The 144,179-nt window shown below is 41.4% G+C and overlaps 1 protein-coding gene and 2 long non-coding RNA genes across 4 annotated transcripts, besides 9 other annotated features; 2 read left to right on the top strand and 1 right to left on the bottom strand.

The window, feature by feature from the left end:
• Positions 5,833 to 6,024: a silencer, noted in NCBI's record as "fragment chr7:54902010-54902201 (GRCh37/hg19 assembly coordinates)". NCBI's record gives its function as "represses an EF-1alpha promoter that drives an FKBP-Casp9 reporter gene in an ReSE screen in phorbol 12-myristate 13-acetate-treated (for megakaryocytic differentiation) K562 erythroleukemia cells {active_cell/tissue: K562(+PMA)}" and the evidence as "EXISTENCE:reporter gene assay evidence [ECO:0000049][PMID:32094911]".
• Positions 8,325 to 9,524: an enhancer, noted in NCBI's record as "P300/CBP strongly-dependent group 1 enhancer chr7:54898510-54899709 (GRCh37/hg19 assembly coordinates)". NCBI's record gives its function as "activates an origin of replication core promoter dependent on BRD2, BRD4, P300/CBP, MED14 and CDK7 cofactors, with strong dependence on P300/CBP, by STARR-seq in HCT116 cells {active_cell/tissue: HCT116}" and the evidence as "EXISTENCE:reporter gene assay evidence [ECO:0000049][PMID:35650434]".
• LOC124901636 (uncharacterized) lies at positions 28,208 to 33,898 on the top strand. The gene is made up of 2 exons (XR_007060327.1): positions 28,208 to 28,508; positions 33,417 to 33,898. It is a non-coding gene; the product is annotated as an uncharacterized LOC124901636 (long non-coding RNA).
• A 1,473-nt stretch (positions 33,899 to 35,371) lies between these two features.
• On the bottom strand, positions 35,372 to 81,028 carry SEC61G-DT (SEC61G divergent transcript). Its single transcript, NR_110040.1, has 3 exons — positions 80,817 to 81,028; positions 57,116 to 57,233; positions 35,372 to 35,675 (listed from the first exon to the last, which is right to left on the bottom strand). It is a non-coding gene; the product is annotated as an SEC61G divergent transcript (long non-coding RNA).
• Positions 51,253 to 51,930: a silencer, noted in NCBI's record as "S2 fragment used in the reporter construct". NCBI's record gives its function as "represses activity of a beta-globin enhancer-driven SV40 promoter in transfected K562 erythroleukemia cells {active_cell/tissue: K562}" and the evidence as "EXISTENCE:reporter gene assay evidence [ECO:0000049][PMID:30886051]".
• Positions 57,912 to 58,775: an enhancer, noted in NCBI's record as "OCT4-NANOG-H3K27ac-H3K4me1 hESC enhancer chr7:54849259-54850122 (GRCh37/hg19 assembly coordinates)". NCBI's record gives its function as "activates a minimal SCP1, AML or CMV promoter by ChIP-STARR-seq in naive and primed H9 embryonic stem cells {active_cell/tissue: H9 hESC(naive and primed)}" and the evidence as "EXISTENCE:reporter gene assay evidence [ECO:0000049][PMID:30033119]".
• Positions 58,776 to 59,639: an enhancer, noted in NCBI's record as "OCT4-NANOG-H3K27ac hESC enhancer chr7:54848395-54849258 (GRCh37/hg19 assembly coordinates)". NCBI's record gives its function as "activates a minimal SCP1, AML or CMV promoter by ChIP-STARR-seq in naive and primed H9 embryonic stem cells {active_cell/tissue: H9 hESC(naive and primed)}" and the evidence as "EXISTENCE:reporter gene assay evidence [ECO:0000049][PMID:30033119]".
• Positions 59,640 to 60,503: an enhancer, noted in NCBI's record as "H3K27ac hESC enhancer chr7:54847531-54848394 (GRCh37/hg19 assembly coordinates)". NCBI's record gives its function as "activates a minimal SCP1, AML or CMV promoter by ChIP-STARR-seq in naive H9 embryonic stem cells {active_cell/tissue: H9 hESC(naive)}" and the evidence as "EXISTENCE:reporter gene assay evidence [ECO:0000049][PMID:30033119]".
• Positions 65,930 to 66,089: a silencer, noted in NCBI's record as "silent region_18185". NCBI's record gives its function as "represses an Ori minimal core promoter by ATAC-STARR-seq in GM12878 lymphoblastoid cells {active_cell/tissue: GM12878}" and the evidence as "EXISTENCE:reporter gene assay evidence [ECO:0000049][PMID:35858748]".
• Positions 79,992 to 80,927: an enhancer, noted in NCBI's record as "H3K27ac hESC enhancer chr7:54827107-54828042 (GRCh37/hg19 assembly coordinates)". NCBI's record gives its function as "activates a minimal SCP1, AML or CMV promoter by ChIP-STARR-seq in naive H9 embryonic stem cells {active_cell/tissue: H9 hESC(naive)}" and the evidence as "EXISTENCE:reporter gene assay evidence [ECO:0000049][PMID:30033119]".
• On the top strand, positions 81,130 to 88,088 carry SEC61G (SEC61 translocon subunit gamma). 2 transcript variants are annotated; one of them, NM_001012456.2, is made up of 4 exons: positions 81,130 to 81,179; positions 82,747 to 82,846; positions 84,460 to 84,562; positions 87,921 to 88,088. In NM_001012456.2, the coding sequence occupies exons 2-4, from the start codon at positions 82,753 to 82,755 to the stop codon at positions 87,928 to 87,930; spliced, it is 207 nt and encodes a 68-aa protein (NP_001012474.1). In that variant the 5' UTR covers positions 81,130 to 81,179; positions 82,747 to 82,752; the 3' UTR covers positions 87,931 to 88,088. The 2 variants fall into 2 exon arrangements, with proteins under 2 accessions (NP_001012474.1, NP_055117.1); NM_014302.4 differs by having other exon boundaries at positions 81,130 to 81,183.
• Positions 81,161 to 81,480: a silencer, noted in NCBI's record as "silent region_18184". NCBI's record gives its function as "represses an Ori minimal core promoter by ATAC-STARR-seq in GM12878 lymphoblastoid cells {active_cell/tissue: GM12878}" and the evidence as "EXISTENCE:reporter gene assay evidence [ECO:0000049][PMID:35858748]".
• Positions 88,089 to 144,179: the final 56,091 nt, after the last annotated feature.

Genomic DNA, 144,179 nt, shown 5'->3' with positions numbered 1-144,179 from the left:
CTCAAAAATGTTGTACTGCAGCTTGGAATCTAATTCTGCTTAAATGTGGCTCTTTTGTCCTTGTTTTTCCTCTGACTGTGAGGTGCTGGGGGTGTGTCATGACTGCTGTGCCTACTGTGTTGCACCTCGCATTGTGTATGCAATAAACGTTTGTTAAATACATGGACCCAGGCATCAGAGAAGCCTAGGCGTCTTAATCAATGTTTCAGGGAACAAGGGCCTTGGTCTCTGCCCCAGCAGTTCTGAAACATTTGCACACTGCAGCCACTTTCCGTGAACTGGTGGGACTGCAGCAGTGGCTTCCTCAGTGTGCTGCAGCATCAGCATCACCTGGGAACCTGTTTAAAAATGCACATTATCAGGATGCACCCCAGGCTGACTGAATCAAACACTCTGGGGCTGGGGCCTGGCAATGTGTGTTCAAAACAAGCTCTGCAGATGAGTTTGACCCACATTAAGCCCCAAAGAGTCTGACACAGCAGGTCACTTCAAAGGCCCTGACCAAGCCCTGCTGCCAGGATGGCCACTGTGCCCACCAGAGGGAGGCAAAGGGCAGGGAGCAGAGGCAGGCGGCCACGAGGGAACACCCTGCAGCCCTGGCCAAGGCTGTCCCAAGCCAAGTGCAGATGCAGCCTGCAGATGGGAGGGTATCCCCAGGGTGGAGACCCGATTACTCATGGAAGCTGTCGGGTCAAGCTGGGGACACAGGGCGTGGGTGGACCCAGGGAAGCAGAGCCCTGAATGAAGATTGAAATATTGAAGGGGAACCAAATTAGATGTAGATCTAAGCCCGTAAAGCAAAGCACAGCCTATAAGACACAGTAAAATAATGACTGCAGTGTGTGGGACCCGAGTCAGATTTGCCTGTTTTCTCCTGGGGATCACCCCACCTCCCAGGGATCAACTGTGTTCATAAGCCCAGTTGCAGGACTTGTGTTTCTAATTCTTAACTTGACAGGTAACATCTGAGCTAGGTTTTGAAGTCATGTTCTTTCTCCTGTTCCCTCTTACTGAGTCCTTGGGTGTCCAGCAGTGAGAAGGTTGCGAAGAATACAGTGTTGGACTATCATCTGAAATTCTGCTTTCTACACCTTACCAAGTGCCTCCTCTGCAATCCGGGCAATGGTGCTTTAGTACCATCATGCTTATCAAATGAGGCATGGATGTGAAAGTCCCTTGTAAACTGAACTTTGTCCAAATGGAACCTATATTTCAACCAGGGCTCTCTGTGACTCAACTTTGCCTCCCCATGTCCCCAAGATTGGTCCACCAATTCTTCTGATAGATGCATTTATTTTGTGAAAGGTGATGCGGTTATTAGAACAGAAAATAACAGACTCAATTCCACCTTAGCTTCGTCAGTTACTAGCTCCATGACTCTAGGCAGATACTTACCCTCGTTAGCCTCTAAAATAAAGCAGAGATCATAAAATCTAACAGCGGGATTAAGTGGGAGGATAGGCCTGGCACACAACCACACTTGCTGCCTTTTTTTTCAATGACAAGACAACCGAGGTCAAGAAAGAGCTCAAAGAAGAAGCCAGTGATGAAGTTAAAATTTGTGCCGTTTCCCTGTTCGGAGTCCTACAGTGACGTCCCATCTCACCCAGAGTAAGAGCCAACATCATTAAAATGTCCCTTAAGGCTATTCCCTTAGACAGTTTGGGCTCTGCTATCCCTGGCCCCATCTCCTACTCCCTCCACCGCCCACCTCCCAAACCCCTCAAGGCACTGCAGCTGCACTGGCCTCAACTTTACCCAGCTATCACCCTTGGGGGAGGCCTTCCTTGCTACTTTACCTAAAGTTCTCACCCTCCCCAGTATATATACCCCTCCTTTTTGTTCTGTTTTTCTCTTGCATATCTTTTTATCTAATGCACAAGTTATTTTACTTATTGGTCTTGTTTATTTTCTCCTCCCTTACTACAAGTTCCATTAGGTTGGGGAATTTTTATCTGTTTTCCTTCCTTTATCCCCAGGGCCCAGAATGTTGCTTGGCATGTAGTAGGCACTTATAAATTATTTGCTAGATGACTCAAGATGAGAGCTCTGTCAATTATACTATAAAAATAACTAAGATTTATATAGCTGTCTGGATTGACAAGTGCTTTACATGCATTATACTGTTCTATCCAAGAGTGGATGTGCAATGATTTTGAACAAGAGTGGGCTAATTCAATGTATATAATTTTCCAAAACAATTCCTGTAAATCCTTGGCATTGTATTGGTTTTTGACTGGAGGAACATGCTTGAATGTTCAGGGATCATTTACAAAGGCTTCTGGTGTCTTAACTTTTGCTGCAGAGCGGAACGGGGGTGCTCTGGAATGTCAGTGTGGATCAAGGACACTGCAGTGGGAATTGGAGTTCACGTGGCGTGGGCTCCGTCAGCTTAATTCTGAATCCCTAGCTCAGGAACAGCATCAATGCAACATCGCAAATACACTGAAGTGTGAGGAGGCTCAGGGGCACCCACACCTACAATCCTTCATGTAACTCATGAAACTCTACTCACTCTGCTCGACAACAACCATTTAATTTGTTGTTAGAAACTTTAAGTCCTACCTGGCCTGGACACCTATTCCATTCACTCAGAGCCTGTAACATCTCTATGTGAAGGCAGGGCCTGGCCGTTCTGCTGAAAAGCAGTCTTCAGGCAACAAGGACGATTAGCTTATTTTCCACCAGCAAAAACAGTATTATCTATCGTTTTTGCTTTGAAATACAGAGATTTGTTTAACTGAAATATCCCAAAATATCTGACTAGCTTTAATCTTTAGTATTATAAAAAGGCAAAGAAAACAAAGCAAAACAGGCCTCAGGACTCTGAAAACTCTGGCACATGTGACACTAGAAACTCAAAATTCATCACGTGATGGAAAAGTTGTGCAAGATTCCTAAATTAGGGCTCTCTGGCCAGCGGTTGTTTTCTGAGAAATATTTTCAAAATTTCCATTGCTCATTACTACTGTAAAGTCCCACACTGGGATGGTCATCTGCTGGACACCATAAACGCATTCTGAGCTCTCTCTCGCACCGTATCCAATGCCCAGTTAGCGTTCCCAGGCAGGTCTGAGAAGCCAGCTGCCCCAGTTAAATGCTGTGTGTCTGGGTGCTGGGCACCTCAATGGCTGCGCCAAGATGTGTGCAAGGAATCAGGTTCTGGGTCAGGCCACTGGGTCACTTTCCTCAGGTCAACATGAAAGAGAATGTGTGTATTTGTGTGTGTGCGTGTAAGAAAGACAGCGAGAGAAAGTTTACACTTACTATAGCGCAGGCATCTATTTCCACTGGGAACAGGGTGATCGAGTGCAAGGTTTCAAACTACGTTCCTATCCATTTCTTAGGCCAGGGTGTTTTTGCCGCTTGAGGAGTCTTATCTGTGATCAGGCATGTTTCCCACCAGAGATCCCTAGACGTCCATCTCTGCCTCAGGGTTGGCAGCTATTCCTGTCGGTCCACCACTCTCTGCCTCGTGAATTTCTCAGGAGGAGGAGAAATGGGAGAGATTACTCAGTCTGCACCAAGGCACCACATTGCTAACATCACGTGCTGGGTCACAACCCGAGGATTCACTTTGTCCTGACTGCCTACCCTCCACTAAGCACAGCTGCACTGCGTGACCCCACTGAGTTGTTCGCAGGGTCTCTGGAAGAATGCTCACCCTCACTTGTTCACACCCCAGCCTGAACAAGAGGACCCCAGGATAATCTGTCTGCCCTTCTTATATTCCGAAATTGTGCCAGGAACCTAATTAGCATGCGGTCCTCATTGGCTATGTTGGCTGCTTACCCTTTTGCTGTCTATCAGTCACAGTTATGAACCCAGGACTTGCGGCAAATTCTTTAATTTTTACATAGCTTTTGATTTATTCATTGTGACACTGTGGAAAATTTGAATAATACAAAAAGGGTAAAAATAAAAGAAAATAAAACAATCAACTACCTAGCATCATTCTTTATTTGGCTACTTTTCCCAATTGCTTTCTGTATATTTTTTGCACAGTTGAAATAATTTAACATGTAGCATATTAAATTTTCTTCTTATCCTCATCCCATAAAATGTTTCCAAAGTAAAAAAAAAAAAAAGAAATTCTCAGGTACTATTTTCATGGCATCATAATATTCCATCAAGAAGTACTTGATAGTTTATTCAATTATTCTCTAACATAGGATATTTAGCTTGTTTCCAGCTGTTTCTGTGCAAATAATAATTAAATTTGTATTTAATCTTTGTCTGCCTTTCTGATTACATTCTTGTAATATTTTCTTAGAAGAGGAGTTATTAGAGATAGGAGTGAAAACCCTTTTTTTTTTCTTAGAGACAGCATGTCACTCTGTCGCTCAGGCTGGAATGCAGTGGCACCATCATAGCTCACTGAAACCTTGAACTCCTGGGCCCAGAAGATCCTTCCACCTCAGCCTCCTGAGTAGCTAGGACTACAGGTGTGTATCACCACATCTGGCTAATTTTTAAAACTTTTTTGTAGAGATGAGGTCTCAATATGTAGCTCAGGCTGGTCTCGAGCTCCTGGCCTCAAGCAATCTTCCCACTTTGGCCTCTCAAAATTCAGGAGTTACAGGTATGAGCCACCATGCCCAGGAAAACCACTTTAGGACCCTTTTACTCTGTGAAAGCCATTGTGATGGGCACTGGCTTCACGGAGTAAAAGGGTCCTAAAATGGTTAGGCAAAGATTCTCAGCCTCTTGGATACTATGTTCTAGCTAACTAGAAACTCTGTAAGTTTTAAAATAGGTATCTTTAGTGCAGGAGTCTTGCTTAGTGAATTGTGCAAGTTTTATTCAACACACATTTTTGAGGACCTCCTTTGTGCCAGGCAAGGTGTTAAGAGGCCAGCAAAGAGAGAGGCAGTTCGGCTAGGTGTGGTGGCTCACGCCTGTAATTCCAACACTTTGGGAGGCTGAGGCGGGTGTACCACCTGAGGTCAAGACCAGCCTGGCCAACATGGTAAAACCCCCCGTCTCTACTAAAAATACAAAAATTAGCTGGGTGTGCGCCTGTAATCCCAGCTACTGCCGAGGCTGAGGTAGGGGAATTGCTTGAACCTGGGAGGCAGAGGGTGCAGTGAGCCGAGATCGTGCCACTGCACTCCAGCTTAGGTGACAGAGCAAGACTTCGTCTCAGAAAAAAAAAAAGAGAGAGAGAGGCAGTTCACGACCTTGGCATTTATCCTCTAGCAGAGGGAGGTGCCAAAGGGATCTCACAAATGCAAGCAAGCTTCCTTGATAAATATGATGCTGAATTGCTGAATTGCTGCATGGCGTCAAGGGACTTTATGATGGACGGAACTGACTTAGGTCGGGGCAGTGAGGATTGAATCGGGATTTAAAGGAGGCAGAGGATGTGTTGCCTTGCAGCAGATTTGAGGGAAGTTGCAGAGATGGGGATGCAAAAACTCTGGTCAAAGACTGTGCGGTGAGCATGAGGACAGGACGGAAGGTCACTGTACAGGGCATGAAGTGAGGCAGGGGACACAGCAAACATAGGGCCTGGTGAGAGTTCTGAATTTAATGCACACACTGAGGGTGGGAGCAGGGTGGGTGGAAGTCCATAACTTCCACCAAGGACATTATGATAGGCAAATCAGGCGCAAGACTCTGCCTGCAATTAAACCATTGCCTATCAGCCCCAAACCACCTCTCCGCACTCCGCAGTAGTGATTTTCCGGCAATGTCACTGCCAACTCAATTTCTCCTTTGCGGATTGGTCCCTGTTCGCTTCCGCCACTGGGACACTGGACCAGGCACTGGGAGGCGGGAGGAGAGCCGAGGGGACTAGGGCTGTGGCTCCCTGTCCTTCCTGGTAGGGTCCCTCCGCAAGGACGCTTCGACCTGGCAGCAGCAGTTGGTCATCCTCTTCCAGCAGTTCCGGAAGCAGCGCCTCTATGGCCCCTGAGACGTCTGGGGCCCGCCCTGGGCCTTCAAACCCGAGCGGTCCAGGCAGAGAGAAGCAGACGTGCCGCAAAGGCCACATGGTGAGCTTGACGCTAGGGCGCCCCAGCCAAGGCTCTCAGCCTCCACTGCGTGTTAGAATCGTGGGCTCGGGGCCGGGCGCGGCGGTTCAAGCCTGTAATCCCAGCACTTTGGGAGGCCGAGGTGGGCGGATCACGAGGTCGGGAGACCAAGACCATCCTGGTTAACACGGTGAAACCGGTGAGCCGAGATCGCACCACTGCGCTCCAGCCTGGGCGACAGAGTGAGACTCTGTCTCAAAAAAAAAAAAAAAAAAAAAAAGGAATCCTGGGCTAGGAAGCCTGCAGAGTCAGAATCCTAGGGCAGGAGGCCGGCCCTGTAGAAACGGGTGGGAGCCGGCCACCCGGGATGAGACAGGGTCAGCCAGGAGCCAGGCCCCAACCATTTAGCTGCCGTCCAGGCACCCTCCGGAAGCTTCCCTGCGCCTGCTTTGAACCCATGGTTGCCAAGCGCGGTTACTCATGCCTGTAGTCCCAGCACTTTGGGAGGCCGAGGCAGGCGGATCACGAGGTCAGGAGTTCGAGACCAGCCTGGCCAACATAGCGAAACCCCATCTCAACTAAAAATACAAAAATTAGCTGGGCGTGGTGGCAGGCGCCTGTAATCCCAGCTACTCAGGAGGCTGAGGCAGGAGAATCGCTTGAACCCGGGAGGCGAAGGTTGCACTGAGCCGAGATCGCGCCATTGCACTCCAGCCTGGGGACAGAGCAAGACTCCGTCTCAAAACAAACACAAACAAAGACAAACAAACAAAAAAGAACTCATGGCTGAGAAATGCCGGCCGGATCTCAGCTCCTCTCGGCCCGCGTGTCCAGAAATCGACACGGATTCTAATCAGGGGTTGAGAGACATGAAGAGCCCACCCCCCTCCATCCCACCTGCCGCCAGCACCAGCCCGCACCGCTCTAGGAGCCGCCACCGCTGCGGCCACCGCTGCGGCTTCCCTCGCATGGCCGCAGGGCCTGGAACCAGTGCGCGCCTCGGATGCAGGCTTCGCGAAGATTCGGCAGCCGCAGGGCCGGGCGCCTGGCCACCAGCCTGCACTGCTCCTGCTGTGTTGTGCCAGCCTCAAGCCAGATTTACGTTGCTTCTGGAAAAGAAACGCGTCATTACTCATCCAGGCTCGGAAACAAGCGGCACTTCAGCCTCGTCGCCGTCCCCTGGCTGCACAGGGCGGGCGACTTGGGCCGGCGAGGCCAGGGCTGGACACGGTTCGGGATGAACGCTCCCTGACCCACGTCTGGCCTGCTGCCCACTCAGCCCTGCATTATGGAAGAGTCACTCAGCGTCGCTGCACGCCTCGGTGCCCCTATTCACAAACCTGCAGCCCAGTCCTGGGCTTCCTCCCCCAGATGGAGCAGGCAGGGCTCCAGGACCAGTCCTGTGTGAACCCCAGGCCAGCGAGGTGCAGTCCTGGCCCTCTTAGGAGGAGAATCCTTAGGATCACCTTCCTCTACTCTGCGCTTCTATTGAAAAACCGCATTGCAAGAGGGAAGTGGTGGGGCAGGGAATGGGGAGGCTTTTCTACTTTGTTTGAAATGGCATTACAGCTTCTCTGATTTTAAGAGTAATACATTATCATCGCAAAAAACTCAAGGCAAAAATAATTTCTGTGATATCAACTTCTAGAGATAATTTCTACTAGTATTTTATTGTATTTTTGAGGTACATATTATGAAAAGAGAAAGAGGATAGGTGTATTTTAAAACCAACAATGATTTAATCTTTTTAATGATGTTTAAATGCTTTAATGCTATTTTGTTTACTTTATTTCCATCTGCTATAATCTTTTAACTACTGTTTTGTAAAAATACTCACTAAGATAACTCCTAACACCTTTTCTACTTTATATTTTTTGTGTATTTTTTCAGTGTTTGAAAGTTGTATGGTATATTTTAGAGGACGTGGAATAGATTTTTTAAAAGAATATGTATTGAATCAAATGGTGCACTTAATTCAGCCTAATGTCTTCAAGGTTTACCCATGTTGCAGAAATGTGTTAGAATTTCCTTCCGTGTAAAGGCTGAATAATATTCCATTATATGTGTATATCACATTTTCTTTTTATGGTAGTAAACATTTTATTTTTATTTATTTTTTAGTTGACAGAAAAATTGTTTGTATTTATTATGAACAACATGATGTTCTGAAGTACAGTAGTCTTCCCTTATCTGCAGTTTCCTTTCTGCGGTCTCAGTTACTTGTGGTCAACCATGGTCCAAAAGTGTTAGATGGAAAATTCCAGAAATTAAGAATCAGTTTTAAATTGTGTGCCATTCTCAGTAGTGTGATGAAATATCATACTGTCCCGTCCATCACACCCAGGATGTGAATCATCCCTTTGTCCGGCGTACCTGGGCTGTTATACACTACCTGCCCATTAGTCACTTAGCTGTCTTGGTGATCAGACTGACTGCCAAGTATAGTGTGTAAACCAAAAAGTATCTGAGAAAGGTCTCCATCAATTCAGAAGTTAATTTTGCCAAGGTTAAGGAAATGCCCGCAAGGGAGGTCTGTGCCTTGCTCCAAAGACGATTCTGAGGGCTTTGGTATTTAAAGGGGAAAGAGGGAAGTTGTGGTTACATGACTGAATCCATGTGTTGCAAGAGAAAAGGAGCAGGTAGGGGAATAGCCTATTATGTGTTCTTCTAGCTCTCAGTAAATCGGCGCTTCACTTAAGATAAGGTGAGGGTACAGTAGCTACCTGTGGAGATGTTTAACCTTTTATCTGTACTACTCTGCTTGGGAATAAAAGGAAAAGCAGCTTCTTGCATGACTCAGCTTTCAGCTTAATATTTTCTTTTAGCAGAGTGAAATTAGGTTCCTAAGTTTTGGTTTTCCTTTCGCAAGTATATGTAGGGTTTGGTACTATGCATGGTTTCAGGCATTTACTGAGGGTCTTGGAATGTATCCTCTTGGAATGGATAAGTAGGGACTACTGTATATATACATTGTGGAATGGCTAAATCTAGCTTGCATTATCTCACATAGTTGTCATTTTTGTGGTGGGAACACTTAACATCCTCATTCAATTTTTACACGCAGGTACTGAGTGTCTACCATGTACCAGATTCTGCTCTGATACTGGGGACAGAAGAGAGACAGGCCACACCCTGAACCCACGGAGCCAGGAGCGATGATGAATAAGAAAACAAACAAAAAAAATTGAGCAAGATGATTTCAAAGTGTGGCATTAGGTAGTAATAAACAAGATGATGAATGAGTAGGCAAGGGGTGGGAGAAGGTTATTCAGATAGGATGGTCTGGAAAGGTCTCTGTAGAGGTTGTGTTTGATCTAAGAGCTGAAGGATAAGAAAGACTCGGGGATAGAAGGGACTTGAAATATTACAAGAATGGAAGGGAGGCTAAACTGCTGAAATACCCGTGTGCATGTATGTGTACGTGTGTGTGTGCATGCATGTGTGTGCATGCATGTGTGTGTGTGGTGATGAAAGACAGATGAGGCTAGAGAGAGCCTTTTATTATTGCAAAATATTATGTTTGAAGAGTTTTAAGCTTACGAATGAGACAACCTGATTATTAGATTTAAAAAGATGGTCCTGGCTGCTTTATGAATTAACATTTGTGTAAAGTTTTACAGTTTACACAGTATTTTCCCATTCATAGTCTCATTTTATCCTCATTCCAGACTTTTGAAAAGGTCTTCCTCATTCCCCTTTATTTTTCATTTGTGATAAGAACACTTAACATGAGATTTACCTTCTTAACAGATTTCAAGTGTACAATACAGTATTGTTAACTGTAGGCATGACGCTGTACATCAGATCTCTATAACTTATTGATTTCACAAAACTGCAATTTTATATCCATTGGACTGTAACTTCCCCTTCTCCTCTCCCTCCAGCCCCTAGCAAACACCATTCTACTCTCTGCTTTTATGAAATTGACAGTTTTAGATTCCTTATGTAAGTGAAATCATGCAGTATTTACCTTTCTGTGACTGACTTAGCATAATGTCCTCAAAGTTCATCCATGTTTTCACATGTTGCGGAATGTCCTTCTTTTCTAAGGCTGAATAGTATTCCACTGAATGTATACACCAAACTTTCTTGATTCGTTTACCTTCCAATGAATATTTAGGTTGTTTCTACATCTTGACTATTGTTAATAATGCTGCAATGAACGTGGGAGTATTAATTTCTCTTCAAGATCCTTATTTCAATCCTTTTGAATAAATACCCAGAAGTTGAACTGTTGGATCATATGTTAGCTCTATTTTTAATTTTTTGAGGCACTTCAATACTGTTTTTCATTATGGCTGCACAATTTTACATGCCCACCAACTATGTACAAGGGATTCAATTTCTCTGTATCCTCACCGACATTTGTTGTCTTTGTTTTTTTGATAATAGACATCTTAACAGGAGTAGGGTGATATCTCACATTGTGGTTTTGATTTGCAATTTCTTCGTGATTAGTGACACTGAGCAACTTTTCATATACAAGTTGGCCATTTGTATGTTTTCTTGAAGAAATGTCTATTCAGGTCTTTAGCTCATTTAAAAATTGTGCTACCAGGTTGTTTTTTTTTTTTTTTTTTTTTTTTTTTGCTATTGAGTTTTAGCAAATATTGTAGCAAATATGTTTCTTAAGTATTTTGGAAATTAACTCCTTATCACACGTATGGCTCACAAACATTGGAAAACTGGGAATAAATGTGGCTAACTCAGTGTATGAGTCCATTTTTGTGTTACTATAAAGAAATATCTGAGGCTGAGTAATTTATAGAGAAAAGAGGTTTATTTGGCTCACGGTTCTGCAGGCTGTACAGGAAGCATGGCACTAGCATCTGCTTTTGCTGAGATCTCAGGAAGCTTCCAATCATGGCAGAAGGCAAAGGGGAACCAGTGTGTCACATTGCAAGAGAAGAAACAAAAGAGAGAGGAGGTAGTTCCAGGCTCTTTTGAACAATCAGATCTTTTGTGAACTCATAGTGTGAGAACTCAAAGATGGCACCAAGCCATTCATGAGGGATTTACCCCCATGATCAAAACACCTCCCGCCAGGTCCCACCTCCAACATTGGAGATCACATTTCAACATGAGATTGGGAGAGACAAAACATCTAAACTATAGCACTCTGCAAAGGTCACAGTGGTAGAATTGCACCCATGTCTTCTGACTCAAAATGTCTTCAAGACACTTTTGGACAATCACTACTTTCTTTCACATACTTATTTATTTCCATTACAATTTTAGTTATCTAAGTGAATGGACAAAAAATGTCAGTTAGCTGCCTGCTACTTTAACAGAACCATGTTAAATGCTAAATAGATACTTCAGTTCAGATGTATTTCTTGTGCTCAGTCCAGTTGGACTGTAGTTGGAGAGCCCAGACATATTTTCATGTATAATTAATGTGGGACTAAAACAAAAAGCATTAAGAAAGTTACCAGAGATTGTCAAGAGTAATTTTTAAGGAGTTCAGACATGAGGCCCATTCTATAAAATGAGTACACATTGGACAGGTCATGGGATGAAGAAGTGCATTTTGGGAGATTTAAAAAATTGGTAGCCAAGAATTTAACATCCCCATCCCTACACTACATAATCATAATACCCACAACTTCCCCCTCCAAAAAACTGAACTGCGGTATAAATAAAACCAACATGCCATCTTCACAAAAGTCCCCAGCTAGCAACCCTCAGTCTTTCCAGTCACAGAACTGTCCCAGAGTCTCTCCTTTATAGAAATTTTGGAACTACTAATGAACAAGCCAGGAATATTTGAAAACAAAAGCACTGAGGTTGAAATTTGTAAAATGCATTTGGAGGATGGGAAGGTAGATGACATTGTAAAACAGGTCGAGAGTGTTGAAGTGTGAGAGGAACATGCATGGAGCTCTGCTTCGGCAAGTTTTAATTCACAGCAGGGAGAATTCAGAATGTCATAGAAACTGAAATCATTTAAAGGGATAAGAGGTTTCTTTGAATAATCTAGGTAGTTAGAATGCAAGCGAAGATGTGAAGAAAAAGGACAAATTGGAGAATCATGTTTGTGGTCATGTAGAATTGAATTGGGAAGGCCTGTCGATTAATGGAGCAACACTCGGCATTCAGTTTTCCTTCAATAAGAAGGCTACGTTCTCTCATGCTTTATGATGGCAGCAGTGTGTAAAGAACTTGGAACTAGTTCCTTCAAAACAGGCTCATTTTTTTAAACTTGTTTATATGAGTTAGTTTTATTTTACTTTTATTTTAGGTTCATGTTACAAAGGAAAACTTGTGTCATGGGGGTTTGATGTACAGATTATTTGACCATCCAGGTAATAAGCATAGTACCCGATAGGTAATTTTTTAATCCTCACCCTCCTCTGCCCCTCCACTCTCAAGTAGGCTCCTGGGTCTGTTGTTCCCTTTTTTGTGTCCATGTGTAGTCAGCGTTTAGCTCCCACTTATAAGCGAGAACATATGGTATTTGGTTTTCACTTCCTGTTTTAGTTTGTTTAGAATTATGGCCTCCAGCTCCATCCATGTTCCAACAAAGAACATGATCTCATTCCTTTTTATAGCTGCATAGTATTCCATGGTGTATATGTATCACATTTTATTTATCTAGTCTACCACGGATGAGCATGTAGGTTTATTCCATGTCTTTGCTATTGTAAATAGTGTTGTGATGAACAAATGCATGCATCTATCTTTATAATGGAATGATTTATATTTTTTGGATATATACCCAATAATGGGATTACTGGGTTGAATGGTAATTCTGCTTTGAGTTCTTTGAGAAATCACCAAACTGCTTTCCACAATGGCTGAACTAGTTTATGTTCCCACCAGCTGTTTGTAAGCATTCCCTTTTCTTCACAAGCTCACCTGCATCTGTTATTTTTTTAATGTTTTAATAGCCATTCTGACTGGTGTGAGATGGTATTTCATTGTAGTTTTGACTTGCATTTCTCTAATAATTAGTGATGTTGAGCATTTTTTTCATGTTTCTTGACCACTTGTATGTCTTCTTTTGAAAAGTGTCTGTTCATGTCCTTTGCCCAGTTTTTCATGGGGTTGTTTTTTGCTTGTTGATTTGTTTAAGCTCCTTATAGATTCTTGATATTAGACTTTTGTCAGATGCATAGTTTGAAAATATTTTCTCCCATTCTGTAGGTTGTCTGTTCACTCTGTTGATAGTTTCCTTTGCTATACAGAAAAGCTCTTTTGATGAACTGGGTCCCATTTGCCAATTTTTGTTTTTGTTGCAGTTGCTTTTGGCATCTTTGTGATAAAATCCCTTATCCAGAATGGTATTTTCTAGGTTATCTTCCAGTGTTTTTATAGTTTTAGGTTTTACATTTAAGTCTTTACTCCATCTTGAGTTGATTTTTGAATACAGTATAAGGAAGGGGTCCAGTTTCAATTTTCTGCATATGTCTAGCCAGTTATCCCAACATTGAACAAGGAGTCCTTTCTTCACTGCTTGTTTTTGTCAACTTTATTGAAGATCAGATGGCTGTACATTCATGGCATTATTTCTGGGTTCTCTGTTCTTTTCCATTGGTCTATGTGTCTGTTTTTATACCAGTACCATGCTGTTTTGGTTACTGTAGCCCTGTAGTATAGCTGGAAGTCAGGTAACATGATGCCTCTAGTTTTGTTCTCTTTGCTTATGATTGCCTTGGCTATTTGAGCTCTTTTTTGGTTTAATATGAATTTTAAAATAGTTTTTCTAATTCTGTGAAGAAGGTAATTGGAGTTTGATAGGAGTAGCATTGAATCTGTAAACTACTTTGAGTAGTATGGCCATTTTAACAATATTGACTCTTTCTGTCTGTGAGCAGGGAATGTTTTCCATTTGTTTGTGTCACCTCTGATTTCTTTGAGCAGTATTTTGTAGTTCTCATTGTAGAGATCTTTCACCTCCCCGGTTAGCTGTATTCTTAGGTATTTTATTGTTTTTGTGGCAACTATGACTGGACTTGTGTTCTTAACTTGGCTTTCATGTTGGATGTTGTTGCTGGACAGGAATACTACTTATTTTTGTACATTAATTTTATATTCTGAAACTTTGCTGAAGTTGTTTATCAGCCTTAAGAAGCTTTTGGGCCTGGACTATGGGGTTTTCTAGATATGGAATCATGCCATCTGTGAACAGAGATAATTTGACTTCCTCGCTTCCTATTTGAATGCCTTTTATTTCGTTCTCTTGCCTGATTGCTCTGGCCAGGACTTCCAGTACTATGTTGAATAGGAGTGGCAAAACAGGCTTATTTCTGTAAGGAAACAGACTTTAAAGGAGTAATTTGCATCATAATAGAATCCCTTATAATGTTTCTTAACCAGGATGAGGTAACAACAATTCATTTTGCTTGAGGATCACTGTGAATTAATTGTTTAGATTATAACTGAGTATTATCAAGTTTTGAACTTCTTGCCAAAATTTAAGACTGAATTCTGCCTTTGAATACAATGACAGACTGATACTTGTTTTCCAAGGACCAAGACTGAAAGAAACATTATACAAATAGTAGTAGATATTTTTTATAAACATTCAGTGTGGCCTTACCATGCCATACTGACCTTCATCTTTGACCTGCAGAGAAATGTGGCTTATGGTGGTGTGATGTGAAGCCAGAGGAAGCAGCAGCGGAGGCTGCGTGGAGGAGCAACTCACTGTGCTAGAATTACCTGGAGAGTTTTTGAAAAGCAGAGATTCCTAGAACCTACTTGCAGGGGTCCTGCCTCAGTGTGCCTGGTGTGAACCCTGGGCATTGGTGTTTAGAGAAGCTTTGCAGAAGCTTTCTGTGGTGCTGCCCAGTCTCTTGCTCACTCCCCCTGCTGATGAAGCTGTCCTAAAGGCCTGGTTTGTAGAAGGAGAAAGTCTCCTTTTATATTTTTCTTTAGGTTTATTAAAACTTTCTATCAACCTGGAATCAAACTAGGCTTTTTTCCTGGAAAAAAATTTGCTCTTTATTCACACGTTTATTCATTCAACAAATATTTATTTAGCAAGCCTTTTTAAAAAGATACAGCGATCACTTTTAAGACTCATGGGTCAGTTCTTTCATAATGTTTATATTCCAGTGGGGGAAGATTCTTTCAATCAGAAAGAATGAAAGGAAGGAAGGAAGAAAAGAAGAAAGGAAGGAAAGAAGAAGGAAGAAGAAAGAAAAAAAGAGAAAAGAACAGAGGAAAAGGGAAAAGAATAGAGGAAAAGGGACCATAAGGAGAAATATGGCTAAAGGAGTGTTTACTTTCAAAAGAAATATCTCCTGCACACAAACGTGTGTGTAGGAGAATGGTATATATTGGTGCAGTGTTCCCTAGTGAGAGGCAGCCTGGCTTGTATCATGTGTAGACCTGAAGGGAGGATGAGAGTGTGGCTACTTGAATCCAGAAAGAAGCTGAATCCTGTACAGTCGGCTATTTGTAGAGAAGTTGCATCCTTAGATAGAGGGATAGAGCCTGGTATAAACTGGAAAAAATTATTCCCAGCACATATATCTGATAAAGGATATATATACAGACTATACAAACCAGTCTTGCAACTCAATAATAGAAAAATAACCTAACAAATTTGGCCATTTCCCCAGTAAGTACACAAAAAGGTGTTTAAGAACATTACTCATCAGAAAACACAAATTAAAATCATGACTGATCCATTAGAAAGGCTCTTTTTAAAAAAATCAAGCAATAACAGATAATAGCAAGCATGTAGAGCAAGTGGAACTTCATACATGGCAGGTGGGAATGTGAAATGGTACAACTGCTTTGGAAAATATTTTGGCTGTTTCTCCTAAAGTTAAACATACACTTGTCAAAGGATGCAGCAATTCCTCACCAAAGCATTCCCTCACTGCCCCCAAAATGAAAACTATTTCCATATAGAGATGCATATAACTTGAATGTGCATTGTAGCTTTACTTATAGTAGCCAAAACCAAGCATGACCCTAATGTCCACCAAGAGGTGAATAAATATACCATTTGTGGTATAGTCACATAATGTAATACTACACAGCAATAAACATGAAACAAGCAAACTAGTACGGCATGCAATTCCAAGGATGACTTTCAAAAACATTTTGCTGAGTGAAAGAAAACAGACATTGAAAAGCCCTTACATAGAATTTTAATCCACAGGACAGGATAAAGTCTTATAGGGAGATTATGTAGATAGGGAAGAAAATGAGTCCAGTATTAATTTTAGAGTTTCCCAGTATTTCCAGGCCAAGCAGAAAAAGATGATCCAAAAAAGGAGGCTATGGAGATACAGCCCAAGGGATAGGAGGAAATCAGGAGGGAGTGGCACCACTGAAATCAAGAGCAGAAGGAAGTGGTGGCCGTCCTTGTCTGCTGCTGCTGAAAGAGCAAGTGAAATCAGAACAGGGAAGTGACCACTGGATATAACAAAACGGGGCACATTGGTGACCTCCACAAGAGCTGCCTCAGTGAAGAAATGGGGAAACAGTGTGACTAGAAATGTTAGCAGAGGAAATGTGATGAGAGGAAGTGGAAATGGCAGCTCCTGACAACACTAGCCAGCCGTTTTGAATTGAAGGACTGCGTAGAAATAGGCACAAGCTCATGCGGAACAAAGGGAGGTTAATTTATGTATTATTAGCTTGTGTTTTGCTTGTTTGTTCATTTTAGAATTGGAGACACCAGCCCATGGTTGTATATGGGAATGATCTGACAAAGAGAGAGAAAGAGAAGTAGATGACTCAGAAGAAAGTATAATTGCAGAGGGAAATAGAATGGAATTGCAACAGAATGAAGTTAATTAAAAATACATAGTGTCCTTTTAATGTATTGCTTTCCAATTAAATATTTACTTTTTAATACAAGTATTACACCAAAGTCCCCTTATCAATCATCTTCCAGAAAACTTTGATCTCAGTTACCTTTGGTTTATTCATTGTATAAACACCAATTTGATTTTACTTGCTGGAACAAGTAAGAGGGAGAGTTGGAAAATGAATTGATGCAAGGGCTCTTATGGAATTAACAAAGAACAGGAAAGAACACTGCCAGAGAACTAAGTGACAACTGTCTTTCTCAAGGCAACAGGGAGATAACCATGAAAAAATCAGATAGAATAAACACAAGAGACAGCTACACTCATGTATACTTTAGCAATGATCACTTGTATAATATTTATAAATAACCAAAATGCAACAAAATTGGAAAGAAATAAACGTTTAAATAGAAAAAGCAAGCGAAGGCAAATTTAAAAGGTAAATGACAAAAAAAAAAAAGAAAAAAAGAAACAACATGGTCCACAAAGGGATAATAAACTTGTAAAAGCTGTAACAAGTAAATAAGAAAAAAATGGAATCAATGATTGTTTAATGAATAGAAACGTGAAGTTACTCATAAAAAAGAAATAGAAATAGTATGAAAAGGACCTTTTATTTACTACTGATGGAAGTGTAAGTTTGGGTGACTTTTCTGTAGAACTAATTACTACTATAAATCAAAAGCCTTAAAATGCCCTTAAAAGTTGACCCAATAATTCAATTTCAGGAGTTTTCCTGGAGAACTAATCAGATCTATCTATAATGATTTTATGTACAAGAGTGTCTGCTATAGGAAAAAAGGGAATAAATGTTCCAAGCATTCAATATGGTAAGATTCTACAGGAACATTATAAAATTATACTGTGGTGAAATATTCATGCCGTGTTATGAAGCAGAAAAAGGCATTTCACAAAGCAATATATACAATATTATCTCATTTCAATGTATTTTACATATGCTGGTAACAATGAAAAGTATATGTGACTAAATATTGATAACAGTTATTGCTGTATTATGGAATACAGTTAATTTTTACTTTTATTGTGCTTTCATATTTCTCTCCAAAGTGTTAGAATCATAAAAAATGCCACTTTAAAAATATTAACTTGTGTATCTATTTTAAAATCCAATATCTCAAATAACTATTGAATTAAGGAGGAAAAATAAAAATAATGAGAAAATAACATACTCTTTAGCTTTCACTTTGCCACAGTCATAGATGTCTTTATTATTCTGAATAAAAGGAGGAAAATAAATAAACTGCCCAACCAAGAAACAAGTGTCAACAAAGACATTTTTAAGAGAACAGGAACAAGAACATAATAAACCTAAACTAGAAATAATTCAAATAAACACAATATATGTAATAATTAATAAAAATTTATTTTATATGATGACTGAAAGTTTTGTAACAAATCTAGTAAAGAAAAAAATGAAAGCGCATATATGTAAAGAGAATTTTTAAGTTTACAAATTATAATATAATATATCATATAATCTCAATTTGTACATGTGTGATGTATGTGTAAACACAAAGACCTGAAATGAAAACACTAAAATGTTAACAATTGTTCTCTCTCTGTGATGGTATTACAAGTTATTTGTTGTATGTTTATATTTGTGTTTATTTCCCAAATTTTACCATGACAAATATTTAAATTATATTTTAAAATAACATTATAAACACTTCTTCCTAACAGAATGCAACTATATTTCTCATACAGATGAATACAAGTTCACTCTTTCCCCAAAGCAGGGAGCACAGAGTGGACCCCTGCGAGGAGGCGGCTGCAGCCACTGCATTCATCCCAGGGTGATGTTAAGTCCTCGTCTCTTTTAGTCACCATTGTATCTTGGACATTCTATAATCTAAAGGCTAGGTTGTAAAATTAACCACCAACACTCAGTGTTATGTACAATAAGAAAGGAAGAAAATGTGTGTAGCTGCTACAGTTTTTATTTTGGTAATAAAACTAGTTGAGGGGTTAAAAAAATAACATTATAAGATACTTGAAAATACAAATTATAAGTAAATACTCCATATAATTATAAATAATTGATTAAAATGTCTAAAAGAAATGGAAAATACAGAAAATATAGATGATCAAATATTAAGCATGATATATTTAATAATTACAGATAAAGATACCAATTTCTTAACAACAGTATTTCTGAATCATAAAATTAGATAATTTAAAATGTCTTTGCTTCATCTGAATTTTCTACAAGAGACTCATACCACTTTTTTTTTTTTTAACTGAGTTTCACTCTATTGCCTAGGCTGGAGTGTGGTAGACAGATCATGGTTCACTGTGGCCTAAACCTCTTGGGCTCAAGTGATCCTCCTACCTCAGCCTCCCAAGTAGCTGGAACTACAGACGCATACCACCACTTAAATTTTTTTAGTTTTTATAGAGACAGAGTGTTGCTATGTTGCCCAGGCTGGTCTCAAACTCCTCAAGTGATCCTCCCACTTCAGCCTCCAAAGTGCTGGAATTGTAGTTGTGAGCCACTGTGCCCAGCCATGACACATATCACTTTTTAATAAAGGAAAATAGTATTTATTACTCCAAACAAGAAGGAAAAGTAAATAATGTGATTCCTTTTAAAAAACACATTGTATATTCTTACTTGTAAGTAGGATCTAAACATTGAGTACACATAGACACAAAGAAGGGAACAGTAGACACTGCGGCCTGCTTAAGGGTGGAGGGTGAGAGGATGGGGAGAACTGAAAAACTACCTATGGGGTACTATGCTCACTACCTGGATGATGAAATAATTCATACACCAAACCCCAGTGACATGCAATTTACTCATGTAACAAACCTGCACTCGTAACTCTGAACCTAAAATAAAAGTTAGAAGAAAAAAATACTGAAAGAAAGTAAAAATAGCAAAAACTTCCCAAAACACCAATGTCAATGTTTTCAAAATTCTATCCATTTCCTCAAAAGCTACATTTGTATGTATGTATAGTTAGTATTGATGGTGAAGGTGCTCAAACTGTCAAGAAATGAATAAATCCCATTCCATATAAACAGTCTCACAGAGCAGTAAAAGTTACTGTGTGTAATTCAGTTTTCACACATAAGCATTGCAAGTGTAAATCTCAGTTCACAGCTTTGACCATGCGAGAAATGAAAATTTTTGTTTTTCTTTTTCAATTCAGGATGGCAGCATTTTAATCCTGGTTTCCTCAGGATTCTGCTTAAATTCTATGGAGTTTACTAGGTACCACAGTGTCACAGGTGACTATTTGATTTAGCCCTCAATGACACTTATTAATGGAGGTATTGATTGATTGATTCATTATCTGCTGTGTTCTAGGCAGCTGGTGGCATGTCCATTGCCTAGGCAGTTAGTTGTGTATGGGGCCTTCCCTCTTCCCCACCTGCATGGTCTTTTGGGGTTTAGTGGTTCTCTCTGCCACTCCCATACTGCTCCAGTGTGCTTGGGGATTATTCTGCTCTTCCTGGATCTTGCTGTCTCTCCAGAAAACACTGAATGTCTCAGATCCACAAATCAGCCTGGAGTTTCTGTCTTCCCCCTGGGGCATGGTCTGGGAAGGAGTGTGCGAGGTCACTCTTTCTTGGTCCTACTGATATTTTCATCTCAAAGTTTCCTTTCAACTCTATATATCTCCCTAATTTAAGGAACAATAATCTTGGTCGAGAATCCTTGCTGTTAATACTTTTCTTACCATCCCATAAGAACTTTCCTCTCCTTAAGGGTCCATTTTTTTCTCTCATTTTTGATACCTCATGCCTGTTCTTAAGGTAATGAGCACAGGTGGCCAGGGCATGACTGTGGGAGAGGGTCAAGGGAAATATTGAGACAATAAACTCTTCATATTGCAAAAATAGTTCCAATTATAAAAATGTAACTGGCCGGGCATGGTGTCTCACTCCTGTAATCCCCGCACTTTAGGAGGCCGAGACAGGCGGATAGCCTGAGGTCAGGAGTTCGAGACTAGCCTGGCCAACATGGTGAAAACCCGTCTCTACTAAAAAATACAAAAATTAGCTGGGCGTGGTGGCAGGTGCCTGTAATCCCAGCTACTTGGGAGGCTGGGGCAGGAGAATTGCTTGAACCTGGAAGGTGGAGGTTGCAGTGAGCTGAGATCATGCCATTGCTCTCCAGCCTGGGCAACAAGAGTGAAACTCCATCTCAAAAAAACAAAAAAAAAGTAACTGAGATAGCACAGATAAAAATGGAGTAGACTACTCAGGAGGCTGAGGTGGAAGGACTGCTTGAGCCCAGGAGTTCAAGGCTGCAATGAGCTGTGATTGTACCATTGGACTCCAGCCTGGGTGACGGAGTGAGACCTCAACTTGAAAAAATAAATGGAGTTGAACAAGCAGAAGAAAGAACTTCAGTGCTCAAAGACAAGGCTTTCAAATTAACCTAACCCATCAAAGACAAAGAAAAAGGAATTTAAGAAAATGAACAAAGCCTCCAAAAAGTTTGGGACTATGTTAAACATCCAAACCTAAGAATAATTGGTGTTCCTGAAGAAAAAGAGAAATCTAAAAGTTTGGAAAACATATTTGAGGGAATAAGTGAGGAAAAGTTGCCTGGCCTTGCTAGAAATCTAGATATTCAAATACAAGAAGCTCAAAGAACACCTGGGAAATTCATCACAAAAAGATAATTGCCTAGGCACATAGTCATCAGGTTACGTAAAGTCAAGACAAAGGGAAGAATCTTAAGAGCTGTGAGGCAAAAGCATCAGGTAACCTATAAAGGAAAACCTATCAGATTAACAGTAGCTTTCTCAGCAGAAACCCTACAAGTTAGAAGGGATTGGGGTCTTACTTTTGGCCTCCTTAAACAAAACAATTATCAGTCAAGAATTTGTATCCAGTGAAACTAAGCTTCATAAATGAAGGAAAGATGCAATCTTTTCCAGACAAACAAATGCTGAGAGAATTCCCCACTACCAAGCCAGGACTACAAGAACTGCTAAAAGGAGCTCTAAATCTTGAAACAAATCCTCAAAATACACCAAAATAGAACCTCCTTAAAGCATAAATCTCACCTATATAACAATAACATGATAAAAAAAGGTATTCAGACAACAAATAGCACAATGAATAGAACAGTACCTCACATTTCAATACTAACATTGAATGTAAATGGCCTGAATGCTCCACTTAAAAGATACAGAATTGCAGAATGGATAAGAATCCACCAACCACGTTTCTGCTGTCTTCAGGAGACTCATCTGACACCTAAGAACTCACATAAACTTAAGGTAAAGAGGTAGAAAAAGATATTCCATGTCAATGGACTCCAAAAGTGAGCAGAAGTAGCTATTCTTATATCAGACAAAACAAACTTTAAAGCAATGGCAATTAAAAAAGACAAAGAGGGACATTATATAATGATAAAAGGATTAGTTCAACAGGAAAATACCACAATTCTAAATATATATGCACCTAACATGGGAGCTCTCAAATTTATAAAACAATTACTACTAGACCTAAGAAATGAGATAGACGGCAGCACAGTAACAGTGGGGGACTTCAATACTCCTCTGACAGCACTGCACAGGTCATCAAGATAGGAAGCCAACAAAGAAACAATAGACTTAAACTACACCCTAGAACAAATGGACTTAACAGATATTTACAGAACATACTACCCAACAACTGCAGAATACACATTCTATTCATCAGTACATGGAATATTCTCCAAGATAGACCATATGATAGGCACAAAACAAATCTTGGCAAATTTAAGAAAATCAAAATCATATCAAGTAATTTCTCAGACCACAGTGGAATAAAATTCGAAATCAACTCCAAAAGGAACCCTCAAAACCATGCAAATACATGGAAATTAAATAACCTGCTCCTGAATGATCATTGGGTCAACAATGAAATAAAGATGAAAATTAAAACATTCTTTGAAATGAATGATAGTAATGACACAACCTATCAAAACCTCTGGGATACAGCAAAAACAGTGCTAAGAGGAAAGTTCTGTGAACCTCAAAATTTGAGACAGGTCTCAGTTAATTTAGAAAGTTTATTTTGCCAAGGTTGAGTACACTCCCGTGACACAGCCTCAGGAAGTCCTGATGACATGTGCCCATGGTGGTAAGGGCACAGCTTGGTTTTATACATTTAGGGAGATATGAGACATCAATCAATACATGTAGGAAGTACATTCGTTTGGTCTGGAAGGTGAGACAACTTGAAGCAAAGGCAGGAAGACGAGAAGCAGGGAGGGAGCTTCCAGGTCACAGATAGGTCATACAGGATTACATTCTTTCAAGTTTCTGATTAGCCTTTCCGGAGGAGGCAAATCAGATATGCATCTAGCTCAGTAAGCAGAGGAGTGACTTTGGATAGAATGGGAGGCAGGTTTGCCCTAAGCAGTTTCCTTAGTTGAGTTTTCCTTAGTGATTTTGGGGGTCCGAGATATTTTCCTTTCAGTTCATAGCGTTAAATGCCTACCTCAAAAAGTCTGAAAGAGCAAAAGCTGACAGTCTAAGGTCACGTCTCTCAGAACTAGAGAAGAAACAAGAAAATCCAAACCCAAACCCAGCAGAAGAAAATAAATAACCAAGATCAGAGCAGAACTAAATGAAATTGAAACAACAACAACAACAACAACAAAAAAAACAAAAGATAAATGAAACAAAAAGCTGGTTCTTTGAAAAGATAAATAAAATTGATAGCCCATTAGAAAAGAAGAGAGAAGATCCAAATACACTCAATTAGAAATGGAACAGGAGATATTACAACTGACACCACAGAAGTACAAAAGATTATTCAAGGCTACTATGAACAGCTTTATACACATAAACTAGAAAACCTAGAGGAGATGGATAAGTTCCTGGAAATATAAAATCCTCCTAGATTAAACCAGGAAAATATAGAATGTCTGAACAGACCAGTAACAAGCAGTGAGCTTGAAATGGTAATTTTTAAAATGCCAATTTAAAAAGGTCCAGGACCAGACGGATTCACAGCTGAATTCTATCAGATATTCAAAGAAGAATTGGTACCAGTCCTATTAACACTGTTCTAAAAGATAGAGAAAGAGGGAGTCCTCCCTAAGTCATTCTATGAAGCCAGTATCACCCTAATACCAAAACCAGCAAAGGACATAACAAAAAAAGAAAACTACAAACCAATATCCCTGAGGAACATAGATGGAAAAATACTCAACAAAATACTAGCTAACCAAATCCAACAGCATATCAAAAAGATAACCCACCATGATCAATTGGGTTTTATACCAGGGATGCACGGATGGTTTAACATACATAAGTCAATAAATGTGATACACCACATAAACAGAATTAAAGACAAAAATCACATGATCATCTCAATAGATGAAGAAAAAACATTTGAGAAAATCCAGCAATACTTTATGATTAAAGATCTCAGCAAAATTGGGATAGAAGGGACATACCTTAAGGTAATAAAAGCCATCTATGACAAACCCTCAGCCTACATTATACTAAACAGGGAAAAGTGGACAGCATTCCCCCTGAGAACTGGAACAAGACAAGGATGCCCACTTTCACCATTTCTATTCAACAGAGTACTAGAAGTTCTAGCCAGAGCAATCAGAGAAGAGAAAGAAAGAAAGGGCATCTAAATTGGTAAAGAGAAAGTCAAACCATCGTTGTTTGCTGATGATATGATCATATACTTAGAAACCCTAGGGACTCATTCAAAAAGCTCCTAGAACTGGTAAATGAATTCAGCAAAATTTCAGGATATAAAATTAATGTACACGTATCAGTAGCTCTGTTACATACCAACAGTGACCAAGCTGAAAATCAAATCAAGAACTCAACACCTTTCACAATAGCTGCAAAAAAAATTAAAATACTTAGGAATATACCTAACCAAGGAGGTGAAATACCTCTACTAGGAAAACTACAAAACACTGCTGACAGAAATCATAGACAACACAAATGGAAACACAGCCCATGCTCATGAATGTGTAGAATCAATATTGTGAAAATGACCATACTGCCAAAAGCAATCTACAAATTCAATGCAATTCCCATCAAAATGCCACCATCATTCTTCGCAGAATTAGGAAAAAAAAAATCCTAAAATTCATATGGAACCAAAAAAGAGCCCACATAGTTAAAGCAAGACTAAGCGAAAATAACAAATCTTTAATAGATGTTGGTGTGGATGTGGTGAAAAGGGAACACTTTTACACTGTTGGTGGGAATGTAAACTAGTACAACCACTGTGGAAAACAGTGTGAAGATTCCTTAAAGAACTAAAAGTAAATCAACCATTTGATCCAGCAATCCCACTATTGGGTATCTACCCAAAAGAAAAGAAGTCATTATATGAAAAAGATACTTGCACACACGTTTATAGCAGCACAATTTGCAATTGCAAAATTACGGAACTAGCCCAAATGCCCATCAGTCAATAAGTGGATAAAGAAAATGTGGCATATATATACCATGTACTACTACTCAGCCATAAAAAGGAACAAAATGACGGCATTTGCAGCAACCTGGATGGAATTGGAGACTATTACTCTAAGTGAAGCAACTCAGGAATGGAAAACCAAACATTGTATGTTCTCACTCATGTATGGGAACTAAGCTATGAGGATGCAAAGGCATAAAAATGATACACTGGACTTTGAGGACATGGGGGAAAGGGTGGGGGTGGTGAGGGATAAAAGACTACACAATGGGTACAGTGTACACTGCTTAGGTGATGGGTGCACCAAAATCTCAGAAATTACCACTAAAGAACTTATTCATGTAATCAAACACCACCTGCTCCCCAAAAACCTATTGAAATAAAAAAAAATAAAATTAAATAAATTTGAAAAAGAAAAAATAAATGGAGTAGACACCACTTAGGATGGCTGCCTGACTCCAATTCACTTTTCTCTGAAAACTCTCCCAATACACAGTGGTTGCTGCCAACCACCCTGTCTGTGGTAAGGAGCCCTGCCTCCTGCTAGAGTCAGTAAATATTTAACTCAAACTCAGCCAGTCGAATTTTGTGCCAGGATTGTGTAATTTGGAGCTGAGAATCTAGAAACGTATGAACCTACAAAGTGGAAATTATGGGCCCCTCAGTGTATCAGTAGAAGCACTCTATGGGGACAGCCACGAGCCCCTGAGTGGAAAACCTTGGAGCTGCCTTGGTTCCCCTTCCAATAAGTTCTTCCGTGATTCCATTCCGTGAGCGGTTCATTGCAACATACTCCAACTGGAGAAACAAACAAAAGGATAAACATAAACAAATCCAGGAAGATGCAAATCAACCTATTCCTGCAAGTCTCCTCACTACGGAGAGGGGCAGTGCCATGAGCAGTAATAAAATTGATGACTTTATGTTCACCCTTTCTGGGGGCTGAGATTCAGGGTGATCATATAGTGTATTTTCTAAACTAGATCACTTAGCAAGTAAAAGTGCACTATTAATTATGTTGGAATAGGAGCTGCAGTCTGACATACGAGGACAAATGGTCACTCTTCCCAGACTGCACCTGATGCATCTTCCTCAATCCAAAATCTGTGGTAGAAATAAACCAATGTGGACCTATTTTCAACAGGTAGCTGCAAACCAAAGACAAAGGAGGGCTTACAAATGATGACCTTGTCTAGGAAAATTTCTATGTGAAGGAGTCTGCAGAAAGATGCAGGAAAGCGTAACTCCCATGAAATGAATAAAAAGCAGAAGCACACAGGCCTAGCTGAAGGCAAATCAGAAAAGGAAGCTGGAGGTTTTAAGTCTGTCTGGCAGGAAGAGTTGCTTTCTGCACTGCACCAGAGCTGAAAATGGCTGCTCCATTGTTCAAAATCGTTGTTCAACACTGTTCAACACCATTTTACTTTCTGTAAACACAGCGACACTCTTCCTGGCAAGTTTCACGGTGTGAGCTTTCCAATTTTACATCCAATATTCTGCGGTTTGCACATGCACATGAGCTAGCTAGAATTCAGGGTGGGGTGTAAAACAGAGACAAAAACCACAGCAATGCTCTAAGGAAGTCCCATCCAGTTCAGAGCTGTCCTGTGCAGCTGTCTCCCGAAGGCGCCCAGCAGGGCAGTGTGCCCAGGCTTTCTAACTTGTGACTTCTGGTAACACAGGAGAGAACATCTCCTATAGTGGAAGGTCTCTGATGAAAAAGATCCACAACCAACCCAGAAAATAATGTTCTTGAGGTAATCAAGGAAAAGATGACATTTCAAAAAGACTGAATACATGATATAGCTTGAGAAAAGAATACTGGCTTCTCTTTCTTTTTTTTTTTTTGTAAATAATTAATTCTTGTTCAAGGAGACATGCAGTAGAATTCCACAATAGATAATTAAGATGGTCTGTAGTTGATGAAAACAAATGGAAAAATGATAATTGTAATAAAAATAGGATTCTATATTGAGCACTTATGATGTTCCAGAGACCGTATTAAGCATGCTAGTTTAGTGCCTTATTGCTCACAGTGGTGAGAAGATGTAATATCTGCATTTTACAAGTGAGGAGACATTAAGTTCGCATAGCCAGTGAACGATAGGTAGAGCTGGTTTGAATTCGCATCTGGCCAGTCCAAAGGAGTGTTGATCATCATTCCACACTACCACAGAGTCTTAGCTCAGACAGGGATCTAAGCAGAAGCTTCTCAGAGCCCCATGTGTGCACACTGTACACTTAAGTCAGTGAACTGTGCAGTAGGCATTACAGGCCCTGTGAAGAGGACTCTTAATGGGTAATGTATTAATTGGATATTACTCCAAAAGCAATGTGCACTTAATGTCAGTAAATTAGAATCCCATTTACAGTAAGTATAATTAACCCACTGAATATCCATTACTAGCCAGCTTTCTGCAGAGAAAGATCATTTTATAAAATGTCTTTTTTTTTTTTTTTTTTGGAGACAGAGTCTAGCTCTGTCACCAGGCTGGAGTGCAGTGGCGTGATCGCAGCTCACTGCAACCTCCACCTCCTGGGTTCAAGCGATTCTCCTGCCTCAGCCTCCCTAGTAGCTGGGACTACAGGCACCCACCACCACGTCCAGCTAATTTTTGTATTTTTAGTAGAGACGGGGTTTCACCATGTTAGCCAGGATGATCTTGTTCTCCTGACCTCGTGATCCACCCGCCTCAGCCTCCCAAAGTGCTGGGATTACAGGTGTGAGCCACCGTGCCTGGCCTAAAATGTAATTTTTTTATAAATACACTTTTTGTTTCTAGGAGCCTACAGCTAATATTAAAATATTTTTAAGCAACTGTCAAGCAGCAGGTTCAATAAGTCTCCTATTCAGTAGGAGGGTGGAACTTTCTTTGTACTTAGTGTAAGTAAACTAAGTATGATTTTCAAACTCTACATGGAAAATGGCTTTTCCCTGCTTACATCAAACAAGTAGACAATTTATCAACATATCACTTCTGATTACTTCACATTTGAGCGAGAGCCAAGGTTTAAAACCCCAGTCTGAGGAATGCATACATACTCTCTGACAGTGGAATGAAGGAAAGGTATACCATTCTGACTTTAGTATACGTCCCCAGGAACGTGTTTACACTGAGAAGCATGTGGTATGATGAAGGTCACTTGGCAGTTTGGCCCTTTCTTCTCTTTGGCAGTGGGAGGCCATGAGAGCCGGAATTCTCACGAGCAGCAGCGGCCCTGTGGCCCTCAGCAGAGGGACTGACTGGAAGCAGATGTGGCACAAGTCTCCCCATGCGGCTTCACTGTTGACTCTCAGGACATCTACCCTGGGGACTTCCCGCACCAAGAAGACCCTGAGGTGAGATAAATAGGCATCTTTCTTTCAACGAATTAAACAAAAGTGGATAACTTGATGGAGTAGCTGGAAGTCAATGCCACTTGCTTTTAGAAATGTGGCCTTATAAAGTGTAGGTGAATTGGAACATCTGGAAATATTTTTGAAAATAAATCACTGCTCAACTGAAACATTAAATAGCTTTTTTTATTTTTTATTTTTTTTGGCAAGTGATCTATCTTAGCATTACTTAGAAATGAACTCCTGGCAAACCACAAACTTAATGCTCTCCAATGAGATCAGCACGTAATTTGTTGTATTCTTAGGATTACTGTGCTTGAACTATTTCAAGAGTTTGGCCTGGCAGGAAATGAGTTTAGGGTGAAGCGGGGATGACAGGCACTACAATTTCTCTTAGTAGATTTTTATCAATCAGTGTTCATAATGGAGACCTGCATAAAGTCAGGAAACTTTACAGGAAATTGTCTGTATATACTTGGTTAAGAATCTTATTCCCATAAAGCCACAGTTAAAGTAAAAAACATGTGAAAAGCCATATTTGATGGAAGTAGAGACACTCTATAAAAAGAAACAGGAAAGCCCCAGAGTGGAATTAAACACACAAACTCACATTTACTTCAAAGAAAATAGAATAACTGTGTCAAGACCTCATACGATGGGAATCTCCTCTTTGCAGAAAAAGCAATGCTTCCTGTTTTGGGTTTTCATTATGTTTCTATAAATCCCTGAGAACAGAAAGGTGATTTCTGATCATTCTTCAACTACCATGTTTATGATAAAAGGCGACATTTCTGTGTGTGTGTGTGTGCATGTGTGTGTGTTCTTCTCCGTGAAATGCTTTGGCCAACACAAAAAATTAGTGATATAGCAAAATATTTTTGTGTGTGTAAAAATAAAAAAAATCATAAACAAAATGATACCAACTATAGTAACGATGCGAAGATATGCTAACATGAGAACAGCAGGGAAAAGGTGTTTACAAACAAATGAGCCAGGGGCCTCTAGGAGGGGCTGAGGAAAATTGTATTGACATTATTTTGTTTATGTATTTTTAAATTAATAGCCCTTTAGAAGATCTTAGGAGTACTCTGCAGACTAACATGTATTCTGGAATTTCCTCTGTAAAGAACTCTGATCAGCAAGAATTATAGGTGTTTTTCTGTCTGTGTAGGAGCATTTCTTCAATGATTCATTTCATTGTTTTGAGAACCTCAATGAATTGGTAAGAAAATATTTAAGATGGATAAGAACTAATTTTCTTAGGAAGAAGAAAACATTTCTGGAAACTTGGAAACCCCATTGAGCATGTGTAAGGAAGTGAAATAATCTTTCATAACGTGTATACCAGTAAGACACAGAATGATATTGTCCTTTGTTAAAAGGTGGCAGGAAGGATTCCTACCTCACTGCTGAAGGAATATCTCACAGTCTAAACAGATGGTTTAATCTGTCCTCCTCAGTAGAACATTTACCAGTAATAACGTTAATTGGCACCAACCATCTACATGACAGTCTAACTTCAGAGAACAGTGTGATTTTATTTATGTGTCCCTAAGAATGTCTTTATTCTAAAATTCAGAGTGTACTGCAATTTTGTAAGTGGCTTTGATCCCACGTTGCTTCGATCTAAGTGAGTTCACCCATCAGATCTGAGAACTTATGTCCAGCACTGACTTTACTTCAAAACATTTCCACATCTATCTGGGGTCTTTCACCAGAGACCTTTAAAACCGAGATGAAAATCTATTTTAATACACTGAAATGTATTTGACTTTAGCAAATTTAAATGTATTAGTGGTCAAATTGTCATTTGTTTCACTTAGGCTGATTTCCTCTGTCTAGTTATCTGCTAACTCTGAAAATATTTGTCAACAGAAATATTAACTAGCATTTATTGAATGCTAAACCAAATGATAAGAAAATTGCTATAACTGGCTGGGCATGATGGCTCATGCCTGTAATCCCAGCATTTTGGAAGGCCAAGGCAAGTGGATCGCTTGAGCCCAGGAGTTTGAGACCAGCCTAGGCAACATAGTGACATTGTCTCTACAAAAAACAAACAAAAAATTAGCCAGGTGTGGGGTCATGCCTGTAGTCCCAAGTACTCAGTAGGCTGATGTGGAAGGATAGCTTGAGCCCAGGAGGCAGAAGTTGTGGTGAGCCGAGATTGTACCACTGTGCCAGCCTGGGCAACGTAGTGAGACCCTGTCTCAAAAAAATTGCTATAACTGAGTATTAAATTTAGCCAACACAAAAATATCGGGGGAACTAGCCCCCGATAATTCAACATAGGTTCTTTTCTATTTTCCCTACATGTTGGCCGGTCTGAGAAATAAAGGGAAAGAGTACAAAAGAGAGAAATTTTAAAGCTGGGTGTCCGGGGGAGACATCACATGTCGGCAGGTTCCGTGATGCCCCCTGAGCTGTAAAACCAGCAAGTTTTTATTAGCAATTTTCAAAGGGGAGGGAGTGTACAAATAGGGTGTGGGTCACAGAGATCACATGGTTCAAGGGCAACAAAAGATCACAAGGCAGAAGGTCAGGACGAGATCACAAGGTCAGGGCAAAACTAGAATTACTAATGAAGTTCCACGTCCCACTGTGCACGCATTGTCATAAACATCTTAACAGGGTTCAAGAGCAGAGAACCGGTCCGACTAGAATTTGCCAGCCTGGAATTTCCTAATCCTAGCAAGCCTGGGGGTGCTGCAGGAGGCCAGGGCATGTTTCATCCCTTATCTGCAACTGCACAAGGCAGACACCCCCCAGAGTGGCTATTTTAGAGGCCCCCCTCTGCCGGGGAATGCATTCTTTTCCCAGGGCTGTTAATTATTAATATTCCTTACCAGGGAAAAAAGTCAGTGATATTTCTCTTACCCGTTTTTGGTAATAAGAGAAATATGGCTGTCCTGCCTGGCCCACAGGCAGCCAGACTTTAAGGTTATCTCCCTTGTTCCCTGAAAATTGCTGTTATCCTGTTCTTAAGGTGGCCAGATTTCATATTGTTCAAACAAAAATGCTTTACGAACAACTTGTGCAGTTAACGCAATCATCACAGGGTCCTGAGGCGACATACATCCTCAGCTTACGAAGATGACAGGATTAAGAGATTAAAGTAAAGACAGGCATAGGAAATTATAAGAATATTGATTGGGGAAGTGATCAATGTCCATGAAATCTTCACAGTTTATGTTCAGAGACTGCAGTAAAGACAGGCGTAAGAAATTATAAAAGTATTAATTTGGAGACCTAACAAATGCCCATGAAATCTTCACAATTTATGTTCTCCTGCCATGGCTTCAGCCAGTCCCTCTGTTCGGGATTCCTGTCTTCCCGCAACATGAAAAGATGCCACAATAAATGTATAATGCTTACTGGAAGATTTTAAAAAATATCTTGAAGGAAAAAAGCATGTTTCTGGCCATATCCTTTAGACAAATATTGCCCTATAAATTTTGCTTTGACAAAAATTTGAGTGCCTATTTGTACCAAGTCTATTGTGGGCAAAGCTGGATATATTGGTGTAAAAAATAGGTAAAACCCCTGTCCTTTTTGCTTTTGTAGGCAAACAACTAATAAAACATATATGATGTCAGATGATGCTATGAAGAAAAATTACAAGAGAAGTGACATAGGGTGAGGTGTGCTGGTCTCCAAGATGGCCTGGCCAGGCCACATAGGAGGGTGACATTTGAATTTCCATTGCGAGGGATGTGAGGGAGTGAACCATCTCGAGAAAGAACATTTAGGGTGGAGCAAATAGCCACTGCAAAGGCCTGAAGCTAGTACAGTAATACAAGATCTTTTCATTTGATAATCTTCCACACTACCTATATGGTAATATCCTTCTAGAGAGTTCAAAATAAAGTTGAGCCTGTGCTATTTAATAGGAGTATCTTTCCTTAGATACCTGAGCAGATACTTTATTTGGGACTGGTACCAAAGGAAGTGGCTAGAAAAGTAAGACAGAAGGGAGGAAAGTCAGAATAGGGTATGTTCATGAGCTCGTTCCTGGGTGCACAACTAGGTCTCTGTTCACCGGGACCCCATTCACACAGAACATGTCTCGCTAGACAAAGGTGGCTGGCACTTAATTTTTAGTATCATTTTTTGCAGAGACGGCAGGGGGGCGGTCTCACCATGTTGGCCAGGCTGGTCTCGAACGTTTGGCCTCAAGTGTTCCTCTGGCACTTTGGGAGGCTAAGGCAGGAGCAACCAGCCCAGGGAATTAATTCACTGCATTTTCTTTTCCATTGGTTGATGATTTTCCTGGGCATTTTACCCTCCTCCATCTCAAGGTTTGTGATGATTGAGTGTCCCCCAACTTCAGGGAGAGCCCAGAGGAAGCAGGGCAGAGAGATACCTGGCAGAAAACTGAGGGCGAGGGCTCACCACGCAATGCATCATGGGCAGCTGCTGCAGCAGAGAATAGTTACTGGTACTTTCTGCTCAGTGCGGATAGTCTGTTTCTAACAAGCAACGACATGAAATAGACAGTGTGACTACAGAGTTGACAGTATGTTATAAAAATTGGGGAGCCCAACTTATCTCTCTTGAGCAATAAGCCAATATGCAGACTTATCAAAGAGACTCTTTAAGGTGCCCACAGGCAACACCCTTTAATTTTAATTTTGTGCAAAACATTCTGGAATTTGCTTTAAAAAGTTAAGAAAACCTTGTTGAAATCAAGGAGATTGATAGAAGAAACAGTTTTACTTTAAAACTTTTCAGAGAATTTCAATAGACTCCAGTTAGCTTTGAATAGCGTTAGATTTTCTCCAACCTCTTACAAGACCCTTAAAAATATACTTCAAATACCTGAATGTGTGATGCATTGAGTAAAGTGAGTTACTGGCTAACATCGGAAGATTCCAGGGCTCAGTCCTCACTCCTCTTCTTCTCTGTCTACAGTCACATGCTTGCTGCTGTCCCCATCTATGATGGCTGTAAATTCCATTTGCCTGCTGCTGTCCATGAATGGAAGTCTACCTGGGACCCTCTCCTGACCTGGAGACCCACACATCCAAATGCCTACTTGGCAGCTCCCGTGGATGTTTCGTGATCAGCATTCCCAACAGTGAAATCCTGAATGCTCTTCCCCAAATCCACTCCACACACGGCCTTCCCTATCCCTTGTGGTGGCAACTGAGTCCACTGTGGGTCCATGGGCCCCCCTTTCTTTGACTCCCCAGCTCCAGTCCCCTAGCAAGACCAGCTGGATCTGCTCTTTGGATTGCCAGGATCTGCCCACGTCTCAGGGCCCTCACTGCCTGGCCCACACATGATGCTCAAAGACACTCTCACACATGTCCAAATATTTAAAAGTTATACATCAAACCCACAAACTTTAATTTGATAAGTAAAAAATGTTTAAATAAACAATTTTAAAAGTACATTTAAAAAGTTCTCTCCTCCTTCCTTGGTAGAGATGACTGCCTAATGATGTAGAAGGCCAAGTTCTACAGAGCTTGGGATTCCTGAATTTCCCCGATAGGAGGTATATGGGAGGGAAGGCTGCGGGGGGGCAGCCTGCCCATGGCCCACGCCCTGGCTCCCCCTCCCAGCTCTGTATGCACCCCTGGGCATCCCATCCACATGTTCATGTCCACGCACACGTTCCTCACCAGTCTCAGGGATATGCACACTCACTTCAATCTTCCCCAAATTATAGTTGTTCATATAGCAGATTTGTTTCTCTCATCTTATTTTACATTTTCAATTCTCTATATTTTATTTGTTTCTTTTTTCTTCCTTTTTTTAAACTTCCTCTGAATAGTTCAAAATTTCTCTGCTACCCCTGAAAGTTACACATTCTGATTTTGTTCTTTTTTTTTTTTTTTTTTTTAAACGGAGTCTCACTCTGTCGCCTAGGCTGGAGTGCAGTGGCCCGATTTCGGCTCACTGCAACCTCTGCCTCCTACGTTCAAGTGATTCTCCTGCCTCAGCCTCCTGAGTAGCTGGGGTTACAGGCGCATGCCACCATGCCCAGCTAATTTTTGTATTTTTAGCAGAGACAGGGTTTCACCATGTTGTTCAGGCTGGTCTCGAACTCCTGACCTCGTGATCCGCCTGCCTCAGCCCCGCAAAGTGCTGGGATTACAGGCATGAGCCACCACACCCGGGCTTCTGATTTTGTTCTTATATTTGTTGTTATATTGACAGCTGACTTCTTTTCTGGCTTACACTTGTGCTTTTATTTCCCTAACATTGTTTCAAGATTATTGCTATTTACGTCTTTTCTCAACATAACTGAAGAACCGTAGCATGCTCTCATCTGGCGTGCGAGAGTCCAGGGGTTTGAGTTTGGGGCGACTGATGTGTGGACCTCATTGCTGGTGTGTGTGTGCATGCCTGCACCAAGAGCCCATGCCAGCTTCTAAGCCCAGGCAGCACTGGGCAGGGCATGGGAGGTGATGCTGCCCAGCTCTGGATGGACCAAGCCCCAGACTCTGACAGCAGCTCTCTGCCAAGGCTCCTGTGGAAAATTGCACGGGGTACAGAGAACACTCAAGGCCACATCCCCGGGACGGTCAGCCCTTCTGTCCCCAAAACCTAAATTGGGATTGAGTCATCTCCTGTGTCCGCCTTACTTTATTGGTTTATTTCAGGTGCAAAGCATTGTTCTGTACTTATGACCTGCCGCATTCTCTCTGGAATCACTGGAGACAGGTTGGGAGGAAGAAGTGGCTCTCTGTTTTACTTTAATTCTCCCCTACACAAACACTTTATACGTTGAAGATGTGTGGCCTGAAATGCATTGGGAATAAAACTATTAAATAAGCCACACTGCTTATAAGTAATAACTCCAAACTACTACTCTTGGTGGGGAGAATTAATGTCACTACCCAGAAAGTATTGCGACAAACTTTTTTTTGAGACATCTACTTCAAAATCAGTTTATTCAAAAGAGATTAACATGTTCACTCCCACCCCTGCCCTACATACTCACACCATCAGTGTGACAGGGAAGGCCCAGGGAAGAAGTGCTCTGTGATCACAGATAGTCCATCGCGGTGAGAGACCCACCTCGCAGTGAGGAAAACAGTGCGTTTTATAGGAGCACAAGTCCCCTGGTAATGTTCATGAAGGTTGCTCTTCAGTGGATCTTTCAGCAAGTGCATACACAAGGATGACGGGCTTTCTACAGTTACAACATGTTCAATCTTCTGACTAGGTCAAGAGAAAAAAGAAAAAACAGACATCCCAGGTTATACGTCTGTCTGCACTGGCAGGATGCTCCCAGCGAGGGGACCTCCAGTTAGGGAAGCTCCCAGCGGGCATTGCCAGGTAAGCAGCTCCTCTTGAAGAATGCAGTCTCTACTGGGTTGTTTAGCTTGTGTGTGCCACACGTTGATACTCTGCCCAAACAACAGCTGTTTTAACTGAAGTGGAATATTCCACGCAACACTGATACAAAAACAAAATAACTCTTCGTTGTATATTTTCCTATGTGGAAAATATAGGCTTTGTCAATTCTATACATGCAGACAAAAATACAGAAAACGTAAAGCCTATTGCATAAATTGGAAAGCCTGTTTATGTTGTGATATATTGTTACATTCAAATTATATAGGGAGTTCGCTGGAAACGTTCATTGCTGAGACCACTTTGTTTCTGAAGAGACCATGTGTGTCCGGAGCTGGTTCCTGCTGGTGGGTTCATGGTCTCACTGACTTCAAAGAATGAAGCCGCAGACCTTCATGGTGAGTGTTACAGCTCTTAAAGATGGCACAGACCCAAGAACTGAGGGGTAGCAAGGTTTACTGTGAAGAACGAAAGGACAAAGCTTCTGCAACGTGGAAGCGTACCTGAGCAGGTTGCTGCTGCTGGCTGGGATGGCCAGCTTTTATTCCTTTATTATGCCCACCCATGTCCCGTTTCTGTCCTATCAGAGTGCCCTTTTTTCAATCCTCCCCACAATTGGCTACGTTTAGAATCCTGCTGATTCGTGCATTTGACAGAGCGCCAATTGGTGTGTTTTACAGAGCACTGATTAGTGTTTTACAGAGTGCTGATTGGTGCGTTTTACAATCCTCTTGTAAGACAGGAAAGTTCCCCAAGTCCCCACTGGACCCAGGAAGTCCAGCTGGCCTCACCTCTCACATGGACCTTGGCAAACCCTCAGTTGGGCGTAAGAGAGGCGATGGGTGTCTCAGGTTGGGCTCCACACCCAGGGTTATCCTGGAGGCAGCTCCTGGGGGCTCAGAGCACCAATTGTTAAATGCACAGCAATTCTATGAGGAAGCTGCTAAACTGTTTATAGCTTGAAATCAGCTATGGCAGGAATCTTTACACAACAAAAGTCAGCAAATGCCGCAAATCAGGGTTGTTGTTGTTTAAATTCAGAAAGCTTATTTACACCACTATGCCACCTTCCAGGCAGAAGAGTGTAAAAGGTGGAGAATTATTACAGGGTGATTGCACTGCTCAGAGGGGTAAGAGACGCTATCCAGAATGCAACAGCATACTGTACCAGGAACATTTTTACAAGCTGCCTGGTAACATGTTTCGGTCTCTGAATTTGGTTGGATTATTAAAGATTCACATCCTGCATGTTTTTATAATTATTATTTCAAATTACAGTAATAATTTCAGCCTAAGAATTAGCTAGCCAACGTTTGGTCTCCTGTATGTCAGAAAACCTTTCCATGACTGGTTACCATGCTTTCAAAGAACATCTAGTGGAGAGGCAGCAAAAAAAAGCAGGCCAGGAAATTGCTCACATGTATTAGAAGAGAAACTTGTCAGCAACCTTGTTGGAAGTCCTAGTCATCTTCCAACTAGTTCTGACTCAGCAAGCCGCTCAGGAGTGCACCCACCAAATGCAGGGGAAGGCCCAGGTAGGTAGTGAGGGAAGGTGCCAGCCTAGCGGGTAGCTCCTCAGCTTAGATTTGAATCAGTGAAAAACAGAAATATGCTCTCCTGACTCAGTCATACTGTGCTAAGGTAACAACCCAAGCGGCTAAGGAGCAAAGTGTGATTTTTCATGGAGAGAAAATATTGACACAAGAGCACGTGTAGGAATTTTCCATTTATCTCACAAATTATCCTGATCTAATTGACTCGGGCATCAAAAAGCCAGTGCTCTGAAGAAAGTTGCAGTCGATAACATAAGGGAGTGAATGAGATAGATTTGCAGACGTCAGAATGTCAAGAAGAATGCCAGGCCTGAAGACCCAGAAGAAGATGTACAATAATTATCTAAACAAGAGAGATGCATCTGAGACTTAGTGAGGGGCACAGGGTCCTTGAATTACGATCCAAGGGCAAATCCAAGAAGGGTTAACGTCGTCATTCAAGTAACTTTATTCCAGGCAGAAATTTCTACATACCAAGAAATGTCTGAGAGAATGGTCCAAACTTACTCGGGGTTGAGGGGGGCGGGGGCGGGTGGGGAAAGTAGTTGTTTTGTTTAGGTGCAAAGGAAAGACAGAGTAATAAACTGAAGCAAAACGTACAAGTGCAGGTGTGAACGAAAGGACTGGAGAAGACCCAGCCTGGAGCATGGCCCCGTGCCAGCCAGGAGCTGCTTGGGTCGGCGTTGCACTGCGTCTGATGAAGAATCTGACTTTGACTGCAAGTGCTGCCTCTTACCATAACCTTCCCTAACGCTGGCCTCTGATGGTTCTGATCTTTGCTGCCAGAGCTGCGCTGAGTTTTCTCTCTCTGCTTTTTAGATTTCCTTGAATATTTTAAAGAAAAAGTTAAAAAAAATAAGATGCTATATCCTGTTCTGAAACATTTTCAGGAAGTCCACTACAAATTGCATTTGTAAAGAAATAATAAGTGTATTCAAAGGACTAGGCATGGTTTTATATTCAGCCCACAGCCTAGCAGAGCCAATAAAACCAAAGTCAAGTCCCAGTTTCAGGTGGAGACCTCTCAAGTCATGACATCCCTTTTAATGATCTTAGGTTTATTTATATACAGGAGGTGGATGGAAAAATGGGGTTTTGTGGATATTACTATTTTTGTTCCATGAGGAAACAGTTTTATATATTCCTTGACTACCAAACAACTGGGCTAAAAGCTTGAAATTAGCAATCCTTGTCATAAAGACAGAAGGATACTACGCTGAAATGGAGGAGAGTTAGTATTTCATTAATTCAACAATTATGGAGCAACTGTTTTGAAACAGTCACACTGTCAGATATTAGAATATGTAAATCAATTAGACATATTTACCACTCTCGAGGGACTGAGGGACTGCTGAGGAAGACATGTGGAAAGGTTGTTACAATCCAGGTCAGTGAGATTTCATGTGAGTAATGCAGGTAATGATCACATGAAATGCGGAGTTACCGAATGCACATGAAGTTCTCATGTCGGAAGGCTAGCTTACTGATGTTCAGTGTCAGCTAGTCATCAGATGTGGAGAAAATCAACTGTGTACTAAGTCTAATTCATTCAGATGAAACATAATAGGAACTCTTTTTTTGTTTGTTTTTGTTTTTTGAGACAGAGTCTCGCTCTGTCGCCCAGGCTGGAGTGCAGTGGCGCGATCTCGGCCCACTACAACCTCCGCCTCCTGGATTCAAGCGATTCTCCTGTCTCAGCCTCCTGAGTAGCTGGGATTACAGGCACGCACCACCACACCTGGCTAATTTTTGTATTTTTAGTAGAGACGGGCTTTCACCATGTTGGTCAGGCTGGTCTTGATCTGCTGACCTTATGATCCGCCTACCTCAGCCTCCCAAAGTGCTGGGATTACAGGCGTGAGACACTGCACCCAGCAAAAGGAACTCTTAAAAGTTCATTAACAAAAAGCATCATGGAAATGCAGAGGGGAACCTCATGTGGTCTATAGAATTCGGAAGGGTGTCCTGAGGAAAATGATATTTTTGTTGTCAAAATAGGATTTGGCCAGAGAGGGAGGATAAAAAATTGTAAGGTGTTCAGAAATGGCACAGTGAGTGTGGGGACTATGGGCAGTTCGGTGTTGCTGGATCATGACGTGCAAGGCACAGCTGGCAATGGCAGACTGGAGAGGGAGGACCCTGTGTGTGCTGGTAGCATACTTGGATTTTTTTTTTTTTTTTTGAGATGGAGTTTCACTCTTGTTGCCCAGGCTGGAGTGCGATGGTGTGCGATCTTGGCTCACTGCAACCTCTGCCTCCAAGGTTCAAGTGATTCTCCTGACTCAGTCTCCCGAGTAGCTGGGATTACAGGTACATGCCACCACGCCCAGCTAATTTTGTATTTTTAGTAGAGACGGGGTTTCTCCATGTTGGCCAGGCTGTTCTTGAACTCCTCACCTCAAATGATTCTCCTCAGCCTCCCAAAGTGCTGGGATTACAGGCGTGAGCCACTGCGCCTGGCCTTGGATTTCTTATGTGGGCAATGGCAAGGCACTAAAAGGGGCTAAGCCAGACAAATTTCCATTTAAAGGTGAGTGCCCAAACCACAGTGTGGGAGACAGATTTAAAAGGGACAAGACTTGAGACTAGAGATGATTTTGGAGGCTTCTGAGTTGTCTAGGTGCGAGTGAGGGTTTGGACTGAAGCAGTAGGAGTAGACGAGGAAAAGCAGAGCAGGCTGGAGAAATAATAATGAAGGGAAATTGGAAAGACCTCCAGGGGTAGAGAAGGTGATGGAAAAGACAGAACTTCTAGGTTTTGATAACTGGTGACAGTCCCCACCAGCCACAGCAGAGTACAGAAAAGGCAAGGGCTAGCTAAAGAGGTAGGTGATGATGTCATTGGAGACACCAGAAGAATAGTGATGATGCCCCCGAGGCAATTAGGTCCTTGTCTCTGCAGCCTGGGGAAGGGCAGAAATGGAGAGCAGGATTGGAGAGTCAGAGGAAATAGGCAGAGAATCCAAAAAGTGCTCATGACGTTAATTAAGGGGAGTGTGTGGAGGAGATAAGCAGGGAGCCAAGAATTTAAGGTCTGAGCCAAGAAAAAGAAAGGAAGCTATGGAAAAGCTAGAGATACCTCTAAAGTTCAGGGTCAGGCATTTGGGGGTGATCAGGGAGGGCTGCTGTCCTCAACTTCCTCGAAGTAGGATGCAGAGCAGCCTGCTAGCACAGATGAGGGGTGGCTTAAGGAGATACAGAAAAGTCTTAAATAGATACAATTCTTAATTTAAAAACAAATTTAAAAAGGAAAAAAAAAAGGCCAGGCGTGGTGGCTCATGCCTGTAATCCCAGCACTTTGGGAGGCCAAGACGGGCGGATCACGAGGTCAGGAGATCGAGACCATCCTGGCTAACATGGTGAAACCCCGTCTCTACTGAAAATACAAAAAATTAGCCAGGCATGGTGGTGGGCGCCTGTAGTGCCAGCTACTCGGGAGGATGAGGCAGGAGAATGGCATGAACCTGGGAGGCGGAGGTTGCAGTGAGCTGAGATCGGGCCACTGCACTCCAGCCTGGGCGACAGAGCGAGACTCCATCTGAAAAAAAAAAAAGAAAAAAAGGAAAAAAAGAGAAAATTCTCACCAAAGACAATTAGGAGACTGAAGTGAAATCATGAGGCCAGCTGAACGCTGAGAACGTGCATTTTCAGTGGCGCAATTCTGCCACGCTGTGTAGTGATCTTTTTCACGAGCTGGTCATGAGCTACCAGGGTTGGAAGAGAGAAGGCTGACCTGAGCATGCACACCGCTGGATTCCACTGGGCTGTGTGAGGAGACGCAGGATGGTGGGGAGTGAGGGGAGCAGCTGGGTTCGGTGTGGGTGCAGAAGAACTCCAGGCGAGGCCAGACCAGACAGAGCGTGCTGTGGCTTAGAATCACGGTACTTTTTAATTGGCTGTATTTGTCAGAGGCATTTCCCTCCTTCCTCCTCATCTCACTTTCGCCTCTCCGACTTCTGTAAATTGTCCTTAGCTGTTTCATGGCTAAGAACTTTTTAATACTTATTTCATTAATTTCATCCCATGATAATTTTCCTTTTATCTGGGGTTATCTCCCAAACACTAAGTTGCCTGATACATGAACAACAATTCCATTCTATCTTGCTCACCAAAAATGTTTCTGAAGTCGTTCATGTGTTCCACCCTACAGCCAAATTAAGAATGTTAAAAAGTCTTCTAGCCACTTATCCCATGTTACCTTAGTTCAAGCCATTTCATGTTTTATGAGCTCGGTTACACAACACGTAACCATCTAATTGGCTTAACTCCTCCTCTGAAAGAAACTTGAAACAAGTTTCTTTGAGGTTGGGACCTCCTCTTGCGTCTTAGTTCTTAGACAGAAATGTGAGTGAAGTTCAGAAGAGTGGTCACTAGGGAGGGGAGTAAGCCAAGTTCAGAGTGCAAAGGCTAACTAGGGAAACAGCCTAGAGTCTTGAGATTTCCAATTCCTGGGCATAAATGAATGACTTTGCAGACCTTCATCCCAAGACGACGACTTCTGCCCTTGCCTCTGCCTTTGCATGTGAGAAAAGGCCTGGGCTGGGGTGAAGTTCTGTCCCTGAAATATTTCCTCAATGCCCCACACTAATTCAGAAACTCACTGAAGGCGCCCACCACCATGCCCGGCTAATTTTTTATATTTTCAGTAGAGACGGGGTTTCACCATAGTTTAAAACATGCATATTTGCCAATACATGTAAACTTTCCAGTCATGACCAGCTCGATGTGAACGAGTCTGAGTTAAGAGCTCTCTCTTCCTAACTGCATTGGCCACCACGTCACAGACAGGCGGGGCTTGTGGTGGGCGTTTGTTGTTCTTCTGTTAGTACAGTCCCATGGTTCACTGTTTTTCTAAAAGTGAGTTTGCACCTGTGAGAGAAGAAAGCTGAATTATCAGAAGCTAAAATATCCGTGAGCTCTGTTGGTGTCCGGCGCCCTGGTGCAGCCTGGGTTGTGTGGTGTTCTCACACTCTATCCCACCTTCAGTATGCCTGGGACAGGGAACACCACAGAGCCGCCTTTGTCCTATTGGTGGCCCACGGGCACTGGGTCAAAATTAGCAATACTAGCACTTTGCCTTTTTGTGCCCACAATACTTCGATCCTCCTGATACTTCCTTCCCTTGCCGCTCTGCTAACCTTGGGCAGGTTTTGGCCTAGGTCCCTTCTTGTGTCTTGACTGGCATTTCAGTGGTTAGTCCCCACATTGGTACACGATGCCTGCCCAGAGCTGGCCATGCCTCCTTTTGATTGGCTCTCCCCTGAAGCCTGTGCTGCCCTGGCCAGCCTTGGTCAAGACTTACAGGCCTTGATGAGGCAAACTATCCAGATCTTCTCTGGGCTAATAGCTCATGCATTCATTTCATAGACATTAATTGGTGGGATACCAGCTTGATGCCAAGCTCTGCGTTAGGCCTGGGGATAGCAAGATACATAGACAATGGTCTCTGTCTTAGAAGGCCTTTGAGGTACCCAGATTGCAGTGACAATGACCCATATTTGCACTTGTGAGAGTAGTCTCATTATTCTGGAGCTAGCAGCTGATATATTTTTTGATGTCCCAGCACATAATATCTTATGATTTTAGGCATCCTGCAAATACAAACTGCCAACAGGATCTCTTCAACATCCACAAAACCCAGTGCACTGATGGAGGCAAGGAAGTTAGCACAAAGAAAATTGGAAATACATGTTCCTATGTGATTGTGAGCTCTACCTCCTTGGCGGTCAGGACACCACGTAGCAATGGCAAGACTTGGGCATCTGCCTCTGTTGAAGATGGAGGTAGAACTGCAGCTTTTAAAAAAATAATCAGCTGTGAAAAACTGGGAAAAATAGAGCTTTTGAAATGCCACTCTGCCTTGCATAATTCTGGAATAAACAAAACAAAACGTTTCCAGAACAGTGTTTTGGCATGTGTCCTTAATAACCTTGTTTATGAAAAGTACCTGAGATATAGCCCAGCACCTGGAGTAAATGAAAGAGTAAATAAATGTCTCCTGGAGCTATTTTATGTGATACCACTGGCCAAGTCTATATCCTAGTATCACAACACTGCTTCTACGAGAAAATGTAATTCTACTTCTATCGATTCAAATACAGCCCCTTTCTTGATGCATGTGTGTAAGACAATATCCTCTGGCCCAAGACGTCCTTTTTGAGACAGACCTCATCAGGGACATGTGTCCTTGGCCCTGCCTTCCCTAGACAATGGGGTCACCTCAACCGGATATCATTACCAATGAAAAAACCTTAAAATCAGTGCTCACCCAGGTCTAACACAGGGCAGAGTGGTCATTTGGCATCCCTTGAAACAGGGATTCTTTTGTCTTGGTCCAGTGCTTTTCTAGAGGAGAAGGCTGGGTGCTGCCTGAGAGAGAAGGGAGAAAGGTGGTCCCTGTCAGCGGTTCTTATCTTTCTCTAAGACAGGAGACTCTGGGAATCAGCCCTGCCTCCCTACAGACAGAATAGTGACCAGGTGTCACTCAAGCATGTTCACACTGATGGTTTAGCAAAGTATTTTTTTCAACGACATCAGAACGTCCTGAAAGACTTGTGATGATTGCGCTACACAAACATCTTGCCAGCTTTCCGTGATTATGGACTATTGCCCACAAAATGGTTTAGAGGCCCAGGGGATGGGACCACAAATTGCTTAATCCAATACTGATGAGAAAATGATGTTCTGCTCAGAGACGAGGCTGAAAACAGACCCTCTGCTTTCTCTATGCCCTGGTGAGTCTCAGGTTACACCAGTAAATAACCCCTCTTCTTTATTAAAGAACCACGCAGAAGTGCTCAGGAAATTACTGTTTAATCATGTAATATCCAGATTGCTCAAACAATAATCTAGAGAGAGAATTTTTATGGCGCATTTAATATTTTGTTATTTCAAGAACATGCTGCCTTGTGTATAGCAGAATGTCTGCAAACATTTGTGGACTCATTGATTACAGAATTAAGCTATTTACATTTTTAAAAGAAACATCAAGAATTAGGCTTACCACTGCTTTAAAAGATATACATCAATGTTTTTCTGACTGTGAAAAATTTAAAGTTCTAGAAATTATCCTGCATCATTTTTAAAGGGCATGCATAAGGAAATACACTCTACAGTCAAAATATTAAAAATATCAATGCAAGGTGGAGACAGCATGACAAACATTGCAAAAGAGGAAAGAAACGCAGGCCAGGGTCGCCCACCCACTTACCAGCTGGGGGCACTGCTGTTGGGGCACATGATTTACCCATATTGACAAAATTCCTATTATTGTTGTTACTCTAGTTTTTATCCACAAAATACACACCAGAGTCAATTGGTAAGTGGAAAATAATTATTTTTTCTGGAAATCCTAATCAGTATTTCTCAGTGTTTACAAAGAATCGAGGAAGAACAAGTGGCTTCAAATACAACAGAAAATATTTCATTCAATAAAAGCATTTGGAGGAAAATATTGCAGCATGGCCTTCCTGGCTTCAAGTGTTCTCGGGAAGAAAATGCACATCCGTCTGTGATGGCTTGACAAAACATATCTGCTGAGGAGGAAAAGAGGCCAAGCTCATCAATCTCTTAAGGTTCCTCTAGTATTAAAGTGATCTTAATCCATTTTTAATTGGATTTTTATGAAAGTAGCTATCACATGGTTCCAAAGTTGTGACCAAGCACTCACATCATAAACATCTTAATTTGCAAAGCACCAACCCTGGTTCTTGGGAAGCCAGGCAGCCTGCAAAAACAAACTTAGAGGCTGCCAACAGGATCTCTTCAACATCCGCGAAACCCAGAAATCGTTTACAGCGTGTATTGTCTTCGTGTATGCACATTTGCTGGAGAGAGGATCAGTTTCAAAGAGGCCCCTGACGCTAAATCTGCTGCCCTTGGGAATTCTGTGACCAGCACTGTGCTCTATTCGATGGCCCCCAAACAACGTAACCTCTTAAATCTCTGTTTCTTTCTTTTTTTTTTTTTTTTGAGATGGATTTTCGCTCTTGTTGCCCAGGCTGGAGCGCGATCTCAGCTCACTGCAACCTCTGCCTCCTAGGTTCAAGCGATTCTCCTGCCTCGGCCTCCCAAGCAGCTGGGATTACAGGCATGTGCCACCACACCCAGCTAATTTTGTATTTTTAGTAGAGACGGGGTTTCATCATGTTGGTCAGGCTGGTCTCGAACTCCCGAACTCAGGTGATCCGCCCTCCTTGGCCTCCCAAAGTGCTGGGATTACAGGCATGAGCCACCACGCCCAGCCAACCTCTGTATCTTTCATTACGTTGAGAGGACCTCCTCTTCTTACTTCTGGGACTCATTAAATCCAAGAGTCCCTCTGAGTGGCTTCCCATGGCATCTACCCCAACCCCTCCACACAAATGGAAAGCTCTCTCCTCTGCCCACTCGGCTACTGCGGTGGTGCTTACCCACACTGGGGAGGATGCGTGTGTGCTGGGCTCCTGCTCACCTCTGGGCCCAGCCTCTTGCATGGTTTCTGGAACTAAGGCCAAATAATATGCATCAAATTGAGTGGATTTGATGACTCTCCTATCCCCCCATTTCTTCCACACATAAAGCTGACCAGTTTCTTTTTCTGTTTGTTTTTTGCATGTGCTTATTTTTTATCTTATTTTTTGTTTAACGTTTAAATTCAGGGGTCCATGTGTAGGTTTGTTATATAGGTAAACTTGTGTCACGGGGATTTGTTGTACAGATTATTTCATCACCTGCATATTAAGCCTAGTACCCATTAGTTGTTTCTCCTGATCCTCTCCCTCCCCTCATTCTCCATCCTCCAATAGATAGGCCCCAGTGTGTGCTGTTCACCTCTATGTGCCCATGAGTTCTCATTATTTAGGTCCCACTTACAAGTGAGAACATTTGGCATTTGGTTTTCTGTTCCTGTATTAATTTGTTAGGGATAATGGCCTCCAGCTCCATCTTTCTTCCTGCAAAGAATATAGCTGCATAGTATTCCATGGTATATATGTACCACATTTTCTTTATCCAGTCTACCATTGATGGGCATTTAGGTTGATTCCATGTCTTGCTATTGTGAATAGTGCTGCATTGAACATACACATGTATGTGTCTTTATGATAAAATGATTTATATTCCTTTGAGTATATACCCAGTAATGGTATTACTGAGTTGAATGGTAGTTCTGTTTTTTGGTCTTTGAGGAATTGCCACACCGTCTTCCACAATGGTTGAACTAACTTACACTCTCACCAATGTGTATAAGCATTCCTTTTTCTCCACAACCTTGCCAGCTTCCATTATTTTTTGACTTTTTAGTAATAGGCATTCTTACTGGTGTTAGATGGTATCTCATTGTGGTTTTGATTTGCATTTCTCAAATGATCAGTGATGTTGAGCTTTTTTCATATGCTTATTGACAGCATGTATGTCTTCTTTTGAAAAGTGTCTGTTCATGTCCTTTGCCTGCTTTTTGATGGGGGTGTTTGTTTTTTTCTTGTACATTTTTTTAAGTTCCCTATAGATGATGCTGGATATTAGACCTTTGTTGGATGCATAGTTTGCAAAAATTTTCTTCCATTCTGTAGGTTGTCTGTTTACTTTGTTGATAGTTTCCTTTGCAGTGCAAAAGCTCTTTAGTTTAACTATGAAAGAGGTCCCATTTGCCAACTTTTGATTTTGTTTCAATTGCTTGTGGCATCATCATGAAATATTTGTCTGTTCCTATGTCCAGGATAGTATTGCCTAGGTTATCTTTCAGAGTTTTTATACTTTTATACTTTAAGTCTTTAATCCATCCTAAATTGATTTTTGTACATGGTATAAGAAAGGGGTCTAGTTTCAATCTTAGGCATATGGCTAGCCAGTTATCCCAGCACCATTTATTGAATACAGAATCCTTTCTCCGTGGCTTTTGTCAGGTTTGTTGAAGATCAAATGGTTGTAGGTGTGCAGCCTTATTTCTGGGTTCTCTATTCTTTTCCATTGGTCTATGTGTCTGTTTTTGTACTAGTACCATGCTGTTTTGGTTACTGTAGCCCTATAGTGTAGTTTGAAGTCAGGTAGCATGATGCCTCCAGCTCTGCTTTTATTTTGCTTAAGATTTCCTTGGCTACTGGGAAGTGAGGAGCCCCTTTGCCCAGCTGCTGCCCGTCTGGGAAGACAGGAGGGCCTCTGCCCAGCTGCTGCTCCATCTAGGAAGTGAGGAGCGCCTCTGCCCACCCCCGGCATCATCTAGGAAGTGAGAAGCACCTCTGCCCGGTGGCCAACATCTGGGAAGTTGGAGCACCTCTGCCTGGCCACTGCACTGTCTGGGAAGTGAGGAGCGCCTCTGCCCAGCGCCGCACTGTCTGGGAAGTGAGGAGTTCCTCTGCCTGGCCTCCACACTGTCTGGGAAGTGAGGAGTTCCTCTGCCCTGCCGAGGCCCTGTCTGGGAAGTGAGGAGCGCATATGCCCGGCCGCCCCCCTCGTCTGGGAAGTGAGGAGCCCCTCTGCCCTGCCGCCCAACTGACTGGAAAGACAGGAGTGCCTCTGTCTGGCCGCCACCCTGTCTGGGAAGAGAGGAGTGCCTCTGCCTGGCTGCCCACCTTCTGGGAAGTGAGGAGCACCTCTGCCCTGCTGCCCAATTGACTGGGAAGAGAGGAGCACCTCTGCCCAGCTGCCCACCTTCTGGGAAGCAACCCTCCAAGTGTGAAGTGACAGCCTTGTGTGTGATCTTTCTGCCCTCCCCAAGTTTGCATTTTTTGACACTAAAGTTTACTTTTTAATTAAAAAAAAATTCCTTTGCTATTAGGGCTTTTTAGTTCCATACGAATTTTAAAAATAAGTTTTGCTAGTTCTGTGAAGAATGTCGTTGGTAATTTAATAGAAATAGCATTGAATCTGTAAATTGCTTTGGGCAGTATGGCCCTTTTAATGATACTGAGTCTTCCTATCCAAGAGCATGGAATGTTTTTATATTTGTTTATGTCATCTCTGATTTCTTTGAGCAGTGTTTTGTAAACTTCATTGTAGAGATCTTTCACCTCCCTAGTTAGCTGTATTCCTGGGTATTTTATTCTTTTTGTGGCAATTGTGAATGAAATTGCATTCCTGACTTGGCTCTCAGTTTGACTATTGTTGGGCTTACCAGTTTCTGATCAGGACAATTTCTGGAATTCATTCTGTCTCTTCAAGTTCTTTGCACAGTAACTTTTCCTTAGGCCCCTTAATCTGTCACTGAGGAAAATTTTAAGAAAATACAGAATGGTGCAGGATTAAAATGGCCATCGATCCCACCTCACCACAAAGGGTTGGCTTTGTGTTTGCAGCCTGCTTTTCTCTTCCTCAATTGTTTTGGCACAACTGGCTGAACAAATAGTGTTTTGGAGTGTGAAATGATGAAATAGTGTTTTAACATGAAACTCCATGGCAACAATGTAATGCATTCATGGTAAGGGGCACAGTCATAAGATGTGACTCTGCCAATGTTTGATATTTTACTAGTGTGTACAAACTAATTAAACTGATTGCACTATAAGCATGACTTGATATTTCCATGTACTTTCCTCTGACAGAAAAAGTGTCAAATGTAAAATCTGATCTTAAATAAAGGCCTGTAATGACATTTACTTTCCTGACCTGCGTAGCCAAACTGAAATTTATATAGTTCTTCCTTGAAGCCAAAAGAAATATAGGTTTGAGTCAAAACTGCTTTTAGGACTCTGGCCTGAGGAGCCCAGGCTGAATTCATGAAGGTGAGGCGTGTCCCAGGGGTGCTGCTCTTGCCTGTGGAAAACGATCTCCTTGTCCAGAGCCCAGCTTGAGCCACAGGGAGATTGCACTGGGCATTGGACAACAAAGGACAGGGCTCTGACGTCCTCTGGTGAGAACAGCCATTTCTAGGACTGTAGGATTTTAACACCTGGATGTCTGTTTCTATAGAAATACTGAGAAACAACAGGCAGAGGGTGGGTGGTAGGCACTGGACCAAGATGATTTTAAGAATTTCAATCAAGGAAAATACCACATAACTTGGCTCTCAGAAAATGAAAGGAGATTCAGGCATGAAATTAAGGACCCAACCAGCTTAGTTCCTGAAAACAGCCAGCATTCTTCCTGGAGCTGCTGTACGCGCTGGGCCCTGGCCGGGTGTCTGTGTGGCACTAAGTCCCCAGAAGAGGGTCTCCCTCCGTGGGGCAAGAACTGCTTGAAACAGGGGGTACACCAGATGCCTCAGCTCCAGAGGGAAGAAGACCTACAGGGTCCTCATGTCACTCAGTGAAAAGCACTGTGGGGCCACCCATGGCTGTGGTTTCAGGTGAGAACTGCAGGAAGAATTCTGAACTCAGGTAGAGAGAAGACAAAATGTGTTGAATATGAAAACTCACGAGCACCAGAGGAAAGCAATGCCTGCCTTCTCCAGGTGCCACCATACCCCATGCGAGAGCTGATGTGCTCACTTAAGGGTTCTAAACTCCAACTTTACAAAAGCAACCTCAATCACCTTCAAGGGCGTCTGATGACATCTGAGATAACAGAATTGGGCTGTGTGGGTTACTGGACTCAATTTCAAGATTGTCTCAGAAATGTTTTTGATTGACACGTTTCTGAATCAAGTTCCTGTGGGTATATATGTACGAACTTACCAGGGCTGCAATATTTTGAGACTCGATGGTCAGATGGCAACTCTCCCCTGCTCTTTGATGATTGAGATGGGGAAATGTCTGCAACAAAATGCATGGGAATCCTCAACGTCCTCTCAAAACCTGGAACGGCTCCAAGGTTCCTTTCACCCATTGCTCCTACTTCTATCCCCCATGGTCCTGCAGAGCGAGGCTGGCCCTCTTTCCGGTGACTGCCATTAAGGTGGCTGCAGATGGTTGGCAGCATCTCTGAATTCTCTCTTCTTCCGTGTTTCCTCAAAGGAGAGGATTTTGAGTCCTTCAACTGTCTTTGTTGCATTTTTTTCCCGAATGTGACAGTCTATCAGAAAATATTTGGGCTTAGAATTTAACACTATATTCCTCAATAAATAATCATGAAAAGCATCAGAAAGCCAGTCTGAAGACTGCAGAGAAGAGCAGGCCTACTATGTGCAGACGTCTCTCCTGCTGTAGCATGTGGTAGGCTCACATCTGTAGAGCTCTAGAAACAGCATAGTACCAGAGACTGACGCTCATGTGTTCTCTGCTAACTAGAAACTGAATTCATAACTTAAAAATTGAGAGCAACCAAAATAACATTTAATACTTGAATGAATAAGCAAACTGCAGTATATCCAGACAACAGAATACTATCCACTGGTTTAAAAAAAAAGAGCTCTCAAACCACAAAGACATGGAGGAACCTTAAATGCATATGCCTAAGTAAAAGAAATCAGTCTGAAAAGACTCCATACTATATGATTCTTAATGTACAGCACACTGAAAAAAAAAAAACTATAAAAATGGTAAAAAGATCAGTGGTTTCCAGGTGTTGAGAGCTACAGGGAGGAGCATACATAGGTTAAGCACAGGGGATTGTTAGGTCAGTGAAAATATTCTGTATGATGCTATGATAATGGATGAGTGATACTGGCATATGTGAAAACTCATTAAACTCTACAATACAAATTATCCAACTATATAACAAAAGGGTAAACCCTAATTTAAATTACAGATGTTAGCTAATAGTAATGTACTAACGTTGGTTTGTTGGTTGTAACAAAGGTACCACACCAATGCAAGGTGTTAATTTTTAAAAATAGCCAGAAACCAAAAAAACCAACCTCCAAACAAAATAGAAAGTACTCTTCCTAAACTCTTCTGCTGCATTTTCCTGTGGGTTTTGAACCCAAAAGGAGGCTTTGAGGCAGCCCCTGTCCCACCACATTGCTCGCTGCCCCGACAGGAGAGTTTCTGACCCTGATTCTGTTGCCCGACACATGGCTGTTCTTTTGTACATACATGAGTACTTGCTAGCCAAATATTTGGTGAGCATGCTCTTTATTCATCCATATGCCATGAATATAAGTGAACGGAGCAATTTATTCAACAACTATTGTTAAGTAACTGGTAGGAAGCAGGCATTGCTAGGTGTCATTGAACAAAATGGCCAATAACCACTGTCGTGGAGCTGAGACAGTCAGCGTGGCATCGTAATGAGGTATGCAGTGACAGTACTGTTTGACTCACTGCATCATGTGACAGCAGGTGGAGAACGCAGATCTGGGTGGGATCCTACTTCGCTAGTTACTAGCGAAGTCTTCTTGAGAGCTGACTTTACTTTCTGAGCTTTAGCGCTCTCTTCTGCAAGTCCAGGGTCATTACTTCTGTGGAGAACTTTTTTCAAGCTTGGAAAAGACAATGTATACAAACTCCAGCAGATCGGGTTTTTTGAGGCAGGAATTCTCAACTGTTTCTGTCTCTGTCCCTGTGTTTCCGTTTTACCCCTTCCACCCACCCACCCACACACACACGCATATGCGCGCACACACACACATATTTCCTTCTATAGTTTCCTATTTCCTATTTAAATGAATGTTACTGGTAAAAAAGGAAATTTGCTCTTACATGCCATGCAGTGTTCCTAGGGTAACTCTTTAGTCTCCTAGTTGGTGACTGACACGTTTTAAAATATGTTCCAGATGTGGGGTGGGGGGAGGGGGGAGGGATAGCATTGGGAGATATACCTAATGCTAGATGACGAGTTGGTGCAGCGCACCAGCATGGCACATGTATACATATGTAACTAACCTGCACAATGTGCACATGTACCCTAAAACTTAAAGTATAATAATAAAAGAAAACAACAACAACAACAACAACAACAAAAAATCTGTTCCAGAATTTTTAACACTCACTATAACAACATCGTAGATTGGAGAATGCAGCATATTTGGATTTGCCAATTCCAATCTTCTACCACCCTGACGCAAATCCTGCATGCGCAACCAGAGAAACTACTGTAATGTGACAGGGGCCCTTGATTTCTGTGAGGCTGCAGCGGGCAGCTGAGGGGAGAAACTGAGCCTGGACAGACAGGGGCCTCCAGAGTTGGAAATGGGCGACGTAACTTTGGTGGATAGACAAGAAATTGTGAAACGTGAAATGCTGATGGAATTATCCTAAAATAATTGATCATTTTGCTCCGCCGGGGTGATAAGGAGTGAAGTGAGGAGCTGGGGTAATAGATCCCAATGGTGCAAAGTGCAGGGTGACTTGGAATAAAAGAGTGGAGAAGGTGAAGAGAATGAGTACGTGGTTTAGTGGGATTTAAGTTTATTATTTCAGAGGTGGGATAATCACGGTGCTGGCTTAGCTTAGGGTGTGGCCAAGAGCACAGACTACTCAAATAGCATGGAAGTGAAGATTGTCAGAGTATAACAGAAGAATGTTTTTAGAAAAATAATAACAAGGAATAAGTATCTGTACCTGATATCAAAACATACTGTAGCATCATGTTGAAAACAAAGAAATATGAATGAAAAATATAAAAACATATGAATGCAAATGCGTAGAGAGCCCAGAAATTGACCTAGATTAGTGTAGGATTACTATAACCTTGTAAAACAGCAAAACATCATAAATGATATTGGGTTAATGATACAGTGTTGTGGAAAAAAATAAATATACAACTATATTCAAAATTCCCAAATATATCAAAGAACAAGATATTAAGGAAATTATAGATGGGCCAGCAAAAAGGCAGAACTTTAAAGTGTTGATAACATTCTAAGAATTAAGGCAATATAAGATAGAAGAGAAAAATAACAGATGCAATTACATAAAAATATACAATTTTTCTAAGTAAAAGAAAGGATAATATAAAAATTACAGAAGAAGATTGGGTAAGACATACAAATAGAATGCAGACATGAAATAAGGCAAGTGGTATAAACAAATATAGCCCTCATGGAAAGTTAAAAGGCTATAAAAATATTTATACGACTCAGACCAGTATTCTAACTCCTAAGGATTTATTCTAAGAAAACAGTGGAAAGGAAAAAAAGTGAAGTCCATTGAAGTATTGATTGTAACGTGATCTGTAACTGTAAAATAATAAAAAAAATAAAGTATCTAACAATAAGGAAATGGTTAAGGAAATTAGGACATAGTAGCTAAATGGCATATTTAGCTATTAAAATAGTAATTTAAAAATATGAAATTATATTATGTAACAATAAAATATTTGAGAGAAAAATTTAAGGCTATGGCTATAATTATTTATATGGTTACAGACATGAAAATAATAGACTAAAATGTAAGGTAATTACTTTGTGAGTTAGGTTTATGGATGACTTTTTTCCTACAATTTTATTTAAGAGTTTAAAATATTGTTTTATAAGAAAAGTATGGGAGCATGAAGCAGACGGCATGGGCAGGAAAGAAAGCGGAGCCGGCTCCAGGTCTCACTGAAACCAGGACGACAAGGTATCCAGATGAGGCACAGGCTGAAAAACGTCTAGACTGAGTCCGAGGCTCAAAGGCCATTTCCTAAACACTGAATTCTCTAACTAACACTAGAGTTAATTTGTGTTACTCACAGGAGGCGGGTTTGCTCTAGGGTGCAGAGAATGGGGACTGGAGGAAGGAATGCTGGAGAAGTGTTGTTCTTGGTTTTGAATCTGACAGACTGCCCATGTCCTAACCACACACACACACACACACACACACACACGATAACTACTGGGGGACATGGATGTGTTAATGTGAAAATTATTACACAATGAATATGTGTATCAAATTATCACATCTTATGCCTTGATTGTAACTGCCTTTTAAGTAGTTTGGTGGCTGAACTGGGTTTCTTTGCTATCTGAGCCATTAATTTCACAGAAGTCTGACAGGGGTGCAGAGTGCATGAGGGCCCTCTTCTGCCGTGGGTCCGTGCTGGGACAGTGTAGGCCACAGTTGCCAAGAGGGTGAACTTCTAGGCAGCAAGGCCATGCTGAATGGCTAAGGGCAGTTTGGTTGGAAGGTCCTCTCTGCTGGGCCTTTCCCAAGGAAGGGGAGTGAAAGCAGAATCTTCAGCAACCGCGTTGCAGGATAAAAGCTGCCAAGGGGAAGAGCATTTTGACAGGGAGAGGAATTGTGCGCCACAGAAATCGCGCTCTGGAGTAAGGCAATGAAAGGTAGATAAAATCTACTTTTGCCAAATGTTTGGTTTTAGTTCTCTTCTGGGGTAATACTTAAAATATTCAAGTGGTTAGGACCTAACCATTCTGAATTAAACCATTCTGAATTCTGTAACTGCTGGAAAGGGGAAAGACAGTGATAGGGTGACAGGGCACTAGGAAGGGGGTGGGCTTGGAGCAGTGGCCATTTACCAAGCAGTTGGAAACATCTCAATATTTTAACAAGAAGCAAGGCCATCTCAGTGCTTATTAGCCTTGGTCCTTTCTCTTCTCTTCTTCTTCTTGGTGGCTATAGCCTCTATTTGTTCTTTCTTTGCCTTTACCAGCTGAGCGCAATTCCCTTTCCCTCTGCTCGTGAGTCACATCATGCACTTCCTGTCCTGAATGGATGTGTGTGTGGTAGGGACAGGGATCCCACATGTGGACTTACTGGTTAGGTGAGATGAGGGTAAGTGAGCAGTGATGCAATAGCCAAAGTAAGATCCACCATCACCAAGGAGGCCACGGTCTGTTCCTGTTGTGGGCAGGAAGCCAGAGGGCGCCATGGTGGCCAGCAGTGTCGACAGGGATGTTCCCAATGGGAAGTGTGCTCTGTGACAGGCACGGGTGCAGGCACCCTTACAAACCACGTCCCCCCAGATCACAGCGAAACCTCATTCTGTTTCATACCTGGCCAGGCATGGTCGGCAATGATCAGGATGTGAGTGCTGGAGTCAGATGCTTTGGGCTGCAGTATTGGCTCCCCAAGTAATTGCCTGAGTGCCCTTTGATTACCTCGTCACTCTGAACCCACAGCTCTAAAATGAGAACAGCAATTTTACCTACTGCCCTAGGTTGCTGTGGAGGTTAAATGAGTTAGTAAGGACTCAGTAAAGATCTCATTGTTATTATTGCATTCCTCCTGTTTTATGCTGCAATTGCTGAGACTAGCTTGACTCCTTCACCCCAATCCTGTCTCAATTATACTCACATCTAGATCTTCAAAGTAGTCTACTTTGTGCGAAGACAATTTCTCAGCCTTTTTGATCAGTGCATACTTCTGATGAACATAAAAATAGTATGCCTAGTTCTCCAAGGAGATTTTGACCTACTCCTCTGTGGGACTTGCCCTTCCACCCCTTTCCTCAACTCCCATCATTCCTTGGTGGATAATCAGGGGTGAGCATAGTTTCTTTTTAATGACAAAATAATCACTTATTCAATTTGACTATGTCTACAAATTCCCAAGTACATGAATAATTTGTCCAATATTGGCTCTTAGTCTTCCAAAGAGAAAATGTTAGAGAACACCTCCACAAATGCACAGAGATTTGAAGAGCTGGACCTCCGTAAATGACCTGCATGATGAAGGCTGTGATAGACTCCAACTTCAGAGGACTGTGTTAGGGGAGGAGGAAGGTGGAGTTCAGGTTTAATAAACCCAGGAGGACAGACGATGGGGTGTTGCACCAAAAACATGCAAAGCCCAACCTCAGATCTAGATTTATTCCAGGAATAACCCCCAGAGTCTGGATCCAGAAGAGAAAGAAGAGCAGAAGCAGCAGGTAGAGAATAAGCAGAAAATGGAGCCTGGAACAGTGCTATTGCCTGGGGCTGGCTTTCGCAGGGAAGCCTTGAAGGGCCCGTGTCAGCATAGCAGACCTTGAAGGACCAGGGACCACAGGGGATAGTGGTCTGACAAGAGTTAACTCCTGGACATTCTCAAACCCAGCTGTGGATTGTGTGCCCATGATGGCACTTTAAAAGACCACAACAAAATCACTATTTGACAAATACCACAGGAGCAGCTGTTGCAGGCAAAAGTCATCAACAGGTGTTAAAACCAGCTGGGCAGGAGAGACGTATAACGAGAAACAGGACATTTGCTTAGTTTCAGTGTAGCTCTCTACAAGATATTTAATAATTGCAACAGGAAAAATAGTAAATGTTATGGTGGAGAAACCTGCCATATACTACCTTAACCAAGGCATCAAAGTGTAAGATCATACACAGTCTGATATGATGCATTTAGAAGGCACAATAGTCATGTTGCGGGAGACTGAGACATGACAACTAAATGCCACTTGTGGTCCTGGTCTGGATCCTGAAAAAGGACATTAGTGGGACACTGCAATTTGAATAAGGTATATGGATGTATTTCTAGTATTCTATCAATTTGAGTTCCTGGCTTTGATGATTATACTACAGTTATTTAGGATAGTGACATTTTGGGAAGGTACGAAAAGGGTATATGGGAATTTTTTGTAGTATTTTTGTAACTTTTTGTGTCCACAATTATTCATTTATTTATTTATTTATTTATGAGACGGAGTCTCACTCTTTCGCCCAGGCTGCAGTGCAGTGGTGTGATCTCAGCTCACTGCAAGCTCTGCCTCCCGGGTTCACGCCATTCTCCTGCCTCAGCCTCCTGAGTAGCTGGGACTATAGGTGCCCGCCACCAGGCCTGGCTAATTTTTTTGGTATTTTTAGTAGAGACAGGGTTTCACTGTGTTAGCCAGGATGGTCTCAATCTCCTGACGTTGTGATCCGCCTGCCTCGGCCTCCCAAAGTGCTGGGATTATAGGCGTGAGCCACCGCGCCCAGCCCCAAAATTATTTAAAAATACAATGTTAAAAATAAAGAATAATTTTTAAAAAGACAAAAACAGCAGCACTGGAAATAATAGTAAGCGATTGCCAGGCTCACCATAGTTACCTAATGGAGGCAGTGGTGGAAATTCCCATTCACGACGATGCCATGGAAGGAGGGAGGCCAGGACCCAGTCAGTAGCACGCAGAAGGCTTGTGCTCCAAAATCAAAGATCCTGACTGACCTGGAGAGAAACAAGAAATGCATTAGCCTTAGGGAAAGGGCTGCTACCTGTCCAGCCCAGCTCCATGCTAGAATGCTGACGTTTACACAGCCCCAGGGTAGAAGCCACATGCGGAGAACTAGGCTTCAGAAACCTGGGAGGCGAGTTGCCCTTTCAGAGGACGCTGTGTGGCTGCCACAAAAGGCCCAGGCTGCCTGTATGCAGGCTGCCTTCCCATGCGAGGAAAAGACTTCTACCTTCTTTAAGCTATTGCTAGTTGAAATCTTTCTATTAGTTGCAGCTACTCCTCTGTTGCCATTTTGTCCTTGCTCAAAGATACTGCAGAAAACTGCACTCCCTCCACCACCCAGGAGCCCCATTCTGAGTGGTGACATGCATACCCAATTCCCTGACCTCACATGCAGCACTCGTGTCATCTCCATTCCACACGACAACCCCCAAAGGCCATGAGGCCGGGCGCATGGGAAGCGATGTGCACCTGGCCTTCCTGGAGGTGCAGTGGTCACACGCAAAGTCCTGTGGCAGACAAGGAGAGGCTGTGTACAGCTTTGGAGGCTGTGCAGTGCTTCCACCCCATCTGTGGACACCTCCTCCTCCCAATCTTGCACCTGTATCCTGTGCTCTCGGCACACTGTGCGCTTGTACTTCCCTGCGTTCTGCCGGTTCTCTGATGCCTCTGAGCCTTTGACATACAATACAGCTTCTTCTGCTAGGAACATCCTCTATTCCACCTTTTCACCTGTGCCATCTATTTTATTCTTCAGGTTTCTGCTTAAATATCATCTCTTCCAAAAAGCCTTCCCTGACCTCGGAAGATGGGTTAGATGCCACTCTGATGCATGAATATTTTCACTTCGTCTTTCTCCATCACAGCATCCACCACATCACATCACGATCACTCGCTGATTTGTCCATGTGGACTATGGAGCAAGGACAGTGTATCTCTGGAACCTAATACAATACCTGGAATATAGTATGACTTCAATAACCAATTGATGAATGGGTCAATGGCAAACTTTATGAAGTCACACGATCATGACTTATCCCAGTGATGTGATATTGGACGGCCCGTAACACTTCTAATTTCTCCAAGTTACAACTATTGCTAGCTTTTGTGAGACCACCCAGACCCCCACTGAGCCCAGCTGCAGCACTGTTTCATAGCAACGGATTCACTGGACCATATCCTAAAGTAGGGGTGAGATTGGAAATGGGAAGGCTTTCCCATGAGCCATTGATTTCGTTAATCGCATCCTCACTACTTGCATCATCCACTAGAACAAGAAAGTCAAGTTATCTGTGCTGCTGTCTCCAATTCAAGCTGGGAAGAAAAAGAAGTAAGTGTTTCACATCATAAAGAGAAACAAAGGAAAAATAACGATGCTTTAAAAGAGGTTGACGATTTCAACACCTCCAATCCACTCTCATTCACTCTGTACTTTACTTAGTAAAGTAAGACAAAAAATGTCCCATTAAAGAAGCACACAAAACATTTGCATTTGAATGAGTAAAATTCCAAAACCCCAGTAATGTAAAGCAGCAGCTGTGGTGTGGGAGAAAAGAAGTTTTGGACTAGGAGATCTAGGCCTGGCTCTGCTTCCAGTAGCTAGGTGACTTTTCCAACTCAGCCGGTCTGAACTTGGGTTTCCTCTTTAGTATACGAAATGTTGAACTAAATAAACGACCTCTAATAGCCCCAGCCAAGTTTATCTCTTATCATTGTGCGCAGTAGACACAAATGGCAGTTTCCAATCATCTCCCCCAACCAGTCCACACCCAGGAGAGCCTGGAGGTTAGGGAGTGACACCCACAGGGAAGGATTATGCAGCTATACTTTCCCCAGTGTCTCCCTTAGATCATCAGTAGTGGTGGAAATGCTTTCAAACCTAGAAGTCCCTGGGTACAGGTGAGAGGTGAGTCTTAGAGTAATCTTATCTTTTAACTTTTCAATTTTTTTTTTTTTTTCCCTGAGACGGAGTCTCGCTCTGTCACCCAGTCTGGAGTGCAGTGGTATAATCTCAGCTCACTGCAACTTTGGCCTCCCGGGTTCAAGCGATTCTCCTGCCTCAGCTTCCTGAGCAGCTGGGATTACAGGCATGCACCACAACGCCCAGCTAATTTTTTGTATTTTTAGTAGAGATGGGGTTTCACCATGTTGGTCAGGCTGGTCTCGAACTCCTGACCTTGTGATTCGCCTGCCTCAGCCTCCCAAAGTGCTGGAATTATAGGCGTGAGCCACCGGGCCTGGCCCTAATCTTATTTAAAGACCATAAAAATCTATAAAACTTTCTCTTTTTTTTTTTTTTGCTTTGTGTAGCAAAATCTTCTTTTTCAGGAGCTGAGGAGTCAGAGAACATTTGGTGTGTGGTGCTGCTGTGTCTAGGTAGGGGTTTCCTGTCTGTAATTTCTTTCCGCTCCAGACAATCTGGGCTCCTTGAGGAATGGCTGTCCGCACTGTTCCTTGGCAGACAGGGTGGATTCCTCATGGCGTTTCTATTATTGTTTACTTAAACTGTTATTTTAAACTATTGCTGATATTTTACTTTTCAATTATGAAAGTCTTGTGCTTCTAAGTTATAATAATTATGATTTGATGAGAATCTACCATGTCCAAGTTTTGGGGATGTATGCTTCATATGCAATATAATTTAAATGTCAAAACGTACCTTTGACTGAAGTGTTCCTCTTCATTTTACAAAGAAACCAAAACTAAAATATCTTGCCCCAGTCAAACAAATGGAGGAGCTAAAATCCAGACCCAGGTCACTGCAATCTTGGTTTCTCACCCACTCCCACTCCTTCTGAAGGTCAGGATTCATATCTTTCACTTCCATGGTTTTTATTCCCAAATTCTTTCACATTTTTTATATAGAAGAAATATTTACTAGCATAAATTGTATTTCTTCCTGATAAACTCTCTGTAATTTAAGTATAATGAATGTAGAGCCATATTAATATTGAAGAGGTCCCACCTCATCTCGTCAAAGAGGCTTGAGGAGACTTGGTGACTGAGGCCCGCTCCTCCCAGCTGGAAGCTGAGTGCCTTCTGAGCTTAGGGAGACCAGGCATGAGCCTTACAGTGGTTCCGGTTGGAATAAGATATATAGGAAGGAAAAAAGAAAAGATCCTAAGGAATTGCAGGCTGCTGGGTTGATGGCTGGATTCTGAGAACGGTGGTGAGTGAAAGGGTGGGATGCAGAAAGGTTCCCACACTTAGCATTGGAAAGTGAATCACATCCATCCCAATGTGGACATCAAGGAAGCACCTGGAGTTGGTGGTGGGGACGGAGGAGCTGTGGGTGAGTTGAGTGTGAGGAACCTGGGGGACTGTTGAGTGGAGATGAGTCCAGTTTTAGATATGGCTACAAACGTTATTGAGAAGTTTGACTGAAAGCCTATATTTAAGTGAAATTTGAATCTATGTGATCAGATGAGGTTAAAAAAAAAGTGTCAAGTATAAGAGGAGAATGGATTAAATGGGGACTATCATTGATGTTCAGGAGGTGATCAAAGAAAGAAACATCACTTAAAAGCCCCAACAGGGAGCAGGAAAAGAGCAGCATCAAAATGGGGAAACATGGCGCTAAGGAGAATTCTAAGAAAAAAGTCGTCAGGAGTGTAAAATGTCAGAGAGGATAAGACCGTGCTAAACTAATCATTAGCTTGAGAAAATTGCTTTAAAGCTACCGCAACAGACTACTTGACTTGTAGAAACACATAGTGACCTAATAGGTATAATTTCTCCATTATATGTAATTTTTTCAGTTCCTAAGAGACCTGAAACACAGATTATTACATTGGTGGAGAAAAGTAATTCCACTAATGGGCCATGATAGAGACTGCTAAAGATTTGTTTTGCTTACTTAATAGTTTTTATTGACATTTTGAAAACAAATTTTGTCCATTTTACAAGTCAATAATATCTATTCCAAGGTTGGTATTTGTGAAATGGGGGCAACCAGAATGACTTCATCTCCAGGGAAGTGTCTTCTAATAAGAAACCCTCCAGAGGTGCATGTGATCAAGTGCTTGATGAGTATTTCATGCAGAGTATTAGTCATTCTCCTCAGCATTTAGCTCATCGTACACTTTTCCTTCATTTAACAAGTTTTTTCACTTTTCTAATTTAGAAACATTTCAAAAATTGATTGTGATGCAGTAAGCATTAAGAACGTTGACCTTATCACCATGGAAATGACTTCATTATCACTCTTGTTGCCAAAACCCATCCAGGGCAGTCTGTGATGCTGGTTTGAGACAAACAAAACAGTCAGAATGAGAAAGATTTTTCTTGGTATGAAGGGCAATTGGCCTATGTCTTCCAAAGAATCCCAGTCTCTTTCTCTGACAAAAATAAACATGCAACTTTGCTTCTCATACCGAAGAGTAATTTAAGAGACAGCACATGTCAACTTGACAGTGGTAATTCCGTAAATGAAGCTGTGGGCAGTGCAGGACTAACATGCGTGTCCTTTTTTTTTTTTTTTTTTTTTTTTTTTCGTGAGATGGAGTCTTGCTCTGTCGCCCAGGCTGGAGTGCAGTGGTGTGGTCTCGGCTCACTGCAAGATCCGCCTCTTGGGTTCACACCATTCTCCTGCCTCAGCCTCCCACGCAACTGGGACTACAGGCACACCCGGCTTTTTTTTTTTTTTTTGTATTTTTAGTAGAAACAGGGTTTCATTGTGTTAGCCGGGCTGGTGTTGATCTCCTGACCTCGTGATCCACCTGCCTCGGCTTCCCAAAGTGCTGGGATTACAGGCATGAGTCACCGTGCCCAGCCATGGCATGTATTTAAAACCAGGAAAGGAACCTCTAAGAGTTGGAGCCACATCAGTGGCTGCCCTCCTGCTGTGCCTTCTATGCGCAGTTACAATGCTGCAGTAAATTAGACACCCCCTCCCCATCAGCTCCAGGTCACTACCAAGATACCATTTCTAGTAAAGTTGGTCTTTCTCTCTGAATTTCAGTTACTTTTGAATCATGATTTTATTATTACTCATTCTGCTATTCTCCCATTCACTCAATAAATATTTTTTGATTGCCTTTCTACGTGCCTGGTATTATTGTAGTGGTAAACAAGATAAGCTCTGTTTCTTAATGGGGCTTATATTTTACTCAGGAGAGGCAGAAGAGCATGGCCCCAGGGACTCACTTCCTCCCTGCCTTTATATAATAGCTCAGCAGAGTACTTGGTAGGCGCTCTACCCGAGCCTAATAGGAGGACGGGTCAGTGTCTGGTTGCCAGGTTCTGGAGGACCTTCCCTTCCAACAAGGCCACTTTCTCAACTAGAGAACGTGTGTGGTCCCACAGATATCCCCTGCTCCCTTCTCTTAAATACACACCATAAATATACAGAGCATCATGGGGACATTGTCCTTCCTTGCTGGTGCCTTGGCCCTGATGCACCAGACTGTGTATATCCTGTCTAAGAGCTAAGGAGTAACACGACTTAAGGAGACCGTGCAACCCACTACTTCTTGGCTTGTTTTCCTCCAGTAAACTCTATTTTACACCTGAACTTTGTGGTGCTGGAACAAATAAATAAAGACAATTTTCAACAGTGCTAAGTGTGATGAAGGAAATGAAACGTTGCCATGGCTTACACAGGGGCTGAGGCTAAGTGAGGACTACTTCAGTTGGGACAGCCGGGAAGACCTCTTTGAGGAGACGGTGATAGAACCAAAGCAGGAATGATAAAAGGCAGCAGCTGGGTGTAGAAAGACGATTAGAGCACAGGACAAGCACGTGGGGAGGCCTGGATGATAGTAGGAGCTTGACACACGTGTGGTCGGAAAGAGCCAGAGCACAGCCAGTCAGGGGAAGAGAGGGAGCCGGGGGTCTTTGGAGGGTAGATTTGACTCCAGCTACAGCAAGCAGCTACGCGAGAAGTGAAAGTGAAGAGTTAACATGATGTGATGACCATATTTAAAAGTTTAAGTCTTGGATGTCGGGGAAAATGGCACACAGGGCCATGAATGAAGGCAGAGAACCTAGCCAGGAAGCTGTCACCATGGCCCAGCAAGAGCAAAGGGCAGAGGAGCAAACACCATTGACTGCAGTGAGAGGTAGAGGAGAGGACGGGTCCCAGATGCAGAGAGAGTGAGTGCTTTTAGTCCCTGTGTGCATGATCACAGAAAATCATGTAAAAGTTGCCACTGACAAAAAAAAAAAGAAAGAAAGAAAGAAAGAAAAAGAAAAAAATATATAGGAGGCAATAGGAAATGAAGATGGGCAAAGACTAGAGAATCTCATGTAAAACGGGAAGTCCACAAGGCCAAGCTTTGACAAAGCAAGTGGTTCTGAAACATTCTTGGAACATTGGTAACTCTCCAGCTTGCTGGCTGCGGCCCCCCAGGGGCTCTAGCAAGCTGGTGCTCACTGCAAAAGCATGGCCGAATAGTCTTCAAACCTGGATTTCAAAAAGGGAGACAGACAAGATAACCAAAGCTTGTGAGAAGCAAACTCACTGCGTTTACGGGTAAGATCAGGAACTGAGGCCTAGCTGACTTGGAGGGTTGCCACTAGAACTGATCTCAGAAACGGAGTTTATCGGGGGACCTGCCCTGATAATCACGTGGGTTCTTTTCTATTTTTCCTAAGCGTCGGCCGGCTTGAGAAATAAAGGGACAGAGTACAAAAGAGAGAAATTTTAAAGCTGGGCGTCCTGGGGAGACATCACACGTTGGTAGGATCCATGATGCCCCACAAGCCACAAAAACCAGCAAGTTTTTATTAGGGATTTTCAAAAGGGGAGGGAGTGTGTGAATAGGTATGGGTGACAGACATCACGGACTTAACAGGGTAATAGAATATCACAGGGCAAGTGGAGGCAGGGCGAGATCACAGGACCACAGCACCCAGGCGAAATTAAAATTGCTAATGAAGTTTCAGGCACCATTGTCATTGATAACATCTTATCAGGAGACAGGGTTTTGTGATCAACTGGTCTGATCAAAATTTATTAGGTGGGAATTTCCTCTTCCTAATAAGCCTGGGAGCACTATGGGAGACTGGAGTATATTTCATCTCTGCAGCCTCGACCATAAGAGACAGGTGCACCTGGCGGGGGGGCTGTTTATAAGCCTATACCTCCAGGCGCACATTCTCTTTCTCAGGGACGTTCCATGCTGAGAAAAAGAATTCAGAGATATTTCTCCCATTTGCTTTTGGAAGAAGAGAAATATGGTTCTGTTCTGCCCAGCTCACCGGCGGTCAAGAGTTTAAGGTTATCTCTCTTATTCCCTGAACAATTGCTGTTATCCTGCTCTTTTTTCAAGGTGCTCAGATTTCATATTGCTCAAACACACATGCTGTACAATTTGTGCAGTTAACGCAATTATCACATGGTCCTGAAGCGAAATACATCCTCCTTGGCTGACAGGATTAAGAGATTAAAGTAAAGACAGGCATAGGCAAGCACAAGGGTATTGACTGGGGAAGTGATAAGTGTCCATGAAATCTTCACAATCCACGTTCTTCTGCCATGGCTTCAGCCGGTCCCTCCGTTTGGGGTCCCTGACTTCCTGCAACAGGAGTTAGTCACAAGATTCCAGGGAAACCACAAACAAGAGGTGGGAAGCAAATTAATGACAGAGTGAAGCCCTCTGTGTCAGGCGCTTTGCACACATTATCCCTGGTAGTCCTCAAAAGCAGCCCTAGGAGAGAGGTCTGGTTTCATCTTTTCTCTGGAAAACAAACTAAAGCTCAGGGAGCTTTGGTAACAAGCTCAAGACATTAGCAGTAGTGGTTGGGAGCAGAACCAGGCTGTAAGCCCAGGGTTTCCCTCTTCCAGCTTCCGCTTATCTCCCCACAGTGCGTGGAACCTGGGTGGGGCAGCAGGGCCATCAGGGCTGCAGGGTTGGGCCTTAGCGAGGGAAGCTTGTCAGGTCCATGCATGGCCCAGCTAGGAAGTTAGCCTTTACTCATGGTCTGAGGTTCCCTGTCTCCCGGCTCTTCTGTTTGTCAGTCCCCGATCCCTGCCCCACACCGCCCCCCAGCCAGTGACTGCGGTTGTCCTAAACTTTGTCCTCTGGTTCTTCAAGGCAGTGGGATGTTCTCCATGTGAGCTTTCACCATCCACGTGGCACAGACCAGGGGCTGCCCCAAGAGTACAAGTCGTGGAAATGGGAGGTTCACCGGCACCTCCTCCTCCTGTAGGACCCCGCCCTCGGCCGGCCCCTGCCTGCCCTCTCTCCAGTCTGCACTTAGCTGCTCTGTACATGGAGGCTAGAGTCCACAGTTATCTGTAGAGTTCTAGAGTTCGTCTGATGGACACAACTTTGTAATTACCAAGAAATAATTTTTTTTTTTTTTTTTTTTTAAAGACAGTCTTGCTCTGTCGCCCAGGCTGGAGTGCAGTGGCATGATCTCGGCTCACTGCAGCCTCCACCTCCCGGGTTCCAGCGATTCTCTTACCTCAGCTTCCTGGGTAGCTGGGATTACAGGCACATGCCACCACACCCAGCTAATTTTTGTATTTTTAGTAGAGAAGGGGTTTCACCACGTTGGCAAGGCTGGTCTTGAACTCCTCACCTCAAGTGATCTGCTCGCCTGGGCCTCCCAAAGTGCTGGGATTACAGGCGTGAGCCACTGTGCCTGGCCCAAGAAATACTGTCTTACACAAAACATTCTGAATCAAACGGATGGTTTCCAGAATGGATTCATTTTCTTTTCCCCTCTGCTAATAACCTGGTCCTAGGCTCCCTTAGAAGACGCAGTTGCTGCAGGGTTTCCCGCCTCCGAGCAGGTGAGGGCATTCACGCTTCTGCACTGCCCTCCAGTGGCTGACTGCCTGAAATGCGAATCAGATTCTCTGGGAAGCAAAGCGCTCTTCCCAGAGGTAAGGCGACTTCTCAGGGGCTTCCATTATGGAGTAACAAACCGCAGTAGACATGAGTCTCCCTAATAACGAAATAGATTACTGGATTGCAAACTATTTACATTTTTCACTTTTATTTGCAACAACAACAGAAAAACAAAAGCTCTTGAGATGTTTAAAGGATCCGTGACGTAGTTATTGAGTGTAGACAGTAATTAAGTATATTAGAGAAGACTCCCATAAGCACCTGGAGAAGAAAGTACTGAGGACAATCGTGTCAATGACGTGAAGAACTGCCAGGTGAAATGAGACTTTATTGAGAAAGACGCCATACACTTTTGCTTTCTCTGAGTAACACCGCCATCTTGTGTCTTTTCTCCATACTTCCGATAAAACTAGGCAAATCTTTTGCTACTTTGAGCACTTCTAAATGTTTTCTAATAGAAAACATTTTTGGAGCTTTGGGATTCCAAAGCATTTAGGAGCTTTGGAATGTTCTTTCAAAGCTCAAACAGGAGAAAATACACATAAACTCTTCTTAAAAAACTGCATGGAGGTGTAGTTTATATTCAATAAACTGCACCTTTATATCAGTTCAAGGGGTTTTGGCGAATGTATACACCCAGTCAACCTCAACACAACATGTAGATTTCCATCACCTCCCAAAGTACCCTTGTACCTATTTACAGGCAAGCTCACCCCAGCTCTTGTCCAGGCAACCACTGATCTGCTTTATGTCCGTTCTGACTTTTAAGAATTTCATCTAAAAGGAATTATATAGCATGTACTCTTTTGTGTCTGTGTAAATACTTGCTTTTTCCATTTAACATAACACTTTTGAGATCTATTCATTTTGTTAAATCTAACAGTATCTTATTCATTTTTCCTTCTCAGTACTATTCTCTTGTATGAATATACCCCAATTTATTGACCCAGTCTCCTGTTGATGGGCACCTGGCTTGCTTCCAGTTTTTGACTATTAAGATTGCTATGAGCAAATGTGTGTAACAAATGTGTACAAATGTTCTCATTTCTCTTGGTAAATACCTAGAAGCAAATTACTGGTAGAGTAAGTAGATATTTAACTATAAAAAAACAGCCAAAGTATTTCCTAGAATAGTTATACCATTTTCTTTTTTCTTTTTTTCTTTTTTTTTTTTTTGAGACGGAGTCTTGCTCTGTTGCCCAGGCTGGAGTGCAGTGGCACGATCTCACCTCACTGCAACCTCCACCTCCCAGGTTCAAGCAATTCTCCTGCCTCAGCCTTCCGAGTAGCTGGGATTGCAGGTGACTGCCACCACACCTGGCTAATTTTTGTATTTTTGGTAGAGACAGGGTTTCATCATGTTAGCCAGGCTCATCTTGAACTCCTGACCTCAAGTGATCCACCTGCCTCGGCCTCCGAAAGTGCTGGGATTACAGGTGTGAGCCACCGCGCCTGGCCAGTTACACCATTTTCTATTCCCACGGCAATCAGTGAGAGCTCTGGCTGAGCCATGTCCTTGTCAATATCTGGTATGATCATCCTTTTGAACATTGATTCTAATGGGTGTGTGGAGGTGACTCATGATGAGTTTAATTTGCATTTTCCTGCTAACTAATAATGCTGAGCATCTTTGCATGTGGCTATTGGCTATTTGTATATATTCTTTGGTTAAAGTCTGTTTAATTCATTTGCTTCTCTCACTTTATAAAATTGGGTTATTTATCTTCTAATTATTGAATCATAAGATTTCTTTATATATGATGCTCTATAAAAGTATCTTGTCACATATATATATCGTTATTTTTTTCCTAGTTTGTGACCTGCCTTTTTATATTATTAATAGTATCCTTTGGGGAGCAAACATTTTAAATTTTGATAGTCTAATTTATCATTTTTTAAAGTTACAGATTTGTGGGCCGGGCGCAGTGGCTCACGCCTATAATCCCAGCACTTTGGGAGGCTGAAGCGGGCGGATCATGAGGTCAGGAGATTGAGACCATCCTGGCTAGCACGGTGAAACCCTGTCTCTACTAAAAAAAATACAAAAAGTTAGCCGTGCGTGGTAGCGGGCGCCTGTAGTCCCAGCTCCCTGGGAGGCTGAGGCAGGAGAATGGGGTGAACCCGAGAGGTGGAGCTTGCAGTGAGCCGAGATCGCGCCACTGCACTTCAGCCTGGGTGACTGAGTGAGACTCCGTCTCAAAAAAAAAAAAAAAAAATTATAGATTTATTACCTCAAAAATGTTTGCCTACATTGAGATCACAAAAATTTTCTCCTACATTTTTCCTAGAAGTTTTATAGTTTTACTTTTTGCATTTTCATCCATGATCTTTTTCATGTTAACTTTTGTGTATCATATGTTGGAAATACTAAAGTTTTTTTTTTTTTCCATACAGATATATAATTGTACCAGCATCAGCTCTGTTCCTGTTCTTAGCTCCTGTTCTTAGAGAAAATAAGTTCAGTCTTTTGCCATTAGGTATGATGTTAGCTGCACATTTTTAAAAGTGCCCTCTATAAGCTTGAGAGTTTCTTTTTATTCCTGCTTTGATGAAAGTTTTTGTAATAAATGTGGCTAAATTTTGTCAAGTGCACTTTTTCTTCTAGTCCTAAGGGAGAAAAAAACATTTTCCCCTCCTATTAATGTGAGGAGTTGCCTTGGTTTTTCAAATATTAAGACAACCTGGCACTTCTAAGAAATGTTCCACCTGATTGTAATATATTGTCCTTTTTATACATAGATGGATTCTATTTGTTAATATCTTGTTAAAGATTTTTGCATCTAGATTCATGAAGAATATTGGTGTAAAGTTTTCTGTATTTGTCTGGTTTTGGTATCAGCATGATGCTGGCTTCAAAAATTGAGTTGGAAAGGGTTCTTTTTATATTCTGAGAGAGGTTATGTTTTATTACAATTACTATTGCTTTTTTAAATGTTTGATAAAATTCACCAGTGAAGACATTTGGGCCTGGGAGTTTTGCTGTAAGAAGGAAATTATGAATTCAATTTCTTTAATACATATAGAGCTATTCAGATTTTCTAGCAACAATTTTTGTTGTACACTTTTTTCATTGATTCTAAGTTATCAAATTTAATGGCATAAATTTGTTTGTACTGTTATTACCCATTTAATGTTTGTAGGACTGGTAGCACTGTCTTTTCTTTCATCCCTAATATTGGAAATTTCTATTTTTTTTCTGATCAGTTTAGCAATAGATTTATCGAGATTGATTTTTTGAAGAATCCTTTTAGTTGTATTGATTTATCTCTGTTGTCTGTTTCTAGGGGTAGCGAATTTTTCTGTAAATAACTAATACATATTTTAGGTTTGCTGGCCATATGATTTGTAAGGCAGCACTAGACAACAATAAGTAAATGAATGAGTGGGACTATTTTCAAATGCAAATATTCACAAAAACAGTGTGAAGCCATATTTTTGCCTGAAAAGTTGTGATTTGCTGACCCTTGTTTTATTAAAAGTCTATCTTTACTTTTTGCTTCTTTCTACTTACTTTGGTGTTAATATTCTCATTTTTTCTAGCTTTCTGATGAAGAAAGTATAATTCCTTGGTTTTGAAGAACATTCCCAATGGATATGGAATTTGAGGTTCATACTCCCTCCTCTCACTCCCCACCCCAACTAGTGGTTTAAAGAGGTGATTCTGCCCTTAATTGCTTCCTATGATATATCTGCTCTTGGTTTTATCTTTAGTCCTCTGTATATATGTGTACTTTTTAAAATTTGGCTTTTTAAGATTATCTTTTTCTACTATGTCTTTTATTTAGGTTTTTTGAGCTTATTGGATACGTCAGTTTATAATTAGTCAAATTTGGAAAATTTTGTATTCATTGATGTCACATTGGCACCTTGAAATCAGCCAGAGTGGGAATATTTACATCATGAAAATTGGCCAATGCTATGGATTGAGGCTTTTTTCTCCATAAAGGTATTTGTTAAAATTTGCCAATATATTTCTGCCCACAGTTCACCAATGTTGGGCTCATTTTCAATCTCCTTTTCTCTCTGTGCTTCTACTATCATAGTTTCTATTGCTGTGTTCAAATTTACTGATCTTTTCTTCTGAAGTTCTCATTGGATGTTACACCTATAGTGGATATTTTTCATTCTAGATATGTTTTTCAGCTCTAGAAGTTCTGTTTGGTTCTTGTTAAAACATTTTCTATTGATTTTTTCATTATGTTTAATTTTCTTTAAATCCTTGGGCTTATTTTTACAAATGATTTTTAAAGTCACTCACTTAAGTCTTTCCTCTCTGCTATCTCTGCATCTGCCTCTGTTGACTGATTTTTCTCCTGGTTACAAGTCTACATTTTTCTGCTTTCTTGCATGTTTTGTAATTTTCAGTGGATGTCAAACATAATTTTTAATTTCAAGTGTGTAGCTTTAATTTTTTCCTTCCTTTTTTTGTATAAATCTTTACACTATGGCAAATTTAGCCCTGTTACTAAGATGCCACCCTCCTGAGGTTTCCACTAAATGTCCCATACAGTCAAGGAGGACTCTCCACCTGGCTGGTTAGAACTCATAGTCTCCCAGCCCTTGTGTCCTCTGCGAATTGTTCATCTTACAGCTCCTGGTCATTGTTAGCCCAGCCTCATGGTGTTGCATCTTACATAGGCACTATTGGTTTTCCTCAATAGATGCAATGGGAGCTCTTTGCAGATTTCTAGAGCTCTTTTTCCATTTAGCACCCTCCTCTATGCTAGTATGCCCTAGAAATTCCACCCATCTCTATCTTCCTGGTCAGTAATAATTACCATTCTCTGCATATAATCTTTTCCCCTTACCTTGTGGCTTTGGTTTGAAAACTGCCTTTCAAGCAGAATTCTGAGGGGGTAGACTCACTTTATTTTTTTACCCTCCCCTTATGAATCATAGTCTTGTATTTCCTGTTTCCCAGTGTCTGAAAGAGTTGTTTCCCATATTTTGTCCAGTTTTCTCATTTTTGGTATTGGGAGTGCAGGTCTTGCTCCAGTTTCTCCGCCATGGCTAGAACCTGAAGTCCTTGTATACTCCAGACCCAACCAATTATCTTCTCTTCCTTCATCGAGGATCTCCCAACCCCTTGGACAGAGCTGTTTTCTGTTTGTTTTTGTTTTTTAACAGAGAGACAGGGCCTTGCTCTGTCACCCAGGCTAGAATCATAGTTCACTATAGCCTTCAACTCCTGGGCCCGAGAGATCCTCCCACTTCAACCTCCTCAGTAGCTAGGACACAGGAGCATGTCACCATGCCCTGCTAGGTTTTATTTTTATTTGTAGAGACAGGGTCTCACTATGTTGCCCAGGCTGGTCTCAAACTCCTGGCCTCAATTGATCCTCCTGCCTCGGCCTCCCACAGCACTGAGATAACAGGGATAACTGAGCCACTGTGCCTGGCCTCAACAGAGCTGTTGACAGCACTATCAGTCTTAGGTGGGAAGCTTTATGAACAATAAAAAGGGAGGAGATATGAAAATCCACTTAATTAATCCCAGTTATAACTGATGAAGCTGGGCATTGTAGCTGGGTGGTCTTTTGTACAGTGAATAAATTATGTCCTTCATTGATACTCAATTCTTAGACTGAACTGAACTAACCTGAGGACTAGGTATTAATTTCCCATTTCTAAAAACAGAAAGTAACCATCCAGGGGCCAGTAAGGGATGGCAGAAAAGCATACAGATAAAATGGGGGAAAAAATGTCTGTCCTGGGAGTTAGGAAACTTGGTTCAAAAGCATCTATATGTATTTTCCTCACTTGCTTCCATTTCTGTCTGTAACAGTAGGCAATTAAACTCTTTACAATAAACCTGCTGGCTCCTTCATTTTTCTACTGTTTTGGTTTCTCTCCCGGCTAGCATTACCCCGTGTTTAGTGGGGTCATCTCGGTAGGCTGGAACAGCTATCCCCTTAAAGGTTAGATCACTCCCACTGCACCAACGAGCACAGGGTAGGTCTCAGAGCAATTCAGGGGAAGTGAATGGCATAGAAAAACAGGACATATCTAATAGCTTCTTGAAATAGTAGAGACATCTCTGTGTTTTCCAGTTAAAAAGGACTCCTGAGTTAAAAGGATCACAAGATGGCAGGGCATGATATTTTAATTCCCCATCTTTTTATTTTTTTTGTTTGTTTTTGTTTGAGATGGAGTCTCGCTCTGTAGCCCAGGCTGGAGTGCAGTGGCGCCATCTCAGCTCACTGCAAACTCCGCCTCCCGGGTTCACACCATTCTCCTGCCTCAGCCTCCTGAGTAGCTGGGACTACAGGCACCCGCCACCATGCCCAGCTAATTTTTTGTATTTTTTAGTAGAGATGGGGTTTCACCGTGTTAGCCAGCCCCATCTTCTTATTAAAACAGCAATGGCTGTGAAGTAAAACAGGCACCCAGAATTCACCTCCTCCAACATCTGATGTAATCAACAATAATTATTGACAGCAGCAAAAAGAGCAAGAGCAAGAACCCAATACAGAAACGTGTACAACTTCATGCTACCATAATGAAATAAGAAAACAGAAAAAGAACACTCTGCCATGACTTGGCATAGCTCCCTATCATGGACCCTAGGCCCCCAAAACAGAGTGAAAAAAATGTTGAGAATTTCCACAAATCGTTCCTGCTTTGGAGAAATGTTGTCTGAGGGGGTTGAGCTGGAAGCTCAGGCAAAGTCAAAACACAATCCAAGAGCAGAGACCTCTCCAGCAAGATGCAGAGCACGGGCCAGAGGGACGCTAGCTGGGGCCCTGGAGGAAGAGCCTGAGACCCGGGGTTGTCCCCACTGTCACTGTGCCCTGGATAGGGCCCTGGGTCACACTTCTGAGGAGAAAACAGAATCCATATCCTTTGCAAAGGAGCGGCTGGAACGAGGCCTAGCCATCTGTCTACATTGAAGTGAACACAAGCAAAGCACAGCTTACAGGCGAGAGTTCTACCGGGCACAGGGGACTCCGGAAATGTACCAAGGGCACTGAGAGAAGCCTGGCCACACAGCAGAGAGCAAGGTGGAAGGCAGAGCCGCTTGCTCTGAATGTGCAAGAAAAGCCATGACAAGATTATATTCTCTTCAGTTTTGAGTTTTAAACTTTTATAACATACATTTTTTAAAGGATCTACTAAATTTAAATTATACAAATATGCCACTGAAAGATAAATACATCGAGAGGTGGCGGTTGCATGCAGAAGCCAGATGAGGAGGCTGGTGAGGAGGCAGTTCGGAGACAGGAGGCCTCCATGGCCACTCTCTGCAACCAGAAAGGTCTCAGGGCACGAGTCCTGCAAAACGCTTCTCAATCAGTGAACTAACCTAAAAATAGAATGAAACAGGATGGAAGACGGTCCCACTAAAGAAAAAATTGAGAACCAAAATGACATCACAAAATAAATTTAAAATAGCAAGAAACACAGTAGTTAAAAATGGAGTTAATAAAGTGCAAAAAAAAAAAAAATAAAAAAACTTGAGCTGACCAAGGTGAGTACACAGGTGTAATTAAGGTAAGACAATTAAGAAAATATAAAAAGAACAAAGAAAAGCTAACAAAAGGGTAGTTGCCTTAAACAGATACTCCAACAGATCAAACAGAAAACATATTACAAGAACACAACATTTCCCTGAAGTAAGAATCGAGCAGTCTTGGGAAAAAATGATATAGAATGTCACTTTTCATTGAGATCCTGTTTGTCACTGAATCTCAGTTGCAGAGAAAGAATCCTTTAATCACATCAAGGGGACAAGGATGGGACAATCTGAGGTAGCATCAGATTTCCCTTCTGAAACACTGAGTGCTAGCATGTAATGGAGTATTTATCTTTCAACTAGATTATAAAGAAAAGAAAGTGATGCCCAAATTTATATGCACCCACATCACTAAAGTATACAGACAGGCATATTCAGGTACGCATAAACTCAGGAAAAACCGTGTCCTTAAGCTCCTTAAAGAAAACCACTTGACAATAAAATTTAACTGATTAAGCAATAAGTATTAAAATGAAGTTTCAAAACTATGATCCCTTTCCCTCACATGAGTACTCACAAAGCTCTCTTCCTAAAAGATTAGTTCTACATTGCAGCAATAGGACAGGACACGTCCTGATTTTTATATTCCTATGAGATTACTCTGTGTGCGTCCAAAAATTATACTCGCTTGAACTGTTAATATCTCTCTTAGGAAACAGGAGGGGAAAAAAGGCAATGAAAGCGTGCCTTCTATGTGGGTTTGTGAGGGCTGCCATAACAAAATACCACAGACTAGGAAGCCTGAACAACAGCGATTTATCCTCTCACAGTTCTGGAGGCGGGAGATCTGAGATCAAGATGCCAGCAAGGTTGGTTTCTTCTGAAGCCTCTTTTTTTAATTTGTGCATCTTCTCCTGGTGTCTTCACATCACCTTCTTTCTGTACATCTGTGTCCATAAGAACACCTGTCATATTGGATTATAGCCTACACCTCTGGCCTCAGTTTAGCTTTTTTTTTTTTTTTTGAGATGGAGTCTCTCTCTGTTGCCTAGGCTGGAGTGCAGTGGCCTTATCTCAGCTCACTGCAACCTCCACCTCCTGGGTTCAAGCAATTCTCCTGCCTCAGCCTCCCGAGTACCTGGGATTACAGGCAGTGAAACCCCATGCTCATCTTACTTTTGTATTTTTAGCATAGATGTGGTTTCCCCATGTTGGCCAGGCTGGTCTTGAACTCCTGACCTCAGGTGATCCAACTGCCTTAGCCTCCCAAAGTGCTGATTACAGGTGTGAGCCACCATGCCCAGCCTCTCATTTTAATTTAATAACCTCTTTAAAGACCTTATCTCCAGTGGCCAAACCCTGTCTCTACAAAAAAAAAAAAAAAAAAGAAAAAACATTAGCTGGACGTGGTGGCACATGCATGTGGTTCCAGCTACTGGGGATGCTGAGGTGGGAGGATCGCTTGAGCCCGGGAGGTTGAGGCTGCAGTGATCTGTGTTAGCACTACTGCACTCCAGCGTGCGTGACAGGGTGAGACCCTGTCTCAAAAACAAACAAACAAACAAACAAAAACAGAAAATACCTTATCTCCAAATACAGTCAAATTCTGAGGTCTTAAGAGTTAGGCCATCAACATGTGAATTTTGGGGGTGGCACAGTTCAGTCCGTAACATCCTCCATATCTCAAATAATGTAAAAAAGTGACTTCATGCCGTCATAAGTCATAATTCATCATACAGCTCCAGGGGATGTAGTGAAGAAGCCAGAACCCCTTACCTTGTTTAAATAAGTCAACGTGTTATAACAAGGTTTGTGGTCAAACTGGACTCTGTCAATGGCTTTGTCTTGGGAAAGGCACTGGGCTTCTCAGCATCTTGACAAAAGGATTGACTGGGGGCGGCTGCGGTGGCCCACGCCTGTAATCCCGGCACTTTGGGAGGCCAAGGCGGGTGGATCACCTGAGTTCGGGAGTTTGAGACTAGCCTGACCAACATGAAGAAACCCCGTCTCTACTAAAAATACAAAAATTAGCCGGGCGTGGTGGCGCATGCCTGTAATCCCAGCTACTTGGGAGGCTGAGGCAGAAGAATCGGTTGAAACCGGGAGGCAGAGGTTGCGGTGAGCCGAGATTGTGCCATTGCACTCCAGCCTGGGCAACAAGGCTCAAAAAAAAGAAAAAAAAAAAGAAAAGATTGGTAGTGGAGGGAAAGAGTGCAGGAGCCTGATGGTGCTTCAGCCAGAGCATAAAGGAAGCAGTGAGATGACTCTAGTTTCTCTCCCTCTCCTAGGATCTTTTATTTTATTTCTAATTTTTACTAATAGACTTTATTTTAAGGGTAGTTTTAGCTTTTCAGAAACATTGAGTAGAAAGTAAAGAGGTACCACAACCTTTTACACATCCTCCCTGCACAGTTTTCCCTATTATTAATATAGTACTAGCGAACATTTGTTACAACTGATGAACCAATATTGATACACTATTATTAACTACAGTCCATGGTTTACACTAGGGTTCACTCTGTATAGTTCTTCAGGCTTTGACAAATGCATAATGGCATGCATCCACCACTGTAACATCACGCAGACTGGTTTCACCTGCACCAAAAATTCCGTGGACTCCACCTATTCTTCCCTCTCTCTCACCCTCCCTCAGCCCCATCAAGACCTGGCAGTCACCGATCTTTTTACTGTCTCTATAGTTTTGCCTTTTCCAGAATGTCCTAGTTGGAATCATACAGTGTGTATTTTTTCAACTGGTTCTTTTACATAGCAGTATGAATCTGAGGTTCCTGCTTGTCTTTTCACGGCTTGAGAGCTCACTTCCTTTTAGCATATTCCATTGTTTGGGTTTATCACAGTTTGTTTATTCATTCATCTGCTGAATGACATCTTGGTTGCCTCCAAGTCTTGACAATTGTGAATAAAGCCGCTATAAACGTGTGTGTTAAGTTTTTGTGCGAGCATAAATCTTCCTGTTATTTAAATACCGAGGAGTGCAATTGTTGGATAGTATGGACTACGTTTAGCTTTATAAGAAACTGCCAATGTGCCTTCCACAGTGGCTGTACCACTGGCATTCCTACCAGCAACGGAGACTTCCTGTTGCTCCACATCCTTACCAGCACTTGATGTAGTATTTTGCACTTTAGACATTCAAATAGGTTTGCAGTAGTATCTCATTGTTGTTTTAGTTTGCAATCTCCTGGTGACAGGTAATGGTGAGTACCTTTTCATATGATTATTTGCCATCTGTGTATCTTCTTTTATGCAATGTCTGTTCAGATCTTTTGCTTATTTATTTTTTATTTCTTTTTTTTTGAGACGGAGTCTCGCTCTGTTGCCCAGGCTGGAGTGCAGTGGCAAACGATCTCGGCTCACTGCAAGCTCCGCCTCCCGGGTTCACACCATTCTCCTGCCTCAGCCTCCCGAGTAGCAGGGACTACAGGCACCTGCCACCATGCCCGGCTAATTTTTTGTATTTTTAGTAGAGACGGGGTTTCACCGTGTTAGCCAGGATGGTCTCCATCTCCTGACCTTGTGATCTGCCCTGCCTCAGCCTCCCAAAGTGCTGGGATTACAGGCGTGAGCCACCGCCCCCGGCCTTTTTGCTTATTTTTTAATTGGGTTGTTTTCTCCTGAAATATACTAAGAACCTTAACATGCAGTAGCAGCACTGCACCCTGGAGAGCCTGAAACCCTGCACGACTGTGTGGAAAGAACACGACCCTGTGCCAGATCCGCGGAGACTTACTATGTGGAAAGAACACAGCCCTGCATCAGATCTGCGGAGACTGGCCTGGGCAGAAATCAGCACGTGGCCAGCCCAGAGGGTGGCTATGTGTGTCGGAGCAGTTAGACTTCTCTAATACAGGCCAATGCAGGAAAAGAAGTCCATTAGGCAGATTCAGAAAGGGTTTTGTTTTTGTTTTAAGAAAATGATCATGAAGTAAAGGGAACAGTGAGTTTCAGGAGGAAGTAGTCAATTGAAACTGTTTACTGTAATTGATAATATAGAGTCACTGGCAACTAATTCTGTGATCTCTAAATCTTTCGAGTCAACTTCACCACCCTCTTCTGGTTACTGCATTTTTAACTAAATAAGATGGAGTAACTTTTTTTATAGTACTTAAAACCTTGTTTTTTCAAAAAGGGTTTGAGGAGGGGAGAAAACTTTATTTGATCTCATCACATTTAACTCTTAAAATATTCCTGTCTAAAAGACTCTTTATGTTTGAATCTAGGTCCAGTCTTTGATTTTTCCTGGGGAACTGTTGACACTTTCATAATTTCAACCACTGTGTCAGCTTCATTTTTAAAAAGATACAGCTCTTTCCACTTTGTCATCATACCTAAATGAAGTAATACAAAACAAAAAGCTGCTATGGAGTCCTTGGTTCTCCATAGATCTTCTTAAACTTTTTCTTGCTTCAGGCAGAGATTCAAGAATATAAATGGAATATTAATTCAGCTTATCTCAAACGATATTATTAATATTTCATGTATTTTTAAATTGAGGGGCAATTTAAAATTTCTGCTATATATACATTCAATTTACACTCAGTACAATTTATGTCAAAATTTTTAAAACTTGATTTGGTGATCTATATATTGACTTTTTTCCATCTTATAAACATTTTTAAACATACAGAAAAATTGAAAGAATTATTCAATGAACATCTTACACCACAACTAAGTCTACATTTAACATTTTGTTGTATTTGCATTATCACCAGTTTATTCCTCTAACCATGAACCTGCCCTTTTTAAAATCAAAATAAGTTGTAGATACCTGTACATTTCCCTCCTAAATGCATCGACAATTGTATAATTAACTAGAGCTCAATACTTGTTGAGGTTTTTTTTTTTTTTTTTTTTTTTTGAGGAAAAAGGCACAGACCTGCTGCTATGGATGGAATGTTTGTGCGCCTCCAAATTCATATGTGGAAGCCCAAATGTGATGGCATTTGGATGAGGGGCTTCTGGGAGGTAATTAGGTCAGGAGGCTGAAGCCCCATGTTGGGATTAGTGTTCTTACGACCAGGAGGAGAGCTGGTCCTTTCTTTCTCTCTTCCTCCATCTCCCGCAATGTGAGAATGCAATGAGAAAGTAGCTATCTATAAACCAGTAAAAGCCTTCACAAGAACCTGACCATTATCTCTGACTTCCAGTCTCCAGAACTGTGAGAAATAAATGTTTGTTGTGTAAGCCACCACTCTATGATACTCTGTTATAGCTGCCCACGTTGACTAAGACCCCTGTGAAACCCTAAGACCTGTTAAATTACAGAGCATTACATTCACTCCCCAGTTCCCTCACCCGCCTTCTCAATATGTAGCCCCGGGCAAACACTGTTCTGATTTTTTCCACCATTCATTATTTTTGCTTTGTCTAAAATTTCTTGCAAATGGAACTGCACACTGTGCCTTCTTTAGCGTAGGCTTGTTTCACTCACCATGTTTGTCATTCATCAATGTTGTGGCAGAGAGTTTTCTTTCCTTAGCTATGGAGTACTATTCTGTTGTGGGACTATACCTGTATGTTTATTCATTCTATTGATGGTACCCTGTTGCTTTTAGTTCTGTTATCAATAAAGTTACTACGAACATTCCTGTACAAGTCTTTCTGTGAATTTAGTTTCATATATCTTCAATAAGTACCTGGAATTGGAATTGTGGAGCCATAGGTGGTGTATATATGCTTCATATTATGATAAACTACTAAACTTTTCCCAAAAGGGTTATGCCATTTTACACTCCTAGTAACCAGGAATTAGAGTTCTAGAGTTCTGATTGTTACGTATTTTTGCACAGATTTGCTGTTATCAGCCTGTTTTTTTTTTTTTTTTTTTTTACAGACGGAGTCTTGCTCTGTTGCCCAGGCTGGAGTGCAGTCGTGTGACCTCAGCTCACTGCAACCTCCACCTCCCGGGTTCAAGGGATTCTCTTGCCTCAGCCTCCTGAGTAGCTAGGGTTACAGGCATGCGACACCATTCCAGACTAATTTTTGTATTTTTAGTGGAGACGGGGTTTCTCCACGTTGGTCTGGCTGGTCTCAAACTCCCGAAATCAGGTGAGTAGACAATTATAACAATACACTGTAATGAAAGTTATTTGAATGTGGCCTCTCCCAGATTACCTTCTGGTACACATCTCTTTTTGAACCAGATTTTCTTGGATAAGGGGAACCACTGTATGTGTTACTTGATTTTCTGTGTTTTGCTGAAAATACTGTCAACTCAGACATTTGGTGGTTGGGGTGAACTTGCCAACATGTGATTTTATGTTTTTTTGGAATGAATTATTTTTTTGAAAATTATTTATTGAGCATTTACTGTGTTTAGCACTTTACTAGATGCTATATTATACCCACTTGGAGCTTATGGTCTAGTAAGGGGATTTACAGTGTAGGGAGACAGACCGAGGAATAAATAAATAAATGTTAATACAAATGCTATGCAGCAAATGAAGAAGGTATTGTGAAAAAGGAAAAAAGAGCATGAGATAGACAGGATTGCCTTAGATGGTCACTATAGGCCTCTAAGGAGATGACACATGGGCTGAAGTCCCAGGGATGAAGAACTAGTCAAACGCATCTCAGTCTGTTCAGAATTTAAAAGTGACTCTTAAAGCTAAGGCAAGGTATGTGTAGTGTGTATGGACCACCTACAGTCAGATATACGGAGGTGTGTGACCTCTAACCCTGACCCACTGAATCAATATCTGGAGGTTCTGGGGTTACAAATTTCATTTACTAAAAAACTTAACAGGAGATTTCAGTTACTGAAGAAGTTTAAGAAGCACTGAGAGTTGTAACACGTCTTAATGTTCCATCAGCTCTTCCTGAGTTATATTGTTCCTCAGATCCCGTTATGCTCCATTGCTAAAAGGAAACATGGCCGGGCGCGGTGGCTCACGTCTGTAATCCCAGCACTTTGGGAGGCCGAGGCGGGTGGATCGCGAGGTCAGGAGTTCAAGACCAGCCTGGCCAATATGGTGAAACCCCGTCTCTACTGACGGTTTCAGCCATCCGGCGGGGGGTTCCTGGAATGCATCCTTGTGGGTAAGTGGGGAGCTGTGTGTACATTATGACCACTCCCGTAACCAAACCTAGCGTTTGACAAAGGCCTCAATTACAGCGGCATTCATTACCGTGAATGACAGCCAAAGTCAAAGTTTGGGGTGGGGATACTATTTTGAATTAGGCCATAACATTATATTGCTCATAAGCTTCATTTCGACCAACATTATATACATACAAAAAGTATGTACCGTAAGGACACACATCAAGCTGGACCGCAGGAAAAAAAACCACAACTTAGGATTTACCTAGTCAGCCGCTACTAGAGAGCAAGCACCGCGCAAGGCCGCTGGGGCTCGTGCTGTGGACGTGAGTGGGTTGAGGTCGGGCTGGTGGGGTAACCCGGGATCCAGCCGGAAAAAAGGGATAACGCTAGACTCACACTCCTAAGGAAGGCCAACGCCCCAACTAGCGAGCTCCGCAATGCATCTCTTCCAGGAAGCGTGGCCGGGCGCACGTCGCGCTGCGCTTGCGCACTGAGGTTTCGCGTAAGGAACCAATAGGACGGAGGAGTGGGCGGGCTGTTGGCAGAAACCCGGATTCCGGTTCCGGTGGGCCTCCATCAGCAAGCTCCAGTGCTACGTGTCCCTGGCATTTTAGGTGTCGGTTGGGTAGGTGAGTTTCTTCCCACCGGTCGGTACGGGCGAACGGGGCGGCCACACCTTTGCGACTCTTGGGGGCAGCGGGCGTGGGCGAGCCGGCGTGTCTCCCCGGGCGGCCGTCGCGGGGCGGGCGGTAAGTGGTCCCCTGGCTCAGGGCCGGGGTCTGGCCGCCGACATCCCACCAACTCGGCCTCTGGCGGAAGGCAGACCCAGGGCCGCGGACTCCCGGCGAGCTGGGTGGCCGGCCCGCGGGGCTCCAGGGCTTAGCGTCCTGCCCCGGCGTCTTCTGTGCTGCAGCCAAAGATGATGTCCTGCTGCCCGATCCCTTCGGGGTTGGCTCTGTGTGCTGTTGTGGAGTCCTGTCTGGGAAGAGCTGTACTCAGCTCTGGTCCTGCCGCCGCTTCCGTGGTTTAAAGTGAGAGCATTGGTCTAGAGTCTAGTTCGAGAGATCATAGTTGGTTTTTGGATCTCTACCCCTGACATTGAGTGCGGTATTGTGTGTAGCGTGCGTTTTTCTGGATAAAGAATTCTTAGCTTCCTTCGTGACAACTATGATTACAAAAAGTTTAAGCCCTTTGGATTTCAAGAGCAAAGTTGAGTGAAATACTGAGAAAACAGACATTACTGTGTTTTTGCCCCCAGAACGTTGCAGAATTCCTGGTGTTTCATTGACATTATTTCATTTCGTTGTCCACACCCTACACTAAGGAAGGCAACTGGGGCTTACAGAGGTTTACATTCCATAGCCAGTGATTTGAACTACCACCTGGCCACTGTTCTGAGTACTGGAAATGGAGGAAAATACAAATAACACCCTGGCTGCTTTACTTACTATAGCAGTGGCTCTCAAAGCTAAGATCGGATAACATTTCTATTGGGTAATAGATTCCTCAAAAGAACCTGTATGGTAAAATATATAGCCCTGTTTCCTTAAAAGATGTGTTCAAATCGAAAAGTTTGAAATTTAGCTAGTAGCTTCTCAGAATTTGCGTCTTCCTTTAGCCATTCTTTATACTTTAGAAAAGTATGTTGTATTGGCACGTTTTAGAAAAATCAAGGTTGAAATTCACGTTTGCCTCTATTCTAGGCTCTTGCAGCACCGTAGTTGGCATTCACTGTACAAGACACTGGCTTCTGCGTAGTTTAAAATAAAATATGGAAAGTAATTGTTGGATCTCAACACTGATGGTTCCTTAGGAGCGGTGAGGGGACTGTAGAATGAGAAATGGATGGGACTGCAGAGTGAGAAAAGGAATGGATGTGTTACCAATTGCGTAACCTTTTTTAACCTTTTAATAGAGATAGGCTTTTTATATTGCGTGTGCTGTTCTTTGTCAGTGAAGATATCATGAGTAAGATCTGTGCTTTTCTTATTGCCTTTGATAATTAACTGAAATTTCCAAAAATAATATCAATTTAGGCTTTGGAGTTTGTTTTTTGTTTTATTTTAGGAGGTGGAATTGACCCATGTTAGACGTGAATTCAGTGGCTGGTCTCATTTACATCTTTATATAAATGAGCAAGTGCTTATTGTATGAGAACCAATACCAGTGAGTATCTTTTTTGTTTTAAACAGGCAGTCATGGATCAGGTAATGCAGTTTGTTGAGCCAAGTCGGCAGTTTGTAAAGGACTCCATTCGGCTGGTTAAAAGATGCACTAAACCTGATAGAAAAGGTAATTGCTTGACTATGAGAGAAAAAATTAAATCTTTGCATTTTCTAAGCCTTTTGTTTGATTAACATCTTGATTAATAGCCCTTGCATTACTTTGATCAACATTTTTATTGATTGATCCTGCGCGACAGCTTTTTAACGTTGTCACTTCTTCCTAAATTTTTTACTCGTCTAAATTTTTATGTATTTTCAAATGGTGTAAGATTATTTATTACAGCCTTATGTTCCATGTAACATTTTAGTTAGTAACATTTTATGACTTTTAGTATCTTACATATTTTCTCTTTGGAAAAGCTTTGAAGTCTCCCTACTCAGCTCCCACCCCAACGAACAAAACCTTAACATGAAACCAACAATATAGTTTTTGCCAAACTAGAAAGTTAATTTTGTTATTTATCATGATTCATGTGTTAAATTTGTCTACTTTTATTCATTCATTGAGTTAGGAGCTGGTAATATAATAGAGAATATAACATGTATATAATATAGTATATAGTATATAATATAGTATATAGTATATAGTATATATAGTATATAGTATATATATAGTATAGTATATAGTATATAATATAGTATATAACATGTATATATTATAGTAAAGAGAATAGTCCTTGCTGTCATGGAGCTTAGACTCTTACCAAGGAAGACTGTCATAAACAAATTATTGCGGTTATATTTTTTAATTACTGCTGTGTTAAGTATTATGGAAGATAACTAGAAGGAAGTTTGACAGCACATAATAGGAGGACTAACCAAGTCAGGAGATCAGGGAAAGCTTCTCTTAGGAAGTAACATAAAATGACAACATTACCAGTGTAATGTTTTATAAAATTGTGCTCAACTCAGACAGAGTCTCACTCTGTTGCCCAGGCTGAAGTGCAGTGACGCGATCTCGGCTCACTGCAACCTCCGCCTCCTGGGTTCAAGCAATTCTGCCTCAGCCTCCTGAGTAGCTGGGATTACAGGCATGCGCCACCACGCCCGGCTAATTTTTGTATTTTTAGTGGAGCCAGGGTTTCACCATGTTGGCCAGGCTGGTCTTAAACTCCTGACCTCGGGTGATCTGCCCACTTCGGCCTCCCAAAGTGCTGAGATTACAGGCACAAGCCACTGGGCCCAGCCCAGTTTGATTTTTCAAGTCTTATTTTTGGCTTCATCATAATAGCAAAGGCACCGGACCCATCGTTTATAATGTACCCAAAAAAGGTATGTTTCTGCCCATATAATTGATATGTTATGATAAAAATTACAATGTTACATTTTAAAACTTAAGAAAAATAATGTATATTTCTTTCATCCATGACCTTTTTTTGTTTTTGGTATTTTCTGGTCATTTGCTAAGAAGAAAAAATATTTTTAGTACTTGCTGATGAACTCACTAGGACAGATATGCATTATTATTTGTTTCCTTAAATATCAACAAAACATGGAAATTTTAAAACCTGTCAAACAACTTGTTTACTGTTAATAGTCTCACCTTTTTATTTTTAAATTATATATCTATTAACAGGAGAAATGTATACTAGTTAAGTTCATTTATGTTGCTGATAGTTTTTTTCCCATACTTTCAGTGACAGTGCAAAAAATATGTGAATTTCCTGTTTTTAAATGCAGAATTCCAGAAGATTGCCATGGCAACAGCAATAGGATTTGCTATAATGGGATTCATTGGCTTCTTTGTGAAATTGATCCATATTCCTATTAATAACATCATTGTGTAAGTAAACTTTATGAAATAGACTAGGATTGAATGAAACTCAAAACCATTTGAGATGACAGGCTGTTATTTCGTTAATATAGAGATGCATCTCTTGACTTTTTAGTGCTGTTGGAGTCTACTGATATTTACGAGTACCTGATAATTGAGGGCTTTTAGATCTTACATGATCTGTCCAGAAATTCTGTGTGCTAGGCACTATTTTCTTTAATAAATAAAATTTTACAGAGTCAAGAAAGTATTAAAGACACTCATATGTCACAAAGCCAGCATTGAAACCTAAGTCCTCTTTGTGCTGTTACCTTGTTAATTTCTAATGTGCAGAGCAAATGCTTCCCATCCAAAAATCACTGCTGTGATAGAATTCTAACTCTGGACCAGATTGCCTAGATCCAAAACCTTTTTCTTGTTATGCAGTAGCTGTCCTAGCTTCAGGCAATTTGCCTAACCTCTCTGTGCCCAGTTTATTCAGTGGGGATAATAGTTCTTACTTGGATTATGACTTTAAGTCATGTAAGGCCCCAGAAACAATTTGGGTAAGAATACAAGTGAAAGTTGTTACTATAATGAGCCATTGATACTGATAGGAGAATATCATAACTTTTAAGTATGTTAGGAGGCAAAAAAGGCTGAGAAACACTGGGATCACTTTATTTGTTTCCAAATAATTTTGCTTTTTAAATTCATTACAAGTCATTGGGACACCTTGTGGCATTGAGCAATTAGAGCAATTAGGTAATTCAGTTTAGGGTAAGGACTTAGTATGAGTTTCAGTACTTACTTTGTGATTTTGTATGCATTTAATCTCAGCCTCATCCACTGTTTGGAGGTAATAAAATCTATTATTACCTGATAATAATATCAGGTGTATCAGTGCTTGTATCCATTAAAAGCACTGAATAAGTGTTAGTTGAATTAAGTGAACAACTTCAGGTTCTTTGCCTTTTCTGATGGTGATGGTGGCAATAATAATTAACATTCATTGAGAACTTCCATATGGTATTGAAATCAATCAGTAATATCAATTGATTTTATGGGGTGGTGAAGTTTGAAGCAATGATTTAAAAAATTTCTAAACTATAAATCTCCTAAATACTAGGTATTTTATCCCAGGTACTGGTACAGGTTGCCTTTTAAATGACAAGTAACAATGTATATTGTCAGAGGGATTTCTGAAGTAGGTTACCATAGTTATTAAGGCAGAAGTGCCACAAAGTGATATTCAGGATCATAAATAGTTAGAACTAGATGGGCCCAAGTCACTGATATCTCATTTGTCAGTTCAGAAATCCCTTGTATTTTACCAGTGAGAAATGCCAACTGTAGAACTGTGGAATCACGGGGAGAATACTGAAGTAGAATGAGGAAATCAGTAAAAAGAAGTGGCAGAGTCTCTGTCAAGTCCCTTCTTTTTCATACTCGGTGCCTCTGCTCTTTCTGCTTCCCATTCTGTCATGAGACAGATTTATTGATAGGAAGTGTTTCTTTAAAATGATAACAAAATTAGTTTCCTGTGATAATCACCCTTCATTGTTCTTAGTTGTACCTTTCAGAAGAACACGTAAGCCCACCTTTTCCAATTTTTTGGTATACAAGCACCTTTCAAATTTTTTCCCCGGCCTTCACTTAACCTATATTTTTGTCCCTTTTGCCAGACATCATTGTCTGCCTTGGGTCATACTCAGGTCCGTCTTTTCATATTAGATTATGAGTTGTGAGGCAGGCCTGCCTTGTTATTTATATTGTATGTCTCTCCTATAGAGTCTGGTCCAGAGCCCCCTTGTATCCGTTAAAAGCACTGAATAAGTGTTTGTTGAATTAAGTGAACAACTTCAGGTTCTTGTCTTTTTAATGGTGATGGTGGCAATAATAATAGTTAACATTCATTGAGAACTTTCCATGACTGTGTGTCAACTCATTTAATCTTCATGAGGAAACAGGCATGGGGAGGCTAAGTAATCTACTCAGATTGCATGGCTAGTGATAGAGCAACACGGGAAATCTTTCAGAAGCTAGTTACTTAGAAAACTTTTCTTCTAGTTAAAAAAAATGGTTTCAATGTTTAAGAAGTTAAAAAATCTATCTTTAGATATTTTTTACCTTAACATGAAGGCCAATTAAAACATTTTGTGAGAGACACTACAGAAAACTTACTCTTTTCTCATGTTATGCCAGGACAGCTGTAAAACTGAAAGGAATCTTGCTTTCCCTGCTTGAAAGAGGATAATCATTGTTTAAATCATTTTGAGATGGTAGCAAGGGAAATAACTCATTGGGTTGAATTATCAGTTTTTTCTTAAGATTTTTTTCTTCTTTTTTTTCTAAGTATAGCAATCAAAATTAATATTCACAGTATTAGAATTTAAAATAGGCACTTGCTGGCCTTTTAGTTATAGCAATACTATTTAATAGCATAAGCATTTAAAATGCTAAACATTAAAGTATATGCTCAGGGGTATTTTATATAATAATTTTCTCTTTTTTTTGAGATGGAGTCTTGCTCTGTTTCCCAGGCTGGAGTGCAGTGGTGCAATCTTAGCTTATTGCAGCCTCCGCCTCCCAGGTTCAAGTGATTCTCCTGCCTCAGCCTCCTGAGTAGCTGGGACTACAGTTGCACCCCACCATGCCTGGCTAATTTTTTTTGTATTTTTAGTAGAGACGGGGTTTCACCATGTTGGCCAGGGTGGTCTCGAACTCCTGACCTCAGGTGATCTGCCTCCCTCAGCCTCCCAGAGTGCTGAGATTACAGGTGAGAGCCACCATGCCTGGCCTATTTTATATAATTTTCTTCTGGTAATGGAATTATTTTGCTTTAACATTACTAAAATGTATATCTGACTATGCAGTTTTAATGTTTATGCTTTTAAAACTCAGAAGTTCTTCTGTAGAAAAGGTGATTTTTGTTTTCATCATGACTAACCCAGATTTTGGAATGATTATGGTAAGATGCAGTGCTTGAGTACCTTGTGCTCATCTGCAGTCTGTTTTCTGCTGGTGTGTTCTACTGGTGTGTCAACTTTATCAACTTGAAAAGCTTCTCAACTAACCATCCTGTCATGTAGTTGATATTTTTTGTTGTGTTCAGAAAGGCGTTATGCTAGACTATTCCAAAATGGCATTTCCTGAATGAGCATTGTGAGTTTACACATAGACCTCTTCCAGTAGCCACATCATCTTTTCAGGTCCAGGATTTTAAAGTTCATTGTGCCATTCTTTTATGCCATCTTTAGATGAAGTTAGGTGGGATTCACATAATTGGTCTTGAGCCGTTAAAGTTATAGCATATTGCATTTCAAATAATAATAATTATTAAAATCTTATCTATGCTCAGAAGTAATAATTTTTCTTTCTTTTACAGTGGTGGCTGAATACATTTTGGAAGAGAGTTTTTCATCTTAGAGATTGGTGAACAAGTGTGAGGGTGTGAGAAACTCACAGAATACAAATTTGCCTGTATGTTTTGTGGGTTTTTTTTTTTCCTTTCAAGATGTTTTCTATTTCTAAATTAAAGTAATTTCAAAGTAAATGAATATCTCTTTTTTCTGTCATAGATACTTATCACATTTCAACGATAAAAAATAGTAGTTTCTTTCTCTGAATAATTTGGTTTATAAGAGAAATGAAAGGGTTTGGTGAAATATTACACTTTCTGAGAGCTCTTCTGTTTTAGCCCCTTTGTGCTAGTATTACAAAATACCTGAGACTGGGTAATTTATAAATAATAGAAATTTATTCTCACAGTTCTGGAGACTGGGAAGTCCAAGATCAAGGTACCAGCAGGTTTGGTGTCCGGTGAGGGCCTGGCCTCTGCTTACAAGCTGGTGGCTTAAATGTTGTGTCCTCACATGGCAAAAGGGATAGACAGGCAAAGGGCCTTCATCCCATTCATGAGAGAAGAGCCCTTGTGACCTCCTCACCTCTTAAAGGCCCTACCTCTTAATACTATTACATTGGAGATTAAATTTCTTTATATATATGTATGTATGTGTGTCTTGCTCTGTCGCCCAGGTTATAGCTCACTGCGACCTCAAACTCCTGAGCTCAAGCCATCCTCCTGCTTCAGCCTCCTGAGTAGCTGGGACTACAGGCACATGCCACCATGTCTGTCTAATTTTTTGTAGAGATAGGGTATCGCTGTGTTGCCCAGGCTGGTCTTGAACTCCTGGCCTCAAGCAGTCCTCCCACCTCGGCTCCCAAAGCACTGTGATTACCCGGCTAAGCCACTGTGCTTGTCTGGAGATTGAATTTCAACATGAATTTTTGAGGGACATAAAAATTCAAGTTATAGCATCTGCTATCAGATAAATGTTTATCTATGGTCCAAGACAAAACAGCAAGTAAAAGGTGGTGATTCCCTATTAGAATTTGAGGGCAGGGTAGGAGTTTTTCTGTAAGCACTTAATTTTTTTTTTTTTTTCTTTTGAGATGGAGTTTCATTCTTGTTGCCCAGGCTCGAGTGCAATGCCACGATCTCAGCTCACTGCAACCTCTGCCTCCCGGGTTCAAGCAATTCTCCTGCCTCAGCCTCCCAAGTAGCTGAGATTACAAGCATGTGCCACCACGTCCTGCTAATTTGGTATTTTTAGTAGAGACGGGGTTTTTCCATGTTTGTCAGGCTAGTCTCAAACTCCCGACCTCAGGAATTTTAAATAGTCAAAATTATTATAGTTTAGAAGCTACTTGAAATAGTTTCCTAGAGTTATGGTTAAAACTTAAAAGTGAGAGGTCCTCTTATAGATGTACTAAATCAGTCACTCTATCTTGAACACTGGAGTTCTGAATTTTATTAAGAATTCACTGATAAGAGTCTGAAATGAAAAGGGGACTTATCCTCTTTCCCCTTTAAAAAAAAAGTGAAGCCAGGTGCAATGGCTCACATCTGTAACCGTAGCACTTTGGGAGGCCTACACAGGAGAATTGCTTGAGACCCAGGAGTTCAAGGCCAGCTTGGGCAACATAGCAAGACCTCAACGCTACAAAAAATTTTTAATAGCCTGGTGTGGTGGCATGCACCTGTAGATCCAGCTGTTTAGGAGGCTGAGGTGGGAGGATCTCTTGTGCCCAGGAGTTTGAGGCTGCAGTGAGCCATGATTGCACCACTGCACTCAGCCTGGGTGACAGAGTGAGATCTTGTCTCTAAAAATAAAATACAAGCAGTAATTTAAATTTGAGTTTATTCCCCCTTTTTTAAAAAAGCAATTGCATTGCTTCAATTTGTTCATTCAGTGTTTAGTTATTGCTTTATTTCCCTACTTCTAATATTTTTAAAAAATTTGTTAGCAAAACACATGTTTACATGTTCTTTCATCCTCAGTAGGGTAGGGAAGTGTCTAATTAGTGTGGCTGGGCAGTATTCCTCAGTTTTGGAATCCACGGTTCAGAGATTCTGGTCTGTTTTTGTAGTAACAGTAACAAATTTTTTTGCCTACTTAATGAAATGTTGACAGTGTTTCAATCTTGAATGAATTGATGTCTTCAAAGATAAAAATACAGTGAAAGGCCGGGTGCGGTGGCTCACACCTCTAATCCCCACCCTTTGGGAGGCAGAGGTGGGTGGATCATGGCGTCAGGAGTTCGAGACCAGCCTGGCCAAGATGGTGAAACCGCATCTCTACTAAAAATACAAAAATTAGCCAGATACAGTGGCGGGCGCCTATAATCCCAGCTAGTCAGGAGGCTGAGGCAGGCGAATCGCTTGAACCTGGGAGGCAGAGGTTGCAGTGAGCCAAGATCGTGCCACTGCACTCTAGCCCGGACCACAGAGCAAGACTCCATCTCAAAAAAAAAAAAAGTACGGTGAAAATTTGGTCATCTCTAAGCCTAAGGAGACCATATAGTCACATTTATAGCTATTAGCTGCTTAAAGGCCAAAATTGTATGTGCATATATATGCAAGTGCGTGTATACTTGTGTATGTTTACATATATGTATATATAGATAGACATTTACATACATGCACCTATATACGTGTATATTTTAAACACGGTAGAAATTCTGAAATGTAGACTTGGTGCTGGCAAATGTGTGTTATGTTGTTGGTTAAGATGATTCTGAACATTAATATTTTTTGACATAATTGTAAATTCCTATTATAGCATACATTTAGGCTGATTATTTTGATGACTTACTTGGTTCTTGACACATGAGCGGATAAGGTATTACATACATATTTTGTATGTATACATGCAAATGAAATGAGGGCTGACCAAGAATTCTGGTGATAGAGCAGAGTAACCTTCACAAGCAACAGTTGCATTTCTTAAGTAGGAAAGAATAAGTATATTTTTCTTATTCACCCTACTCCTAGCATATATGAGAGCTATATACTGTGAAACAGTATTAAACTTCACCATGCATGAATCACCTGAAGGAATTTCTTAAACATTTTCTGTTTGTTAAGTACCTGTAGCAAAACATACTAATGCCCTTCCTGTGGCAGTTCCCCAGTTTCTCTTCTTTGCAAGCAAAGTCATCTCGTTTTTCTTCAGGTTGTGTACCACGTGTATGGGTACGTGAACAACACGTTTTTGTTCACTTGTTTTTAACATCATGTAATTGGAATCACGCTGTTTGTATTCGTTTGTGACTTGCCTTCTCTCTAAAAAGAGTATTTTTGAGGTTCATGCATGCAGATAACATAGCTGCAGTAACTGTGGTCCATTTATTTGCACTGGTATATAACTTACTGTTATGAAATTATTCTGTAACTTTTTCATTTGTTTTATTATTGATGGACGTTTGGGTTGTTTTCAGTTTTTTGCTTTCAACAATTTTTCTTCCAAGTTTTCTTGCTAAGAATGTGGGTATACATGTCTTCTGGTATAGCTGTGCAAGCATTTCATTTGGTCTCATACCTAAGTAAAACTGCAGTGTCAAATTATGTCCATGTTCAGCCTTGGTAATGCCCATCATTTTCTGAAGTCATGCTAATTTCTACCCCTCCAGTAAGAGACTCCTGCTCTACATTCTCCTATTAGTACATTGTGCCTGTCTTCTTTTGTTTTGGCAGGTGTTTTCATTTACATTATGGTATTTTGGGATGAAGGAATTCTCAATGATAGTAATTTTACTGTATGAATATTTTCACCTAACATTTGTAACTTTTGTGTGTATTATTATTAATATTGTCAGCTTCTTATAGGATTACCCAGTCTCATCTTCACTGACCAGTGCTTTCCACCTTTCTCAAATATGAGACTCACATGGGCACTTGCCCCACCTTAGATCTACCACATCAGCATCTCTAGATGTTGGGCCTTGGATTCTTTGCTTTATAAAAATGCTCTTAGATGGTGATTCTTAACATCAATTGAGATTGAGAAACGTTACCCAGCCACACAGCTCGTCTTTTCAGCTAAAGCCCAGCTGGAGGTCACTAGCTTGTTGTATTATGACTTTTGTAGTAGAAAATGCTCCCATGTAACTAGCTGCATGTAGCTACTCAGAAATGTGGACAGCCTCATTCAGAAAAGAATACTTCTGAAGTACGACTGCACAATTCTCATTCTAAGTTCATTAAATGCTTAGCTCAGGCAACCAAGCAGAGCAGGATAGAGGTGAGTAAAATAAAACTCTTTGTATTTCTGATTCTTTTTTAAGGCAACTACCAATGCATTATTTACTCAGACCTCTCTTATCTCTGAGGAGTTAATTCTAACTGACAATAAGTCATCTCCTGTCAACGTAAAAGAATAAAGTGCGGCTGGGCACAGTGGCTCACGCCTGTAATCCTAGCACTTTGGGAGGCTGAGACGGGCAGATCACAAGGTCAGGAGTTTGAGACCAGCCTGGCCAATATGGTGAAACCCTGTCTCTACTAAAAATATAAAAAATTAGCCGGGCACGGTGGCGTGCGCCTGTAGTCCCAGTTACTTGGGAGGCTGAGGCAAGAGAATCACTTGAACCCGGGAGGCGGAGGTTGCAGTGAGCCGAGACTGTGTCACTGCACTCCAGCCTGGGTGACAGAGTGAGACTCTGTCTCGGAAAAAAAAAAAAAAGTAATTTGTTTAATTCAATCTCAAAGCATCTGAACATCAACTAGGCACCAAAATAGTTCTCCTTTGTGAATAATTACATGCATATCACTGACAAACAATGAAAGCCTGGTGATACTGCAGTTGCTAAAATGGGGAAGATGAGAAGGGTAGATGTTGGAGAATGGCTAGGAGTTTGGTTTGGGGAATGCTGGTTTGAAATGCCTATTAGTGAAGTAGAGGTTGAATGTGCGGTTGGATATACCGGTCTGGAGTTCCGAGGAGGTGTTTCAACTAGAGATAATGATTTGGGAATCATGAAGCCAGAAGAAAGGTTTCCAGGAATCAGTGAGCAGGTGAGCCAAATGCTGCTGGTAGGTTATGTGAGATAAAGATCGAGGTTTGACACAGGCTTAGCAATGTAGAGGTTGGTTATAATCTGGAGGGCCTGGCTGGGGTGGTTCAAAAGACAATGAGGGGAGTTGAGGAGTATGGACAAACTGCTCCTGTGATTTTTGTAAAGGGCAATAGGTTAAAGGGGTATTCGGGTTGAGAGAGGATTTATTTTTAATATGAGAGAACTAACAGTGTTTTTATGGTGATAGGAATGGTCTGAGGGGAAAATTGATGAGGAGGGGGTGAGAAGAAAGGGAGTCTGGTTCAAGTGGTAGTGGGAATAGCTCATTCTTGCTGATGAGGGAGAATATGGGTACAGAATCAGACTCTTTCCAAGGAGGAGAAGACGGGAGGAGGCAGTGAGGTTGAGGACACATGTCAGAGAATGATAGAGTAGTTCCATGGAATTCAAGCTAGGTAAGAAATAGAAGGCAAGATGTGCGTGAGGGACAACATAGACTGTGTGTACCAGAGAGGTACAGGTTTGTTTAAATTGGGGTCCTAAGGAGAATTAACTAGAAAGGTAGAATTGCTGGTTGCAAAGTACAATGCTTGGAATCGAATTATGGAGGGCCTGTAGTTATTGGTAATGACCAGTTGTAACATTGGAAAGACCATGGGATTCAGTAGCTAATACAGGTTGAAAATCAAGATTCTTGGAGGTGAGGAAGTCAAGAAGCTGGGAGGCCAGTGTATTGAGAAGGATTATGTTTGTGGGTATTAAATTACCGTGAATTACCATAGAAGTAGGGTTGGAAAGAAGGACAGCAAGCCTGGAGCCAAAGTCTTCTGGGGCATGGTGTGAGGGCACAATGACCGGAGGTGAGTGCTGTTTCAGATGAATACTGTTAGGAGGGATAGTGGATGCTGCTGACTGATGATACACGTGTCAGAACTGGAGGGTGGAGCTGTGGGAAGAGGATGATCTCGAAGTTGCTTTGAGGAACAAGGAGAAGCTGCCTGCCCTCCAGCCCCAGCCTTGTGAGTAGGATGGGAGAGGGAATGAAATCTCCATGGATAGGGCTGCTGGCTATCCAGTGCTGGAACAGCATAAGGGGAAAGGAAATGTTCTGAAATGAGGTTGAAGTGTTTGAGATTCTCTATAACTGACCGTGGATTCTGATGGGCAGCATGGAAGGGTTTCGGGAGTTAAGGAAGGGTGAAAGATGGAATCAGAAAAAGAGAAATAAGAGAGCAGCTTATAAGGGATGGTCAGGAGTCTTGGTCTTCTGAAAGGAGTAGGAATTAAGGGCATGATGGTTTTTGCCCTTCTTTTCCTGAGAGTAGTGAGGCAAGGTAGTGAGACTCACTGAGGCAAGGCAGTGAGACTGGAGGACGGGAGGGTGTGATTCTGAGGCCCACTCTTCATGTGCTGGTGGCGCTAGGAGCAGAGCTTCCCACACTGCAGTGTGCAGATGAACCACCTGAAGGTCTTGCTGCAGATCCCAGTTCGGGAAGTGTGGGAGGGGGCTGAGATTTCACATTTCTATAGAACTTGCATGGACTCCCAGGCGATGCTGATGCTACTTTAAGGAACAAGGGTAGAGGAGACAGAAGATTTAGTTTTATGGAGAGCCCATTGGCTCCTGCATTGGAGGCATTCGTGAGAGTATTCTTAATACTTATACCCACTTGTGTGTATCGGGTGGGGTGAGAAGGGTTTTCCTGAGGAGCATATATTGTAGAGGAAACTTTAGGATACATTGGATTTCAAAAGGCAGATACTAGAGGTAATACAGGTGTTGTCTCAAAGGATGGGTACATGTTTTGTTCCTCAGAGTTTCCTAGAGTTGGCACATTGCTTTAAGAGAAGCTGTGACAATAGGACAGTATCAAGAAACAATCAACTTTGTGCTTTTTATACCTGATCACTTGAAAATTTACTTTTCCCAAGTCAGTCAGAGGCAACACATTGCCTGCCAAAGAAGGGACTCGTGTGGAGTGAGTAAAAGGAGCTGTACAAAGTCAAAGTTCAAGTTTTATTCAACGTATAGGACAGGACTTTTGAGAATCAAAGGTAAATCTTGAGGATAGGAAGGCACAGGGTAGTATATGGCATAACAATAGAACTAGAAGGAGGTAGGCGTGTAGAGGAAGTAAGAGACCACTGTCATCCTCACCTGCTCTTGGGTTTGTGAAGAAACCAGTGGATCCTAGAGGAGTTGGGGTGTGGGCTAGGAGAGGAGGAGGTCTGACCTGGTAGGAAGTGAGGGAGGGAATGAGGCTCCCTCTTAGACAGAGGCCAGTACTTTTTGGGCCACACCAGGGAAGCACCCAGGGAGAACTTAGCCCATATTTGTAGACCATTTCATTGGAGGGAATAACACAAACTGTTCTGGAAGAAAAACTATGTGGCTCTGCCACCTCCTGTGGGGTGTGGGCCTTCCATGGATGCTGTCAGAATAATGCCAGGTATTACCTGGCAGGCATTTGACTATTTGTGCTTCAACTCTCTCCTGGCCCCCATGTGACCTACCCTATGAGGATGACTCTCACACTTTCGTAAAAAACCAGAACACTCATAAGCTCTCCTAGGATGGCGACCTTGGACCCCCGAATGCAGTAGAAATGTGGAAAGGGTGGCACACAGGTATGTTATAACTACTGTAGTTACAAAGTTAATCCCTATTAACATTTTAAGAGGCAATTTTAGGGTGTAAACTCTGCAAAAGCAGAGATCTTTGTTGTTTTCATGGATGCATTCCACAAACAAAATAGTGCCTGACACAGGATATAGGTTCAAATATTTATTGGCGAATAAATACAAATGGTTACCATATTAATTTTCTTAAAATCCCTTGCATGTTAGAAAAGGTAGTACTGAAAAATGCTTCAGTGAATTTCCAGCCGGTTTATATCATAATGAAAGGTCCACCATAAGAGTGGATGTTGGGGAGATGTCTGGCGTTGGTCTCAATGTAGGTAGGCATAATGCAAGACAAAGAAGCATAGGTGACTGCAAAGATAGGACATGAGAAAGTTCCCCTATAATGAAATGAAAATTATTTTAGCCAAAAGCTTCCTGTTGTCATAGTAAGTGGTGTTACATTGCCAGCCACAGGAGTCTAATGGTCTAAGAGCTAAGTGGAAGTTTAGCTTAGGTAGTAATAAAAGAACAACATTTGTAATTTCGGTGATGGGTCCACTTGAAGCCCAAACCTCACCATTACACAATATATGCATATGCAACAAGTCTGTACATTGTGAACCCTGAAAATTTGGGACAGGTCTTAGTTAATTTAGAAAGTTTATTTCCTGGTTCCTTTTACGTTGTTTTATATATAATCTTTAAATAAGCTTTGAATTAGACACAAATTTTTAATCTTTTTTTAAAAAAGGACATACTTTTTTTTTTTGCAAGAACATTTTCCTACAATATATATTTATTGGAAAATACCCAAATAATGAAGTATCTATTATTTAATTTAATATAACTTTATATTCTAAATTATGACCGGTTTGTCTGTAAGTATTTATCCTATTACATGTACCTAGTTATTTTAATTGTTTACCTAGATTATTTATGAAAACTGATAATCATGAATTTAAAGTTATGAAACTGCTATTGCAAAATTATAACTGAAAGTGAAACAAGATTTGACCTAACTAACTCCATCTTGCTCTTAGCCTCCACAGTGTACTTGTTCATTCCTGAGCATCAGCTGAACTAACTTTGGGAGGAACTTAGTTTATAGCTGTGAAACAAAGATAACAGTGCTTTCTCAAAACAAACCTCCTTATGCCAATGGACTAGACTGCCTAAAACCACAGGCTTAGAAGTTATGGTAATCTTACTAAATTCAAGATGCAGCTATTTTCAATAAACCCCTATCAATGTCTTATTTATTAAAAATTACAAAAACATCATTCTGTTTTGGGCTGGGTTTATAGTTTTGAAACCGCTATGACAAATTTCGACATCTTACAGTATTTGTCAGGGATAAGTATGAAATTGTTTGATTAATAAATGCAAAACAAAACATGTATGTTGGCAATTCTTAAGACATTTCTAATTTTTTTTTTTTTTTTTTTGGGACTAAGTTTCACTCTTGTCACCTAGGCTGGAGTGCAGTGGCACTATCTTGGCTCACTGCAACCTCCGCCTCTTGGGTTCAACCGATTCTCCTGCCTCAGCCTCCCAAGTAGCTGGGATTACAGGCATATGCCACCATTCCCTGCTAACTTTTGTATTTTTAGTAGAGATGGGGTTTCACCACATTGGTCAGGCTGGTCTGCAACTCCTGAACTCAGGTGATCTGCCCCTCTTGGCCTCCCAGAGTGCTGGGATTACAGGCAAGAGCCACCGTGTCCAGCCTCTAATATTTCTTTACCAATCATTTTAAAGCTAGCGTATTTATTAAAGAATTTACTGGCTGGGCGTGGTGGCTCACGCCTCTAATCCTAGCACTTTAGGAGGCTGAGGCGGGTGGATTACCGGAGCTTAGGTGTTCAAGACCAGCCTGGGCAACACGGTGAAACCCCATCTCTATTAAAATACAAAAAAAAAAAAAAAAAAATGTGGCGGTGGGTGCCTGTAAATCCCAGCTACTCAGGAGGCTGAGACAGGAGAATCACTTGAACCCAGGAGGCAGAGGTTGCAGTGAGCCGAGATCACGCCACTGCACTCCAGCTTGGGCAACAGAGTAAGACTTCGTCTCAAAAAAAAAAAAAAAAAAAAGATTTTACTTGTTGGCCAGGAATGGTGGCTCATGCCTGTAATCCCAACACTTTGTGGGGCCAAGGCAGGCAGATAACCTGAGATCAGGAGTTCGAGACCGGCCTGGCCAACATGGTGAAACACTCTCTACTAAAAATACAAAAAAATTAGCCAGGCGTGGTGGCGGGTGCCTGTAATGCCAGCTACTCGGGAGGCTGAGGTAGGAAAATCACTTGAACCTGGGAGGTGGAGGTTGCAGTGAGCTGAGATCCCACCATTGCACTCCAGCCTGGGAGACAAAAGTGAGACTCCGTCTCAGAAGAAAAAAGATTTTACTTGTTGCATAAACATGAAAAAAGCATGTGACTAGTCTTTTTTAGTATCTGATTTAGGTGCTTTTATTTTTCTTGAAACCAGTTAGAGCTCTTTTATATATTTTTAGTAGTGAAATATTTTGTATACAACACATAAATACATATAAAGATGTATTAGGCATGCTGACGGAAGTACATTTTATAGATTTATAAAGTCACCTCCCTTTTTTTTTCTCTAGCTTAGACTTTCAGATTCTTGATAACCTCTTTCACAACCCTAGGCAGTTGTCAGCTAAATAGCCCTAAATTTGCACATTAAACAACTCAGTTTGTGAAAATCAAATAGCAAATTTTACCTCACTTAAGGTACAGAGAGAAAAGGTCTGGTGGTGCTAGAGGGAGACGCTTTTATTTTTCTTTCAGCCAAATTAAACATAAATTTCTTAAAAACCAAGAGAGTACCCTCTGTTGCAGTAACTATTTTAGTCAAAAAAAAAAAAAAAAAATCAGGTGAAAACAATTCAGTCAAATGAAAAGAAAGAGAAAAACTTTTGCTCAAAAAGAAAGACAAGGTCCTAGGAGAGTAAAATCTTTAATAAATAAGCTAGCTTTTAAAACAAAACCATAAAGGCCTTTCAAATACAAACATGCACACATGCGCGCGCACACACACACACACATACATCTTGGATGTTAGCCTTTTAGTTGAGCTGACTCTTAACCATTGAACACTTAAAAAAAAGCTTTTTAAAAAATCTTATTGCTATATTTCAGCTAGGACAAAATGCTGCTAAACGAACTGTGATCGCACAAATTATATGATTTCTGAGCCCTTAAATGTAAGCAGAAATTAACACCAGCTGGTGTTAATGCTACCTTTAGTCATTTAAAGGGAATGTGCAAGACAGAATCCCAAACCAGTTTCTTACTAGTGATGGGTCTCAGGCTGTAGACTGCTCTCTACCATCTTAGAAACAGAAAAACAAAAAAACAGATAACTCATCTTCCCTGTTGGAAGACAGCTCAAACTCTATAAAGGAGTTACTTGCCTTCCATCATCACAGAGGCAGGAAAAACTTGTCTTCCTTGTGTTGGAAACAAGCAAAACTCCAAAAAAAAAAAAAAAAAAAAAAAAAAAAGGAGTTGTACAGCAAAATAAACTTTAGATCTCAAATTTTGGGAGATCAGGGATTCTCTGGAGGGGTTGCGTTCAGACCTCAGCAGATTGTCCTTTTGGTTTGAGCCATAAAGTTAGCTCATGCTGGTACCAAGCACCGATGTGAGATTTGTCAAAGGTCAGGGGCATCTCCACTCAGAATCCCCCCGTGGTTACCAAAATGTGAACCCTGAACTTTTGAGACAGGTCCCAGTTAATTTAGAAAGTTTATTTTGCCAAGGCTGAGGATGTGCCCATGACACAGCTTCAGGAGGTCCTGACGACATGTGCCCAAGGTGGTTGGGGCACAGCTTAGTTTTATACATTTTAGGGAGACATGAGCCATCAATCAATATACGGAAGAAGTACATTGGTTCAGTCTGGAAAGGCAGGAGAACTCGAAGCAAAGACAGGAAGACTGGAAGCAGGGAGGGGGCTTCAGGTCACAGGTGGGTGATAGAGGAACTAATGGTTGCAGACTTTTGAGTTTCTGATAAGCCTTTCCAAAGGAGGCAATCAGATACTCATATATCTCAGTGAGCAGAGGGGTGACTTTGAATAGAATGGGAGGCAGATTTGCCCTAAGCAGTTTCCACCTTGACTTTTCCCTTTAGCATAGTGATTTGGGGGCCCCAAGATTTATTTTCACAACATGTACCCTCTTTCACAACATGTACCCCCAGAATCTCTAATTTAAAAAAACAAGAAAACCAAAAAACCTCCCCCAGGTGATTCTAATGTGCAGACAGGGCTAAGAACCACTGCCTACTTCTCGCTGAATTTGGTTCACTGCTGCACTTTGTTTACTTAAAATGAATATTTTATTATTTTTGAATAGGTAGAATTACAGATTTTATAAGTAAAAATATTAAAAACAACTAACTAGAAAAAAAAAAGACAATCCTAAGACTGGAGACCATAAATAGTACTTTGTGATTCTTAATGTTTCAAAAAGGCACTAGGAACTCAGGAGGGGGCATTTTTGTTAAGTTTTCTCAGAGAAGATGGACCCTAGGCACGCAGCCCAGGAGCTTTCGCACGGAGGGTCCACGCGCGTCAGGGAGTCTCAGTTGTGGGGCGTCTGGCATGCTGCAAGGCTGTGGCTTTCTTCTGCTCCAGTCTCTATGGTACAAAACGGTCTCCCATGCCTCCTCGCTTTTTTCCCCTTGGCTATTTTTCTGGTCTCAGTTGAAAAGTCACGTCTCTGGGGAGAACTTCCCTGACTGATGGATGAAATTGTGTCCTTTCCTGTGTACTACTCTAGAACTCTGTTCCTTTCATGATAACCCACAACACGGCTTTCTCTAAACATGAGTTCGTTTATGTGTGTGTGGTTTTCTGCTCCCAGGGCAGGCCCTTTGTCACCCTTTCTCCTCCCCTAGTGTGTCCCGGTGCCTTGTGTGGGGAGATGCAGGGAAACAGGGCCTTTGACAGACTAGTTTGGCTTCAGTTCCCAGTTCCTAGTTCCTGTGGAGCCCACCTCCGTTTCTGCTGCTTTCTATGTTTCCATGCAGCTTGATAGTCTTCCTTACAATAGACGCCTTCACCTGAGCTGGGATGAGTGGGTTGTCCTTCTTTGTAACTATAAAGCCCTAGTAAGGGAATTTAGGAATGGATGCTATCTATGGATAGGCAGTTTCTGTCCATCCCACCAGTATTCTGGTAGGAACAGAGGGAAATCCCATTTTCTTTGAGAGTACATGATTGGACACATTTTTACAAGAAGTGTGAAGAGTACAGTGAGCACACTGCCCTCTCCACTAGTTCCCATCCCTACCCTAAACCCACCAGAACATGGAAGACTGGACGTGGGTCAGGTATTTGCCTTGTTCCTCATTGCCATGGCTTGCCATTCTCCCTAAAATCCCCAGCTTCTACTCATTCCATGGTAGACTATTACCCACACTTGTCATCCTGTGATAACAGATTTTTGTGTCTTTATTTTTAGAATTTTGAACTAATTTTAATCCCACAACTCTGAATGCCCAGTTTACACATACTTTCTAATTACATTGGTTAAAAATTCTTAAATCAGGGCCTAAAGATTGCTGAGGAGAGCCCCCTCCTCACTACGCAAGCCCACTTAGACTAGGCCTTTGCTTTAAAACCACATGTTATTGAAAGTAAGCTGCTGCTTCCAGCAGAAGAGCCTGCCTCTGGGCAGCTGCTTAAGGGCCTTGAGTGTTTCTGTAGGGTCTTTGACTACTGGTGACATCCTCCATGAAAGATAAGGGTCTTGGTAGATGTTAGAATCTTAATGTTATACGGTATCACACACCTTTTTATAATTGGGGCACATATAACTATGCATGTCAGAAACCATTAGTCTGTGGTTTCAAAAGAATATACAGACATCCAGATGGTTTTGATTCTTGAGTCAAATGCAGAGTTATGAAGACCACATTGTCATTTGTGGAAAAAATGGTTTGGGCATCAGGCATTCCTAGGCTCTCTAGGGTTCTGTGGAGTCAGTTTCCTACCATTAGCCCTGCAAATTTAACATTGTCTTCATATAGAAACCCCTCTTCTCACATAATTTGTGGTGTGCAACTGATCTTTGGTTTCTCAAAGCTTTCATTCTGGCAAGAGAGAAATCCAGGCCCCTCTTCGAATCTGTTTCTCAGGAACACACCTTTTGTCCATGCAGTCCCTTTCCCCACGGCAGCGTCAACTCTCAGGCCCATCACACAGCACTCCCAATGGCTCTTTGTTGTGTGAAATATATGGGATGGCTCTAAGATTTGCATATATGATGAGAAGCTTGTGAATATTTAGTGAAGAATACTACTGTCTTTATGTTCCTGTGCCTATAACAAGGAATTGGAATAATTGGTTCCTTGGTTCACACTTGCTTAGAAGACTCAAAATTTATCCTTATTCAAAATTTAGGGTTGTTTCTATTTAGTGAATAGTTTCATTTTATGAAAAGGGATATTTTCATGATTTGGTAGAAAGTGTAATGAATTAAGTCTGAGCTTCAAGATTTACTGTGTGTATATGTGTGTATATAGAATGTTGTTTAATTAAGTCCAGATAAAATTCCTAATAAGTATTATGACACTGTATGGATAAAAAAATAAAATTTGTATAATCCTTCATTATTCTTCTAAATTGTTTAGTGTTGTGTAAATATACTGTTCAAACCAGTAGAAAAGTATCAATGTTTTACTGGACTTACAGTAAAAGTTTTCTATAGTGATGAAAAATTGTCCACTCTTTAAAACCCATTGCTGTCTGAATTTCATTTATGCAATGTTTTCTCAAGAGACTACCATATTTTTACATTTATCTTCAACTAATTTTAAATCTATATGTGCAGTTTCATTTTTTCCTCTCTGTGGTGTATACAGATGGAGACATTCATTACAGGATTCAATTTATTTGCTATTTACTTAATAGACATTTTCACTTAATGTGACCTTTACTTGATAAAAAGGAAATAGAGCATCAATAGATTCTTTCATCAATAGGATACAATTACCTTGGTGATGATTTAATGGAAGAATAATATCAGAAGAGCTGTGTTGGAAGAGCTATTTTAAGACCAAAAGACAGCTTCACGCAAAAAGCACTCACAGAAGACAGGGATTTCATTAACCTGTACTTGGCAATGAGCAGTGACCCTCTGCTCTCCTCTTTTCTCTTATTTCATGCTTAAGCAATCATCAACATAAATGATATGGATGATAAATATACTTTATTTCTACAAAATCAGATAAAGAATGTTGAGTTGAGAGAAAACTTCACTTCTTTATTTTCTTTTTTTAAAATTACACTTTAAGTTCTAGAGTACATGTGTACAACATGCAGGTTTGTTACATAGGTATACATGTGCCATGTTGGTTTGCTGCACCCATTAACTTGTCATTTACATTAGGTATTTCTCCTAATGCTATCTCTCCCCCTACCCCCCACCCCACATCAGGCCCCCATGTGTGATGTTCCCCACCCCGTGTCCAAGTGTTCTGATTGTTCAGTTCCCACCTGTGAGTGAGAATATGCGGTGTTTGGTTTTCTGTCCTTGTGATAGTTTGCTGAGAATGATGGTTTCCAGCTTCATCCACGTCCCTGCAAAGGACATGAACCCATCCTTTTTTATGGCTGCATAGTATTCCATGGTATCTATGTGCCACATTTTCTTAATTCAGTCTGTCATTGATGGACATTTGTGTGAGTTCCAAGTTTTTGCTATTGTGAATAGTGCCTCAGTAAACATATGTGTCCATGTGTCTTTATAGTAGCATAATTTATAATCCTTTGGGTATATACCCAGTAATGGGATCACTGGGTCAAATGGCATTTCTAGTTCTAGATCCTTGAGGAATTGCCACACTGTCTTCCACAATGGTTGAACTAGTTTATAGTCCTACCAACAGTGTAAAAGTGTTCCTATTTCTCCACATCCTCTCCAGCACCTGTTGTTTCCTGACTTTTTAATGATCGCCATTCTAACTGGTGTGAGATGGGATCTCATTGTGGTTTTGATTTGCATTTCTCTGATGACCAGTGATGATAAGCATTTTTTTCATGTGTTTGTTGGCTACATAAATGTCTTCTTTTGAGAAGTGTCTGTTCATATCTTTTGCCTATTTTTTGATGGGGTTGTTTGTTTTTTTCTTGTAAGTTTGTTTAAGTTCTTTGTAGATTCTGGATATTAGCCCTTTGTCAGATGGGTAGATTGCAAAAATTTTGTCTCATTTTATAGGTTGCCTGTTCACTTTGATGGTAGTTTCTTTTGCTGTGCAGAAGCTCTTGAGTTTAATTAGATCCCATTTGTCAATTTTGGCTTTTGTTGCCATTGCTTTTGGTGTTTTAATCATGAAGTCCTTGCCCATGCCTATGTCCTGAATGGTATTGCCTAGGTTTTCTTCTAGGGTCTTTATGGTTTTAGGTGTAACATTTAAGTCTTTAATCCATCTTGAATCAATTTTTGTATAAGGTGTAAAGAAGGGATCCAGTTTCATCTTTCTACATATTAAGCAGTGTGTAGAGGGAAATTTATAGCACTAAATGTTCACAAGAGAAAGGAGGAAAGATCTAAAATCGACACCCCAACATCACAATTAAAAGAACTAGAGAAGCAAGAGCAAACAAATTCAAAAGCTAGCAGAAGGCAAGAAATAACTAAGATCAGAGCAGAACGGAAGGAAATAGAGACACAAAAAACCCTTCAAAAAATCAATGAATCCAGGAGCTGGTTTTTTGAAAAGATCAACAAACTTGATAGACCACTAGCAAGACTAATAAAGAAGAAAAGAGAGAAGAATCAAATAGATGCAATAAAAAATGATAAAGGGGATATCACCACCAATCCCATAGAAATACAAACTACCATCAGAGAATACTATAAACATCTCCACACAAATAAACTGGAAAATCTAGAAGAAATGGATAAATTCCTGGACACATACACCCTCCCAAGACTAAACCAGGAAGAGTTGAATCTCTGAATAGACCAATAACAGGCTCTGAAATTGAGGCAGTAATTAATAGCCTACCAACCAAAAAAAGTCCAGGACCAGATGGATTCACAGCCGAATTCTACCAGAGATACAAAGAGGAGCTGGTACCATTCCTTCTGAAACTATTCCAATCAATAGAAAAAGAGGGAATCCTCCCTAACTCATTTTATGAGGCCAGCTTCATCCTGATACCAAAGCCTGGAAGAGACACAGCAAAAAAAGAGAATTCTAGACCAATATCCCTGATGAACATCGATGTGAAAATCCTTAATAAAATACTGGCAAACTGAATCCAGCAGCACATCAAAAAGCTTATCCACCACGATCAAGTCAGCTTCATCCCTGGGATGCAAGGCTGGTTCGACATACCCAAGTCAATAAACATAATCCATCACATAAACAGTTCTTCATTTTCTAGAAACTTTGCAGAAACAGCAGCCAACAACAATAAAGCTACGATGTACTTTATTTTTGGTGTGATCCTCCCAACTCATTCTCTTCCATGCAACCTAACACATCTTGTGGGCAATTCTGTTGAAATGCATGGAAATAGCTATATTGCCTTGATCTGGACAATCATAACACAAAAATTATTGTGCTATAATATGAAATGTTTTATGTTTGTAATAAAATCAGTTAACACGTTAGAGTTTGTTTCACTTTTTTTCTACAATCTCCAGTCAGAATTTATGAAATGTCAAAAGCATGAAAAGTTACAACCTTTGATGATCATTGCTGAAGCCTTTGTTTGGCATCAGTACTAGAGTGGTATCATTGTAAAATGCCAGATTTAAAGACCCATAGGTAAAGAACTGAATACATTAGAATGTGGGAAAGCGCTTGGTGGGTTTCCTCAGCCAGAAATCTATAGATTATTTTCTTCTACTTAAGGAATTTAACTGTATAAAACCAAGTTGTGGTGTAAATGTGAGAAAACTCACATCAAATTCAGTAAATCTTTTCAGAAATTGGCTGAACAAGTCAATTACCTGTACACCTTTTAACCCAAGAGTAAACCAGTCTCCAAATGCCAATGTATCTGAGTTTTAGAATCAATTTTTAAAACATTCATAATTGTTTAAATTATTTTTTATTTTAGTCATGTCAGCTTAAGACTGTCATTCTACTTTCTAGGGTTTTTTTCCTTACAAATTATGATGTAAATTTTAAGATAATTGTCCAATTGTCTTTTTCAGTGGCACAGCCAGTTACTGGTCATTAGCTAAGTGTCTCAGTTATTTATTATTATGTAACAAACCACCCCAAAATTTGGTTGCCTCAACACTAAGAATTTATTATTTCTTACAATTTCATTGGTTGACTGGGGCTCAGTTGGGTGATTTCTCTGATGGTCATGTTTGAAGTCTGTTATGCAGAAAGCTTGGCTGGGACTGGAATATCCAAGGTGACCTCTCATTCTACAGGACTTCTCTCCATGTGGTCTCATTCATTTAGTATTCTAGTATGGATTTCCTTATATTCAAATGGCCAAGCTCCAGGACAAAAAAGTGGAAGTTATAATTATATTAAGACATAAGTTTGGAAGTCCCAGAACCTCACTTCCACTGTTTTCTATTGGACAAGTCAAGTCACACAACCAGCCCAGATTCAGGAGAAGGGAAATAGATTTCATTTCTTGATGAGATGAAAGGCATGCTTTTACAAGAAGAGAAAGAATTGATGTCTGCTTTCATTAAACACTCAAGTACCCTAGGGTGGTAATATTTATTTGTTCATTGTAAAACATTTATCAAGCTCTGGGATACAAGATGGAGATAAGAGTTAATAAATTGATGTAATTCCTATCTTTGTGGTAGTTAACAATGTTGTAGAGAAGATTCATAATTAAACATGTGCACAGTATTTGCATTTCTGGCAACATAGCAGATAAAATAACAGAAACGCAGAATAAATTTTGACCAAATTTGTGAATGGATAGCCAGGAAATTTCAAGTAACATAAATAAAGAGAATATTTAAAGTATGTTAAGTAGGCCGGGTGCGGTGGCTCACACCTGTAATTCCTGCACTCTGGGAGGCCGAGGACGGGTGGATCACCCGAGATCAGGAATTCGAGAGCAGCCTGGCCAACATGGTGAAACCCCGTCTCTACTAAACATAGAAAAAATTAGCCAGGTGTGGTGGTGGATGCCCGTAATTCCAGCTTCTCAGGAGGCTGAGGCAGGAGAATCTCTTGAACCCAGGAGGCAGAGGTTGCAGTGAGCCGAGATGGCGCCATTGCACTCTAGCCTGGGCAACAAGAGCGAAACTCCATCTCAAAAATAAAATAAAATAAAATATGTTAAATATGCACAGTGATACTGTGGTGGCTTACAAGGACATCAGATAAGATATGAACTTTAATGCTAGAGGCAGGGGTTTGAACATGCACACAGGACAGGCAAGGTGGAAGGTGGAAACTGACATGGCTGCATGTTTCGTGTGATTGGTCTAAAATTTCTAAGTGAGCAATAAGGAAGCTTACCTCTGTAAAAAAAAAATCCAGTGAAATATTAAAACTATAAACCTGAGCAACCCTTGGGCAGACAGACAATAATTTATGAGATAGACGAACCAAAGCTAAAAAGTTAACACCAAAACTGGTTATATCTGTAAAATCCTAAAATCTTTGGGGCATCAGGCAGAAATTAATACAAATATTTTCTGTGAGGGCACCTCAAATATACAGAGCACAAACAGTGCCCATCATAAAAATAGTTCTCGACTAAGCTGAGCTCACAATAAAAAATTAGACACCATGGGTGGTAGTTCCTTAAGCTACTCATCAACATGTCTGTGTTTTCCCCTTTTTAGGCACTCAGTGTTAATGCATTCCTTCATCCTCTTGAATGAAATGAGACTTGCTTTAGCCAATAAAGTTGCTTGGAAATGATATGTGTCACTTCTGGTGGAAGCACTTAAGAGTTTGTGTGCTATTCTCATTCTGCCAAGGTGGCTGATTTCGGAAGCATGTATTGAAAAATAATGTCCACCTCAGTCCTCATGGGAAGGGTATTACCAATAGAATGATTTACACTCATATCCCAATAGATAGGAGTTTTAAAAACATTTAAACTTTCAGATTATTTGCTTCCAAGGCATAACTTAAGATATCATAATTAATAAACTACATAAGGAAATAATCTATTTTAAGTGAGAGTTCACAAATAAAACATGTCCACGTATAGTACTTAGAAGACCTGAGATAAAAGAGAGTCTAAACATGTCAGTGAAGTAATATTATTTAATTTGGAAATACTAATTATTCAAGTGGTTATAAATGTGAAAGAAGAAATAGGCACTATAATGGAAGAAAAAGACAACATAAAAAAGGCAGTTTTTAAAAATAGCCAATAGAATTTCTAGAAATACAAAAACATAGTTATTTAAATTGAAAACTTGGACATCAGTGTGGGGTGATGGGCATTTCTTAAGACAGCTAGAACAAGTACTCCAGGCAGGAGTAAGAGAAAGAAGTAGAAATATGAGTTGTAGTAAAATTGAAATGTCCACCAACACAAACATCAGCCTTCATTGCATGCTGACACTGTGGAAGGAAGCAGCAAGAAGTAATGCGTTCTAGAGTGTGGAAGTGCTATACTTGTAAGACTAGAATTGTCCATGGGTCCACAATGATTCTAATAATGACCTGTGTTAACATCCTGATGAAGAGTATTGTGCTCATGATAGTGCTTCAATGTTCACCAAAGGGTCTTTTTAAACTCAATTAAATGTTCAGACTCATAGATTACCATAAGTCACTCTCAGCAGCATAATCACTTAGGAAGCATCGCGTGATGTCAGTGCAGTGACAGGTATTTCTCTTCTGTGGTATTCCTTGCAATAGTCCATAAATTTGTCTGGTGAAAATATTTTTGGTCCCTGGTAACATCTTAGGTGCAAAGAATTAAGATACTTATTGATTAACTTGGGTGAACCCCTGGCTTGAAAGCCTTATGAAGCACAGGAGCTAAAATTTCTTGTAATATTTGCACTGGCATGGCTTCTAGGGTATCCGCAAGGGAGATGCCCAGTTTCAAGTCACTACATTTATGGAAGCCCAATCATATCATTTTTCTGGGTACTTGTAATTCTCCTAGTCAGGATGCATTTTTACTGTTTAGGAGTTAATTTTTACCATAAGCTCTATTGTCTTAGAATTGGTTGACATTATACCTTTATCTTGTCTCCAGATAATCAGATCTAGACATTTTACTAAAGGTCAAATTCTTATGCAGAAAAGGGAAGAATTTGTTAACCATTATTTATGCCAACTCACATTAGCAGTGATACTAGTCCAAGTACTCACTGTCTTTGGGCCAAAAGGAGGGAACAATGTTGACTCCAAACTAGATTATAGATGGAAAACTTCAAAATTCAATAAAACTAAAACTAATGTAGTAAAACTTAACATATGCAAACCAAAACTAAAGCTACAAATTTTATCTAAAATATAGATGCATAAATTTCTTAAATATGGATGCATACATTTCTTAACTAATAAACTCAAGACAATATTGTATTTTAAGAATGAACTTACCATAACCAAGTAGGCAATAGAAGAATGGCTTAATGTTGGAAAATCAATGAAAATAGTTTATTTAAATACAGTTCAAGGAAAAACAATGTACATGATTTTCTCAAAGTCAATGCCCATTATTATTATTATTATTATTATTTTGAGACAGAGTCTCACTCTGTCACCCTGGCTGGAATGCAGTGGCATGATCTCAGCTAACTGCAACCTCTGCCTTCCGGATTCAAGCAATTCTCCTGCCTCAGCCTCCTGAGTAGCTGGGATTACAGGTGCCCACCACCCATGCCCAGCTAATTTTTGTAGTTTTAGTAGAGATGGGGTTTCACTATGTTGGCCAGGCTGGTCTCGAACTCCTGATCTCAGGTGATCTGCCCACCTCGGCTTCCCAAAGTGCTGGGATTACAGACAGGTGTGAGCCACCACGCCCGGCCTCAATGCCCATTCTTGAAAAAAATTAGCATAAAATGATGGTAAAGAATATATATTTCTCTAAAAAGAACATAATGGGGTAAAATACCATAATATTTTAAATAAATTTGAGATAAAATCAAGAATGCTCTTTATCCTCTCCATTGTTTCATAACTATTGAAGAATTTCTAAAATCTAATAAATTAAGAAACAAATAAGAGTAATACTATCTAAAGGGAACAGACAAGTAACATCGTTAGGCTCACATCCAGCTGACAATCACAAGAGAATCAATTGAAAAACAACACAAATCATTTAAATTAGTAATGTACAAGATTAAGATATCTCTAAAAGTACATGACAAAATCAATAGTTTTCTTAAGATTTCTAAGGTAATCATTTAGGAAATGTAAAGCAAAATAAAAACTCATTGAGTATAGGGACAAGAATATAGGATACCGTATAAATCAGGGACGACTAGCTGCTGTAACAAAAACAAACAACATAGAACCTCAGTTGGTGAACAACAGAAAGGTTTATCTTCCCTGTCATAATGCAAATGAGTTTGGGGTGGATAGTCTTTCTCATAATGGTTTATGGAGGTCCAAATTCCTTCCCTCTAGCCGCTTTGCCACTCTCTAGGGCTTTGGATCTTCCACAGGATCTTCAGCATCCATCCAGCAGACTACACAAGACCAAGGGTTAAGTAACAAGAAGTGTCATGATCTTGGGTAGAAAGACCTAATATTGTAAAGATGTATTTTTTACCTAAAAGTATAAAATAAAATAATTAAAATATACAACTTAATGTAGTTCTCGTAAGAATACCAGTAAAAATTAAGTTTGTTTTGATACTTTGAATATTATCCTAAAGTTCACCTATAAGACTGCATTGGAAAGATAAGCTGAGACACTTTTGCAAAACAGGAACAATGAGAATATATTTGACCTTTGGTACAAAACATGTAATGTAAAGGCAAACATAATTAAACACATAAGGTGCATGAATGAAAGGATTATGGAACCAAATGGACAGCATGGAAACTGGCCCTACTCACCAGATGATAAATAAGCTATAAGGGAGCAGTAAGAAAACGACTGTTCATCTGATAATTATTCCATAAAAATTGTTTGAAAAGGTTTGTATTTCTTCCCATCACATACACAAACACAAGACCAGATACCTTAAGGCAAGTGTCAGCATCCTACTACCCGAAGTCCAAATCCAGCCCATCACCTGGTTTTGTAAATAAAGTTTATTGGTACATGGCTGTATTAGTTCATTCTCACACTGTTATGAAGAAATACCCGAGACTGTGTAATTTATAAAGAAATAGAATTTAATTGACTAAGAGTTCCACATGGCTGGGGAGACCTCAAGAACTTAAAATCATGGTGGAAGGCACCTCTTCACAGCAGCAGGAGAAAGAATGAGTCCCAGCAGGGGAAATGCCAGATGCTTATAAAACCATCAGATCTCATGAGAACTGACTCACTATCACAAGAACAGCATGTGGGAAACTGCACCCATCATTCAGTTACCTCCAATGAGTCCCTCCTATGACATGTGGGGATTATGGGGATTACAATTCAAGAGATTTGGGTGGGAACACAGCCAAACCATATGAATGCCCATGCACATTGGTTTATGTATTGTCTATGGCTGCTTTCCTAGACGGAATTGTCACATACACTCTATGGCTCACAAAGCCTCAAATAATTACTATCTGGCCCTTTACAGAAAAACTTTACTGAACCCTGAACTAAAACAATTAAAATTATTGAAAGAAAATGTGAATGAAGGTTTACTTGCTTTGGAATAAGAGTTTCTCAGTATAACAAGAAACCACAAATACAGCGTGGTATATATTGGGCATATTAACTAATTCAACAAATAAACAATGCTCTAAGTCAAATGAAAACCTGGGAAATATTTGCAAAGATGATCATTACAATTTCTCTCATCCTATATGCATGTCCCCATGACTTCATTGTATGTCCCAGCCAAAGATAGACTCTATTTCCCCTCCATTTGAATTTGAACTGGCTCTGATTGCTTTGAACAAGATAATTTGGTGAAGTGAGGCTTTGTCACTTTTGAGCCTGGCCTGAAGAGACCATACAACGTGCAGTTCAGCATTGGAATACTTGGAGCACTGCACCTTCTGCATGAGCCCAGGCTGGCTCCTTGAGGATGCTCCTTGAGGATGCAGCACAGTTGCATGACTCAGCACAAGTTACATGACAAAGGGCCAGCGTTCTTAGGAGATAAAGATTGTTAGAAGGTCAACACTGTTTTCCTTTTTCCTTTGTTTAGAATTGCTTCTGATGCTCACCTGCATTTCCAGTTTGGATCTCGGGGATATGCCTTCTGAATCGCTTATCTTTTCTTCATTCTTCTGAGTGGTAACTGTGGTTGGCAGTTGTGAGGGCATTCACACATGCTTCATTACACTCAGTGTTGACACATACAGGGGTTTCTTTGTGATGGTGTCCCAGTCAATCTCAGTTATTGAATCTTTTCCCCTAGTGTTCCTCCTCCCTTTACATGTTATAAATGGACATATAACTTAAATGCAGTCAAGTGCACACTTCTTGAGTATACAGCTCAATTAATTTTTACATATGTATTTGCTCAGGTAAACACCACTCAAATCAAGATACAGAACTTTCCCAGAATCCTATCTGTTTCTTCAGAGATGATGTTGCTTCTAAATTCTCAGTATAGCGTACCTGTTTTTTGGTGTTGTACATTATCCTCATATGATAGTGTGTGTGTGTATGTGTGTGCGTATTTTCTTTGTAATCATCCTTGAACACAGAGAGAATAAATGATACCATTTGGGAGGTGACCATACAGTCACCCCTATGTCTGGTGCTTCCTAGAGGGGCTTCCTATCCTCCTCAGAGCATGGTGGGGTGAGCATGGGCACACACAACCAGATGTCAGACCATGAGCAACATTGCTGAGAAATTCACGGAGGAAGCCACGGGAGAAGATCAGTGGAACTCTGACTGGGAGCCCAAGGAGGACTGACCTTTTTCTATGATAACCCAAGCCACTTAAATATATTAAAGATGAGTATTTGAATAGAGGGCCAAACCACATGGTATACTTCTGGCAGAATGGTTAATGACAGAGACATAAAATTGAAATGATTAGATCATGATTTTGAAAATAGAATACTGCATTAACTAACCTAATATTGGAAAGATTTTTCTAAAATGAATATCAAGCATATCCCTAATTCGAGTTGTGATGCCTTGGATCCTTTACACATTTTGTTGGCAACATTGCGTTATTAAAACTCCATATATATGGTATGTCACAGAATCTCCCTTTTACATTTTTCTCACTTTGAATGCAGCTGCACACATCTTTAGAAAACATAGCTGATATTTATATATTTATTCTCTTAACCTGAATTTCGCTGCCATTGTTGTGGGAAAAAATATTGATGTTTAGGTCTTATTAACAGTCTATTATTGTTTATTAGCTACTGTTCCATCTTCTTTGCCTTGGCAGGTAAGTATCTGCTCTCCCGTTGATGCAGTGTGATTGACGTCTCTCTCTCCGTGCATAATTAGTATTTCATATAATAAAGGGCTTTCCTCCCTAAAACTCCGGAGAGTCTCACATGTGCCGGGTCACTCGGACAACGAAGTTCTGAATTTCATTATCTGCTACTCTTTTCAGAGGTGGCAGGGAACTTGAAGAGATTTTAAGTCTTAAATATGATGCCCTTTGAGTGACCTTGGACGTATTATATTTCATACCCCGGGTAGTGGCGTACTGTGTGCAGGACACGGAGAGAGCCGGGCGGAGGCATCGGTCTAACAGAACAAGCCGTGAGGCTGTGGTGTGGCGCAGCATCGGCAGGAGGGAAGGGATATTCTTCTCATCCATCCACCCGCAGAGGCCATCCTGTGTTCTCTCCAGTCTTACATATTCTGGCTCTGCTGTTTCAATTTAATATTTTTTCAACGAGCAAGTTATAATGTGTACTAATAAAAACATGAACTTTAAAAGACGCAAAAACGTTCATGTAGGGAGGTGGGTGGATTACTTGAGGTCAGGAGTTTGAAACCAACCTGGCCAACGTGGTAAAGCCTCATCTCTACTGAAAATACAAAAATTAGCCAGGTGTGGTGGCAGGTAGTCCCACTTACTCAGGAGGCTGAGGCAGGAGAATCGCTTGAACCCGGGAGGTGGAGGTTGCAGTGAGCTGAGATCGAGCCACTTGCACTCCAGCCTGCGCTACAGAAGGAGACTCCGTCTCAAAAGAAAAAAAAAAATTCACGTTGAAATTTTGATTTTACCATGTATTAAGAGCTTGAGTTTTGATAAGTTAGGATATGGACACCTGTTTCACATTCTTTTAAAAATACACTTTAAAAGTAATTACAAATGCTCATAGGAAATAAGTAAGCACCCCCAAAAAAGGGATGACAAATCTCTCAGGATTCCACTCCAGAGGGTAAACACAGTTGAGCTTGGTGTGAATACTTCCAGTATTTTTTCTTTGCCTACACCTGAACTTCTAATTGCTTTAAAATTAGGTTAGAGTATACATGTGTTTACTTTTAATTCAACTTCATTTTTACTGACTGTATCTTAGGAATGCACTGTAATTTATTTCACTAATTAGCTATTGTTTCACATAAATGCACAGATATACACACATCAAACAATGATTTTTGCCTGCTAAATGTATTTTTCCAAATGGTTTTCTCCAAATTTATGTCCATAACTGTCATATATGAGTGGTATATAATAGATGTCTATTGCTGCATATTATGGTTCTTTAAAGAATGTATGCTTTTTGATAAATAAAAATATTTCTTGGTTGCTATAATTTGCTTTTCATTGATTAATAATAGGATTAAACTTGTTTTTATTTGTTTACCTACACTAGTATTTCTTATTTTGTGAATTTCATGATTGTGGCTTTTGCCTATGCTGCTATTCTTAAAAAATATTTTTCTTACTTAGTTTGTTAGAGTTCTTTACATAATAGAATTAACGTTTCCATGTCCTGTGTTCATTTCAGGGATTATGAACCAAAGATTAGGAGCCTTCTTCTTGCAGAACTCTTAATTTATTCACTGCTTTTCTGTAAAAGGCAGAGAGGATTCCGGAGAGTGACTTTTTTTTTTTTTTTAATGGTCCTTTACTTTTTCGATAAACAGCATTAACGATTGGCTGCAATCTGTACTGGCTTTATAGCTTTCTGTTGGCAAGGTGTATTTCTTTGGTCTATTTCCGACCCATGCAAACTTGGAAACTACTTCTCTTTTCAGAGGTGGGGACAAACATGAGGTGGGTCAATGGTAAACTTTCGTGGACACAATCCCGTCGCTGCTTTTTCCCAAGATGAAGTGACCTGCCTTTCTCTATAATATGTAGGATGATTGACAGTAATGGCATCCAATTATGGCATTTTCTTTCTCATACAGGGTACAGAGAGCTGAACTTCTTTCCTACTCTAATGGAAACATTATAACAAAACATGCATGATGAAGGCATTTTCTTTTTTTTTGTTTGTTTGTTTTTTTGTTTTTGTTTTTGAGACAGAGTTTCGCTCTGTTGCCCAGGCTAGAGTGCAGTGGCGTGATCTCGGCTCACTACAAGCTCCGCCTCCCAGGTTCACGCCATTCTCCTGCCTCAGCCTCCTGAGTAGCTGGGACTACAGGCGCCTGCCACCATGCCCGGCTAATTTTTTGTATTTTTAGTAGAGACGAGGTTTCACTGTGTTAGCCAGGATGGTCTCGATCTCCTGACCTCGTGATCCGTCCGCCTCGGCCTCCCAAAGTGCTGGGATTACAGGCGTGAGCCACTGCGCCCAGCGATGAAGACATTTTCATCATATAGAACAAGCTATAATTATTTTTTATCTCATACTTTCATTCTTTCTGTTTTAACTTAATACATAAGCCTGTGGCACAATCAACCCCCAATGTCATTTTTCCAGGATTTGCTTTTTTCTGGATAAAGGAAGAAAGTTTTTAATTTGGAAAATGATCAAAGTCTTTTCAGGCCCAGGCAAGATTTCTCTAGGTTCTCTGGCACAGTAAATTGGAAATATCATTTTTCAGTGTATCATTTCCCCTTTAATTTTGTTAACAGTTTCCCCATAATCTCATTGTGAATATTTTCAAACATCCAGAAGTAATTAACTAATACAGTGAATACTTCTATGTCCTCTACCTGTCTTCACTAATTGTTAACCATTTTTTCATATTTGTTTGGTATGTTCTCTATATATTTCTTTAAACCATTGGAAAATAGGAAAATAATTTGCAGAAATTATATGTCTGTGAGAATATTGAGTTTTCTACATAAACACATATCATTGTTATCCTTATATCCAGTCAAAATATGGTATTTTTTGACATATATACATTCATGTTTTAAAATCATCAAAGCTACGAATCTTTTCCTTTGAGTTTCGTTTCTTTGATGATATGCTTTAAAAACTTCTCTACCTCAAGAATTAAAAATATTTTGTTACACGTATCTGCATTCTTGTCCTTACGTGATCTTTCCTCCATTTGAATTTCTGATTTATCTAGATCCATTTGGATGTGTGTTACAAGGTAAAAAATCAAATTTTATTTTTTCCATACCATTAGATGATTATCTTAGTACAAGTTACCAATTCATATTTCCTCTACTGATTAAAAATGAGATCTTTCTAATTTACAAAAATCAACTATGTATTTGGGTCTCATTTCACCATCCTGTCATTTCCTGTGCCAGCGATGCACACTTACAGTTTTGTAGCTTTTTCCTGAGTTCTAATATTAGATATTCATTATGCTCATTCCCCAAATCCCTGTCAATTTCTATCTCTAGTCCTCTCACTGCCTTCAACTTGGTTTGGTCATACTTTTTGTAGTGACGAGGCATCCTTGAATACAAAATGTCAGTCATATCTGCCATGCACAAAATGTTGGGAGTACCCACATTCACCGTGACAACTGAAATTGCCCACATGAATTTCCAAAATGCCACCTAAGGGGTCCAATTTGAGATCATTTAGTTGGAGGCTCATTTAAAATGTCATTAAGCATCATTTCATTAAGCAATGCCATTCTGAAATAGAGGCTGAGTCCTTCCATTGCATACACCAAAGCACATCTGAATTCCCTCATATTAATCATTCTAAATTTGTCTTGGTCATCGGCACCTATTACATACAGTGTCTGACAGTTGGTGTGTGTCCAATAAATATTTGTTAAGTGGCTAATGAATGGAATAACAATATATAAACTGTATTGGAAAAATAACATTGGCAGCAAAAGCCTATACGATCTAAGAAATGTGGGAGAGCTGTATGAAAAAAATAAATTATTACTAAAACATAAAAGAATACTTGAATTAATTGAGGGAAGCAAATTATGGCATAAAATATCAAATATTATAAAGATTTGGTTTTAATGCAATTTGGATTTTCTAATTTTATAACATTAAAATAAAACTATCATTAAATAATTCTAAAGATCTTTGGAAAATAAACAGATGAAACTTGCCAAGCAATGTTAAAAAATTAACACTGCAAGATGGTAGTGCCAGAACCAATAAATAAAATACTTTAAGGAAGCAGACCCCAAAGGGCCCTGTTGTGTTTGAGTACTGGGCCTCAAACACAACAGGAGGGCAGAGCCCATCTAGCACATGGCTTTGGAAAAAGCGGCCAGGTATCTGGAGTTTAAAAAGATAGATGCTTAACTCACATCATAGAATGAATTAATTTTAATATGGAATAGTGAGCTAAGTATAAAAGGTAATAAATAAATATTTTATTTATAATTCACCTCCTGCCTTCTAATGAAATAGATGCAAAATAAGAAAGGATGGTGGGTAAATGTGCAAAGTGCTGGGCAGAGTGATGTGTGAAACCAGAGAGGTCAGCTGGCCTTACAAATGCCTTACATAAGAAGAGAGGCAGTGAAAGTGCACAGTCAAGAGAGAGAAAGGGGAGGGTAGAGACAGAGCGGGAGAAGGAGAGAGAGAGAGAAAAAGAGAGAAAGAAAGGGGAGGGGAGAAAAAGTTGGGCAGACCCAGATACAGAGAGAGAGAGAAGGAGATAGAAAGAGGGTGGGAGAGAGAGAAAGAGGGAGAGGAGGGAGAGAGAGACAGAGAGAGAAAGGAAGAGAAAGTGAGAGAGAGAGAACCAGAGGGAGAGAGAGAAAGAGGGAGAGACAGGGGAAAGGGAGAAGGAAAGAGAGAAAGAGGGAGAGTGGCAGGGAGAGAGAGACAGAGACAGAGTGGGAGAGTGAGAGGGAGGGGGAGAGAGAGACAGAGAAGGAGAGAGAGGGAGAAGAGAGAGACAGAAAGACAGAGAGACAGACACACAGAGAGAAAGCTGGGGAGAGGAAGATAGGCAGTCAGAGAGGGAAAGAGAAGAAAAGTAGATACCAGGGTAAGAAGGAGAGTGGAGGCTGAGGATGAGAAATCCCTACATCACTGAAAAATTTAAAGAGTTTTCAGAGAGGTGTTTTGCTGTGCATCTGAATTTGTGAACGAACACACACACACACACACACACGAACACACACACACACACGAACACACACACACACACACACACACACACACACCGTGGACAGCGCTCTGGAGCAGTCTCCGTCATCATGTGTCTGAACAGTTACCTTTCATCAGATCTCTCCACATCACCCACTGCAGCTGCAGCAATCCAGAGTGAATGTTAAACACTCCATCTCTCCATGCGGCTCTGCTGCTGAAGGAACTGTAGCGGCTTCCTATTGCTCTTAGGATAAAGTCCAACGGGCTTAAATGACTTCTGAAGTCTTGCCTTGACTGGTCATTGAGAAGGTCTGCAAATGCATCTCCTACTACTTTGTCTTTTACTCGACATGCTCCAGCTGTATCTGAATATTTTCCTGCCCTTCAAAAGGGTCATATGTTTCTCCATTTCAGCACCTTCACCACATCCTGTCCTTCTCGTTTGGAACAGTCTTTCTTCACTCTCCACCCAGCCAGGTCCTCTTCCTCAGATTGACCTTCAAAGTTTTCACTGGACGTGCAGCCAGGTTGGGTCATGCCCCTGTGGAGCGCCTGTCACAGGGCACGGTGCCTCCATCCCTCCTGGCTCAGCATTGTCACTATCACCAAACAGCAGACTCTTCAGGGAGAGGAGCGTTTCTGTCCTGTTCCCTAGTGTATCCCTGTGCTTAGCAATGTGCTCAGCACCAATTCAGTGCTCACTGAATTATTATTATTATTATTATTATTATTATTATTATTTTGAGACAGAGTCTTGCTCTGTTGCCCAGGCTGGAGTGCAATGGCACGATCTCCGCTCACTGAAACCTCCAGCTCCTGGGTTCAAGCAATTCCCCTGCCTCAGTCACCCAAGTAGCTGGGATTACAGGTGTGCACCACCACGCCTGGTTATTGTGTGTGTGGGTGTGTGTATTTTTTTAGTAGAGATGGGGTTTCACCATGTTGGCCAGGCTGGTCTCGAGCTCCTGATCTCAGGTGATCTGCCCGCCTCGGCCTCCCAAAGTGCTGGGATTACAGGCATAAGCCACTGCGCCCGGCCTCAGTGAATTATGTTTTAATGAGCAAATGGTAAATGATACAAAAGATCTGAAGGAAATGACTACCATGCTATCAGCACTTAACTCCCAGTGTTGTCACATTGACTGATTTTCATGTTTCTGATTTTTCTTTCCTGTGTTTCCCAAATTTGAGAGGGGTTTAGTGTATTGTTTTTATCACAAGACTTAAGATTACTTTTATAGTTAGGGACAAAACCCCTAAAAAATGCTATTCTGTACATTCTTCAGGGCTTCTCATTGACTTCAAGAGAGCTTCAGCTTCTTGGTACATCCCCATGGGGCACCGTGATCTAGCCCTTACTTCTGGGTAGTGCCAGGAGGCAGTATAGAACCAGTCTGACATCAAGTAGCCACAGATTCCAGTTCCGGTCCTACCACGTAGAAGCCACATGACTTAGGGAAGTTGCTTATCCAATCTCTCTCCACCACTTTTTCCTTGCTATAAAATGAATAAAATGGCCCCTGCCTTATGGAGCTGGGCGAATTGTACGTGAGGTCATTCACGCACAGCATTCAGCATCATGCTTGGTAGCATGGTGGCTCTCAGTAAGCATTCATCAGTAACCTTGCTGTTATTTATGGCCCATGTGCCATTCTCTGATGATACCACATTCTCTCTTGCCCTGTGGCTCTGCCCACACGGCTCTTTTCACTTAGAGCTGACTTGTGTTTCAGGGCTCAGTTCACTTGCCCCACTTTCCCACGGCCGCACCTGTCAGTTGGGTGCCCTGTGTTTCATGGCAGCCCTAGTTCTTTTCCGTACTTACACATGTCTTATATAGGCTAAAATATCCTGGAGGTTTGGAGCTATGCTTAGCTCTTATCTATTCTCTCAATTTCTAAAACAATAGCTGATAGTTAATAAGTACATGAGGTAAATAATAAATATTTATGAAATGAGTAAGTGAATGCATGAATGGGCAAATTAGGCAATGCCAGACTGAGTCTGTTTTATCTCATAATGATCGTGTTTTGTAATCTATTTGCACTTTCTGTGCAGTGGGGGCGTAGGGAGTAAGTGGTGTTGTATGAGTTCATTTTGCATTGCTATAAATACCTGAGGCTGAGTAATTTATAAAGAAAAGAGGTTTATGTGGCTCATGATTCTGTAGGCTATACGGGAAGCATGACTCTGGCCTCTGCGTCTGGTGAGGCCTCAGGAAACTTTCAGTCATAGAGGAAGGTGAAGGGGAGCAGGCATGTCACATAGCAAAGGAGGGAGCAAGAGAAGTGCCAGCCTCTTTTAAACAACCAGCTCTTGCATGAATGAATAGAGTGAGAACTCACTGATTACCATGGGGTGGGCACCAAGCTATCCATTAGAGATCTGCCCCCATGATCCAAACACCTCTTACCAGGCCCCACCTCCAATATTGGGGATCACATTTCAACATGATTTGGAGGAGAAAAACCATCCAAACTGTATCATGTATGGAGCAGAGGCTAGGTCCTAGTTGGTTGTGGGTGGATGAGGTGTGAATGGGTGTGAGGTGGGGTTGGGGGATGAATGAGTGTGGATGGGATCAGGTGGTGACTATGAGCATGTGCATGTAAACCCTGAGTGTGGAGGGGCTAAGGAATGAGTGGATGTTGGTAGGGGTATAGGTAGTGAATGGGTGAGGGTTGAGGCATAGGTGTTGAGTGTGTATGAGGCAGAGTGTCAACAGAGTGGGTAGGGGGAAGTGGGTAGTTCATGACTGGGTATGGGGTGAGGGGCACATAATGAGGAGGTGGGAAGTGAGGTATTGAGTATGCCTGGGGCATAGTGAGTTGCTGTGGCCAGGAGGAAATCAGTTGGTGGTTATGGGGTGAGGATAAGTAATGAGTGAGTGTAAGGTGGGATGTAGGTAGTAAGCAGGTGTGGGAAAAGGAGTAAATAGTGACTGAGTATAAGGATGCATTAGGTAGTGAGTCCAAGGTAGAGAGTAGTAATGAGTACGGGGCAGGTTGCCAGTAGTGATGGGATGTGAGGTGGGGGTAGGTGGTGACTGGGGCTTCAGATACAGACAAGTAGTTTGGAATTGAACCATGGGCCTGGACATGGAGCTTGGACACAAACCTAGACTCAGTCCTTAGACTGAGACTCAGACCTAGGACTTAGCAGTCCTCCATGTTGGAGCTGAACTTTTTTTTTTTTGAGACGGAGTCTCGCTCTGTTGCCCAGACTGGAGTGCAATGGTGTGATCTTGGCTCACTGCAAGCTCTGCGCCCTGGGTTCACACCATTCTCCTGCCTCAGCCTCCCGAGTAGCTGGGAATACAGGCGCCCACAACCTTGCCCGGCTAATTTTTTGTATATTTAGTAGAGACGGGGTTTCACCGTGTTAGCCAGGATGGTCTCGATCTCCTGACCTTGTGATCCACCCGCCTTGGCCTCCCAAAGTGCTGGGATTACGGACTTGAGTCACCGTGCCCAGCTGGAGCTGGACTTTTGCCCTGCATTAGCCTGGAATTTAGATCTGTCAAATCCTGGTTTTTGGACCTGGTCCTCTCAACTCAAACCTGCACCTTCCACAAAGAACTCTCATGTGGACCTGGACTTCGCCTTGGACATATACATTGGTCCTGGACCATGGATGTGGAGATGGTCTTTAAACATGGATGTGAATATTGGATTTGGGCCTGGGACCTTGTTCCTGAACTTTGGACCCGGGCTTTGAACCTGGATGTTGTACCAATTTCAGACCACAAACTGGTCTTTGTCCTTGGAATTTGGATCTTGTTTTGGATCTTGGAACTGTTCAGGTTTATGCTTTCAGGTTTATGTTTCAGGTTTATGCTTGGACCTGAATTTGTCTAGGACCTTGGACCTCAACTTTGACCTTATCTTAATCAGAGGGCTTGAACGTTGACCTAGATATTGGATATTGACCTCTTAGCTCAGACTTGTACTGCACACCTAGAGCCTGGAACTGGACCTCAGACCTAGACCTCACATCTGCACCTGGCCATGGCCTTGGACCTGGAATTTAAATCCAAACCTTGACCCTGAAACAAGGCTGTGGCCTTGATCTTGAACCTGGACCTTTATTCTGAATCTTGACCTGGTCCTGGACATTGACTCTGAAGGTAGGATATGGAGACATGGATTTTCTATGACCTTCCTTAGAAGTGGACCAGAATCTGAGCCTGCACCTAGACATTTGCTCAGGATCCTGGACTTGACCTAAGACTTGGAACTTGGATGTCTATCTGGACCTTCTATTTGGACCTTGAATTTTGGTACTGGGCCTAGATCTTTGATTTGGGGCTTGAACTCAGACAGAAACTTTGGTCTGAAATTTGGATCTAGATTTTATGTTATCCAGGACTTGACATTATGCCTGGACACTAGACATGGAAATGACTTAGAACTTGATATTGGTTCTAGATCTGGATCTTGGTCTTGGTCATTGGACCAGGAACTAGACCAACACCAGGATTTGGAATCTGGACCTTGGACCTAAGTACTGGACCTGGCCTTTTGCCTTATACCTTGACATAGATTTGGACCTTTGAACTGGGCTTTTGACCTTTGTACTGGATATAGAGCTGAGATTTGACCTAGACCTTGAATGTAGATCATGGTTTTGGATCTTGGACCTGGAATTTGGACCTTGGAACATAGCACTTCAACCTTGGACCTGGTTGCTGAGGAACTTGGCACTGACTTTAGTCAGTATCCTTGGTCATGGAACTAGACTTTGGACCTGAATCTTGGACCTTGACATCTAACCTTTATCTTAGGCCTCAAATCTAGTTTAGAACATAATCTTGGTCCTGGTACTAGGATCTGGACCTTGATTCTCAACTAAGATTATGGACTTCAAACTTGGACCAGGACTTTAGACCTCAACCTTGACCTGGTCCTGGATTTTGAACCTGGTCTTCTGACATAAATTTGACCCAGACTTTGGATGTTGGACATTGGACCTATGCCTTGGAACTGGATCTCTAAACTCATATGTGGACCTCAGACCTGGAACTCAGGCAAATCTTAAATCCGGACCTCAGACCTGGATTTTCCCAGTTCCTTTAACCTGCCATTATTCCTGAAACTCAGACCTGTACATAGGCCTTGCACTTAGATATTGGACCGAAACCTAGACTGGGTCCTGGATATTGGATCTCAACCGTGGGTTATCTGCACTAGACATAGATTTCAATCTGGACTTTAACCCGGAAATGGATTTGTACCCTTAACATCAGTGCCCGGCCTCGTACCTGAACTTTGAAACTGATCTCAAGCCAGGACCTAGACCTTTAATCTTGAACTCGAATCATGATCTCTGTTCTAGACTTGGACCTAAATCTGACCTACAGTATTGATTTTGGACCTGTATTTTGGTCTAGATCAGAACCTTAGATCTGGATCTGGCCCAAGAAATTGGAAGAGGACATTGGAACTAGACTTCTAAACTTCAATTTAAACTTCAAATCTGGACTTCTAACCTGCCTCTGAACATGACTATGGATGAGGATCTTGGACCTGGGCTTCATACCTGAAGTCTAGGTATGAAGTCTTGGACTGGATTTTTGACTTTGCACCCAGAATTTGAAAATAAAATTCAGACCTCATTTCTTGACCTCATACCTGGAGATGTTTCTAAATAGGCCTCAGAGAGCTAGAACTGGAATGCGCACATAAACATCATTCCTTAGACCTGAACCTGGACCTCATACATAGATGAAGACTTGGACAATGAAACTTAGAATTGGACCTTAGACAAGGATCTGGGGCTCAGACTTCAATCTGGACTGTGGACCATGACTTTGACTTTGAACCTGGGCATAGGCCCTCAACCTTGGGCCTGGATATGTCTAGGACCTTGGGCCTGACTTTTAATTTGGTCATTGTTATAGACTTGGGACTCGGATCTGGATGTCTAAAGATTTTCTTGGATCTTGTACATAGACCTGGACATAACCTTGGACCTGGAACTTGTACTTAGAACTTGATCCTTGATCCATACTGTGGACCTGAATCCTGAACTTTCCCTAGATGTTAAACACAAATTTATAATTGTTTCAACCTGTACTTTGGAACTGAACCAATACCTGGATTTTGGACCTATTTCTAGGATCTTGGAGGTAAACCTTGTAACTGCTGCTTACCTTGGGATCAGGCAGTCAGATCTGGACCTTAGACTTGAAACTGGATTTAATTTTGGATATGGATGTTGGCTGTAAAACTTGGACCTGGGATTTTAAGTTTCTTGGGCATGACCTAAAACCTGAAATTTGGGTCCATACCTTGCACTTGGATATTAAGCCTGGAACTAGACCTGGACCTAGAGTTTGGACCTGAATCTTTGACTCTGTACCACAATTTGATCCAACTGCAGATCTGAAATTTACTGAGAATATATAATAAAAAGATAAAAGAGGTACTGAATGGATTTTGTGCCTCTACAGTATAGGTTCCAAATTAATCTCTGCTGAAGTGCTGCAACTGGTAAACCTTCATCGCCTTAATCTATACTGGATGTCAAATTACTATTATAATTGGGTATCCCACTAAATTTAAATAAGTTATCCTATACCTGAGGACCTCAGTAAGTTTAAATAAGATACCCTCTATACTCTTAGAGGAACTGCAAGTATAAAATAAAAGAAACATAGGTATGCCACACCTTAAAGCAATCAGAACTATTGCTTTGCCTAAATTCCCCATGACCATTGTGCCAATTGCCTTAAAATATCCCATAGCAGGTATTGACACTCTGACCCAATGAGTAATACACTGGAATTAAATTCAGTCTTTGGCACTTAGAATTGGCATGATAGAATGTGACCCTATGGGTTTGTTCCCATCTATCATAATTGTTACCACAGCTCCAAATAAATTAAATCAGGACCTTCAAGGATCAAAGTCCTATAAATAGGACTATCAAAGTCCTATTTTGGTTCAATTTAGCCTATTCTTAAACCTGAAAAAAATGAATGGTGTCTCACAGTGAATTCTTTAATGCCGTGATTCTACCCATTATAATCCCCATATTCAGTGTTACTAAAATTACTGACTTCATCCAATGAGCAACTGGAAAATAGCATACAATCGTAACTTTGGCTGGTATGTTCTGTTCTGCATCTGTTGCAACAGCCTCTCGGTGGCCTTCAACTTCAAGGGGACACAATGCACCGTTACCCAGCTGCCCATGAGGTACCTCAACAGCCCAACCATCACACAGTCTGTCTTTGTCCTGACCATCATGCAGTCTTTGTCGCAACCATCATACAGCCTGTCTTTGCAGGAAAGATCTTAGCTATAGCCACCTTTCTCCAGGAGCATAGGTGTGATGTTGCATTGGTGACTTTCTTCTCCAAAGAGATTCATCTGACACACTTATTCAGGACATACAAATATTCATAAAAGAGCTCACAGAAAAGAATGCACTACCGTCCCACACATGGTACAAGACCCTTCCGCCTTAGCAAAATGTCTGGGCTTTATTTGATCATTTGAGGGCTACTTCATCCTTGAAACTGTCAAGAAACAACAATTGACACTGTCAGCCCCCACAATGTTAGAACAGTTTGGCATCTTTTAGGAATTTCTGGGTTTGGGTTTCATTTACATTTTACCTAAAACCATTTATTCTGTTACTGGCTAATTGGCCCACTTTGAACGAGACCTCCTACAACAAAAGGCTCTAGTACATGTTCAAATGGCAACAAAACAGGCACTCCAATCAGTGGACCCCAGAGACTCCTTCATTGTAGAGCTTGTGCAGCCTCCTTTGCTGCCTCCTGGAGTCTGGCCAGAATGGCCCTAAGTTGTTCCTGGGCTTCTGCCTTCCTGAGCCCCGTGCTTTACACCATTAGCTGTATTGGGCTGCACATTGGGTTTTTCTGGGCAAAGGCTCTCACAGGCCCTGAGCTTCTCACTATGCCTTGGATCACGGAGGCAGTACCCTGCAGGCTTGGCATGGCCACTGAAACCTTGCTAAAATAAAAGTGATATTTTATAGGATAAAGCAAGATCTGTGACATCTGGCATATCAACTTTGCAGGAGAAAGCAGCTTCGCCTTGTCCTCAGTCATTTACCATATAGGCCTGGAGGAAATCATCCCTCTCTTGGACTCATTGGTCACTTGGGGGTCCCCTGAGTAAATAAGAAAGGGAGCTAATATACTTTATGGACAGCATCATCAACATGACACATGCTAGAGCCTGTTGAGTGTTGCTGCTGGCCATCCCTTAATCAGTGTCTTGGATAAAGTCCGGGACTGAATGTTCAGTTCAATTGGCTGAACTTCAGGTTGGCATCTTAGCACTGATGCTCTGTCCAACAGCCACCCTTACCCGCACATTCTGTTGTTGTTGTTGTTGTTGAGACAGAGTTTTGCTCTTGTTGCCTAGGCTGGAGTGCAATGGCGTGAACTTGGCTCACCACAACCTCCACCTCCCGGGTTCAAGTGATTCTCCTGCCTCAGCCTCCTGAGTAGCTGGGATTACAGGCATGTACCACCATGCCCAGCTAATTTTGTATTTTTAGTAGAGATAGGGCTTCTCCATGTTGGTCAGGTTAGTCTCGAACTTCTGACCTCAGGTGATCCGTCCACCTCAGCCTCCCAAAGTGCTGGGATTACAGGCGTGAGCCACCGCGCCCAGCCACCTGCACATTCTTATAGATCCTTGGCCATTGTCCATGATCTGGCCATCAAGTTTAGCCAATGGCAACAAAATTTTTTTTTCTAAGAACACAACCTTGGGAGTAAACAACTCTTAGAACTTCTTGTCTCACAACTATCAACAATATAAACCAAGGTCACGCATGTCTCAGTAAATACTAATCTACAATTCAGGTACTCTCTATTTCCCTCAACAGTTGAGGTATTATTGATAATGGCCAAGATCCTCAGTTCACTTTTAAAAATACACAATGTTGGGCTCTTGAACATGGCGTTCAATGGAAATTTTATCTCCCTTACCAGACTCCGACTAAGGGCATCATAAAACATCATAATGGCGTACTTAAACACGTTTAAATTCAATTATGTGAAATGTGGCATATTTCAGCCATCAGTCATTCATCAGGTATGAATTACAATGAAGAGCCTTATGCCACTTTTAATATCTGAGTGACTTTCAAGCCCAGCCCTCCCTCTTTCCCGCTTGCCTCATAGTTTGGAGAGATGATTAGAAATCCCATGGGCTCCTCCCTTGGCATTGGCAGAAAATTCAGACCATGCAAGTCCTGGTCCATGCCCTGGCCCCACCCACTAACTACAATAAAGCCGCAAGCTACTTGCCCCTCCTTGCTCTCTCAGCTTCTTCGAGACCATCTGTGATGCCTTTCCTGCATTCCCAGAAAGCCTCACTGTGTGAATAAGAAACTTTTGTACGCTTTTGGTGAGCCTGTTGCATCATCAGTGTTGACATCTGTTCTGTGGGGAGTTGATCCTGTGCTCATACAAGAAAACCACAGATAGGGTGCAAACCCCTGATTATAGTCAAAGGCACAGCACCAGGGTCCAAGATCTAGGACTAATTTTAAGTCCTAAATTCTGGACAAATCCAGATTCAAGGTCCACTTTCCATTTCAGGCCCAGGTTCAAGTCCAGGGTCTGAAATGGAGATCATGATAGAGGTCTGATATGTTATTTCCAGGGCAAAGTTCAGCTCCAAGGTCCGAAGTCAAATTCTAAGGTCAAGGTCCAGGCCCAATTTCTATGCCTCAGGTCAGATTTGATGTCCAGATGGGAGCAAGGTCCAAGATCCAGCTTCAAGATCCAGGTTTTGATCCACTTTGCAGATCCAGGTTCAGATGCAAGATACAGATCCAAATACAAGGTGTATGTCAAAGGTCCAGGGTTGATGTTTGCACCCATGGTTCTGGTACCAAGGTCTAAGTCCAGCACATTTGAAGGTCAAGGTCTGAGGTTCCAGTACAACATTTATGAGAAAAGTTGGTCTAGGCTGAGATCCAACATCAAGGCTGAAGTCCATGTCTGAGGTAAGAGAGCCAGTTCCACCCAGGAGTAAAGTCCAAATCTAGGGCACTAGTTCAAACTCTACATGGAAAGTTCTGGTCTAAGAGCCACATCCCAAGTATGGTTCCCAGATCAAGTCCCATGTACAGTCAGGTCCAATGAACTGAAAAACTCCAATTACAGGACTAGGTCCAATGTTTGTATTCACTCCCTACCTACCTACTCACTAACTACATCCCACCTCAAACCCACTCAGAGATGACACTGTTTGCCATGCAAACTCACCACCTATGCACTCACTATCCACAACCCGCTGCACATCCACTCATGACCTACCCACCTCGGCCTTCCAAAGTGCTGGGATTACAGGCATGAGCCACCATGCCCAGCCTTAAGGTAGCTATAACATTTAATTTATTTTTTGTTATCTTAGCACCTTGTTAACTGAAAATATTACTTTTAAATAATTCAAGCTATTCATGTGGTCTGGAAGCATGTATTTCCAGAAATTGGCATAACTATGTATTCTTTATAAATTGTGTACCAAAAATAATTATAAGCAACATGAAAGTCTATGCAATAGTTTTTGCAATATCACTATTCAAAAAAAAAAAGTTCACATTTTTAGCTTTTAATCAATGCATACTAGGCAGATGAGTAGGAGCTATGGGACACCTGGAGAGACAATGCTTATTGAAACTCCAGGATGAAACCTTGGAGCAGATGTGTTGTGAATGAATTACAAAGCAAATGCATGAATCACTAAATCACAAAGCTATTGGACACATAAAAAAGATTCCAACAGGTACAGGAGAAAGCAACGAATCTTTCTGATCTATTTTGTCGAATTGAGGGCTTATATCATGTTTTTAGAACACTTGTAAAGAAGACCAATTCTTCTTACTTTGAAAAGAACATTTCAGCTTTTGTTTTACCTCTTTGATATAAATCACTAATATTAGTATTTCCTCTGGTAAATTCTTCTGAAAATGACTAAATCTTTTAAGTAAAACTAATTTTGTAAATCTTTTGATATGTATTAGGGACTTAGGACCCATTTTTCTACATTATGATTCTATAATTGTGAGCACTAGATCCTAGGTTACATAACTAAAATCAAAGGTTAATTGAACTAAAAAGATTATATTATCTCTTGCATAGAAACAGCTGCATGGGAGTCAGGAATACAATGACAGGAGGTCCTTTTTTTTTTTTTTTTTTTTTGAGATAAAGTCTTGCCCTGTCACCCAGGCTGGAGTGCAATGGCGTGATCTTGGCTCACTGCAACCTCTGCCTCCTGGGTTCAAGTGATTCTCCTGACTCAGCCTCCCGAGTAGTTGGGATTACAGGCACCCACCACCATGTCCAGCTAATTTGGATATTTTCAGTAGAGACAGGGTTTCACCATGTTGGCCAGGCTGGTCTCCAACTCCTGACCTTGTGATCCACCTGTCTTGGCCTCCCAAAATGCTGGGATTACAGGTGTGAGCCTTGAGGCCCTTTTAAAAGCAAATGTTTTTATATAAATGAGTTTAAAAGAAGCTCCTTCCATCAATTTGACACTGCACAATCTGTGAGGAAGATGGAATGAATAAAGAGTACTTTTATGGGACCCAATTGTCTGATAAATTGTTGTCTAATAGTTTGGATCTTCTCAGGAAAAAGTTGTCTAAATTTTATTTACTATATGGACCAAGAGCCTCAAGGAAAAAAAAAATGAGATATTTGTAAATTTATTCTAAGATAGCCAGAAAATGAAAATAAAAGAAAAATCTGTTTTTTTGTTTTTTGAAACAGAGTCTCACTCTGTCACCCACGCTGGAATGCAATGGTGTGATCTCAGCTCACTGCAACCTCTGCCTCCCGGGTTCAAGCGATTCTCCTGCCTCAGCCTCCTGAGTAGCTGGGATTACAGGCAAGCACAACCATGCCCAGCTAATTTTTGTATTTTTAGCAGAGATGGGGTGTCACCATGTTGGTCAGGCTGGTCTTGAACTCCTGACCTGGTGATCCACCTGCCACAGCCTTCCAGAGTGCTAAGATTACAGGTGTGAACTACTGCGCCTGGCCAGGAAGCTCTCTTTTTAATGTCTGGGTCAAGCAATTTTGTTTTAAAACAACTTCCACTCCTGGGGGAAGGAAGAAAGACTGCCTGGGTTCTACTATGCCCCTCTTAATTGATATCAGGCCCCTGAATAATTCCTAATAATACACTTCAACAGTATGTCTTAGGACAGGACAAATAAATAACTAATAATTTAAATGTTTTTAAAAATTATTTGTTTTTAACATAGCTGATCACATGACAAGAAGATGTTTTCTAATACTAAGTAATTTTCAACATGGAATTACTAAGGTTTCTTACTATTGAAAACTGTGGCCACAGTAAGTCCAACATGTGACTCTCCAGCAAACTGTAAGAACACAGCTCTGCCCACATGCTGTGTGAGTGTGCATGAGACTCCCACAAAAGAGAAAAAAAGAAAGAGAGCAGTTCTTGAGTGTGAGACACTAAACTCACCAGGATGCCAAGCCTCCATGCTCCACTCACAAGCAGTTTCAAATAAGTAAGTGCAAGGTAGAGGTTCTAGCTTAAGATCATGAGTAGCTAGGAAAGCTGAATTGCCCTTTCCTAACTCCCTGTTAAAATAGTTGGATGGATGGGGGGATGGTAGATAGACAGACAGATGGATAGATGGAGAGAGAGATAGGATTACTGAATACTTAAGTAAGTATCCATAGGGAACTTAGGACAAATTACAAGTGGGTGTGGGGCAGGAAGTAGAAAATGGTGATGGGGCAGGGGTTTGACAGTGAGTAGCTGTGGAGTTGTGAGAACAAGTGGGTGTGAGGTGTGTGGGAGGTAGTGAGTGGTGTGGGATAGAGAGTGGCAGGGATATCGAGGGGGTAGCTAATGAGTGGGTGTGGGGCAGAAGTAGGTAATGAGTGGGTCTAGAACAGGGGTAGATAAAGGGTGTGTGGGTGTTTACAGGGTAATTACCTCCAACATACTAACCCTCTACCTGGTGAGTCATTAAAGGATTAAATTAAGTCTCCTCTATCAAAGAATAAAGGATTTGCCTTTTTTTTTTTTTTAAATCCTTGAGTTATCACTTTGGTTAAATGAATGACTTATTTTACAATGACCTGTGATCCTATTTTGTGATATCAAGCATTTTAAACCTTTGATATTTACAAACTCTCCAAAATCAAATGATAAATTGTGTCTTTTTCTGACCTAATTAATCCTTTAAGATATTAGGTTTCCTAAATTCCAAAAATGACATACTTGGCTTATTTGGCATAAAAATCATGCAGAAAGCATTGTCAAATATGAAATGTTTGGCTTTCTTTGGGCTGTATTTGTATAAATATGTTATTGGTATGTGTTTCAAAATTATGGGAAACTCGTATAATTCTGATTTGACTTAGTGTATGCTATCAGTAATAATTATAACTATTATGTTAAATTATTGTGTGCCACAGAGATAACAAATTTCCTTGTCAATTGTGTCTTTGACTATGGCTGCCCTAAAACTTTTTGTCATCCATGGACAATTGTTGTCTTGTTTTGGTCCTCTCTAGAAGGTGGTTTTATAATCAGCTATAAAACTCTGGTAGGTGTTGTTGAATGCAGGGCTCTGATAACTTTGGAAATTGTGACATTAGAATAGAGGAAAAACTTTCAGGACTTGCATGGAGAGCTGGGATGTCCATGAATGTCATGTGGAACAGGAGTTAACAGCATGGATTGAACTAATAAAAGATTTAAGTAATCTTTTTTTGACTTTTTTGCTTAAAATATTGCTGATCCTTTGTTTTGTTTTCCACAGTCAAGAAAACTTTTCTTTTGAGCTACTTACAGCTTGTAGCAATTGAGTAAAGTATATTTCTGGAACAAAATTTGGAGCATATTTGTTTCTGTCTACTTGATTTATCCAGATTTAGAAACTACTTGTGAGTACTCTTAACTTACGGCAATATAGTTCTTTGCATAAGTGCAATAAGAATATTTTCTTTTGCAACAGGACACCATTAGGGAAATTGGTTATTTTACCAAGGCTTCAACTGGAATGGTGTGCTTTCCTTTAAGGAATCAAACTTGACTTATAGAGCCAGTAAAAGCCCCTTGGGGAAACTGGCCTCATACTTTGTCTATAGAGTCACTGTACAGGGTTCCTGACCTGTGGTAAGTAAAGAAAGTCACTTTCTGACAGGTCCAGGAGTCTCAAGTTATCTTGGGACCTCAAGAGGAGAGGAATTTACCCAACTCATAGGTATCTGATGGTACAAATCCATGGTGGGGCTTGGCTTTAGTGGATCACCTGAGGCCAGGAGTTTGAGACCATCCTGGCCAACATGGCGAAATCCCGTCTCTACTAATAACAAAACAAAACAAAACAAAAATTAGCCAGGTGTGGTGGTGGGTGCCTGTAATCCCAGCTACTTGGGAGGCTGAGGCAGGAGAATCGCTTGAACTGGGGGTGCGGAGGTTGCAGTGAGCCAAGATCATGCCGCTGCACTTGAGCCTGGATGACAAGAGCGAAACTCCATCACAAAACAGAAAAAAAAGAAAGTCTTATCTGAGATTCCTTCTATGGAACAAAGTTCCATCAAAGCCAATTTTAAAAGCCTATGTAAAATATAATTATTCTTGCTTCTCTTTATACAAATCATCTGGCCAAATCAGTCCTACCATGATTTATCTTTACTGGAAAAGGGAAACTGGAGAGAGAAAATTTGTTTCAAAAACTGTAGTATACCTGTTGTTATATTCTAGTCTTGCCCTGTGTTTTTTCAATTTTTATTATTTTCTACAGTTTGGACTGAATTCTAATTTTTCCTGTCTCCAAGCCTCCAAAACAAATGTTTTCCATTTTTTTCTTCTTTCTTTTCCTTCCCGCCTCCATTTTTCCTGATTTGAAATCTCTGAAAACTAAGCTGTGCTTTCTTAAAGCCCTGTGAACTGAAACTAGACAACTTAAACTTCCGAAGAAAATACTGGAAATCTATTTACATACATAAGCCACTTTCATACCTGCATACTGATGTATGGACTTCAGAGTAGTGTGGCCTATATCAATTTTCCAGGGTTGTTCTTTTGTTTGTTGTTGTTCTTCTCCCTTCCTCCCCCTATTTTCTCTTAATAAGAAGTGAGACATCACAACCTGCTAAAAATGAGCTTTCCTAATAACATGGGACCTGCCCATCTGGGAAAAAACCATCCTAGCCATGAAAGATCAGACAAAACCTGAGACCAGAGACTCATTTTCTTCTAAAATGCTTTCTATGGAAGATTTTAAAAAGAAAAGAGGGGGAACGTGAAAGGAAAATAAATCTTTGGGCCCCCAAATCACTAGGCTAAAGGGAAAAGTCAAGCTAGGAACTGATTAGAGTAAACCTGCCTCCCATTCTATTCAAAGTCATCCCTCTCCTCACTGAGGTATATGCATATCTGATTGCCTCCTTTGGAAAGTCTAATCAGAAACTCAAAAGAATGCAACTATTTGTCTTTCACCTACCTGTGACCTGGAAGCCCACTCCCGCTTTGAGCTGTCCCGCGTTTGCTTCAAGTTGTTCCACCTTTCTGGACAGAACCAACATTCATTATATATATACGCTGATTAACGTCTCATGTCTCTCTAAAATGTATAAAACCAAGCTGTGCTCAGACCACCTTGGGCACATGTCATCAGGACCTTCTGAGGCTGTGTCACAGGTGCGCATCTTTAACTTTGGGAAAATTAACTTCCTTAATTGACTGAGGCCTGTCTCAGATATTTGGGGTTCACAATATCTATATGTCTATCTATATCATTGTTTTGGAAAAAAACAATAGTGATATTATTACTTTAAAAAACCCTGCAGAATGCAGCTTAAGATTTTTTCCCCAGCTTTATTGAGGTAAAAATTGATAGAATTTGTAAACATTCAATGTATACAACGTGAGGATTTGATACATACATACATTGTGACGTGCCTACCACTATCAAGCTAATTAACACAGCCATCACTTCCCATAATTACCTTTGTTTTGTGATGAAAACACTTGAGATTTACTGTCTTAGCAAGTTCCAAGAATGCAATCCAGTATTATTAACTAAAGTAACCATGCTGTACCTTAGATCCCCAGAACTTACCATTTTTTTTTTTTTGAGTCAGAGTCTCACTCTGTCGCCCAGTCTGGAAAGCAGTGGTGCAATCTTGGCTCATTGCAACCTCCGCCTCCTATGTTCAAGTGATTCTCCTGCCTCAGCCTCCCAAGTAGCTGGGATTACAGGCATGTGCCATTATATCTGGCTAACTTTTGTATTTTTTTTTTTTTTAGTAGAGATGGGGTTTCACCATGTTGGCCAGGCTGGTCTGGAACTACTGACCTCAAGTAATCTACCTACATCAGCCTCCCAAAGTGCTGAGATTACAGGCCCGGCCAGAACTTACCCATCTTATAACTGGAAGTCTGTACCCTGGAGACAACATCTCCTCATTTTCCCACCCAAATTCCAGGGCTCTTTCCCCAGAGATTTTGGCTCAATAGGTCATGGGAGGGCCCATGAATTTGCATTTCTAACCTGCTCATGGGTAGAATTAATGTTCCGCTTCCAGGGACACCATTTGAGAACCAGTGCTCTGAATGAAACACCACCTAGGGGAAAGGATCCCTGCATGGCTTTTTTCCAAACCCCTGCCAAGCCTAGTTCTAACTTCCTTTTCTTCTCATCGGTTCATTTGGGTTGCCGAGGTGCCAGTACACCAATGACTCATATCAGACTGCTGGTGAAAAGGCTGGAATGAAGCCAACCCTGATGCTGACGTTGCTCTTCTGTAACATCCCTTTGTCATGGAGCCTGTTTTAAAGTTTAACTTTTAGTTCACTCTCAAAAGAGGGGTACACATTCATCAGATTAAGTCAGAAGTGGAAATAGATTTAAATGCACTGAATGTTCCTACCTGTTTTCTCAATGCATTTTTACTGAATCTAATAATGTGAAATAGGACAAAATATAGAAATCTGCCCCAAGTAGCTTCTGTCTCCAAGGCACACTCTTGACTGCCTTAGTGGGTTTAAATTTAATAAAATGGGTACACATAAGTCTCTTGAAGTGTTTTTATTTCTTCTCTCGATTTGAAATGTCAGAGTACATATAAGATAGAGTAAAAATAATATAAAGCTAACATTATAGAATGGAGGCATGTGTCACTAAAAAAATCTGATATTATTTTATTGGCCACATTGTCAGCTATGGGGAATTTTAGCCAGCATCTCATCAGCAGTGAAAGACAGGAAACAGCTATGAGGCTTGCTGAGGTAGGCTTTCTTCTGTTTCTTCTTGAGGACAGATAAATAGGGACTTTGATGACTTGGGACTTTTCTTTCATCATTCATGTGGTGGGAAACATATATATAGAACAGCTGAAAAAAGGTTTAAAATTAGAAAACGAGGTGGTTTATTCACTGATTCATATTTCTGATGCAAAAGAAACAAAAATTTCTAAATAGCTCTTAGGCCAATAAGGAAATTAAAAAAATAATTATAGCTTACTGAGAAAATGAAATTAATGAGAAGGCTATATAAAAACTTATGGAATTTGATCAAACTCTGAAGCCGAAAATTATTTTGTTTTTAAAGTGAGGATGAATTAAGTTAACCAAGTAGTAAATTCCATGAGTTAGGGTGGAGAAGCAGCTTCTGAGGAAGGTGGCAAATTAAACTCATGAATTGGTCCCTCCCATATCTTTAACCCTAAACCGTGTAGACAAGATGTAAAAAAGAGAAGACAGGAACAATGTTGATAGCAAAGGGTGATGGCCTGTGGACTCTGGGCTCAGCAAGGACAGGGGCTGGGCACCTGTGGGGTAAAGAGAAGGAAGAGTGTCTACCTGAGGTTGAAGCAGGTGAGAAGTGAGTTGTCTTGCTCATGAAAAAAGAATAAAATCAAATGAAGTCTACTTTACCAATTCATGGAAAGATTTTGGCCTAGGAAGAAAGTTTAACAAAGGCGTAGCTTCATGTCCACATGTGAGCCAAGCTGCCCACTGGCTTGGTGATCACATCTCACTGTCTTCAACATTAATGTGGACTAGAAGTCCTAAAACTATCTGTTTCTACATTTATATCTGAGGGACCAGCTGGAGGCAAATACAAAATATCTACACAGGAAGAGAGAAACAGAGAGAACAAGAAAGAGAAAATCAAATCAAAACAAAACAAAACAAGTTTTTCCTACAACACATACTTGCAAAAATGTATAAAATCCCCAGAACTTACCCATCTTAAAACTAATTAAAATATTTAATTTTATAAAAAGACACAAGGAAAAAGCAAAAAATGAAATACTAAATTTACTGCAGATAAAATTATCTGGTGTAGACTAACAAATATTTGCAATAATTACATTTAAGATGCTAAAAAGGAATAGCACTCATGAAATGTGAACAATGATATGCTAAAAAAAATGAGAAAGAGAAGATATAAAGAAGAATCGATGGCAATCTTAAAAAAACTAAATGGGAGGGATTTTAGACTAGACACAGTTGAATAGCAAAACAGTGAACTAGAAACTAATACTGGAAAATTATCTCTAGGGCACTATTTTAAGAGCCAGAACTAAAATCCTGAAAACCCAGAGATGTGGAGAATGGATTGAGAATCTCTCTTATATGTTTGTTGAGGATTCCAGAAGAAGAGACTAGAAGGAATGATGAAAAGCCCATATTTTAAGAGAGAACTTTCAGTATTGAAATGAACAAAAAAATGAATGATTTTGAGACCTCAGATCAAGAGGGTGGCCTAAGCTTTCCAAATCAGATAAATAAAACATCCACACTTGAGATGTAACAAAATGCAGACCATCCAGGAGATAAAGAAAGTCTAACATGCATCTTGAGAGAAAAGACCAATAACCCGCCACGGATGAACCACAGGCCCTGGTGAGTAGGGATAATATCTTCAGACAGCTGATGTAGCTAATTTCCCCTCTATGCTGGACAACCCAACAGGGGAGGATGGAATACTTGCAAATTTAGTGGGTTCCCCAGTCTCCCTTTGAAATATTTTCTGTGAAGGAACTCCTTTTCCACTCTCAAAATTAATAGGCTTGTGGAGATGTTTCTGAGCACTCTTAAGTTAACTAAAATTTGTGTGGAAGCTTTAAGATACAAAACAGGCTGGGCACAGTGGCTCACACTTGTACTCCCAGCACTTTGGGAGGTTGAGGCCAGAGGAACGCTTGAGCCCAGGCGATCAAACCAGTCTGAGCAACATAGAGAGACCTGGTCTCTACAAAAAATTAAAAAAAACTTTAGCAGGCCAGGCACAGTGGCTCACGCCTGTAATCCCAGCACTTTGGGAGGCCAAGTCGGGTGGATAACCTGATAACAGGAGTTTGAGACCAGCTTGGCCAACATGGTGAAACGCTGTCTCTACTAAAAATACAAAAAATTAGCCAGGTGTGGTGGCAGGCACTTGCAGTCCCAGCTACTCCGTAGGCTGAGGCAGGAGAATCGTTTGAACTGGGCAGGTGGAGGTTGCAGTGAGCCGAGATAGCGCCGTTGTACTCCAGCCTGGGCAACAAGAGTGAAACTCCATAACAACAACAACAACAAATTAGCTGTGCATGGTAGCATGGGTCTGTGGTCCCAACTCTCTGGAGGCTGAGGGTGGGCAATCACTTTGGCCCAGGAGGTCAAGGTTGCAGTGAGCATGATGGCACCACTGCACTCCAACCTGGGTGACAGAGTGAGACTCTGTCTCAAAAAAAAAAAAAAAAAAAAAAAAGACACAAAACACAGTTTCAAACCATGAACCTAGACTGTCCAGTCCCATCCCAGGGTTAAAGCTCCTAATTTGATTCAAAATCACCAGCTCTCACTCCCTCAGCCGAGGCAGCTAGAAGGAAGGTAAGGCAGGGGAGAGGAACACTCCGCCAGTCGTGTTCAGTGCTGGCCCTGCACGTTTCAGGCCTGTGCCATGTTTGAAGTTGACTCTGACTTGCGTGGAGTGGATGTGTTATTTAGACCCACACGACGTGTTATTTAGACCCCTTCCTTCACAGACATTCTCTTTTCCACAGATGCCTTGACCCATCTGGCCTCTACGAATAAAGGGGTCCACCTTCAGCTTCTGTGCTGAGACCCCACTGCCCATCAGGGGGCCCCAAAGGACTCCAGGTCAGCTCTCAGAGTGCAGGCCCTGGAGTTCCTGCTTCCCCTTGTCCTGACCAATGCCAGGCTGCTGGCTGGTTCCTGCTTCTCAGCTCTTCCATCAGCAGCTCACCCGCCTGTCTCTGCCTCTACAGATGTCATAGGCGGGATTTGGAAGCTGGCCACTTCATTCCCCGCACTCCCCGACTCAATGTTCAACTCTCCAAGTCATCCAGTTGGAGCCAGATTTGAGGAGTTGGCCCCACTTCACCCCACCATCGCCCTGGGTGGGGACAGAACAAGACACAGCAACTCTGCTGTTTCTCCTGTGGCACCAGAGGCCATTCAGCGGCTGGAGCCATTTCCTGTGAGAATGCATCCTTCTCATAAGGTTGCCCATTTTACAACTCACCTGTACTTGAGTGCCTTGAATTTTCCTACTGAATAGCCCATTATACTAACTAAACTCTCATTCAAGATGAGTTAGACATGTTTAGATGTAGAAAGACTATGCGTAGACAACTGTTGAAACCCATTGAGACATATTTCAGAGGAAAGAAAATGAAGTTGAGGGAAGGATGGATAGAATGTGTACAGAAATTATTTAACCTTGAGAGTAAATTTCGTTCATGATTACATTTATTTTTAGTTTTTGTTTTATGCAGGCACATAATTTCAGAAGTCAAATAATACTCAGGGTTTTTTTTCATTTTAACCCAACCCCTCCCTTGCCTCAATCTCTCTCATCAGTCTTATCCAGTTCCATTATTAGAACAAAAGAAATCAAATATATGCTATAAACTTACACATGGAAATTTCCAGCACAGACCACCCCCCTGCACTGGAGACGCAGACGTCTTGCCCCCTACCTGGGCCCTGCACTTAGATGTCTTCACAGGAATTGCAGATTCTTGAGTTTCCTTTCCAAGCCTGCATCTAGCCCTGTATTGCTCACATACGTAAAAGACAACTTCAGATGATCGGGCCCAAAGTAAAAATCTGCTCTTCTTTTGAAAATCTTCTATCAAATCCGTCAGCAAATCCCGTTGGCTCTGTCTTTGTGTTATTCCCAGACTCTCGGCATTTCCATTTACTAGTGGATTAGTGTAGGAAATGTCTTCTTTCCCTAGACTGTAAGTTCCACAGGAGCAGGGACTCTGATTTTACTGCTGTGCCTGGAATAATGCCTGTCATGTAGTAGGAATTCAACACATTCATTTTTTAGTTTTTCTAAATTGAGGTACAGGCCAGGTACAGTGGCTCATGCCTGTAATCCCAGCACTTTGGGAGGCTGAGGCGGCTAGATCACTTGAGGTCAGGAGTTTGAGATCAGCCTGGGCAACATGGTGAAACCCTGTCTCTACTAAAAATACAGAAATTAGCCAGGTATGGTGGTGCACACTTGTAATCCTAGCTAATGGGGAGGCTGAGTCAGGAAGATGGCTTGAACTCGGGCGGCAGAGGCTGCAGCGAGCTGAGATCCTGCTACTGCACTCCAGCCTAAGTGACAGAGTGAGACTGTGTCTCCAAAAAAGATTAATAAATAAAATAAAATAAATTGAGGTATAAAATACATCCCCAAAGCGCACAAGTGCTAAGTGTACAGTGTAATGGATTTTTACATACGCATGCATGCATATAACTAACACCTAGGGCAAGACAGAGGGCATCTCCCTCACACCAGATGGCTCCCTCTGCCCCTTGCAGACAGTCCCTGTCCAGGAGGGAACGATGGATCTGGGGTCTGTCACCTTGGATCAGTGCTGCCTACTCTTGAAGTGTGTGGGGAAGGAGTCACACAGTCCCTACTCCTTTGTGTCTGGCCTCTCCTGCTCGATGTTATGTCTGTGAGGTCCACCCACATTGTTGTTGAGCCAGTGGTTTGTTCTTTTATTTTTGTTGCTGGGGACTATTCTGCCGTATGAATATGCCACCATACATTTATTGGTTTCTGATAGAAATGTGGGTTCTTGACAATTGTAAGCAGTCTTGCACACATCTTTTGGAGGACAAATGCACTCACTTCTCCTGGGTGTACATCTAGGAGGGGATTGCGGTGTCCTGGGGGAGCCATATGTAAGACTTTAGGAGCAAATATCAAACAGTTTTCCAAAGTGGTGTGCCAGTTTATACCCCAAGCAGCAAACACTACTGCAATTTATTTCTCATTCATTTTTCTACCCTGACTTTATCAGAAAAGGGAAATTGCATGTCTTTCTGGGAGCCATCCTCATAACGTGCTAGGAACTAACAATTTCGCATCCAGACTAAATTCATCTAACGTCTCTAAAATTGACAACCCTCTCACTATGACGTCAACCCCTGGCAAGAGGCATAGGTGACCTCTGTCTCCTATTTCTCGACAAAATTTTCAACTGATTCTAGTCAAGGTCTCTTTCCCCATGAAGATGTAATTTGCCAGAAATCAAGTCAGCTTTCAACTATGAATACCTATTTGGGGTTGAATTGTGTTCCCTCAATCCCAAGAATATGCATAAGTTCTAATTCCTGTACTTGTATAGGTGACCTTATTTGGAAACTGGGTCTTTGCAGATGTAATCAAGGAAAGATGCAGTCATACCAAAGTAGGGCAGGCCCTAATCCAATAACTGGTGCCCTTACAAGAAGCTGAGCTTTGGACAGAGACACATAGAGGGAACATGTGATGGTTAATTTTATGTGTCAACTTGACTGGGCCACGAGGTACACTGATATTTGGACAAAACTTATCCTGGGTGTTTCTGTGAGGACATTATTGGATGAGATTAACATTTAAATTGGTGAACTGAGTAGAGCACTTTGCCCTCCCCAACATGGGTGGGCCTCATCCAACCAGATGAAGTCCTGAGCAGAACAAGGCTGATCATCCACTGAGTAAGAGAGAAGTCTTCCCACCTGACTGCCTTCTAACTGGGATCCTCAGATCTGAACGGAAACTTTGGCTTTTCTTGGGTCTTGAACTTGTCAGTCTTTGGACAAAAACAACAGCGATTGGCTCTCCTGATTTCCAGGCCTTCAAATTCAGCCTAGAACAAAACCCAGCTCTCCTGGGTCTCCAGCTTGCCAGTGCACCCTGCAGATCTTGGGACTTGCCTGCCTCCATAATCACCTGAGCTAGTTCTTTGTAATACCTCTCTTTCTCCTTTCTCTGGGAGGCCCTGACTGACGCGCCATGTGTGTGGATCAGGGTGATGCTTCCATGAGCCTGGAAAACCAAGGACTGGCAGCAGCCACCAGAAGCAGGAGACAGCATGGGCTATATTCTCCCTCAGGGCCTCCAGAGGAGATCAGTGCTGCCAGCACTTGGAGGTCAGGCTTCTGACTTTCAGAACTGAGAGAGAATAAATCTGCAGTCCTAGAAAACTGTCTTTGCTCAGTGAGACCTGAGAGCCTCTGCTGATAGAGTTTGGTCATCAGAGCCCATAGGGGAATAAATGGGAAGTTCAATGCTTTTTTTTTTTCCTCTTAAACTATTTGAATTTCCTATTTACCAGACACCTGACCATAAAATCACCTCAGTAAATGTCCTAACTCAACACCCATATCACAAGGTATGGGAGAGGCCCCCACTGGGAGAGACCTTCCAACCCAAGAAGTTTGCAGCTCTTTCATGGTTGCTGCTGGCAGAAGGAATCCAGCCAGACGGACGGCAACATCCACCTGGAGCAGCACCTGGGCAAAAGCCGGTCCCACCCGGGGCACGCTGCAGAAGGTGGTGATGGCGGTGGTGGTAATGGAGGAATCTTCTATCTTCTACTAAAACAGCAAGTTGTAACTAAATGGAGAGTCTTCCATTCAAGTGCTGTGATTCTGTTTAATACACGCCCACAGCTCCTCCCAATCCTGCACAGGGACCTCAGGGAGGTCTGGTCGCAATGTGGGCCTGCCAAGAAGTCTTCCTAAATAGGTACTGGAACCACCCTTGGTTTTGGCGGCACACTGGAAAGGTAGATATCCAAGGGACAGCAAGAGTAGAACCCGGATCAGGACGGAAACCACAGGCACAGAGGAGGAAGAAAGACGAACGCAACCCGGGGGGCTAGTGTGGCTGCGGCCCACAGATGTCTCCAGCAGGTCACTGGAGAGGCTTATTCACCGTCCACCCCAAGCCTCTGCAGAACACTCTGGCTCTCACCAGAACACAGGGGACACGCAGCCTGGGAGGAGCTGTCACCGTTGCTGCCTCCCTCCCCATCTCCCAGGAGGCTGCCTCCAGGCTGTTTCTCGCCCACACCCCTGGTTTCCTCTCTGCCTCCTTCGGTGCAGCTGCAGGCTGTAAACCACCGCCGCAGGTTACCGCCAGCTCCTCAGCTGCTAGGCGACCCACCGCACCTGCTGCCCGTCCCGTCCCTCTGTGGGACTAAGGACACGGGTCCTGACCCGCGTAAGTGCCCAGCAGTGCCAGGCCGCGGAGGTTGACGCGTCCATGGCAGCGCGCAGGCCGACCCCGCGAGGCAGTGGGTGCGCGTGGCTGTGCGGGTCCCCTGCGGCTGCGGAGGGGCTGCTGGAGGGCTTGGCGGCCACAGATGTCGGTGGAAGAAACAGTGTCCTCAGGGAGATAAAGCTCTGATGACTAAAGATACTCTGAGCCTTGGCTCAATCTTGCTACATGGAGACTGCAATCCCTATTTTTCCAGATGGCTGTGAGAATGGCATGAGATACGAAATTCACGGCTTAATATCAATACATAAAACCAAAGTCCTATATGTGGAAGTGAGAAGTCAAATGATGTGAGGTTCTTTTGTGCCAGAATTTTTTCCTGAAAGAATGTAAGACTTAAAGTGAGCCATGGTAGTTTCACGATAATCTAGCTTCAAGATATTCACATCCATTGGGTGTTTATATCATTTTTATACTACATTTTTTGCTAGTTAAGTACATGGAGAAGACACTCAGCTATTGCTCTAATTTGCATTTTGGTTATTATTTAGGGTCATGTTTTCTAATGTTTTATTTATTATTTGCAAACCTCTACACAATTTTGTGTGAAATATTTTAATCTCTTCCCAAATATCTGATGGGATGTTAATGTAAATATCCAATTAAAATGCAAAATTAAACTTTAAAAATATGACTGTTTCCCAGTTGTAATATTTTTAAAGTGTTTTTCTAGTCTGTTGCTTTTTAGTTTATTTTTTCTTCCTTCTACCATTTATAAATATTTTATATTCAAATCTGTTTGTTTATCCCTTTGTGACTTCTTCTATTGCTTCAAACCCAAGATCACTCTATGATACAGACCTGACAAATCTTCTATCATATTACTGTGGATTTTTCTTTAGAGTTTTAAAGTTTTATTTTTGGCTTGATCTGGAAATTATTTTGTTTGATTTACCTTAAGGATTTTTTTTTTTTTTTGAGATGGAGTTTCACTCTTGTTGCCCAGGATGGAGTACAATGACACAATCTCGGCTCACTGCAACCTCTGCCTCCCGGGTTCAAGCGATTCTCCTGCCTCAGCCTCCCAAGTAGCGCATGTGCCACTTGGTGCATGCGCCACTATGCCTGGGTAATTTTTTGTATTTAGTAGAGACAGGGTTTCACCATGTTGGTCAGGAGTTCATTGTGGCGGGTGGATCACCTGAGGTCAGGATTTTTACACACTTTCTATACACTAAGAATGCTATCTTATTAAATGACATTTCACTGTGTACTTGTTCTTGGCATTCTGTTTACCAAATCATACATTTTTTCATCGGCAGCTACACTTTTTATGGCTTCTCCATTTGTTTTCTTTTGTTGCTAATATCTGAGACAGAACATTTTCCCATTGTTTTTTGATCTATGTTTCTATTGCCAACGACCATTTTAAAAAATTGAAATGCAGGCCAGGAATGGTGACTCTCTTCTGTAATCCCAGCACTTTGGGAGGCTGAGGTGGGTGCATCACCTGAGGTCAGGTGTTCGAGACCAGCCTGGCCAACATGGTGAAACCCTGTCTCTACTAAAAATACAAAAATTAGCAGGGCGTGGTGGCACGTGCCTGTAATCCCAGCTACTCTGGAGGCTGAGGCAGGAGAATCGCTTGAACCTGGAAGGCAGAGGTTGCAGTGAACCGAGATCGCA

Source organism: Homo sapiens, chromosome 7 (genome assembly GCF_000001405.40).
Source record: "Homo sapiens chromosome 7, GRCh38.p14 Primary Assembly".
NCBI lineage: Eukaryota > Metazoa > Chordata > Mammalia > Primates > Hominidae > Homo > Homo sapiens.
This window is presented reverse-complemented; position numbering and strand designations above follow the sequence as displayed.

What these genes read in the sequence shown, in the direction of transcription:
- SEC61G (NM_001012456.2), top strand. Translation starts at nt 82,753, where the DNA reads ATGGATCAGGTAATGCAGTTTGTTGAGCCAAGTCGGCAGTTTGTAAAG. An exon ending in CACTAAACCTGATAGAAAAG is followed by an intron (nt 82,847 to 84,459) that starts GTAATTGCTTGA and finishes TTTTAAATGCAG; the next exon opens with AATTCCAGAAGATTGCCATG.